General features: G+C 46.7%; 1 protein-coding gene across 1 annotated transcript in view; it reads right to left on the reverse strand.

The window, feature by feature from the left end:
* Positions 1-142,557: 142,557 nt before the first annotated feature.
* The window catches only part of mafaa (MAF bZIP transcription factor Aa), a 4,474-nt gene continuing 2,852 nt past the window's right edge, over positions 142,558-144,179 (reverse strand). Inside the window, exon 1 of the mRNA XM_064935846.1 lies at positions 142,558-144,179. This exon is cut by the window's right edge and continues 2,852 nt beyond it. The gene's annotated coding sequence lies outside the window, so the exon portion shown is untranslated.

The raw sequence follows: 144,179 nt of genomic DNA on the forward strand, positions 1-144,179 counted from the left end.
TGGACTCATAATGTTGAGAAACATATACCCCCACTCTGCGCTGTTATTACACAGGGGGATGTCACTCTTAAACAAACTGTGTGTGTACAAGGGGGAGGGGGGAATGATTAGATTTCCATTAATGAGAGAGGTAATGAAGGGGGGGGGGGGTCTATGTCCTCGACCGTGTGTGTGTGTGTGTAGTAAGAGGGTGAATTAAAAGCGCATTGACTATGTGGCAGCACACACTATAAATTAGGGCCAGGCATCGCCAGGCTGCCAGAGGCCTAAGCCAGAGGACCTATTCATCTTCTACAGAATGCCCCCCATTCCCCCACCCCTCTCAGATAAAACCCACCACCCAACCCCTCTCAACCCAACCGACCACAGACCCCCATCCACACACAGAATCAAATTCATTAACATTCCTAAGATCCTACTCTCGTTAATCTATCCATAGTGGTCAGCAGAAATGGCAGAGCGAGGATGGAGGGAAGCTTTCTGTCTGCTGGCCTGAATGGAGGAGAGAGGGAGTGGAGGAAGAGCGGGTCGTATGATGGAAGTGAGGAAACTACACAACAGACAAATGTTTTCCATTCAGGCCAGCTTCTATTAATAACTAATAAATACACATCAAAATGACACGGCTTCAGCACATCTTTCCATTCTTCTTTTCTCTGTCAACTTTGAAACAACAGAAGTGAAGTGTTTATATCCAAATATTTTTGATGTTATGTTATTGCTTATGGGTACCTTCATGTGTGTAAAATATTACTTTTCTCCGATTTGTTTTTATTCATAGATTTACTCTATGCACTGAGTATACCAAACATTAGGGACAGTTGCCCATCCCTGATCTACACTGATTGAAGTGGATTTAACAAGTGTCATCAATAAGGGATCATAGCTTTCACCTGGATTCACCTGGTCAGTTTATGTCGTGGAAAGAGCAGGTGTTCTTCATGTTTTGTACACTCTGTGTACTGTAGTCTGTATATCCCTTAGATGGAATGGAATGTTTGTATCCTGTATATTTGACTGTGTTATGTAGTTGTCTCACCGAGCTATTGTAAGATGAATGTAAGTCGCTCTGGATAAGAGCATCTGCTAAATGACTAATATGTCAAATCTAAATGTTTTACATACAGATCTCATATTACTGTATTAAATAAGAATAATGTTGAAATAACATAGATTTCACAAATGTATAATTTGTACAGTTCTTTATAAACTTTTAGTTATTTGTTACATTTGACTGTGTAAAACCTAGCAGTTTTACTTATTTCTCTTGGAGTGAGGCGGATGTTGTTGTGCAAAAAAACATGATTTCTTTGTCCATCAAAAGGAAACCATCAAGTGATGGATTAAAAAAAATACATGTCTGTCATTGAACAACCCCATTTCCATGATAAATGGTGAAAAAACACACATCTCATTCAGATGTTCTTTAAAAAAACACTAAGGTCGATGTCGGCGTCACCACGGAAATCGAATTATCATAATACAATAATCCCCATAAAAATCATCCAGTTTAAAATAGAGACATACTTTTTTTTCATTAGATGTGCCTCAATCCACTGCATCTGCCTGTGGAACACTGCTGCTTCAGCTGTGAAAAGTGACAGAGAGAGAGCGATGTTTGTCAGACTGTGAGACATCCCGAAAATTGGTCTTCTCACAAAATCATCTGTATCTTCCGAACGGTTTGGCCTACCAACTATTACAAACTCTTTGGGACTCGTCTGAAGTCGGTACAGCCGATCTGCCAACTTCTGTCTGTAGCGTCCCAACACTTTGGGCTACGCACTAATATGAGCCCTCTGTGTAAAGGTGAGACTCTGACGAATACGTACATGTCAATGTTTTGCTCTAAGACACCCACAGGCCTCACAACACTTGTCTGAAAGTCCCACCCTCCCCCTCTCTCTCTCTCTCTCGCACCCTTCCTCTCTCTTCCACTCTCCCTCCTTCTCTCCCTCTCTCTGCCTCCCTCTCTCTGCCTCCCTCTCTCTGCCTCCCTCTCTCTCTCCCACCCTCCCTTCCTCCTTCTCCCACCCTCCCTTCCTCCCTCTCATTTTCCCACCCTCCCTCCCTCTCATTCTCCCACCCTTCCTCTCTCTCCCACCCTTCCCCTCCCTCCCTCCCTCTCATTCTCCCACCATCCCTCCCTCCCTTTCTCCCACTCTCCCTCCCTCCCTTTCTCCCACTCTCCCTCCCTCCCTTTCTCCCACTCTCCCTCCCTCTCATTCTCCATCCCTCTCTCCCATCCTCCCTCAAATTCTCCCACCCTCCCTCCCTCTCATGCTCCCACCCTTCCTCTTCCTCGCTCTCTCCCACCCTACCTTCCTCCATCTCATTCTCCCACCCCCCTCTCTTTCTCCCACCCTTTCTCTCTCCCACCCTCCCTTCCTCCCTCTCATTCTCCCACCCTCCCTCCCTCTCATTCTCACACTGTCCCTCCCTCTCATTCCCACTCTCCCTCCCTTTCTCCCACCCTCCCTCCCTCTCTTTCTTCCACCCTCCCTCCCTTTCTCCCACCCTCCCTCCCTCCCTTTCTCCCACCCTCCACCCCTTTCTCCCACCCTCCACCCCTTTCTCCCACCCTCCCTCCCTTTCTCCCTTCCTCCCTCTAATTCTCCCACCCCCTCCCTCTCTCCCCCCACCCTCCCCCACTCTCATTCTCCCACCCTCTCTCTCCCCCACCCTCCCTCACCTTCCCTCTCCCCCACCCTCCCCACCCTCCCCCTCACCCTCTCTCTTTCCCACCCTTCCTCACCCTCTCTCTCCCCCACCCCCTCCCTCCCTCCCTCCCTCGCCTTCTCTCTCCCCCACCCTCCTTCACCATATCTCTTTCCCACCCTGCCTCACCCCTCTCTCTCCCTACCCACCCACCCTCCCTCCTTTTCATTCTCCCACCCTCCCTTCTTTTCATTCTCCCACCATCCCTCCCTCTCATTCTCCCACCCTCCCACCCTCTCATTCTCCCACCCTCACTCCCTCTCATTCACCCACCCTCCCTCCCTCTCATTCTCCCACCCTCCCTCCCTCTCATTCTCCCACCCTCCCTCCCTCTCATTCTCCCACCCTCTCTCTCCCCCACCCTCCCTCACCCTCTCTCTTTCCCACCCTCCCTCACCCTCTCTCTCCCCCACCCTCCCTTGCCCTCTTTCTCCCACCCTCCCTAAGCCCTCTCTCTCCCACTCTCTCTCCTGCCCTTCCTCACCCTCTCTCTCCCGCCCTCCCTCACTCTCTCTCTCCCACCCTCCCTTCCTCCTTCTCCCACCCACCCACCCACCCACCCACCCACCCACTCCCTCCCTCCAACCCTCTCATTCTCCCACGCTCCCTCCCTCCGTCTCATTCTCCCACCCTCTCATTCTCCCACCCTCTCATTCTCCCACCCTCCCTCCCTCTCATTCTCCCACCCTTCCTCTCTCTCTCTCTCTCTCTCGCTGTCTCTCTCCCTCCCCACTCTCCTTCCCGGCTCTCTCCCTCCTCTCTCTTTTCCTCTCTTCCCTCCCTCCATCTGGATGTCTTGCTCTGGAACAATAGGGAAACAGATGTATTCATTAGACGAGGAAAACCTTTGAGCGCTAATTGCTTTATTACCACTTATTTCTCTCTCCTTTTCTCACTTCATTTTCTCTCTTCTCTCTTTCACTCCCATTCTATTGTTCTCATGTTGGAATGATTCTGCTGGAATGATTGTTATTGTTATTTTGAAATAAAGAAGGGAAAGGAGAGAAAGAGATAGTGAGAGACTTTTAAAGAGAGAGAGAGAGAGAGAGAGAGAGAGAAACAGAGAGAGAGTGTGTTAGTATGTCCTTTATCTCCAGTAGAGTGGCGGCTCAGGTAAAAAGACACCTTGGCTTCCCCAGAGCGGGAAGGTATTGATCCCCCTCTCCTCTAACAAGTGAAGATTTGGGCAGATTCCCCTTCCGTTTCTGAAAGAAATATATCCCTCTCTCCTCTCCCGTTTATCTCTCCACTCTTCCGAAGAGCACCTCCAATCCCCCCATCCCTTCTCCATCCCCCAAAGCCAAGCAGCAGAGGGAACCCTGTTTGTATAGCCTTCCGTAAGCCCTCCGATCCAAAGCGGCCTTGCAGACAGACATAAACATTCAAATGTAGACACACATTTCTACACACTTTACCACTCTTTTTCTACGTCAATCTATCCTAAGGTGCGTGCAGCACTCTCTCGCTCTCCTTCCCTCCTCTCCCCTCTCTCTCTAAGGTGTGTGCAGCAGACAGAATAAAACTTTCTGCAGGTACCGTATGTGGAAAGATTTATAAACCCACCAAAACACCAAGAATGCTTTGCTGCAACCAAATATTAGAACTAACGCACACACAATATGTCTTACCTGGAGCCTGGTAATATCCTCTTTGTATTTGTCCTCTCCAATCATGTGCTTTACGTGGAGGAGTGTATGCAATCAATTTAGACCTATTTTCACAGCGTCCAATCGCTAGCCTGATGCTACCTGGTCACCACCGGCTCGGTCTGGAGTGTGTCTGTGCAGGCAGATCGCTCAAGAGTGACTTCAAAATTGGACGTCTATCTATGTCCTGACGACATCTGGGAAATTCTGTCAAAACCATCCACTAGGGGCAACAGTGAGGGCTATTACCATCAAGTAGGCTTGGGTTTTGCGGACAGGCATAATCCAATGACACTAGATCAGAAGGTTGCGTGTTCAATCCCAGTGGTAGGGACACATTTTAAGGCAGTGCAAGAGGTGTCACTACAATCCCTTGTTTGAATCCAGGCTGAATCACACCGGGCCGTGATTGGGAGTCCCATAGGCTGTCATGGGAGTCCCATACAGTCCCATTAGCATAGCGTCGTCCGGGGTGGGCCGTCATTATAAATAAGAATTTGTTCTTAAATGACTTGCCTAGTTGAATAAAGGTTAAATATCATTTTTTTTAAATGTACCTCCTAAATGTGACATTTGGAGAAACAGAATGATGCTGAGCAGGAGTCAACCCAGGGTGTCAAAAACACTCCGAAATGTTACATTTAGAGCCTGTTCAAAATTTGATGTTTGGTGGATAAACGTCTATTTTTGCAATGAGAATGAGAGTGCTTGTTGGGGGGGGGAGGGTATACAGTGGTGCCTCTTAATCGTTGTGGATGAGATGGAGCTCGCTACACCAGGGGACAGCTTTGTGTCTCCCCCGTCTCCCCCCCAGAGAGCCAGTGGAGTCATTTGCTGGGTCTTATGATGTCGTCATGGTGTGTTAGCGGAGATTGGTGAGGCCCCACGCCAATCCAGCCCTCCCGCTGGTCTCTCACTGGTCTTCGTCTGCCCCCCCAACCTCACCCCACCCACCCTCTATTCCCTCTTCGTTCTACTCTCCTCCTGATCGCTCCATCCTCCAGTGGTCAGTGTGGGGGAGAAGAGCTGCTGACGCAGGCCGGCAGAGGTAACAAGCTTACCTGAGGATAATCTCCTAAGAGAAATTTCAAGGGAAGAAATAAGGGAGCGAGACAGTGAGGAGGAAAAGACGGGAGGAGAGGGAGGAAGAGGGAGAGGAAGGAAGGAGGGATGGAGAGAAACTTAGCAAAGTTTTTAGTCCCTGACTTGCTGTGCCAAGCAGTTCTTATTCTCCAGACCAACTTCCCCTCTGTGGTCAAGCACTTACTGCTCCCACAATGCCCTGAGAGAGAAAAAGGGAGAGAGAGGGCAAGACAGAGGGAGAGAGAGGGCAAGACAGAGAGAGAGAGAGATGAGTGAGAGAGAGGGAAAATAAGCGTGGATGATCCCAGACCCAGAGTCACTCTCTCTCCGCAAATCTCTAGTCAGGATTCAGATTCCTCTGTGTTGTAATCTCAGAGTGGACATAAACACTATAAACTGGACAACCAAGACATCTTCCTCTAAATATTTTGAATCTGAGTATCTAGAGCTTCAACTAAAGTTGGGGAGAAGAGTGTTGGGGTGCAGGATGTGATTAAGGTGGAGTTACAGTAGGGTTAAATGAAGTTGGGTATGGATGGAGAGGTCTCTCTGCCCCCCTGCCTCTCCTCCCCTCTCTCTTCTTTAATCAAGCCTAGCTTTAATGAACTGTCTCTGAGCATCACTTTCATTAGCCCATTTACTCAATCAATACACTCTGTGTATTCAAGCACTTCCATGAAAACTACAATGTGATGCTTGGAGTGGAAAAGGGCGGTGGGGTGTGTGTGTACGTGTGTGTACGTGCGTGTGTGTGTGTGTACTTGCGTGTGTGTGTGTGTGTGTGGTGTGTGTGTGTGTGTACTTGTGTGTGTGTGTGTACTTGCGTGTGTGTGTGTGTGTGTGTGTGAATTAGCACACATGAGTGTGTGTGCTAATGTGTGTGTTTATGCAGAGACTTGCTAAACTTTGACGATCCTCCAAGATGCTGCCACTACAGAAATGACCTGTTATTCCCCTCTTCAATACAGATACCCTTCACTCTCCTCCTCCTCCCATACAAAATCACTGATTAGCCTTCGTACCATTTAATTAATTAGGCACAGCACTTAATTATGACAAACTGCATTACAGCCTCAGCGTGTAGAGCTATGCCAGGTCATGTTGGGTAACAATTTGATTTGAGTGAGAAGAGGAGTGGGGATGAAGGAGGGGTCTGGATGGAGGGGGAGGGGGGTTATTGAGCGGAAAGAGACATATGATGAGATTAACAATAATCAGAGCAGCGGGAACTGGCCATGAACAGGCCAGGGGGGAGGAGGGGGAGACAGGGGACACAGGGGGGGTTAGGGGGTTGAGATGGATCAAATTAGTTTTTCTCTTCTCATTAGGATCCGAGGAATAAAGTGAATGTAGAGAGGGGGGATATGGAGAAAGGGGCAGTGTGTGTAGGAATGTATGCGTGTATGTGTGTGTGTGTGTGTGTGAGTGCATGCGTGCCTGTGTGTGTGTCTGTGCAATTTTATTTCTGAGTATATGGGGGGAGAAAGGGGTATGTTGAGCCACCCTTATTTCTAGGAAAGCATAAAAATTTTGTAATTTCACCATATATTTAGGAGGTCATCATGTCATGAAGTCTGAAGGAAGAAACCACATGAAGAAAGTGGTAATTTTCACAGTCAATTTTCACAGAATTTGTGTTAGCGGTTTCATGATGCTTGAATCTAAACCAAAGTAGATAATTTTGAGACTGTTCTTTACATTTTGTTTGGGAAATTAAGATAGACATGGTTATAAAAAGGTACTGGTAATATTTCATTCAGTATAGAAATGTGTAGGTGGCATTAACTTACCCTATCCCACGGCTCAATTTACCCCATACCCTGGGTAATTTGTGCCAATGTAACAGTATTGCTTCCGTCCCCCAATCTGGGCTTGAACCAGGGACCCTCTGCACACATCAACAACAGTCACCCTTGAAGCATCATTACCTATTTCTCCACAAATGCCACTGCCCTTGCAGAGCAAGGGAAACAACTACTTCAATGTCAGCGTGACACCACTGATTGAAACGCTACTAGCATGCTCTGCTAAGTAGCTCGCCATTTCACACCAGTTACACAAACATTTTTTGGGACAAGCTATGTTTTCAAAACTGTAATGTTTAGATGAATTCAGATTATTTACAGGGATACGCAAGATCCTAAAATGTATGTAGATATCTTTTTTTAGAAAGAATACTATATTTCTCAATACTTTGTTATATACCCTTTGTTGGCAATGACAGAGGTCAAACGTTTTCTGTAAGTCTTCACAAGGTTACTGGTATTTTTGCCCATTCCTCCATGCAGATCTCCTCTAGAGCAGTAATGTTTTGGGTATGTTGCTGGGCAACACGGACTTTCAACTCCCTCCAAAAATGTTCTATGGGGTTGAGATCTGGAGACTGGCTAGGCCACTCCAAGACCTTGAAATGCTTCTTACGAAGCCACTCCTTCGTTGCCCGGGCGGTGTGTTTGGGATCATTGTCATGCTGAAAGACCCAGCCATGTTTCATCTTCAATGCCCTTGCTGATGGAAGGAGGTTTTCACTCAAAATCTCACGATACATGGCCCCATTCATTCTTTCCTTTACACGGATCTGTCGTCCTGGTCCCTTTGCAGAAAAACAGCCCCAAAGCATAATGTTTCCACCCCCATGCTTCACTGTAGGTATGGTGTTTTTTGGATACAACTCAGCATTCTTTGTCCTCCAAACATGACGAGTTGAGTTTTTACCAAAAAGTTATGTTTTGGTTTCATCTGACCATATGACATTCTCCCAATCTTCTTCTGGATCATCCAAATGCTCTCTAGCAAACTTCAGACAGGCCGGGACATGTACTGGCTTAAGCAGGGGGACACGTCTGGCACTGCAGGATATGAGTCTCTGGCGGCGTAGTGTGTTACTGATGGTGGGCTTTGTTACTTTGGTACCAGCTCTCTGCAGGTCATTCACTAGGTCCCCCCGTGTGGTTCTGGGATTTTTGCTCACCATTCTTGTGATCATTTTGACCCCACGGGGTGAGATCTTGCGTGGAGCCCCAGATCGAGGGAGATTATCAGTGGTCTTGTATGTCTTCCATTTCCTAATAATTTCTACCACAGTTGATTTCTTCAAACCAAGCTGCTTACCTATTGCAGATTCAGTCTTCCTAGCCTGGTGCAGGTCTACAATTTTGTTTCTGGTGTCCATTGACATCTCTTTGGTCTTGGCCATAGTGGAGTTTGGTGTGTGACTGTTTGATGTGTGGACATGTGTCTTTTATACTGATAGCAAGTTCAAACAGGTGCCATTAATACAGGTAACAAGTGGAGGAAGGAGGAGCCTCTTAAAGAAGTTACAGGTCTGTGAGAGCCAGAAATCTTGCTTGTTTGTAGGTGACCAAATACTTATTTTCCACCATAATTTTCAAATAAATTCATAAAAAAATCCTACAATGTGATTTTCTGGATTTCTTTCTCATTTTGTCTGTCATAGTTGAAGTGTACCTATGATGAAAATTACAGGCCTCTCATCTTTTTAAGTGGGAGAACTTGCACAATTGGTGGCTGACTAAATACTTTTTTGCCCCACTGTATATTATTTAAAATGTTTAGGTTTGAATTTCCACCCAGGTTCATATTCTGAAGTGTTGATCAGCTCCATTCTTTCGTTGTGCTGTTATGGTTACGTGCCTTCTTCAAGGGCACATCGACTGCTTTATCACCTAGTCGGCTCTGGGATTGGAACCAGTGACTTTTCGCTTACTTGCCCAATGATCTAAACCACTAGGTTACCTGCCGCCCTAGGTGATCATCATCATCATCATGGTCTGTTTTCTTTCCATTCACTCTTTATTCCCTTGGTTAAACTCTGCCATTAGTTGGTGCTGAGAGGAAATGGATGATGTGCATTTTGTGTTGCATTAGTAGCGAGTTAGATTGCGGTAGTGTTTAGCAGTCAGAGAGGTGGTCTGGGTTGGGAGGCAATGAATGGTGGACATGAACCATGGGATAGATGGGGGGGGGTAGATTGATTTGGTGGTGATTTGGATAGATAGGGGGGTAGATTGATTGGGATAGATAGGGGGGTAGATTGATTGGGATAGATAGGGGGATAGATTGATTGGGATAGATAGGGGATAGATTGATTGGGATAGATAGGGGGGTAGATTGATTGGGATAGATAGGGGGATAGATTGATTGGGATAGATAGGGGGATAGATTGATTAGATTGATTGGGATAGATAGGGGATAGATTGATTGGGATAGATGGGGGATAGATTGATTGGGATAGATAGGGGGATAGATTGATTGGGATAGATAGGGGGATAGATTGATTGGGATAGATGGGGGATAGATTGATTGGGATAGATAGGGGGATAGATTGATTGGGATAGATGATTGGGGGGATAGATTGATTGGGATAGATAGGGGGGTAGGATAGATTGATTGGGATAGATAGGGGGATAGATTGATTGGGACAGATAGGGGGGTAGATTGATTTGGATAGATAGGGGGATAGTGATTGGGATAGATAGGGAGATAGATTGATTTATAGGGGATAGATTGATTGGGATAGATAGGGGTAGATTGATTGATTTGGGGGATAGATAGGGGGGTAGATTGATTGGGATAGATAGGGGATGGATTGGGATAGATAGGGGGATAGATTGATTGGGATAGATAGGGGGATAGATTGATTTGGAGGGGGGTGATTGGGATAGATAGGGGGATAGATTGATTTGGAGGTGATTGGGATAGATAGGGGGATAGATTGATTGGGAGATAGGGGGTAGATTGATTGGGATAGATAGGGGATAGATTGATTTAGGGGGTAGATTGATTGGGATAGATAGGGGATAGATTGATTGGGATTTAGGGGGGGTAGATTGATTGGGATAGATATGGGGATAGATTGATTGGGATAGATAGGGGGATAGATTGATTGGGATAGATAGGGGATAGATTGATTGGGATAGATAGGGGGATAGATTGAGGGGATAGATATGGGGATAGGGGGATTGATTGGGATAGATAGGGGGATAGATTGATTGGGATGATTTGGATAGATAGGGGGGTGAGATTGATTGGGATAGATAGGGGGGTAGATTGATTGGGATATATAGGGGGATAGATTGATTGGGATATATAGGGGGATAGATTGATTGGGATAGATAGGGGGATAGATTGATTGGGATAGATAGGGGGGTAGATTGATTGGGATAGATTGATTTGGTGGTGATTGGGATAGATAGGGAGATAGATTGATTTATTTGGTGGTGATTGGGATAGATAGGGGGATGGAATGATTTGGAGGTGATTGGGATAGATAGGGGGATGGATTGATTTGGAGGTGATTGGGATAGATATGGGGATAGATTGATTTGGTGGTGATTGGGATAGATAGGGGGATAGATTGATTTGGAGATGATTGGGATAGATAGGGAGATAGATTGATTTGGTGGTGATCTCCGTAACAAATCCAGGAGTGTGTTTCATGTCTCTATTCTGTGACCTCACACACTCCATGTGTTTTAATTACACTAGACATTATTTTCTGTATTTGTTTGGCTGTTCTTTTATCCATCCTGTGACTGCCTCAACCGACAACCAGTTTTACTCCCAGCCCCATCACTCACATAAATATGACGTGAAAAGGTTGTGACAGTGTTGGTGTGATGTTGTGTGGACGTTATCACACCCCGGCAGCATCAGGCTAATATTGTCCCAATGTATGTCATGAAGAGAGGATTAGACTGAGGGGTGTCAGAGGGGGGGTTAATATACGTGTCTGTGTCGCTTTCATCCTCCTCCCTCTCCAGTTCCCCCCTCCAGACACACACACACACAACCCTCTCCATCCAATCGTCCTCTTCTTGTCATCTACCCCAGGCCCATGGTGCAGGGAGACTTGGTCCAGCAGGAGAGGAGAGAAGGGTACTCTGCTCTGTGACTACTCTACATTCCACACCCCACGGTGCATTAGAATGGTGATTCTGCCGCCTTTATGCCTCTGCTATGGCCCTATTTATCATAATTCATCGTTTACACGATCCACTCCCCCAACACACACCATACTATTCACATTGGCAAGATCTCATTGGACTGTGGCCACAGGCAACAGTGAGGGGGAGACGTACTGTAAGTGTGTATGGATGAAGGATGATCTCCTTTAGCTATTCTGCCTAAACAGCTTTCAGTAGCATTGAAACTAGAACCTCCCTTTGTAAAGGAAAGGATCTGCAGGACCTACAGGGCCACTTTCTCGGACACAGTTTAAGCCTGTTCCTGGACAAAGTAGCAATTTCAGCAGAGATTGTCCATCGAGCAATGTTTTTAGTCTAGGACTAGGCTTAATCTTTGTCCAGGAAACTGGTCCATGGAGTATGAAGTGTAGACTATACCACACATCACTCTACCAAACTGTTGTGTACACAAGTACTCCAACCAAACTGCAGAATGTCATCAATTCTACAAAGAATTCTTCTGAGCCACATAGTGCCAAATGCCGAAGGCCATTCCATGATTTCTTCGCCATCCAATTACTACTAAAATATTGTATTATTATTGTAATGAGACTGCAGGTCAGAGAGATGATAAATAAGCAGTTATTTCCCACTAGTTCATTTAAACCAATTTCTCATTTTCATCATTATAGTAGCCATTTCCTCATAGACAGATCATATATAGATTTCCCCCTAGATTGGAACAGGACCTTTATTGTAAAATATGCTCCTGAGGTTTATATATTTGAAATAAGTCCCAATTCACCCACTGATAGCTGAAAGAGAATACACCACAGGGTTTTAAATGATATATTATGTTACTTTATGATGATGCCCCTTCAGAGAGGAAAAGAGAGGAAAAGGTGTTCTAATTTAATTACTGGTATTCTCCAGAACCATAACTCACTCTCTCTCTCTCTCTCTCTCTCTCTCTCTCTCTCTCTCTCTCTCTCTCTCTCTCTCTCTCTCTCTCTCTCTCTCTCTCTCTCTCTCTCTCTCTCTCTCTCTCTCTCTCTCTCTCTCTCTCTCTCTCAGGTCACACATCTTGCTGCTGTGATTTCACCCAGTAGATATGGGAGTTTTCGAAATTGGATGTGTTTTCTAATTCTTTGTGGATCTGTGTAATCTGAGGGAAATATGTGTCTCTAATATGGTCATACATTTGGCAGGAGGTTAGTTAGTGCAGCTCAATTTCAACCTCATTTTGTGGGCAGTATGCACATAGCCTGTCTTCTCTTGCGAGCCAGGTCTGACTACGGCAGCCTCTCTCAATAGCAAGGCTATTCTCACTGCGTCTGTATATAGTCAAAGCTTTCCTTAATTTTTGGGTCAGTCACAGTGGTCAGGTATTCTGCTGAGTACTCTCTATTTAGGGCCAAATAGCATTCTAGTTTGCTCTGTTTTATTGTTAATTCTTTCCAATGTGTCAAGTAATTATTTTGAGCTTTCTGTTGTGTTGCTGTCCTGGGGGCTCTGTTTGTGTTTGTGAACAGAGCCCCAGGATTTCTTTCTTAGGACTCTTTCCAGGTTCATCTCTTGTAGGTGATGGCAATTTGTTATGGAAGGTTTGGGAATCACTTCCTTTTAGGTGGGTGTAGAATTTAATGGATTGTTTCTAACATTTTGAAAATTAGCCCGGGAAATTTTTTAGAAATATTAAACTTCTCATGCATTATTTGCTGTTGTACACGGAGGATATGCATGCAGAATTCTGCAGTGCTGTTCCTTATTTTTCCATGGTGTATTTCTGTATTGTTTTAGTGATTCACCATAGTGAAGCCGTAGGCTCAGGTTTTCCGGGTCTCTATGTTTTGTTTGGATAGGTTTATCAATTTCTTTCTTAGGTTTTTGCATTATTTGTCAAACAATTTGTCATTGTTGTTAATAACCCCCCCCCCCCCCCAACATTCCGCTGAAAAGGCAGCCCGGGAAATTTTTTAGAAATAATAATATGCATATTTATATCCACAAATCTCGGTTTAGATTGGCTCCATGTTCAGAAATGCCTCCAAAATATCCGGAGTAATTACAGAGAGCTACGCCAGATAACAGAAATACTCATCATAAACTTTGACGAAAGATACATGTTTTACATAGAATTAAAGATACACTGGTTCTTAATGCAACCGCTGTGTCAGATTTGTTTTAAACGTTACAAAAAAAACATACCATGCAATAATCTGAGACGGCGCTCAGACGTAAATATATGTCTCCGCCATGTTGGAGTCAACAGAAATACGAAGTTACATCATAAATATTCACCTTACCTTTGATGATCTTTCATCAGAATGCAGTGCAAGGAATCCTAGTTCAGCAATACATTGTTGTTTTGTTCCATAATGTCCATTACTAGTGTCCAATTAGCTACTTTGCAAGCACGGTTAGTTCACATGTCCAAATGCTGGCGCTGGTCCAAGCGAACTCAGACGAAAACTTCAAAAAGTTATATTCCAGGTTGAATAAACTGGTCTTCTCTAAGTAGAGGATCAATCTGCAGGATGTTATTATCATATATATCCAATAACGTTGCAACCGGAGCATTCGTTTTTGTCTACAGAGTAATGGAACGCAAGGCATATAATGACTACTGCGCGTAATCATGTTTAGATTTGATAGGGAAGCTGAGAGGTCAAATATACTGTTTAGGTTTTCTACTGCCAAGTTTACACCTTCACTATTACAGGGAAACATTTTGTCCACAAAGTTGTCTAAAAGGGATTTAACTTGTTGTTGCCCAATTGTTTTTGGTAGGTTTCTACACTACTTTCCTTCCATCTATAACATTTCTTAATATTACTCAGTTCCTTTGGCTTTGAAGCCTCATGATTGAGTATTGCGCTATTCAAGTAGACTGATTTTGATGTGATCTTACTGTGAACGCTCTGAAAGACTCCTGGTTGAGGTCAGTGATAAAGTCATCTACCATTGACTATGTACAGACTCAGCATGCGACAGAGTTGCAGGAGTTGTGGCCCGTTTTTGTTGGTTGTTTGTTAGTTGTGTCGAGGGGGTGTCACGCCTTGGTCTTAGTATTTTGTGTTTTAGTTAATTAGTTGGTCAGGCCAGGGTGTGACATGGGTTTATGTTATTGTATTTCGTATTGGGGTTTTGTAGTTTTGGGATTGCGGCTGAGTAGGGGTGTTGCATAGGTTTGGCTGCCTGAGGCGGTTCTCAATCAGAGTCAGGTGATTCTCGTTGTCTCTGATTGGGAACCGTATTTAGGTAGCCTGGGTTTCACTTTGTATTTCGTGGGTGATTGTTCCTGTCTCTGTGTTAGTGTTTCACCAGACAGGCTGTATAGTTTTTTTCACGTTCCGTTTTTTTTTTTTTTGTATTTATAAGTTATTTCATGTATCATCATTTCTTTAATTAAAGACATGAATAACCACCACACTGCATTTCGGTCCGACTCTCTTTCGACAAACGAAGAACGCCGTTACAGAATCACCCACCACACACGGACCGAGCAGCGTGTTAACAGGCAGGAGCCACAGGAGAGGCAACAGAAGCAGCTTCAGTGGGAGATGCTGCACCACTTGGAGAATTGGACATGGGAGGAAGAACTGGACGGAAAAGGACCCTGGGCTCAGCCTGGTGAATATCGCCGCCCCAAGGAGGAACTAGAGGCAGATAAAGCGGAGAGGCGCTGGTATGAGGAGGCAGCACGGCGACGTGGATGGAAGCCCGGGAATCAGCCCCAAAAATTTATTGGGAGGGGGCTTACAGGGAGTATGGCTACGCCAGGTAGGAGACCTGCGCAAACTCCCTGTGCTTACCGGGGGGCTAGAGAGCCCGGGCAGGCACCATGTTATGCAGTGGTGCGCACGGTGTCCCCAGTGCGGGTGCATAGCCCGGTGCAGTACATTTCAGCTCCGCGTATCGGCCGGGCTAGATTGAGCGTCGAGCCAAATGCCATGAAGCCGGCTCTACGCATCTGGTCCCCAGTGCGTCTCCTTGGGCCGGCTTACATGGCACCAGCCTTGCGCTCGGTGTCTCCGATTCGCCTACATAGCCCAGTGCGGGCTATTCCACCTCGCCGCACTGGCAGGGCGACTGAGAGTATTCAACCGGGTAAGGTTGGACAGGCTCGGTGCTCAAGAGCTCCAGTGCGCCTGCATGGTCCGGTCTATCCAGTACCACCTCCACACCCCAGCCCTCCGGTAGCAGCTCCCCGCACCAGGCTTCCTGTGCGTGCCCTCGGCCCAATACCACCAGTGCCAGCACCACGCATCAGGCCTACAGTGCACCTCGCCTCTCCTGCGCTGCCGGAGCCTCCCGCCTGTTTAGCGCTGCCAGAGCCTTCCGCCTCTACAGCGTTGCCGGAGTCTCCTGCCCGTTTAGCGCAGCCAGAGCTGCCAGTCTGCATGGAGCAGCCAGAGCTGCCAGTCTGCATGGAGCAGCCAGAGCTGCCAGTCTGCATGGAGCAGCCAGAGCTGCCAGTCTGCATGGAGCAGCCAGAGCTGCCAGTCTGCATGGAGCAGCCAGAGCCGCCAGTCTGCATGGAGCAGCCAGAGCCGCCAGTCTGCATGGAGCAGCCAGAGCTGCCAGTCTGCATGGAGCAGCCAGAGCCGCCAGTCTGCATGGAGCAGCCAGAGCCGCCAGTCTGCATGGAGCAGCCAGAGCCGCCAGTCTGCATGGAGCAGCCAGAGCTGCCAGTCTGCATGGAGCAGCCAGAGCTGCCAGTCTGCATGGAGCAGCCAGAGCTGCTCTGGCTGCCAGTCTGCATGGAGCAGCCAGAGCTGCCAGTCTGCATGGAGCAGCTAGATTGAACAGATTGAACAGATATGTAAGTGGTTCAGCTATGAAATCAGCTACCAGATTTAAAAAGCAGGGATCCAAAAGATCAGGACCTGCAGGCTTTCTCTGATCTAAGGATTTCAGGGCTTTATGTACCACCTGCACTGAGAATGACAAAAAGCTAAAAGTTTGACCAGCTCTCACTGGTTCATCCACACAGGGTTGTACAGAGACAGAGGACACTGAATCAAACAGCCTACCAGATGATACAAAGTGCTCATTGAAACAATTCAGCATTTCAGTTTTGTCATATACAGCAACAGAGTCCTTCAAAACACATTTTTTATTTTTTTATTTTACCTTTATTTAACCAGGCAAGTCAGTTAAGAACAGTGGGTTAACTGCCTGTACAGGGGCAGAATGACAGATTTGTACCTTGTCAGCTCGGGGGGTTGAACATGCAACCTTCCGGTTACTAGTCCAACGCTCTAACCACTAGGCTACCCTGCCGCCCCAGACGGTAACCCTGCCGCCCCAGACGGTAACCCTGCCGCCCCAGACGGTAACCCTGCCGCCCCAGACGGTAACCCTGCCGCCCCAGACGGTAACCCTGCCGCCCCAGACGGTAACCCTGCCGCCCCAGACGGTAACCCTGCCGCCCCAGACGGTAACCCTGCCGCCCCAAACGGTAACCCTGCCGCCCCAGACGGTAACGCTGCCGCCCCAGACGGTAACCCTGCCGCCCCAGACGGTAACCCTGCCGCCCCAGACGGTAACCCTGCCGCCCCAGACGGTAACCCTGCCGCCCCAGACGGTAATTCATTAACATTACTGTTACCAGACATAGACTTATTAATAGCCTTCCAAAACTTTCTAGGATCATTCAGGTTGTCAGTGGTAACAGACATAAAATATTCAGACTTGGCCTTCCTGAGAAGAAAATAACACTTGTTTCCTAACTGCCTAAAAATAAGGCAATCAGCATCAGAACGTGATTTCCTTGCTTTAGCCCAGGCTAGATTACGGTCCTGAATAATACAAGACAGCTCAGAAGAAAACCACGGATTATCCCGCCCTTTAACCCTGAACCTGTGGAATGGGGCATGTTTGTTTACTATTTGGGAAAAACCATCATGAAATAATTCCCAGGCAGTTTCCACATCAGGGATAAACTCAATCTGCTCCAGTCAAAATAAAACAAATCATGAAAGAAAGCCTGCTCATTAAAACCCTTCAGATTTCTCTTACGAATAAAACGTGGGTTTGTCTTAGGAACCTTAGTATTTCTAACAGCAACAACAGCACAATGGTCACTTAAATCATTACAAAAAAACACCAACTGCAGAATATTTACGTGGACATTCGTCAATATCAAATCAATCAGGGAAGATTTATCTGGGCATTTAAGATTTGGGCGAGTGGGTGAGTTAATCAACTGGGTAAGATTCATAGAATTACAAAACATTTTTAAATCATCAGACACCGGCTTTAACCAACAGCAATTGAGATCACCAATCAAGATCATTTCACTGTAAAGAAGTTTAGACATAAGGTGCGTCAAAGAAGGAAATGCATCACCGAGAGCAGAGGGGAGTCTATAACAGCCAATCACAGTTATAGAGAGCAGAGGGTGGTCTTTAACAGCCAATCACAGTTATAGAGAGACCCTTTGAAACCTCAATATTCAAAGCAAGAAATTCCAACTGTTTACAAATAGTTTCAGACTTTGCCACACTTACAGGGAATTTAGTTTTTACATATATAGCCACACCCCCACCTTTCTTAACCCGATAAGTGCAATAAACATTGTAACCACTTATACAAATATCCTTATCAAAAACAGACTTGCTGAGCCAGGTTTCAGAAAACACAATTACATCAGCATCAGTTGATTTAGCCCAAATCCTAACCCCATCAATTTGTGACAACAGGCTGCGTACAGTTAAATGAAAAATACCAAAACCAGATCTTGATTTAAAATCAGAGGGGGTTTGGAGACATTGCATATCAGGGCCAGGGTTAGGTTGCACGTTACCTGATATCAACAAAAGAAGAATAACTAGGCACCTCTGTTTAATAACCTTGCACTGCTTCTCTTTTTTAAGAGACCTAATGTAAGCGAATTCTACAAGTGAGTTTATTTGTCCCCATGTGCAATTGTAAACTGTAGTCTGGCTTTTTTATGGCAGTTTTGGAGCAGTGGCTTCTTCCTTGCTGAGCAGCCTTTCAGGTTATGTCGATATAGGACTTGTTTTACTGTGTATATAGACACTTCTGTACCATTTCCTCCAGCATCTTCACAAGGTCCTTTGTTAACAAGAAATTTGTCTGGTGTTTGAAAAACGCGTTTTTAATGAATCCAGCCTAAGTGTATGTAAACTTCCAACTTAAACTGTATTACAGGATATTCCTTGATATTCCACTCTTTAACTTACAGAAGCATTGTATATCAAAACAAATGTGCATCTGCAGCCTCTCAGGGATTTACCCTCTTTGTGGGGTCACCCTGCCCCCCCCTCCCTCCACAGCTGGTCAGGGGGCTGAATGCTGAGGACAGCAGTTTAGGGTTTGTCCCGTGAGCGCATGGGTAAACCCAGCTCTATATATATGCAAATCCCATTCGTTCTCTCTCTGTCCTCAGCTCCACAGTGTAATGGACAATCTATGAGGGGTATTGATCGACACGGAGATGTCTCTATCTGTGTATGTGTATAGGGGTTGATGAAGGAATCACGCTCAATATTAGGACATCTCTTTGCGTGTGTGTGTGTATTTGCCTAGGGCATGTGCATGTACGGGTTCAGGTCTGGGGTAATACAGAGACTAAAAGGCTTGTAGGGGTATGTGTGACCTGTATTTTAGTCCACTGTGACTCTCACCTCCAGCGGACTACAGTGGGTTTGGGTTCCTCCTCATGTGTGTGGGAAAAATCCAAAGAATAGAAACAAGTGGAAGAGAAAAAGGAGGAGAATCGTCAGGGAAAAGACATGGTAAAGATGGTCAGCTGTGGATAAGACATGGTAAAGATGGTCAGCTGTGGATAAGACATGGTAAAGATGGTCAACTGTGGATAAGACATGGTAAAGATGGTCAGCTGTGGATAAGACATGTTAAAGATGGTCAGCTGTGGATAAGATATGGTAAAGATGGTCAGCTGTGGATAACATATCGTAAAGATGGTCAGCTGTGGATAAGATATGGTAAAGATGGTCAGCTGTGGATAAGATATGGTAAAGATGGTCAGCTGTGGATAAGACATGGTAAAGATGGTCAGCTGTGGATTAGACATGGTAAAGATGGTCAACTGTGGATAAGACATGTTAAAGATGGTCAGCTGTGGATAAGATATGGTAAAGATGGTCAGCTGTGGATAACATATCGTAAAGATGGTCAGCTGTGGATAAGATATGGTAAAGATGGTCAGCTGTGGATAAGATATGGTAAAGATGGTCAGCTGTGGATAACATATCGTAAAGATGGTCAGCTAAGTGGATATGGTAAAGATGGTCAGCTGTGGATAAGACATGGTAAAGATGGTCAGCTGTGGATAAGACATGGTAAAGATGGTCAACTGTGGATAAGACTGTGGATAAGATATGGTAAAGATGGTCATCTGTGGATAAGATAAAGATATGGTAAAGATGGTCAGCTGTGGATAAGATATGGTAAAGATGGTCAGCTGTGGATAAGATATGGCAAAGATGGTCAGCTGTGGATAAGATATGGTAAAGATGGTCATCTGTGGATAACATATGGTAAAGATGGTCAGCTGTGGATAAGATATGGTAAAGATGGTCATCTGTGGATAAGATATGGTAAAGATGGTCATCTGTGGATAACATATGGTAAAGATGGTCATCTGTGGATAACATATGGTAAAGATGGTCATCTGTGGATAACATATGGTAAAGATGGTCAGCTGTGGATAAGATATGTTAAAGATGGTCTTCTGAAGTGAGGATAAGTTATGGTAAAGATGGTCAGCTGTAGATAAGATATAGTAAAGATAGTCAGCTGTAGCGAGGATATTATACAGTAGAAATGGTCATCTGTAGCGAGGATAAGATATGGTAAAGATTGTTAAATGTGGATAAGAGATGGTGAAGATGGTCCATTGAAGTGAAGATAAGATATGGTGAAGATTGTCATCTGTGGTTAAGATATGATAAATATGGTCCTTCTGAAGTGAAGATCAGATATGGTAAAGATGGTCATCTGTGGGTAAGATATGGTAAATATGGTCCTCTTGAAGTGAAGATATGATATGGTAAAGAGGGTGTTCTGAAGTGAGGATAAGACATGTTAAAGATGGGCATCTTTAGTTAGGATAATATCTGGTAGAAATGGTCATCTGTGGATAAGATATGGTAAAGATGGTCATCTGTAGTGAGGATAAGAAAGGGTAAAGATGGTCATCTGTAGTGAGGATAAGACATGTTAAAGATGGGCATCTGTAGCGAGGATAATACCTTGTAGAAATTGTCATCCGTGGATAAGATATGGTAAAGATGGTCATCCGTGGATAAGATATGGTAAAGATGGTCATCCGTGGATAAGATATGATGAAGATGGTCATCCGTGGATAAGATATTGTAAAGATGGTCATCTGTGGATAAGATATTGTAAAGATGGTCATCTGTGGATAAGAAAGGGTAAAGATGGTAATCTGTGGATAACATATGGTAAAGATGGTCATCTGTGGATAAGATATTGTAAAGATGGTCATCTGTGGATAAGAAAGGGTAAAGATGGTCATCTGTGGATAAGATATGGTAAAGATGGTCATCTGTGGATAAGAAAGGGTAAAGATGGTCATCTGTGGATAAGATATGATGAAGATGGTCATCCGTGGATAAGATATGGTAAAGATGGTCATCTGTGGATAAGAAAGGGTAAAGATGGTCAGCTGTGGATAAGATATGGTAAAGATGGTCATCTGTGGATAAGATATGGTAAAGATGGTCATCTGTGGATAAGAAAGGGTAAAGATGGTCATCTGTGGATAAGATATGGTAAAGATGGTCAGCTGTGGATAAGATATGGTAAAGATGGTCATCTGTGGATAAGATATGGTAAAGATGGTCATCTGTGGATAAGAAAGGGTAAAGATGGTAATCTGTGGATAAGACATAGTGAAGATGGTCATCTGTGGATACAGTAAGATATGGTAAAGATGGTGCTCTGAAGTGAGGATAAGACATGGTAAATATGGTCATCTGTATTGAGGATATGATATGGTAAATATGGTGCTCTGAAGTGAGGATATGATATGGTAAATATTGTATTGTAAATATATCTGTATTGAGGATATGATATGCTAAATATGGTCATCTGTATTGAGGATATGATATGGTAAATATGGTCATCTGTATTGAGGATATGATATGATAAAGATGGTCATCTGTAGTGAGGATATGATATGGTAAAGATGGTCATCTGTATTGAGGATATGATATGGTAAATATGGTCATCTGTATTGAGGATATGATATGGTAAATATGGTCATCTGTAGTGAGGATATGATATGGTAAAGATGGTCATCTGTAGTGAAGATATGATATGATAAAGATGGTCATCTGTAGTGAGGATATGATATGGTAAAGATGGTCATCTGTATTGAGGATATGATATGATAAAGATGGTCATCTGTATTGAGGATATGATATGATAAAGATGGTCATCTGTAGTGAGGATATGATATGATAAAGATGGTCATCTGTATTGAGGATATGATATGATAAAGATGGTCATCTGTATTGAGGATATGATATGATAAAGATGGTCATCTGTAGTGAAGATATGATATGATAAAGATGGTCATCTGTATTGAGGATATGATATGATAAAGATGGTCATCTGTATTGAGGATATGATATGATAAAGATGGTCATCTGTAGTGAAGATATGATATGATAAAGATGGTCATCTGTAGTGAAGATATGATATGATAAAGATGGTCATCTGAGGTGAGGATATGATATGATAAAGATGGTCATCTGAGGTGAGGATATGATATGGTAAAGATGGTCATCTGTATTGAGGATATGATATGGTAAATATGGTCATCTGTAGTGAGGATATGATATGATAAATATGGTCATCTGTAGTGAGGATATGATATGATAAATATGGTCATCTGTAGTGAGGATATGATATGGTAAAGATGGTCATCTGTAGTGAGGATATGATATGGTAAAGATGGTCATCTGTTGTGAAGATATGATATGGTAAAGATTTTCAACTGTTGTGAGGAAAAGTGATTGTGTACAGGGTTGGTAATTTTTTACATAGGAGAGGAAAACTTCAACATCTTCAACAGAATGCTACTCAAATCATCTCATCTCTCCTCTACTCCACTCCACCATTTGACTCATCTTCTCTCCCATCTGTGTGTGTGTGGTGGGTGAATGTGTGTGTGTGTGTGGTGCGTGTTTGCGTGTGTGTGTGTGTGCTTGTTTGTACAGTGGTTGGTGAAGGAATCATGCAGATGATCAGAAAATCATTATTAGGAAATATCATTATGTGTAAGTGTGTGTGTATTTACTGCTCATGTTGAGGACTTGCTTTCTCAGCAGGAGCCGTTTCCTCATGCAGAACTGGAAAACTAGATATGCAGGCAAACAAAACACTCTGCACAAACTACACACACACACAATCTGACTTTTCAGTGTGTGTGTGTGTGTGTGTGTGTGTGTGTGTGTGTGTGTGTGTGTGTGTGTGTGTGTGTGTGTGATCTCACACTGAGGGTCTACGGATGGGTATTTACTGGGGGCTGAGCGGTTTGGGCTACTTTGACGCCGCTCCACTCGTAAATGACCTCCCTCCCCCCCTCAGCATTGGAACAATGGGAAGACCTGGGAATAGGCTGGGGATGGGCTCTGATTCCCTGAACCCCCCCTTGGGGTTTTAACGCCTCCAGTATAATGCCTTCCCCAACCCCCGATCATCAGACTATAATAAGCATAAAAACTCTCTAGAATGATCTACCAAGCTGATTATACAGTAGTTATGCGTTTCATAAATAAGAAACGCTACATCTTTGACAGATCATTTAGATACAGGACACCAGCTTTTTTTATGTTACCCTTATTCTTTTGTCATTGCAAATGATCTTTATTTTGTATAATTTGCGAATACATTTATGGAAGAAAAGCTAAGGTATCTCTGTGCGTGATTTTATCTGTCCATGACCAACAGAATTACACAGGTTAAAACATATGTAGAGAGAAAATCATCTCCATAAGAATTTCCATAATTTTCCCAACCTGCTATTGAGGATATGAAGCCCCCCCCCCCTCCCTCTCTGAGACACGGGTATATTTTAACTCCTGGTGGGGCCTGGAGATGGATCAGGTAGATGGATTTCACACACACAGAATAGGAGGAAAGATAGTGTGTGTGTGTGTGTGTGTGTGTGTGTGTGTGTGTGTGTGTGTGTGTGTGTGTGTGTGTGTGTGTGTGTGTGTGTGTGTGTGTGTGTGTGTGTGTGTGTGTGTGTGTGTGTGTGTGTGTGTGTACAGAGAAATGCAGAGCGAAGAAGTAAGATACAACCTGATTATGTCTGTAATACATGAAACGTGTTCTAATAAATGACGGTCTCTTATGTAAACCCTTTGCGTTTGGAGTGCAGACAAGCAGTAATTCATTGTTCAAAGGTTAAAATTGCTATGGACAATTATATAATTTAATTTTCTTAAGTGCTATTAGCATATATATTTAGTTACATATTCAGTGCTTGGGACTCGAGAATAGACTATAATGTGACAAGGAATCAAGATCAATTTATTTACTATAGAGAATAAGAGAGAGAAAGCAGACAGCTAGACATAGACAGTAGAGATGGAGAGAGAGGCAGAGAGCGGTAGAGAGAGGTAGAGAGCGGTAGAGAGAGGTAGAGAGAGGTAGAGAGAGGTAGAGAGATGCAGAGAGATGTAGCGAGAGGTAGAGAGAGGTAGCGAGAGGTAGAGAGAGGTAGAGAGAGGTAGAGAGAGGTAGAGAGAGGTAGAGAGAGGAAGAGAGAGGTAGCGAGAGGTAGAGAGAGGTAGAGAGATGTAGAGAGAGGTAGCGAGAGGCAGAGAGCGGTAGAGAGAGGTAGAGAGAGGTAGAGAGAGGTAGAGAGAGGTAGAGAGAGGTAGCGAGAGGCAGAGAGCGGTAGAGAGAGGTAGAGAGGTAGAGAGAGTAGAGAGGAGAGAGAGGTAGAGAGAGGTAGCAAGAGGAGAGAGGTAGAGAGAGGTATGTAGAGAGAGGTAGCGAGAGGTAGAGAGAGGTAGAGAGAGGTAGAGAGAGAGAGGTAGAGAGAGGTAGAGAGGTAGAGAGAGGAGAGAGGTAGAGAGAGGTAGAGAGAGGTAGAGAGAGGTAGAGAGAGGTAGAGAGAGGTAGAGAGAGGTAGAGAGAGGTAGCAAGAGGTAGAGGAGAGGTAGAGAGAGGTAGAGAGGTAGAGGTAGAGAGAGGTAGAGGAGAGAGGTAGAGAGAGGTAGAGAGATGTAGAGAGAGAGAGGTAGAGAGAGGTAGAGCGAGAGGTAGAGAGATGTAGAGAGAATGGGAAAAAGGGAGAGAAGGAAAGACAGAGAGAGAAATAGATTGATGCTTATTTATTTTCACTTTGGACTTTAACCATCTGTACAACACTGTATATATACATAATGACATTTATAATGTCTTTATTCTTTTGAAACTTCTGTGAGTGGAATGTTTACTGTTAATTTCTGTTTATTTCACTTTTGTATATCATCTATCTCACTTGCTTTGGCAATGTTAACATATGTTTCCCATGCCAATAAAGCCCCTTGAATTGAATTGATGGAAATATGGGGAAACAGAGGTAGAGAGAGGTAGAGAGATACAGGTAGAGGTTGAGGGAAGTAGAGAGAGGTACAGGTAGAGAGAGGTAGAGGGAAGAAGAGAGAGGTAGAGGTAGAGAGAGGTACAGGTAGAGAGAGGTAGAGGGGGGTAAAATTAGAGAGAGGAAGGAGGTAAAAGTAGAGAGAGGAAGAGGGAGGTAAAAGTAGAGAGAGGAAGAGGGAGGTAAAAGTAGAGAGAGGAAGAGTGAGGTAAAAGTAGAGAGAGGTAGAGGGAGGTAAAATTAGAGAGAGGAAGAGGGAGGTAAAATTAGAGAGAGGAAGAGGGAGGTAAAAGTAGAGAGAGGAAGAGGGAGGTAAAAGTAGAGAGAGGAAGAGGGAGGTAAAAGTAGAGAGAGGTAGAGGAAGGTAGAGAGAGGTGAAGTTAGATGGGGGTAGGTAGATGTACAGAGAGGTAGAGAGAGGTAGAGAGAGGTAGAGCAAGAGAGAGGTAGAAGAAGGTAGAGGAAGGTAAAAGGTAGTGATAGGCATAGAGGTAGATGTAAAGAGTGGTAGAAGTACAGAGAGGTAGAGGTAGAGAGTGGTAGAGGAAGGTATATAGTGTTAGATGTAGAGGTAAAAAGATGGAGAGGGAAGTCGAGAGAGGTAGAAGTAGAGGTGGAGGGAGGAAGAAGTAAAGAGCGGTAGTAGAGAGGTAGAGATAGGTAGGGAGAAGTAGAGGTAGAAAGAGGTAGGTTGAGGTAGAGAGAGGTTGAGATAGAAAGAAGTATAGGTTGAGGGAAGTAGAGAGAGGTAGAGGTAGAGAGTTGAGGTAGAGAGAGGTAAGGTAGAGAGAGGTAGAGAGAGGGAGAGAGTGAGAGGTAGAGGAAGGTAGAGAAAGGTAAAGGTAGCGAGAGGTAGAGGAAGGTAGAGAGAGGAAGAAGTAGAGAGGTAGAGAGGGGTAGAGAGAGGTAGAGAGAGAGGTAAAGGTAGAGAGAGGCATAGGAAAGTAGAGACGAAGAAAGGGGTAGATGTAGAGAGTGGTTGAGAGAGGTAGAGCGTGTTAGAGGTAGAGAGAGGAAGGTAGAGAGAGGTAGAGGAAGGTAGAGAGAGGTAGAGGGAAAGGTAGAGAGAGGTAGAGGAAGGGAGAGGTAGAGAGAGGTAGAGGAAGGTAGAGGAAGGTAGAAGTACAGAGAGGTAGAAAGAGAGAGGTATAGATAGTTAAAAGTGGAGAGAGTTCAATGTAAAGAGATGTACGGAGAGGTAAAGAGAGGTATAGAAAAGTAGGGAGAAGTAGAAGTAGAGAGGTAGAGGTTGAGGTATAGAGAAGTAGAGAGAGGTAGAGGAAGGTAGAATGGTAGAGGAAGGTAAAGAGTGGTAGAGGTAAAGAGTGGTAGAAATACAGAGATGTAGTGGTAGAGAGAAGTGGAGGTAAAGAGAGGTAGAGAGAGGTAGACGGAGGTAGGTAGAAGTACAGAGAGGTAGAAGTAGAGAGACGGTGGTAGAGATAGGTAGAGGTGGAGAGAGGTCGATGTAAAGAGATGTAGGGAGAGGTAAAGAGAGGTAGAAGTACAGAGAGGTAGAGAAAGGTAGCATAATAGAGGGAAGTAGGGAGAAGTAGAGAAGGAAAGAGGTAGAAGTACAGAGAGGTAGAGGGAGGTAGAGAGAGAGGTAAAGGTACAGAGAGGTATAGGAAAGTAGAGACGAAGAGAGAGGTAGATGTAGAGAGTGGTTGAGAGAGGTAGAGCGTGGTAGAGGTAGAGAGAGGTAGAGAGTGGTAGAGAGAGGAAGGTAGAGAGAGGTAGAGGAAGATGGAGAGAGGTAAAGGGAGAGGTAGAGGAAGGTAGAGCGTGGTAGAGGTAGAGAGAGGTAGAGAGTGGTAGAGGTAGAGAGAGGAAGGTAGAGGAAGGTAGAGAGGGGTAGAGGAAGGTAGAAGTACAGAGAGGTAGAGAGAGAAGTACAGATAGTTAAAAGTGGAGAGAGGTTGATGTAAAGAGATGTAGGGAGAGGTAAAGAGAGCTATAGAAAAGTAGGGAGAAGTAGAAGTAGAGAGGTAGAGGTTGAGGTATCGAGAAGTAGAAGTAGAGAGAGGTAGATGAAGGTAGAATGGTAGAGGGAGGTAAAGAGTGGTAGAGGTAAAGAGTGGTAGAGGTAGAGAGTTGTAGAAATACAGAGATGTAGCGGTAGAGAGAAGTGGAGGTAAAGAGAGGTAGAGAGAGGTGGAGAGAGGTAGACAGAGGTAGGTAGATGTACAGAGAGGTAGAGGGATGTAGAGAAGATGAGGTAGAGGAAGGTACAAGTAGAGAGAGGTACATAGAGGTAGAGGAAGGTAGAGAGGTAGAGAGTGGTAGAAATATCGAGAGGTAGAGGGAGGTAGAAGTAGAGAAAGGTAGAAGTACAGAGCGGTTGAGAGAGGTACAGAAAGGAAGAGAGAGGTAGAGGTAGAGAGTGGTAAAGGTTTAGAGACAGAGGGAGGTAGAAGTTTAGAGAGGTGGGTAGAGTGGGGTATAGGTAGAGAGACGTAGAAGTACAGTGAGGTAGAGATACCTTTTTGTAGATACTTTTGTACCTGTTTCCTCCAGCATCTTCACAAGGTCCTTTGTTGTTGTTCTGGGATTGATTTGCACTTTTCGCACCAAAGTACGTTCATCTCTAGGAGACAGAACATGTCTACTTCCTGAGCGGTATGACGGCTGCGTGGTCCCATGGTGTTTATACTTGCGTACTATTGTCTGTACAGATGAATGTGGTACCTTCAGGCGTTTGGAAATTGCTCCCAAGGATGAACCAGACCTGTGGAGGTCTACAAATTGTTTCTGAGGTCTTGGCTGATTTCTTTTGATTTTCCTATGATGTCAAGCATAGAGGCACCGAGTTTGAAGGTAGGAAATACATCCACAGGTACACCTCCAATTGACTCAAATGGTGTAAATTAGTCAGAAGCTTCTAAAGCCATGACATAATTTCCTGGAATTTTCCAAGCTGTTTAAAGACAGTCAACTTAGTGTATGTAAACTTCTGACCCACTGGAATTGTGATACAGTGAATTATAAGTGAAATAATCTGTCTGTAAACAATTGTTGGGAAAATGACTTGTGTCATTCACAAAGTAGAAGTCCTAACCGACTTGCCAAAACTATAGTTGTTGACAAGACATTTGTGTAGTGGTTGAAAAACACGTTTTAATGACTCCAACCTAAGTGTATGTAAATTTCCAACTTCAACTGTAGGTAGAGAGAGGTAGAGAGTGGTAGAGGTAGGTAGAAGTAGAGGGAGGTAGAAATAGAGAGAGGTAGAGGGAGGTAGAAGTAGAGAGAGGTAGAGGGATGTAGAAATAGAGAGAGGTAGAGGGAGCTAGAAATAGAGAGAGGTAGAGAGAGGTAGAAATAGAGAGAGGTAGCGAGAGGTAGAGGGATGTAGAAATAGAGAGAGGTAGAGGGAGGTAGAAATAGAGAGGTAGAGAGAGGTAGAGGAAGGTAGAAATAGAGAGAGGTAGAGGAAAGTAGAAATAGAGAGAGGTAGAGGGATGTAGTGTGAGGTAGAAATACAGAGAGGTAGAAGTAGATAGAGTTTGAGGTAGAGATAGGCAGAGGTCAAAGTAAGAAGAGGTAAAGAGAGGTAGAGCGAGGTGGAGACAGGTAGAGGTAGGAGGTAGAGGGAAGTAGTTGAGAGAGGTAGAAGTACAAAGAGGATGAGAGAGCTAAAGGTAGAGAAAGGTAGAGGTAGATGAGATGGGGAGAAGTAGAGAGAGGTAGAAGTAGAGAGAGAGTGAGTTAGAGGTACGTAGAGGTAGAGAGAGGTATAGGTAGAGAGAGAGGTAGAGAGAGGAAGAAGTACACAGAGAGGTAGCGGGAGGTAGAGGTAGGGTGATATTGGTAGAGGTAGAGAGAGGTAGAGAGTGGTAGAGGAAGGTAGAGGTAGAGACAGGTAGAGGTAGAGAGAGGTAAAGGTAGAGGGAGGTAGAAGTACAGAGAAACAAAGGTAGAGATAGGTAGATGTACAGAGAGGTTGAAGTAAAGAGTGGTGGAGGTAGAGAGATGGAGAGGTAGGTAAAGAGAGAGAGAGATAGAGGAAGGTAAAGAGAGGTAGAGGTAGAGAGAGAGAGAGACAGAGGTAGAGGAAGGTAAAGAGAGGTAGATTTAGGTAGAGGTATGGGTAAAGTGACAGGTAGAGGGAGGTAGAAATACAGAGAAGTAGAGATAGGTAGAAGTAGAGCGTGGTAGAGAGAGGTAGAAGTAGAGCGTGGTAGAGAGAGGTAGAAGTAGAGCATGGTAGAGAGAGGTAGAAGTACAGAGAGATAGAGGTATAGAGAGGTAGAGGTAGAGAGAGGTAGAAGTAGAGAGAGGTAGATTTAGGTAGAGGTATGGGTAAAGTGACAGGTAGAGGGAGGTAGAAATACAGAGAAGTAGAGATAGGTAGAAGTAGAGCGTGGTAGAGAGAGGTAGAAGTAGAGTGTGGTAGAGAGAGGTAGAAGTAGAGCGTGGTAGAGAGAGGTAGAAGTAGAGCGTGGTAGAGAGAGGTAGAAGTAGAGCGTGGTAGAGAGAGGTAGAAGTACAGAGAGATAGAGGTAGAGAGAGGTAGAAGTGAAGAGAGAGAGGAATAGAGAGGTAGAGAGAGGTAGAAGTACAGAGAGGTAGAAGTACAGAGAGATAGAGGTATAGAGAGGTAGAAATGCAGAGAGATAGAGGTATAGAGAGGTCGAGGTAGAGAGAGGTAGAAGTGCAGACAGATAGAGGTAGAGAGAGGTAAAGGTAGAAAGAGGTAGAGGGAGGTAGAAGTACAGAGAAACAAAGGTATAGATAGGTAGATGTACAGAGAGGTTGAAGTAAAGAGTGGTGGAGGTAGAGAGAGGTAAACAGAGGTAAAGGTAGAGAGAGGGAGAGGTAGAGGAAGGTAAAGAGAGGTAGAGGTAGAGAGAGAGAGAGGTAGAGGAAGGTAAAGAGAGGTAGATTTAGGTAGAGGTATAGGTAAAGTGACAGGTAGAGGGAGGAAGAAATACAGAGAAGTAGAGATAGGTAGAAGTAGAGCGTGGTAGAGAGAGGTAGAAGTACAGAGAGATAGAGGTAGAGAGAGGTAGAGGTAGAGAGAGGTAGAAGTGCAGAGAGATAGAGGTATAGAGAGGTAGAGGTAGAGAGAGGTAGAAGTGATGAGAGAGAGGTAGAGGTAGAGGTAGAGGTAGAGAGAGGTAGAGCTAGAGAGAGGTAGAAGTACAGAGAGGTAGAGGTAGAGAGAGGTAGAAGTACAGAGAGGTAGAAGTACAGAGAGGTAGAGGTATAGAGAGGTAGAGGTATAGAGAGGTAGAAGTAGAGAGAGGTAGAAGTAGAGAGAGGTAGAAGTAGAGAGAGGTAAAAGTACAGAGAGATAGAGGTATAGAGAGGTAGAGGTAGAGAGAGGTAGAAGTGATGAGAGAGAGGTAGAAGTGATGAGAGAGAGGTAGAGGTAGATAGAGGTAGAGAGAGTTAGAGGTAGAGAGAGGTAGAAGTACAGAGAGGTAGAAGTAGAGAGAAGTCAAAGAAAAGAGTCAGGGAGAGGTAAAGAGAGGTTGAAGTAAAGCGAGGTAGAAGTAGGGGTAGAGCGAGGTAGAAGTACAGCAAAGTAGAGGGAGGTACAGATAGAGGTAGACGTACAGAGAGGTAGAAGAAGAGAGAGATCGACGTAGAGAGAGGTTGAAGTTAAGAGAGGTAGAGGTAGAAAGAGGTAGAGGAAGGCAAGGAGAAGTAGAGGTTGATGGACGTAGAGAGATGTCGTGACGTTGTATTAGTTAATGTGATGACTGTTGCTCATCGAATGATTACAAGTTTCTAATTATGTGATTAACTGAATCAAGCAATTATTAACTCATTAACCTGGGGCACCATGGGAAAACTAGTTTATATTGAGTTTCTATTTCCCAAATTAACTTAAAGAATATCAGAATATCGATTTTACAACAGCCGCTAATTAACCAGTTGCCTCTAACAATCTTGTTCTGAACGTGGTAGAGCCCGTGAATCTGCAAGGACCAGGGTCTCACCAATGAGTTCGTACCACAACAATCTTAGTTGAATATTTATTTACTAGAAAGCTAAAATGATGATAAAAGATACACATAGACAAAACACATTATAGGCTATTGATTAGAACTTAGAATAACAGGCCAACACACTATGGCGCGCGTTACCCACAATGGGGATTTCAAAAGAGAGAGGGAAAAAAGGAAAGTACACAAGAGAAATATACATTTGGGTGAATTTGTCAGCTATGCTATTCTAACCCTGGCCTTGCCCCAAACTGCCGCTCTTATGGGTCAGAATATAATGATGTAATTACGTGGGGATGATCTCTTCGGATTCTCTGCGTGGACTGTTCTGCTGGTCGATGACGCACTTCTCCTGCGCACCTCCCTGCTCGTCCTCCCGGTGTCAGTGTCCTTTTGGCTTAGGAGTCGGTTCCCTCACCCTTCGCTCTGGAAGGGGTCTTCTGAGGACAGACAGCTCTGTAGCTCAGAGCTCACAGTATAGGACTGAAACCCTTTAGATACCACGATTCGATGGGAGATGGAGGCTCGGTGGTTTGACTTGAATTCACCCGCTGAGACACAGCTACTCATCCGTAGCTTGGGTAGAAAAGGATTTCTTTGTCCTCAAACTTGCGTGGCGTTCTGAGTTCATAGACTTTTTTAGACCTTGCTGCAGCTGGGGTCATGTAGTCCTGTTGTAAATTCTATACTCACAGGTTTTATACCCTTGGGTCAGAAGTGGGCGTAGCCGCCTTTAGGGCAATTCTCTGGGCGTAGCAAGTTAATGAGGCAAGGTCCAGATTTTACTCAAATCCAATTTTAGACAACTAACTTAACATTTCATCTTCGCCAAAACATTCTCTTTGATTTGGATATTTTTCATACAACGTACAATGTATAAACATCAAACGTATACTAGGAAAACCCTTCACATTACAATGTTTTCGTAATAACGTCATCTATTAACCTTTAATAACAGAACGAAAATGACATACATTTTCATATTCCATCTATTGTCATGACCAACATTGTGGCTGGCGGAAACCATTGTTCCAAAGTCACTTTATTTCATGTTTAATGTTCTGAGGCTGGTTCTCCATAGTAACACGACAAAGGAATTTGTCTGTGGCCTGAGATTTATCAGGGGCGTGAGGGGTCATAAAACCCCCACATCTTCAGACCCCTAGATCTCTCCTCCTCTGTTGGGGTTGAGAGATAATCTGTATGGTTGTGGTCTCCTGTAACCTGGCCTGATCAGGACAGTCATGACAGAGCGGTAGAGAGAGGTTGAGGTAGAGAGTTTGAGGTGGAGGCAGGTAGAAGTAGAGAGAGGTAGAAGTACAGAGATGTATAGAGAGGTAGAGATAGGTAGAAGTACACAGAGGTAGAGGTAGAGAATGGTAGAGGTAGAGAGAGGTAGGGAGAGGTCGAGGAAGGTAGAGAGAGGTAGAATTACAGAGAGGTAGAAGTAGAGAGATGTAGAGGGGGAGAGATGTAGAAAGAGGTAGAGGAAGGTAGGGAGAAGTAGACATAGAGGTTGATGGACGTAGAGAGAGGTAGAGAGAGGTTGAGGTAGAGAATGGTAGAGGTGGAGAGAGGTAGAGAGAGTAGGGGGAGATTGAGGAAGGTAGAGAGAGGTAGAAGTAGAGAGATGTAGAGGAAGGTAGAGAGAGGTAGAGGAAGGTAGAGAGAGGTAGAGAGAGGTAGAGGAAGGTAGAGGAAGGTAGAGGAAGGTAGAGAGAGGTAGAGGAAGGTAGAGAGAGGTAGAAGTCGAGAGATGTAGAGGGAGAGCGAGGTAGAGGAAGGTAGGGAGAAGTAGACAGAGGTTGATGGACGTAGAGAGAGGTAGAGAGAGGTTGAAGTAGAGAATGGTAGAGGTAGAGAGAGGTAGAGAGAGTAGGGAGAGGTTGAGGAAGGTAGAGAAAGGTAGAAGTAGAGAGATGTAGAGGAAGGTAGAGAGAGGTAGAGGAAGGTAGAGATAGATAGAGGAAGGTAGAGAGAGGTAGAGGAAGGTAGAGAGAGGTAGAAGTTGAGAGATGTAGAGGGAGAGAGAGGTAGATGAAGATAGAGAGAGGTAGAGGTAGTTAGAGAGAGGTAGAGGTAGTTAGAGAGAGGTATAGGTAGTTAGAGAGAGGTATAGGAAGAGAGAGGTAGCGATAGAGGGAGGTAGATGTAGGTAGAAGTACAGAGAGGTAGAGACTGGTACAGAGAGGTAGAAGTACAGAGACTTAGAGGGAGAGAGGTGGAGAGAGATAGAGGGAGAGAGAGGTAGAGGAAGGTAGAGAGAGAGGTTGAGGGAGGTAGAAGTACAGAGAAGTAGAGAGAGAGAGGTAGAGAGAGTTGGAGGAAGGTAGAGAGAAGTAGAGTTAGAGGGAAGTTGAGAGAGGTTGAGGTAGAGAGAGGTTGAGGTAGAGAGAGGTTGAGGTAGAGAGAGGTAGAAAGTGGTTGAGAGAGGTAGGAGTACAGAGATGTAGAGAGAGGTAGAAGTAAGATAGAGATAGAGGTAGAAGTAAAGAGGGGTAGGGAGAGGTAGAAGTACAGAGAGGTAGAAGTACAGAGAGGTAGAGGGAGGTAGAGGGAGGTAGTGGGAGGTAGAAGTACAGAGGTAGAGGTAGAGATAGGTAGAGAGTGGTAGAAGTACAGGGAGATAGAGGTAGGTAGAGGTAGAAGTAAAGATGGGTAGGGAGAGGTAAAGAAAGGTAGAGGAGGTAGATAGAGGTAGGGAGAACGTGAAGTAGAGGGGTATAGAGTAGAGGAAGGTAGAAAGAGAAAGAGAGGTAGAGGAAGAGAGATGTAGAGAGAGTATACTGCCTCTGATCTGGAGGACTCATTAAACATAGAACATCCCTGGTCATCCTGTATACTGCCTCTGATCTGGAGGACTCATTAAACATAGAATATCGCTGGTCATCACGTATACTGCCTCTGATCTGGAGGACTCATTAAACATAGAATATCGCTGGTCATCCTGTATACTGCCTCTGATCTGGAGGACTCATTAAACATAAAACATCCCTGGTCATCTGGAGGACTCATTAAACATAGAATATCCTGGTACTGCCTCTGATCTGGAGGACTCATTAAACATAGAATATCCCTGGTCATTCTGTATACTGCCTCTGATCTGGAGGACTCATTAAACATAGAACTTCCCTGGTCATCACGTATACTGCCTCTGATCTGGAGGACTCATTAAACATAGAATATCGCTGGTCATCCTGTATACTGCCTCTGATCTGGAGGACTCATTAAACATAGAATATCGCTGGTCATCACGTATACTGCCTCTGATCTGGAGGACTCATTAAACATAAAACATCCCTGGTCATCACGTATACTGCCTTTGATCTGGAGGACTCATTAAACATAGAATATCCTGGTCATCCCGTATACTGCCTCTGATCTGGAGGACTCATTAAACATAGAATATCCCTGGTCATCACGTATACTGCCTTTGATCTGGAGGACTCATTAAACATAGAATATCGCTGGTCATCACGTATACTGCCTCTGATCTGGAGGACTCATTAAACATAGAACATCCCTGGTCATCCCGTGTACTGCCTCTGATCTGGAGGACTCATTAAACATAGAATATCCTGGTCATCCTGTATACTGCCTCTGATCTGGAGGACTCATTAAACATAGAATATCCTGGTCATCCCGTGTACTGCCTCTGATCTGGAGGACTCATTAAACATAGAATATCCTGGTCATCACGTATACTGCCTCTGATCTGGAGGACTCATTAAACATAGAATATCCCTGGTCATCCCGTGTACTGCCTCTGATCTGGAGGACTCATTAAACATAGAATATCCCTGGTCATCCCGTATACTGCCTCTGATCTGGAGGACTCATTAAACATAGAATATCCCTGGTCATCCCGTGTACTGCCTCTGATCTGGAGGACTCATTAAACATAGAATATCCCTGGTCATTCTGTATACTGCCTCTGATCTGGAGGACTCATTAAACATAGAACTTCCCTGGTCATCACGTATACTGCCTCTGATCTGGAGGACTCATTAAACATAGAATATCCCTGGTCATCCCGTATACTGCCTCTGATCTGGAGGACTCATTAAACATAGAATATCCCTGGTCATCCCGTGTACTGCCTCTGATCTGGAGGACTCATTAAACATAGAATATCCCTGGTCATCCCGTGTACTGCCTCTGATTTGGAGGACTCATTACCACACATGCTCCGTTTGTTATTGAAGTATGAGTGTTGGAGTGTGCCCCTGGCTATCCATAAATAAATAAAAAAAATAGATAAGAACAAGGAATTTGAAATAATTAATACTGTTACTTTTGATACTTAAGAATATTTTATCAATTACATTTACTTTCGATATTTAAGTATATTTAAAACCAAATACTTGTAGACTTTTACTTAAGTAGTATTTTACTGGGTGACTTTCACTTGAGTCATTTTCTATTAAGTTATCTTTACTTTTCCTCAAGTATGACAATCGGGTACTTATTCCACCCAGGAGGGCTTGGCCTGTTTGTCCAAGGAGATGACTGAGGTCTAAAGTCTAGGTCCAAAAGGCTCTTGAACAGCTTCTACCCTCAAGCCATAAGACTGCTGAACAATTCATCAAATGGCCACCTATTTACAATGAACACACACACACACCCCACACACACACACACACACACACACACACTTCACCCCCACCTACATGTATAAATTACCTCAACTAACCTGTACCCCCACACATTGACTCGGTACCGCTATTCCCTGTATATAGCCTCGTTATTGTTATTCTAAAACTATTTATTATTATTTTATTTTTTACTTTATTTTATTTAGTAAATCTTTTCTTAACTCTATATCTTGAACTGCATTGCTGGTTAAGGGCTTATAAGTAAGCATTTCACTGTTGTATTTGGTGCATGTGACAAAATTTGATTTGAAAATGTTGTGTTATTTGATGAAAGAAACGTCTTTACAAAATACAATTCATTATTATTCACATGGCATTATTACAGAGAATCAGACAAATTATGCTACCCTCTGCCTATTGGCTACTTAGCTTATTCAAGACAGTCTCAAAATACAACACTGTCCCTTTAAGACATAAAACAAGCTCTTTTCCTGGCTGGCTTTTTAAAGATGTCTAGAAATGTACATGTTTTGTGTTCTTGTAGGTCACAACCACTCCCCCATTGTTGACTACAAATGATCTATAACTAGGCTAATAACTCACTAACTACCAAAGGATATGAACTAAATGTGCACACGTGGCTACATGTAGCTCTCACTTTGATCTCAAAACAAGTGCATCTACTCACAACCGCTAATGCTGTAAACACAGTCCAGTTTAAAGTAAATGGCACAGATCCACATACGGAAATAGTCTATTTGCATATAGGCCTACTGCAGCTCTGATTGGTTATGACGCACCGGTCTGTGTAGAGTACGGGCCTGAGTCGTGCCTGTCAGTGCAATAGAATCCTACTCCAATGCGCTCTGCCTACAAGAAAATCTCTTGCACAGTTAGTTTTCCATACTAATTCTCACATAGTTCATTTTGTTTCAGTATGTTACATTGAAAGTGGCTAATATTGCGTTGATTCGAGCACAATTCCTACAATAAAGCGAAATGTTGATAGTGTTAGCTAAAGGGGAAAACCCAAAAAGTTCAGTGAAGTTCAATCTCGTGCTTCTCTGCGTGGGCTGATATTTCCTCTGTGGGGCAGTCGGAGGGAGCTACGAGCAGCCTAGAGGAAACAGTGGTTCAGAGGGCAGGGTCATGTTGTTTAGGATCATCTTGTCACGTCCCGTCTCTCTAGGACAAGAAGGAGCTGGAGTTCTAAGGAGTACCTGGGGAGACGGGCTGGTGTGTGGATGTGTGTGTGTCTACACTACAGCGGGGCCATAGAAGGGCCAGGTCCGTCAGGCACATGCCATTACTCACTCCCTGCATCACAATTAGTGCAAATGGGACATTACAGGGAAATTATCATCAATATGATATTAAGAGACGCTCCCTAAACCAATCAGGGGAAAAGTGCTTATTCCTCTGTGTCTACAGATAACGAGAGAGGATGCTGAAGAGGGGTAAAGGAGTGGGGGGGGGGACATGGAGAAGGAGGAGGGAGGGGTGGGGTGGATAAACAAGGAGGTTGAAGTGGGGTAGGGGAGAGAGAGAGAGAAAGAGATGGACAGACAAAATTGGACATTATGTCCTGAGTTCATGAGGAAGTGCCTTGAAAACCAGCCACTAGGGGCAACAGTGAGGGCTATTACCATCAAGTAGGCTTGGGTTTTGCTAGAGTGTTGTGGACAGGGGTGGTGGATGGGCATAATCCCATGACTTTGGATCAGAAGGTTGGGATAGGGTTAAAACCTCAAGTAAAACGCCAGTGTCTACAACTGGGATTGAACTCACAACCTTCTGACCCAGAGTCATGGGATTTTGGTTTAAACATTAAATTTAAACCTCGCAATCCAATGACTCCGGATCAAAAGGTTGTGTGTTTGATCTCAGTCGTGGACACTTGTTTTTCTTTTTTCTTTGAACCCTATTCCAACCTTAACCCTTACCTAAACCATTCATAATGAGTGACTAAACTTACCTAAACCATTACCTAAACCATTCATAATGAGTGACTAAACTTAACCCTTACCTAAACCATTCATAATGAGTGACTAAACTTAACCCTTACCTAAACCATTCATAATGAGTGACTAAACTTAACCCTTACCTAAACCATTCATAATGAGTGACTAAACTTAACCCTTACCTAAACCATTCATAATGAGTGACTAAACTTAACCCTTACCTAAACCATTCATAATGAGTGACTAAACTTAACCCTTACCTAAACCATTCATAATGAGTGACTAAACTTAACCCTTACCTAAACCATTCATAATGAGTGACTAAACTTAACCCTTACCTAAACCATTCATAATGAGTGACTAAACTTAACCCTTACCTAAACCATTCATAATGAGTGACTAAACTTAACCCTTACCTAAACCATTCTAAACTTAACCCTTACCTAAACCATTCATAATGAGTGACTAAACTTAACCCTTACCTAAACCATTCATAAAACTTAACCCTTACCTAAACCATTCATAATGAGTGACTAAACTTAACCCTTACCTAAACCATTCATAATGAGTGACTAAACTTAACCCTTACCTAAACCATTCATAATGAGTGACTAAACTTAACCCTTACCTAAACCATTCATAATGAGTGACTAAACTTAACCCTTAACTTTGAAATTTGACGCTTGGAGAAAAGGAACTATACAGAGCAACAGGAGCAACGTTTGGAGAACTTGGATGAATGTCTGACTTTGCAGTGAGACTGTGAGACGTTGTTGAATTTGTAATAGGTGTGTTACTGAGTTGGCTCAGTCTTTACTCATTGTATTTAATCATGTAGTGTAATTAAGCTATAGATCTATACCCCTTTGCCCTCAGAACAGCCTCAGTTCGTCAGGACATGGACTCTACAAGGTGTTGAAAGCATCCTACAGGGATGCTGGCCCATGTTGACTTCAATTCTTCCCACAATTGTGTCAAGTTGGCTGGATGTCCTTTGGGTGGTCGACTGTTCTTGATACACACAGGAAACTGTAGAGCGCGAAAAACCCAGCAGCGTTGCAGTTCTTGACACACTCAAACCGGTGCTCCTGGCACCTACATACCCTGTTCAATGTCACATAAATATTTTGTCTTGCCCATTCACCCTCTGAATGACACACATACACAATCCATGTCTCAGTTGTCTCAAGGCTTAAAAATCCTTTAACCCGTCTCCTCCTCTTCATCTACACTGACGTCAATAAGGGATCGTAGCTTTCACCTGGTCAGTCTATGCCATGGAAAGAGCAGATGTTCCTAATGTTTTGTACACTCAGTGTATATTTCGAATAGCCTCGTGTTAGTTCCATTGGAAAAAAAATCCTAGAATAACTGAGACAGAAAGTGTGGTCCATTTGGTTAATGGGAATCGGGCTATCTCAGCCAATAACACTAGCCGTATATCTCACTTCATTTGGCTAGTGTCGCGTCAGCAACATAACCAGGGGAAATAATCATGTGTAGCTATCTACATATGGAGAAGTAATGAACGAGAGAGGGATAGAGGGAGGTCTGGGGAGGGAGGGATGGAGGGGGAGGGAGGGGGAGGGAGGAAGGGGGGAGGAGGAGGAAGGGGGGTGAGGGAGGGATAGAGGGAGAAAGGGGGAAAGGGAGGGAGGGAGGAAGGGGAGAGATGTAGGGAGGAAGGAGGGTGGAGGGAGGAACTGTGAGGAAGGGATGGAGGGGGGAGAGAGGGAGGGAGGAAGAAAGGGGAAGGGCTGGAGGGAGGGAGGAAGAGGGATGAGGGAGTAAGTGTGAGGGTGGGAGGGATGGAGAGAGGAAGGGGGAGGGTGGGAGGGAGGAAGGGGGAAAGGGAGAGGTGGAGGGAGGGATAGAGGGAGGAAGGGGGAAAGGGAGGGATGGAGGGAGAGATAGAGGGAGGAAGGGGGAAAGGGAGAGATGGAGGGAGGGATAGAGGGAGGAAGGGGGAGAGATGGAGGGAGGAAGGGGGAAAGGGAGAGATGGAGGGAGGGATAGAGGGAAGAAGGGGGAAAGGGAGAGATGGAGGGAGGGATAGAGGGAAGAAGGGGGAAAGGGAGGGATGGAGGGAGGGATATAGGGAGGAAGGGGGAAAGGGAGGGATGGAGGGAGGGATAGAGGGAGGAAGGGGGAAAGGGAGGGATGGAGGGAGGGATAGAGGGAGGAAGGGGGAAAGGGAGGGATAGAGGGAGGGATAGAGGGAGGAAGGGGGAATGGGAGGGATGGAGGGAGGGATAGAGGGAGGAAGGGGGAAAGGGAGGGATAGAGGGAGAGTGTAATTGATACCATTATATTGTGGTATATTTCCCATTCTTTCCTTGTGTTTTTTTTGTTCTTAAATAATTTTGTCCTTTTTAATTCCATATGCTGCCTTCACAGCATGTTGAGGCAGTCTATCTGGTCAGTGTTTTTAGTTTAGTTTGATGTGACTCCCAGGCTGTAGTTGCTGTGTATTTAATCATATCAATTAGTGTGATTGGTATTGGACATTCGCTAGCGCTGTGTCACCATGGTGATTGACGGGAGATATTCTCTGAGAGAGAATCTCTTTGAGAGAGAGAGAGAATCTCTTTGAGAGAGAGAGAGAGAGAGAGAGAGAGAGAGAGAGAGAGAGAGAGAGAGAGAGAGAGAGAGAGAGAGAGAGAGAGAGAGAGAGAGAGAGAGAGAGAGAGAGAGAGAGAGAGAGAGAGAGAGAGAGAGAGAGAGAGAGAGAGAGAGAGTTAAACAGTAACACTGAACAGTAACACAGACAGTTTTGGAGTTAGACAGTAACACTGAATTGCAGCTCTATTTCATCAGACCTCAGTGAGTAATATGTAGGCCTAGGTGACCTCATCTTGTCCAATAGTAGGGCCTACGAACAGCAAACGTTCATTGAGAGGAAATTATGCGTCAACTCACAGGAAGTGATGCCTCGACAAGACACACCTGAATGGCCTCCCAGTACCCCCAGGTTTGGCAGCTGTTTTGAGGGTTCAGCTGCGCCCAGGCTATATTTGATCTGTCATAATGATTGTCTTTAATATCAACACATGTGGGTGAGCTGGATTACAATGATCAATAGGAAATGTTGTTTGGATTTGGTGTTTGTAGGTAGGTAGACCACTGTGTGTCTTGAAAGACTTGTCAAAATCCCAGTTGTGCGTGTGTAAGAGAGAGAATGTGAGTGCGTGTGTGATGGTATAGGTGCAGTGGCTGGGCCTGCTGCCTGCCGCTACACAGCTCATTTCACAGCTGTGTAGGATTAGGTGGTGGAGTGCGGTGGGCTAAGCTGCCTCTTTTATCTCATTCAAACATGTTGCTAATTCAGCACTGGGCGGCTGCATGCCGCGGGAGTCTGCCTGACTTCCTTAGAGCGCGCACACACGCACACACACACACACACACTGCTTTAGTAGCCCTAGCCCACCGCTAAGCGCTGTATCATTCTCCCCGGTGTGAATAAACCGCTAGTCCTAATCCCCAATCAACCACCGTGACACGGATTATCACCCGAGACACGCGCTGCGACCCGGGAGAGAGGGAGGAGGGGGAGGGGGTGAAAGAGGTTCTTTGCGAGAAAGGGGGGAGAGGTAGAGAGAGAAGGGTGTCAGGGAGAGTAAAACATGAATTCAGGCTGAACCACTCTGACTCATTGACAATTAATTCAGGAGAAGTTGCCTCACAAAAGACATATTACAAGACTATAAAAAAGGACTACACACTTGTCAAAGTATAAAATGTTTAATTGTGTTAATGAATTAATTCAGTATTCTGTGTGTGTGTTTAAGCGAGTGTATTCCACATTGATTCTTCCCCCAGAGGGGAACACACACACACAGAGCCTTAGGGGCTCCGAGTCTCAAACAGAACCCCCGAGATCAAACAGAACCCCTGAGATCACAAGTCTTTCTTCCTGTGTTAACCCCTCATACCTCTCCTACAGTACATGCCCCTGGTACAGCCTACAGCAAGAGGCTCTCCCTCCCTCCCTCCATGTGTGTGTTTACTCCTGAGTTAATTCAGTACTAATTGGTGTAACATGGTGTAAAGCTCAGGGAAATACAGCTAACAGCCAAGTCCTCCCACAGGGCCTTGTGGGTAAAAATATGTCACAACCACTCAACCTCAACCATGGCCTAAGAAAACAAACAGCAGGCTGTACTGTACATAATGTTATTATTAAACTGAAAAAAAGAAGATCAGACTTTTAATGTACATATTTTGTTTTGTATCACATTGGCTGTCTTCATGGGTTTGTGTAAAATCCCCAGAGAACAGGATGAGTCCCAGCGTATCAAGGCACAAGGTGAGACCCAGATGCAGACAGGAGGCAGATGGTTGGAGTCTTACAATGTTTATTCATCCAAAGGGGTAGGAGAGAGAATGGTCGTGGACAGGCAAAAGGTCAAATCCAGATCCGAGTCCAGGAGGTACAGAGTGGCAGACAGGCTCGTGGTCAAGGCAGGCAGAATAGTCAGGCAGGAGGGTACAGAGTCCAGGAGCTACAGAGTGACAGACAGGCTTGTGGTCAAGGCAGGCAGAATAGTCAGGCAGGAGGGTACAGAGTCCAGGAGGTACAGAGTGGCAGACAGGCTCGTGGTCAAGGCAGGCAGAATAGTCAGGCAGGAGGGTACAGAGTCCAGGAGGTACAGAGTGGCAGACAGGCTCGTGGTCAAGGCAGGCAGAATAGTCAGGCAGGAGGGTACAGAGTCCAGGAGGTACAGAGTGGCAGACAGGCTCGTGGTCAAGGCAGGCAGAATAGTCAGGCAGGTGGATACAAAGTCCAGAAACAGGCAAGGGTAAAAACCAGGAGGACTAGAAAATGGAGAATAGCAAAAGGAGTACAGGAAAAACGCTGATTAACTTGGAAAAACATGCAAGATGAACTGGCACAGAGAGACAGGAAACACAGGGACAAATACACTGGGGGAAACAAGATGAACTGGCAGACAGGTAACACAGGGATAAATACATTGGGGATAACAAGGTGGCACAAGGCAGGAAACACAGGGATAAACACACTGGGGAAAACAAGATGAACTGGCACATAGAGACAGGAAACACAGGGATAAATACACTGGGGATAACAAGATGTGGCACAGGAGGAAACACAGGGATAAATACACTGGGGATAACAAGATGAACTGGCACAGAGACAGGCACAGGGATAAATACATTGGGGATAACAAGATGAACTGGCACAGAGATAGGAAACACAGGGATAAATACACTGGGGATAACAAGATGAACTGGCACAGAGAGACAGGAAACACAGGATAAATACACTGGGGATAACAAGATGAACTGGCACAGACAGGAAACACAGGGATAAATACACTGGGGAAAACAAGATGAACTGGCACATAGAGACAGGAAACACAGGGATAAATACACTGGGGAAAACAAGACAAACTGGCACAGAGAGACAGGAAACACAGGGATAAACACACTGGGGATAACAAATGAACTGGCACAGAAACAGGAAACACAGGGATAAAACACTGGGGAAAACAGGAGGACTAGAAAATGGACTGGGGAATAGCAAAACAGGAGACAGGAAACAAAAACGCTGATTAACTTGGAAAAACATGCAAGATGAACTGGCACAGAGAGACAGGAAACACAGGGACAAATACACTGGGGGAAACAAGATGAACTGGCACAGAGAGACAGGTAACACAGGGATAAATACATTGGGGATAACAAGATGAACTGGCACATAGAGATAGGAAACACAGGGATAAATACACTGGGGGAAACAAGATCAACTAGGAAACACAGGGATAAAAATGGGGAAAACAAGACACTGGGGACAGGAAACAAGACTGAACTGGCACATAGAGATAGGAAACACAGGGATAAATACACTGGGGAAAACAAGATGAACTGGCACATAGAGACAGGAAACACAGGGATAAATACACTGGGGAAAACAAGATCAACTGGCACAGAGAGACAGGAAACACAGGGATAAATACACTGGGGAAAACAAGATCAACTGGCACAGAGAGACAGGAAACACAGGGACAAATACACAAAACAAGCAACGCCTGGAGGGGGTGGAGACAATAACGAGGACAGGTGAAACAGCGTGTATTGCTTTATTAAACATGAATTCAATACCCAATTATATTCATCTCTAAATCTACATTTTGGTAGTTATAAAAGGTTGATTGCTAAATAGAAGACTACTCTGGCGATGCTTGTTTTATGATAACATCTTCATGTTTAGTTTAAACAAACCAGCAGAAAACCTGAAATAAGCAGATCTTAAAAGGTCTAATGCAGACATTTTTATCTCAATATCAAATCATTTCTGGGTAACAATGAAGTACCTTCCTGTGATTGTTTTTAATTAAAATGGTCAAAAATAAACACAAATTGCTTCTTAGCAAATAGCAATTTCTCAATCAAGAATTTAGCTAGCTAGAGATCCTGGTTCGAGTCCAGGCTCTGTCGCAATTGGCCGCGACCGGGAGACCCATGGGGCGGCGAACAATTGGCCCAGCATCGTCCGGGTTAGGGGAGGGTTTGGCCGGCAGGGATGTTCTCATCTCATCGCGCACTAGCGACTCCTGTGGAGGACCAGGCGCAGTGCACACTGACACGGTTGCCAGGTGTAGGGTGTTTCCTCCGACACCGACACATTGGTGTGACTGGCTTCTGGGTTAAGCGGGCATTGTGTCAAGAGGCAGTGCGGCTTGGCTGGGTTGTGTTTCGGAGGGCGCCTGGCTCTCGACCTTTGCCTCTCCTGAGTTCGTATGGGAGTTTCAGCGATGGGACAAGACTAACTACCAATTGGATGCAACAAAATCTGGGAGAAAAAAGGGGCTTAAAAATAAATGCAAAAAAACGAAATAATGAATTTAGCTAGGACTGTCTGGGAGTGGTCTGAGTGGGGAGGGGAAAACTGACAACTAGCTGTTATTGGCAGAGGTTTGGAACTCTCTTTCTTATTGGTCTATGAAAGGCAGGCCAAAACTCCATCCCAGCAAAACAGGCTGCAATTCCACATGGTCTTTTCAAACAGCTCGTACACTAAAATGACATTATCATAATTTCACGGTATTAGGAAATATCTATATTTTTAAATGCAGGGAAAATCACACTTTGAATGTAGTGACCCTTTAAGTGCTTGGAATCTGCCTTTGAGGCTGATGTTACCACCAGAACGTGATGACATATTGATATAGCCATCAAACCAATGTTTTAAAACATGCCATTTCATCAGACTAGGGTGAGATATTAAATATACCTCTCTATTCACAAGTATAATGTGACAGTTGAGAGAGAGAGAGAAAGATGGGGAATAGGGGGGGGGGGGAGTGGTTGAGAGAGACTGCAGGGAGGAGGTTTATTGATAGACTAAATGTAATCATTGTTAAATATTCTAATCAATAGATCTGTGAAGAAAATATTTGATCACAATCTGTGGTTTCCCTTCAGACTGCAGGAGAGTGACAGGGACTGTGGTAAAATACAATAGTACATGATTTACTTTGCATATACTGCATATGCCAAGTATATATAGGAGTCACGACTTTGTAAAAATATACAGGTAAGCCTTGGACTCTTCTAATAAATCATCAGCATTTCACTGACAGGATATTTATTTGACCAGGTTAGTCTCATTGAGATTAGAAATCTGTTTTACAAGAGAGACCTGGTCAAAATAGCAGAACACAACGTTTCAGACACGATTACAACATAAAACACAAAGCGCTACAGTTGAAAAACATACATGTACAGATTGAACAGGTAAGATATTTTGGGGAAGTGTGATGCATCCTGGGGGGAAAACATTGACCGCTCCCCCTCATTCCAAGTGGGATGGAAAGAGAACTGGAATGCTTTTTTAGCCAGCTCTGTAAGGGCAATAAGATATAGTCATGGACGTTCAGAGGCGAAGTTGACTCAAGTGTAACTAAATTCATTATTATTGCAATGATGACAGCTATGATGTAAATTATGATTGAGGTAATAATGCATTTATAGGCAATATCATAATAATATATAGCTATCGAAAGATGTAACACCTGCTCTATCCATCCCCGCCCCCTTTGATTGATCTATAAACCAGCTAATTATCTCTGTCAGAGCAGATAAATCAACCAATCACATGCATGGGTGTGTTTAATCACAACATTAGTCTAATGCACAGCTCCCGCTGTGCGTTAACTTGCTCATTTAGAGTGTTTTACGTCATAGAGGGACTGAAGAGGGGAGTATATTAGAGATCCCACTACACACAGCACAGCAGCAGGCTGTAGAGGCTGCCCACAGCTCAGACACTGGGACATAACAGTCTGCTCAACACTGTTATGATTGTTCTATTCATCATCATCATCATCATTATTTCCTGTGCCACACACACAGTGATATCTTCCCCTTGCCCTCATGTAAACACACATCCACATCTCATGTGTGTCTCTCAGTTTCAGTTCCCTCTATAAGAACCACTGGGTGTGTCTCTCTGTTTCAGTTCCCTCTATAAGAACCACTGGGTGTGTCTCTCTGTTTCAGTTCCCTCTATAAGAACCACTGGGTGTGTCTCTCTGTTTCAGTTCCCTCTATAAGAACCACTGGGTGTGTCTCTCTGTTTCAGTTCCCTCTATAAGAACCACTGGGTGTGTCTCTCTGTTTCAGTTCCCTCTATAAGAACCACTGGGTGTGTCTCTCTGTTTCAGTTCCCTCTATAAGAACCACTGGGTGTGTCTCTCTGTTTCAGTTCCCTCTATAAGAACCACTGGGTGTGTCTCTCTGTTTCAGTTCCCTCTATAAGAACCACTGGGTGTGTCTCTCTGTTTCAGTTCCCTCTATAAGAACCACTGGGTGTGTCTCTCTGTTTCAGTTCCCTCTATAAGAACCACTGGGTGTGTCTCTCTGTTTCAGTTCCCTCTATAAGAACCACTGGGTGTGTCTCTCAGTTTCAGTTCCCTCTATAAGATCCACTGGGTGTGTCTCTCAGTTTCAGTTCCCTCTATAAGAACCACTGGGTGTGTCTCTCAGTTTCTGTTCCCTCTATAAGAACCACTGGGTGTGTCTCTCTGTTTCAGTTCCCTCTATAAGAACCACTGGGTGTGTCTCTCAGTTTCAGTTCCCTCTATAAGAACCACTGGGTGTGTCTCTCAGTTTCAGTTCCCTCTATAAGAACCACTGGGTGTGTCTCTCAGTTTCAGTTCCCTCTATAAGAACCACTGGGTGTGTCTCTCAGTTTCTGTTCCCTCTATAAGAACCACTGGGTGTGTCTCTCAGTTTCAGTTCCCTCTATAAGAACCACTGGGTGTGTCTCTCAGTTTCTGTTCCCTCCATAAGAACCACTGGGTGTGTCTCTCAGTTTCAGTTCCCTCTATAAGAACCACTGGGTGTGTCTCTCAGTTTCTGTTCCCTCTATAAGAACCACTGGGTGTGTCTCTCTGTTTCAGTTCCCTCTATAAGAACCACTGGGTGTGTCTCTCAGTTTCAGTTCCCTCTATAAGAACCACTGGGTGTGTCTCTCAGTTTCAGTTCCCTCTATAAGAACCACTGGGTGTGTCTCTCAGTTTCTGTTCCCTCTATAAGAACCACTGGGTGTGTCTCTCAGTTTCAGTTCCCTCTATAAGAACCACTGGGTGTGTCTCTCAGTTTATGTTCCCTCTATAAGAACCACTGGGTGTGTCTCTCAGTTTATGTTCCCTCTATAAGAACCACTGGGTGTGTCTCTCAGTTTCAGTTCCCTCTATAAGAACCACTGGGTGTGTCTCTCAGTTTCTGTTCCCTCCATAAGAACCACTGGGTGTGTCTCTCAGTTTCAGTTCCCTCTATAAGAACCACTGGGTGTGTCTCTCAGTTTCAGTTCCCTCTATAAGAACCACTGGGTGTGTCTCTCAGTTTCAGTTCCCTCTATAAGAACCACTGGGTGTGTCTCTCAGTTTCAGTTCCCTCTATAAGAACCACTGGGTGTGTCTCTCAGTTTCAGTTCCCTCTATAAGAACCACTGGGTGTGTCTCTCAGTTTCAGTTCCCTCTATAAGAACCACTGGGTGTGTCTCTCAGTTTCTGTTCCCTCTATAAGAACCACTGGGTGTGTCTCTCAGTTTCAGTTCCCTCTATAAGAACCACTGGGTGTGTCTCTCAGTTTCAGTTCCCTCTATAAGAACCACTGGGTGTGTCTCTCAGTTTCAGTTCCCTCTATAAGAACCACTGGGTGTGTCTCTCAGTTTCAGTTCCCTCTATAAGAACCACTGGGTGTGTCTCTCAGTTTCAGTTCCCTCTATAAGAACCACTGGGTGTGTCTCTCAGTTTCAGTTCCCTCTATAAGAACCACTGGGTGTGTCTCTCAGTTTCTGTTCCCTCTATAAGAACCACTGGGTGTGTCTCTCAGTTTCTGTTCCCTCCATAAGAACCACTGGGTGTGTCTCTCAGTTTCTGTTCCCTCTATAAGAACCACTGGGTGTGTCTCTCAGTTTCAGTTCCCTCTATAAGAACCACTGGGTGTGTCTCTCAGTTTCTGTTCCCTCTATAAGAACCACTGGGTGTGTCTCTCAGTTTCAGTTCCCTCTATAAGAACCACTGGGTGTGTCTCTCAGTTTCTGTTCCCTCTATAAGAACCACTGGGTGTGTCTCTCAGTTTCAGTTCCCTCTATAAGAACCACTGGGTGTGTCTCTCAGTTTCTGTTCCCTCTATAAGAACCACTGGGTGTGTCTCTCAGTTTCTGTTCCCTCTATAAGAACCACTGGGTGTGTCTCTCAGTTTCAGTTCCCTCTATAAGAACCACTGGGTGTGTCTCTCAGTTTCAGTTCCCTCTATAAGAACCACTGGGTGTGTCTCTCAGTTTCTGTTCCCTCTATAAGAACCACTGGGTGTGTCTCTCAGTTTCTGTTCCCTCTATAAGAACCACTGGGTGTGTCTCTCAGTTTCTGTTCCCTCCATAAGAACCACTGGGTGTGTCTCTCAGTTTCAGTTCCCTCTATAAGAACCACTGGGTGTGTCTCTCAGTTTCAGTTCCCTCTATAAGAACCACTGGGTGTGTCTCTCAGTTTCAGTTCCCTCTATAAGAACCACTGGGTGTGTCTCTCAGTTTCAGTTCCCTCTATAAGAACCACTGGGTGTGTCTCTCTGTTTCAGTTCCCTCTATAAGAACCACTGGGTGTGTCTCTCAGTTTCTGTTCCCTCTATAAGAACCACTGGGTGTGTCTCTCAGTTTCAGTTCCCTCTATAAGAACCACTGGGTGTGTCTCTCAGTTTCAGTTCCCTCTATAAGAACCACTGGGTGTGTCTCTCAGTTTCTGTTCCCTCTATAAGAACCACTGGGTGTGTCTCTCAGTTTCAGTTCCCTCTATAAGAACCACTGGGTGTGTCTCTCAGTTTCAGTTCCCTCTATAAGAACCACTGGGTGTGTCTCTCAGTTTCAGTTCCCTCTATAAGAACCACTGGGTGTGTCTCTCAGTTTCAGTTCCCTCTATAAGAACCACTGGGTGTGTCTCTCAGTTTCAGTTCCCTCTATAAGAACCACTGGGTGTGTCTCTCAGTTTCTGTTCCCTCTATAAGAACCACTGGGTGTGTCTCTCAGTTTCTGTTCCCTCCATAAGAACCACTGGGTGTGTCTCTCAGTTTCAGTTCCCTCTATAAGAACCACTGGGTGTGTCTCTCAGTTTCAGTTCCCTCTATAAGAACCACTGGGTGTGTCTCTCAGTTTCAGTTCCCTCTATAAGAACCACTGGGTGTGTCTCTCAGTTTCTGTTCCCTCTATAAGAACCACTGGGTGTGTCTCTCAGTTTCAGTTCCCTCTATAAGAACCACTGGGTGTGTCTCTCAGTTTCAGTTCCCTCTATAAGAACCACTGGGTGTGTCTCTCAGTTTCAGTTCCCTCTATAAGAACCACTGGGTGTGTCTCTCAGTTTCAGTTCCCTCTATAAGAACCACTGGGTGTGTCTCTCAGTTTCAGTTCCCTCTATAAGAACCACTGGGTGTGTCTCTCAGTTTCAGTTCCCTCTATAAGAACCACAGTTTCAGTTCCCTCTATAAGAACCACTGGGTGTGTCTCTCAGTTTCTGTTCCCTCTATAAGAACCACTGCGTGTGTCTCTCAGTTTCAGTTCCCTCTATAAGAACCACTGGGTGTGTCTCTCAGTTTCAGTTCCCTCTATAAGAACCACTGGGTGTGTCTCTCAGTTTCAGTTCCCTCTATAAGAACCACTGGGTGTGTCTCTCAGTTTCAGTTCCCTCTATAAGAACCACTGGGTGTGTCTCTCAGTTTCAGTTCCCTCTATAAGAACCACTGGGTGTGTCTCTCAGTTTCTGTTCCCTCTATAAGAACCACTGGGTGTGTCTCTCAGTTTCAGTTCCCTCTATAAGAACCACTGGGTGTGTCTCTCAGTTTCAGTTCCCTCTATAAGAACCACTGGGTGTGTCTCTCAGTTTCAGTTCCCTCTATAAGAACCACTGGGTGTGTCTCTCAGTTTCAGTTCCCTCTATAAGAACCACTGGGTGTGTCTCTCAGTTTCAGTTCCCTCTATAAGAACCACTGGGTGTGTCTCTCAGTTTCAGTTCCCTCTATAAGAACCACTGGGTGTGTCTCTCAGTTTCTGTTCCCTCTATAAGAACCACTGGGTGTGTCTCTCAGTTTCTGTTCCCTCCATAGGAACCACTGGGTGTGTCTCTCAGTTTCTGTTCCCTCTATAAGAACCACTGGGTGTGTCTCTCAGTTTCAGTTCCCTCTATAAGAACCACTGGGTGTGTCTCTCAGTTTCTGTTCCCTCTATAAGAACCACTGGGTGTGTCTCTCAGTTTCAGTTCCCTCTATAAGAACCACTGGGTGTGTCTCTCAGTTTCAGTTCCCTCTATAAGAACCACTGGGTGTGTCTCTCAGTTTCAGTTCCCTCTATAAGAACCACTGGGTGTGTCTCTCAGTTTCTGTTCCCTCTATAAGAACCACTGGGTGTGTCTCTCAGTTTCTGTTCCCTCTATAAGAACCACTGGGTGTGTCTCTCAGTTTCTGTTCCCTCTATAAGAACCACTGGGTGTGTCTCTCAGTTTCAGTTTCCTCTATAAGAACCACTGGGTGTGTCTCTCAGTTTCAGTTCCCTCTATAAGAACCACTGGGTGTGTCTCTCAGTTTCAGTTCCCTCTATAAGAACCACTGGGTGTGTCTCTCTGTTTCAGTTCCCTCTATAAGAACCACTGGGTGTGTCTCTCTGTTTCAGTTCCCTCTATAAGAACCACTGGGTGTGTCTCTCTGTTTCAGTTCCCTCTATAAGAACCACTGGGTGTGTCTCTCAGTTTCAGTTCCCTCTATAAGAACCACTGGGTGTGTCTCTCTGTTTCAGTTCCCTCTATAAGAACCACTGGGTGTGTCTCTCAGTTTCTGTTCCCTCTATAAGAACCACTGGGTGTGTCTCTCAGTTTCAGTTCCCTCTATAAGAACCACTGGGTGTGTCTCTCAGTTTCAGTTCCCTCTATAAGAACCACTGGGTGTGTCTCTCAGTTTCTGTTCCCTCTATAAGAACCACTGGGTGTGTCTCTCAGTTTCAGTTCCCTCTATAAGAACCACTGGGTGTGTCTCTCAGTTTCAGTTCCCTCTATAAGAACCACTGGGTGTGTCTCTCAGTTTCAGTTCCCTCTATAAGAACCACTGGGTGTGTCTCTCAGTTTCAGTTCCCTCTATAAGAACCACTGGGTGTGTCTCTCAGTTTCTGTTCCCTCTATAAGAACCACTGGGTGTGTCTCTCAGTTTCTGTTCCCTCCATAAGAACCACTGGGTGTGTCTCTCAGTTTCAGTTCCCTCTATAAGAACCACTGGGTGTGTCTCTCAGTTTCAGTTCCCTCTATAAGAACCACTGGGTGTGTCTCTCAGTTTCAGTTCCCTCTATAAGAACCACTGGGTGTGTCTCTCAGTTTCTGTTCCCTCTATAAGAACCACTGGGTGTGTCTCTCAGTTTCAGTTCCCTCTATAAGAACCACTGGGTGTGTCTCTCAGTTTCAGTTCCCTCTATAAGAACCACTGGGTGTGTCTCTCTGTTTCAGTTCCCTCTATAAGAACCACTGGGTGTGTCTCTCAGTTTCTGTTCCCTCTATAAGAACCACTGGGTGTGTCTCTCAGTTTCAGTTCCCTCTATAAGAACCACTGGGTGTGTCTCTCAGTTTCAGTTCCCTCTATAAGAACCACTGGGTGTGTCTCTCAGTTTCTGTTCCCTCTATAAGAACCACTGCGTGTGTCTCTCAGTTTCAGTTCCCTCTATAAGAACCACTGGGTGTGTCTCTCAGTTTCAGTTCCCTCTATAAGAACCACTGGGTGTGTCTCTCAGTTTCAGTTCCCTCTATAAGAACCACTGGGTGTGTCTCTCAGTTTCAGTTCCCTCTATAAGAACCACTGGGTGTGTCTCTCAGTTTCAGTTCCCTCTATAAGAACCACTGGGTGTGTCTCTCAGTTTCTGTTCCCTCTATAAGAACCACTGGGTGTGTCTCTCAGTTTCAGTTCCCTCTATAAGAACCACTGGGTGTGTCTCTCAGTTTCAGTTCCCTCTATAAGAACCACTGGGTGTGTCTCTCAGTTTCAGTTCCCTCTATAAGAACCACTGGGTGTGTCTCTCAGTTTCAGTTCCCTCTATAAGAACCACTGGGTGTGTCTCTCAGTTTCAGTTCCCTCTATAAGAACCACTGGGTGTGTCTCTCAGTTTCAGTTCCCTCTATAAGAACCACTGGGTGTGTCTCTCAGTTTCTGTTCCCTCTATAAGAACCACTGGGTGTGTCTCTCAGTTTCTGTTCCCTCCATAGGAACCACTGGGTGTGTCTCTCAGTTTCTGTTCCCTCTATAAGAACCACTGGGTGTGTCTCTCAGTTTCAGTTCCCTCTATAAGAACCACTGGGTGTGTCTCTCAGTTTCTGTTCCCTCTATAAGAACCACTGGGTGTGTCTCTCAGTTTCAGTTCCCTCTATAAGAACCACTGGGTGTGTCTCTCAGTTTCAGTTCCCTCTATAAGAACCACTGGGTGTGTCTCTCAGTTTCAGTTCCCTCTATAAGAACCACTGGGTGTGTCTCTCAGTTTCTGTTCCCTCTATAAGAACCACTGGGTGTGTCTCTCAGTTTCTGTTCCCTCTATAAGAACCACTGGGTGTGTCTCTCAGTTTCTGTTCCCTCTATAAGAACCACTGGGTGTGTCTCTCAGTTTCAGTTTCCTCTATAAGAACCACTGGGTGTGTCTCTCAGTTTCAGTTCCCTCTATAAGAACCACTGGGTGTGTCTCTCAGTTTCAGTTCCCTCTATAAGAACCACTGGGTGTGTCTCTCTGTTTCAGTTCCCTCTATAAGAACCACTGGGTGTGTCTCTCTGTTTCAGTTCCCTCTATAAGAACCACTGGGTGTGTCTCTCTGTTTCAGTTCCCTCTATAAGAACCACGGGGTGTGTCTCTCTGTTTCAGTTCCCTCTATAAGAACCACTGGGTGTGTCTCTCTGTTTCAGTTCCCTCTATAAGAACCACTGGGTGTGTCTCTCTGTTTCAGTTCCCTCTATAAGAACCACTGGGTGTGTCTCTCTGTTTCAGTTCCCTCTATAAGAACCACTGGGTGTGTCTCTCTGTTTCAGTTCCCTCTATAAGAACCACTGGGTGTGTCTCTCAGTTTCAGTTCCCTCTATAAGAACCACTGGGTGTGTCTCTCAGTTTCAGTTCCCTCTATAAGAACCACTGGTTGTGTCTCTCAGTTTCTGTTCCCTCTATAAGAACCACTGGGTGTGTCTCTCAGTTTCAGTTCCCTCTATAAGAACCACTGGGTGTGTCTCTCAGTTTCTGTTCCCTCCATAAGAACCACTGGGTGTGTCTCTCAGTTTCTGTTCCCTCTATAAGAACCACTGGGTGTGTCTCTCAGTTTCAGTTCCCTCTATAAGAACCACTGGGTGTGTTTCTCAGTTTCTGTTCCCTCTATAAGAACCACTGGGTGTGTCTCTCAGTTTCAGTTCCCTCTATAAGAACCACGGGGTGTGTCTCTCTGTTTCAGTTCCCTCTATAAGAACCACTGGGTGTGTCTCTCTGTTTCAGTTCCCTCTATAAGAACCACTGGGTGTGTCTCTCTGTTTCAGTTCCCTCTATAAGAACCACTGGGTGTGTCTCTCTGTTTCAGTTCCCTCTATAAGAACCACTGGGTGTGTCTCTCTGTTTCAGTTCCCTCTATAAGAACCACTGGGTGTGTCTCTCAGTTTCAGTTCCCTCTATAAGAACCACTGGGTGTGTCTCTCAGTTTCTGTTCCCTCTATAAGAACCACTGGGTGTGTCTCTCAGTTTCTGTTCCCTCTATAAGAACCACTGGGTGTGTCTCTCAGTTTCAGTTCCCTCTATAAGAACCACTGGGTGTGTCTCTCAGTTTCTGTTCCCTCCATAAGAACCACTGGGTGTGTCTCTCAGTTTCTGTTCCCTCTATAAGAACCACTGGGTGTGTCTCTCAGTTTCAGTTCCCTCTATAAGAACCACTGGGTGTGTTTCTCAGTTTCTGTTCCCTCTATAAGAACCACTGGGTGTGTCTCTCAGTTTCAGTTCCCTCTATAAGAACCACTGGGTGTGTCTCTCAGTTTCAGTTCCCTCTATAAGAACCACTGGGTGTGTCTCTCAGTTTCAGTTCCCTCTATAAGAAACACAGGGTGTGTCTCTCAATTTCTGTTCCCTCTATAAGAACCACTGGGTGTGTCTCTCAGTTTCAGTTCCCTACATAAGAATCACTGGGTGTGTCTCTCAGTTTCTGTTCCCTCTATAAGAACCACTGGGTGTGTCTCTCAGTTTCAGTTCCCTCTATAAGAACCACTGGGTGTGTCTCTCAGTTTCAGTTCCCTCTATAAGAACCACTGGGTGTGTCTCTCAGTTTCTGTTCCCTCTATAAGAACCACTGGGTGTGTCTCTCAGTTTCAGTTCCCTCTATAAGAACCACTGGGTGTGTCTCTCAGTTTCAGTTCCCTCCATAAGAACCACTGGGTGTGTCTCTCAGTTTCTGTTCCCTCTATAAGAACCACTGGGTGTGTCTCTCAGTTTCAGTTCCCTCTATAAGAACCACTGGGTGTGTCTCTCAGTTTCAGTTCCCTCTATAAAAACCACTGGGTGTGTCTCTCAGTTTCAGTTCCCTCTATAAGAACCACTGGGTGTGTCTCTCAGTTTCTGTTCCCTCTATAAGAACCACTGGGTGTGTCTCTCAGTTTCAGTTCCCTCTATAAGAACCACTGGGTGTGTCTCTCAGTTTCAGTTCCCTCTATAAGAACCACTGGGTGTGTCTCTCAGTTTCAGTTCCCTCTATAAAAACCACTGGGTGTGTCTCTCAGTTTCAGTTCCCTCTATAAGAACCACTGGGTGTGTCTCTCAGTTTCTGTTCCCTCTATAAGAACCACTGGGTGTGTCTCTCAGTTTCAGTTCCCTCTATAAGAACCACTGGGTGTGTCTCTCAGTTTCAGTTCCCTCTATAAGAACCACTGGGTGTGTCTCTCAGTTTCAGTTCCCTCTATAAAAACCACTGGGTGTGTCTCTCAGTTTCAGTTCCCTCTATAAGAACCACTGGGTGTGTCTCTCAGTTTCTGTTCCCTCTATAAGAACCACTGGGTGTGTCTCTCAGTTTCAGTTCCCTCTATAAGAACCACTGGGTGTGTCTCTCAGTTTCAGTTCCCTCTATAAGAACCACTGGGTGTGTCTCTCAGTTTCAGTTCCCTCTATAAGAACCACTGGGTGTGTCTCTCAGTTTCAGTTCCCTCCATAAGAACCACTAGGTGTGTCTCTCAGTTTCTGTTCCCTCTATAAGAACCACTGGGTGTGTCTCTCAGTTTCAGTTCCCTCTATAAGAACCACTGGGTGTGTCTCTCAGTTTCAGTTCCCTCTATAAGAACCACTGGGTGTGTCTCTCAGTTTCTGTTCCCTCTATAAAACCACTGGGTGTGTCTCTCAGTTTCAGTTCCCTCTATAAGAACCACTGGGTGTGTCTCTCAGTTTCAGTTCCCTCTATAAGAACCACTGGGTGTGTCTCTCAGTTTCTGTTCCCTCTATAAGAACCACTGGGTGTGTCTCTCAGTTTCAGTTCCCTCTATAAGAACCACTGGGTGTGTCTCTCAGTTTCAGTTCCCTCCATAAGAACCACTGGGTGTGTTTCTCAGTTTCTGTTCCCTCTATAAGAACCACTGGGTGTGTCTCTCAGTTTCAGTTCCCTCTATAAGAACCGCTGGGTGTGTCTCTCAGTTTCAGTTCCCTCTATAAGAACCGCTGGGTGTGTCTCTCAGTTTCTGTTCCCTCTATAAGAACCACTGGGTTTGTCTCTCAGTTTCAGTTCCCTCTATAAGAACCACTGGGTGTGTCTCTCTGTTTCAGTTCCCTCTATAAGAACCACTGGGTGTGTCTCTCAGTTTCTGTTCCCTCTATAAGAACCACTGGGTGTGTCTCTCAGTTTCTGTTCCCTCTATAAGAACCACTGGGTGTGTCTCTCAGTTTCTGTTCCCTCTATGAGAACCACTGGGTGTGTCTCTCAGTTTCAGTTCCCTCTATAAGAACCACTGGGTGTGTCTCTCAGTTTCTGTTCCCTCTATAAGAACCACTGGGTGTGTCTCTCAGTTTCTGTTCCCTCTATAAGAACCACTGGGTGTGTCTCAGTTTCTGTTCCCTCTATAAGAACCACTGGGTGTGTCTCTCAGTTTCTGTTCCCTCTATAAGAACCACTGGGTGTGTCTCTCAGTTTCTGTTCCCTCTATAAGAACCACTGGGTGTGTCTCAGTTTCTGTTCCCTCTATAAGAACCACTGGGTGTGTCTCTCAGTTTCAGTTCCCTCTATAAGAACCACTGGGTGTGTCTCTCAGTTTCTGTTCCCTCTATAAGAACCACTGGGTGTGTCTCTCAGTTTCAGTTCCCTCTATAAGAACCACTGGGTGTGTCTCTCAGTTTCTGTTCCCTCTATAAGAACCACTGGGTGTGTCTCTCAGTTTCTGTTCCCTCTATAAGAACCACTGGGTGTGTCTCAGTTTCTGTTCCCTCTATAAGAACCACTGGGTGTGTCTCTCAGTTTCTGTTCCCTCTATAAGAACCACTGGGTGTGTCTCTCAGTTTCAGTTCCCTCTATAAGAACCACTGGGTGTGTCTTACACCAAGGGATTCTCCTGAACCATTTCAATGAAATTGAGCATGTGCTCCTATTTTCAGAATACTAAAAATTCTCTGGATATAAAATGAAAGTGGAAAAAATGGACATAATGGCAGTAGGAAAAATAATAACTCATGATCTACAGCAAACCTTGAAGTGAACAACAAAAATATTAAATACTTAGGATCCTTAATAAGTAACAACATACAACAAATATATGAAGCTAACTGTACCTTATTACTCAGCAATATAAAAGCAGATCTAATTAAATAGAACAATATTCCCATAACTCTAACAGGTAGAATAAACCTCTTCAAAATGACATGACTCCTCCCAAAGTTTATATTTATTCTAGCAGGTAGAATAAACCTCTTCAAAATGACATGACTCCTCCCAAAGTTTATATTTATTCTAGCAGGTAGAATAAACCTCTTCAGAATGACATGACTCCTCCCAAAGTTTATATTTATTCTAACAGGTAGAATAAACCTCTTCAGAATGACATGACTCCTCCCAAAGTTTATATTTATTCTAACAGGTAGAATAAACCTCTTCAGAATGACATGACTCCTCCCAAAGTTTATATTTATTCTCAGGTAGAATAAACCTCTTCAAAATGACATGACTCCTCCCAAAGTTTATATATTTATTCTCATTAATACCAATTACCCCACTGAAGACATTCTTTAATAAAGTAGACGTGGCCATAACAGACTTTATATGGACAAATAAAACTCATAGAATAAACAGGAAAGTTTTACATGTTCCTAAGTCTGAGGTTGATTTAAGCTAAGAACATTAACAACTTGATAGTTAAGAACCTCATAACAATATGGAAGAACATTAACAACTTCATAGTTAAGAACACCATTACAATATGGAAGGACATTAACAACTTCATAGTTAAGAACACCATAACAATATGGAAGAACATTAACAACTTCATAGTTAAGAACACCATAACAATATGGAAGGACATTAACAACTTCATAGTTAAGAACCTCATAACAATATGGAAGAACATTAACAACTTCATAGTTAAGCACCTCATAACAATATGGAAGAACATTAACAACTTAATAGTTAAGAACACCATAACAATATGGAAGAACATTAACAACTTCATAGTTAAGAACCTCATAGCAATATGGAAGAACATTAACAACTTCATAGTTAAGAACCTCATAACAATATGGAAGAACATTAACAACTTCATAGTTAAGAACCTCATAACAATATGGAAGAACATTAACAACTTCATAGTTAAGAACACCATAACAATATGGAAGAACATTAACAACTTCATAGTTAAGAACCTCATAACAATATGGAAGAACATTAACAACTTCATAGTTAAGAACCTCATAACAATATGGAAGAACATTAACAACTTCATAGTTAAGAACCTCATAACAATATGGAAGAACATTAACAACTTCATAGTTAAGATCCTCATAACAATATGGAAGAACATTAACTACTTCATAGTTAAGAACACCATAACAATATGGAAGAACATTAACAACTTCATAGCTAAGAACACCATAACAATATGGAAGAACGTTAACAACTTCATAGTTAAGCACCTCATAACAATATGGAAGAACATTAACAACTTCATAGCTAAGAACACCATAACAATATGGAAGAACATTAACAACTTCATAGTTAAGCACCTCATAACAATATGGAAGAACATTAACAACTTCATAGTTAAGAACACCATAACAATATGGAAGAACATTAAAAACTTAATAGTTAAGAACACCATAACAATATGGAAGAACATTAACAACTTCATAGTTAAGAACCTCATAGCAATATGGAAGAACATTAACAACTTCATAGTTAAGAACCTCATAACAATATGGAAGAACATTAACAACTTCATAGTTAAGATCCTCATAACAATATGGAAGAACATTAACAACTTCATAGTTAAGAACACCATTACAATATGGAAGGACATTAACAACTTCATAGTTAAGAACACCATAACAATATGGAAGAACATTAACAACTTCATAGTTAAGAACACCATTACAATATGGAAGAACATTAAACAGATTCTGCAAGAACCAATATCACACCCCTATGGAACAATCCTTGGATAGCGTTTCAGAATACACCGATAATTTGGCCAACATGGGAAACTAAAGGCATAGAAATGTAAATTCATTGGTAATAGGAAATAAAATGATTTCCATGACAGAATGAAATGGACCTGTACAAATCAGCTGGGCTAAACAATCTGGACCCTTTCTAAAAATTATCCGCTGCCGTTGTTGCAACCCATATTACCAGTCTGTTCACCCTCTCTTTCGTATCGTCTGAGATTCCTAAAGATTGGAAAGCTGCCGCGGTCATCCCCCTCTTCAAAGGGGGTGACACTCTAGACCCAAACTGTTATAGACCTATATCCATCATACCCTGCCTTTCTAAAGTCTTTAAAAGACAAGTTAATAAACAGATCACTGACCATTTCGAATCCCACTGTACCTTCTCTGCTGTGCAATCCGGTTTTCAAGCTGGTCACGGGTGCACCTCAGCCACGCTCAAGGTACTAAACGATATCATAACCGCCATTGATAATAGACAGTACTGTGCAGCCATCTTTATTGACCTGGCCAAGGCTTTTAACTCTGTCAATCACTGTATTCTTATTGGCAGACTCAGCCTTTGTTTCTCAAATGACTGCCTTCCCTTGGTTCACCAATTACTTCTCAGACAGAGTTCAGTGTGTCAAATCGGAGGGCCTGTTATCCGGATCTCTGGCAGTCTCTATGGGGGAACCACAGGGTTCAATTCTCGGGCCGACTCTTCTCTCTGTATATATCAATGCTGTCGCTCTTGCTGCGGGGGATTCCCTGATCCACCTCTACGCAGACGACACCATTCTGTATACATCTGGCCCTTCTTTGGACACTATGTTAACCTTTTGCGACTAGCAATCATAGCGTAATAAATTCATTAAAAATCCTACAATGTGATTTTCTGGATTTTTTTCTCATTTTGTCTGTCATAGTTGAAGTGTACCTATGATGAAAATTACAGGCCTCTCTCATCTTTTTAAGTGGAAGAACTTGCACAATTGGTGGCTGACTAAATTATTTTTTGCCACACTGTGTATTTCCCTCACTAACTTTAAACATCAGCTATCTGAGCAGCTAACCGATCACTGCAGCTGTACATAATCCATCTGTAAATAGCCCACCCAATCTACCTACCTCATCCCCATACTGTTTTTATTTACTTTTCTGCTCTTTTTCACATCACCATTTGCTCATCTATCACTCCAGTGTTAATCTGCTAAATTGTAATTACTTTGCTACTATGTCCTATTTATTGCCATACCTCCTCATGTCATTTGCACACACTGTATATAGACTATTTTTTTCTATTGTGTTATTGAATGTACGCTTGTTTATTCCATGTAACTCTGTGTTGTTGTTTGTGTCACACTGCTTTGCTTTTTTATTTGGCCAGGTCGCAGTTGTAAATGAGAACTTGTTCTCAACTAGCCTCATTGGTTAAATAAAAGTTAAATAAAGGTTAAATAAAATAAATAAAAAATCTATACATTTTCGACTGACCAATGTAGACATTTTCAAATACATGCAATTTAAAAGTTGTATGTCACGAAATTTCGATCTGAAATCTTTTGGACATCAGAGCAATGTTGAGGAATTCTATTTGAGTCAGAAAATAATGTTCATATGATTGGTAAGATATACAAAACCTTGCAGAGACCATATCCAACTGACAGGCTAATAGAAAACTATTGGAACCAACACTTAAAAAGAACTGATGTTGGCACAAGATGGAGTGAATGTTGGAACATAACTAATGAAAATACAGTTAATGAATATGTATGTTTAATCCAGTATAAACTAATGTACAAAATGTATTATACAAGAGACAAATGCATACATTCTACAGCACAACGGCAGAGTCACGTCTTATGTGTAAAATTAACATTATAAATTGGGTGGTTCGCGTCCTGAATGCTGATTGGCTGACAGCTGTGGTATATCAGACTGTAAACCACAGGTATGACAAAACATTTGCTGACAAGGTACAAATCTGTCTTTCTGCCCTTGAACAGGCAGTTAACCCACTGTTCCTAGGCCGTCATTGAAAATAAGAATTTGTTCTTAACTGACTTGCCTAGTAAAATAAAGGTAAAAAAAAATAATATTAAAAAACATCTATTTTTACTGCTCTAATTACGTTGGTAACCGGCTTATAATAGTAATAAGGCACCTCGGGGGTTTGTGATGTATGGCCAATATAGCACGGCTAAGGGCTGTAATCCAGGCACTCCGCATTGTGTCGTTTCCTGAGAACAGCCCTAAGCCGTGGTATATTGGCCATACACCACACCCCCTCGGGCCTTATTGTTTAAGTAACTCAATGATTCATGCATTCTGGGAGTGCTATAAAGTCTGAAAATTATGGGCGAAGTCAGAAAGTTGGCAGTCAGAAGTTTTACAATATAAGTTTACTTTTAATCCTTCTACCTGCATATTTCAAGACAGCATATAAGGGTGTGGTGAGATACCCAATGTGTTGGACCATACTTTTCTTGTCAATCATTTTTGAGAAAACTTTTGCTTAAAAACTGAAAATCAAATGATGCTCCATCGTAAAGACAATGGATGAATCAAATGTATTACCTAAATATGGAAAATAATGTGTGCTAGAGAGGCAAACTAAATAGTACAATTTGAAGCCATATGACATAAAACATTACAAGCACTGGAGGAGATATTCAAAGGATGAGGAAAGAGAGAGATGTGTGATGGGCAGGATGGGTGTGGATACGGTGGGAACATGTGGGTCTGAGCAAGAGTAATGTCAATGTTTGTAGAAATCTATGTAGGTAAATGTTAAGTTGTAATTTGTCTTGGTCTATGTATGGGGATTGCTGTGGTTAACACTCTCTCCTTCCAATAGACTCGTTCAGGGAATACTACAGTGCAGGATACTCTTCTCCTTCCAATAGACTCGTTCAGGGAATACTACAGTGCAGGATACTCTTCTCCTTCCAATAGACTCGTTCAGGGAATACTACAGTGCAGGATACTCTTCTCCTTCCAATAGACTCGTTCAGGGAATACTACAGTGCAGGATACTCTTCTCCTTCCAATAGACTCATTCAGGAATACTACAGTGCAGGATACTCTTCTCCTTCCAATAGACTCGTTCAGGAATACTACAGTGCAGGATACTCTTCTCCTTCCAATAGACTCGTTCAGGGAATACTACAGTGCAGGATACTCTTCTCCTTCCAATAGACTCGTTCAGGGAATACTACAGTGCAGGATACTCTCTCCTTCCAATAGACTCGTTCAGGGAATACTACAGTGCAGGATACTCTTCTCCTTCCAATAGACTCATTCAGGGAATACTACAGTGAGGATACTCTTCTCCTTCCAATAGACTGTTCAGGATACTACAGTGCAGGATTCTTCTCCTTCCAATAGACTCGTTCAGGAATACTACAGTGCAGGATACTCTTCTCCTTCCAATAGACTCGTTCAGGGAATACTACAGTGCAGGATACTCTTCTCCTTCCAATAGACTCGTTCAGGGAATACTACAGTGCAGGATACTCTTCTCCTTCCAATAGACTCATTCAGGAATACTACAGTGCAGGATACTCTTCTCCTTCCAATAGACTCATTCAGGGAATACTACAGTGCAGGATACTCTTCTCCTTCCAATAGACTCATTCAGGAATACTACAGTGCAGGATACTCTTCTCCTTCCAATAGACTCGTTCAGGGAATACTACAGTGCAGGATACTCTTCTCCTTCCAATAGACTCGTTCAGGGAATACTACAGTGCAGGATACTCTCTCCTTCCAATAGACTCGTTCAGGGAATACTACAGTGCAGGATACTCTTCTCCTTCCAATAGACTCGTTCAGGGAATACTACAGTGCAGGATACTCTTCTCCTTCCAATAGACTCGTTCAGGGAATACTACAGTGCAGGATACTCTTCTCCTTCCAATAGACTCGTTCAGGGAATACTACAGTGCAGGATACTCTTCTCCTTTACTTTACATATTCTATCATTCTGAAAAAGTATTTTCACTTCTGTTTTATCTGTTACAGCACATCAGAACTAGACAGTTTTTGTATTTTTGTATGTATTTTATTTTTTGACAAAATGGAGGAAAAAGGTTATCGTAGTTAAACTAGGAGTTGTTTGTAAACAGGCATGTAGTCACCTGTCTGAGGCTGAAAGGGGTTGAGAGAGACAGAGGTAACCAACGGGGATGAGACACTCAGATAGATGAAAGAGCGTGTGTCTGTGTGTGCGTGCGTTACAGGGAAGACAACAGGGCAGAGACAACGGCAGATGAGAGTCTGAGCACCAAAGCAGCCATGAAAATCTGTAGAAATCCCTCCCTACATCCTCCCTTCAACACACAGATCCCTATGAAATGGAATCATATTTCCTTTCTCTCCCTCGTTATCTCCCTCCATCCTTATCAAACCCATCCTCATCCCTCTATCCAGCTCCCTCCTCTAGCCTCCTTCCATCCTCCTCTACCAAGAGAGAGAGAGAGAGAGAGAGAGAATAAGGGAAAGCATGAGAGACAGAGAGAGAGAGACAGAGAGAGACAGAGAGAGAGACAGAGAGAGAGAGACAGAGAGAGACAGAGAGAGAAAGAGAGAGACACACACAGAGAGAGAAAGAGAGAGACAGAGAGAGACACACACAGAGAGAAACAGAGAGAGACAGAGAGAGAGAGAGAGAGAGAGAGAGACAGAGAGAGAGAGACAGAGAGAGAAACACACAGAGAGAGACAGAGAGAGAAACACACAGAGAGAGACAGAGAGAGAGAGAGAGAGAGAGAGAGAGAGAGAGAGAGAATAAGGGAAAGCGAGAGAGAGAGAATGAATAAGGGAAAGCACGAGAGAGAGAATAAGGGAAAGCAGAGAGAGAGAGAGAGAGAGAATAAGGGAAAGCACGAGAGAGAGAGAGAGAGAGAGAGAGAGAGAGAGAATAAGGGAAAGCGTGAGAGACAGAGAGAGAGAGAGACAGAGAGAGAGAGAAAGAGAGAGAGAGACAGAGAGAGAAACAGAGAGACACACACAGAGAGAGACAGAGACAGAGAGACACACACAGAGAGAGACAGAGAGAGAGAGAGAGAGAAAGAATAAGGGAAAGCACAAGAGAGAAAGAGAGAGAGAATAATGGAAAGCACGAGAGAGAGAAAGAGAGAGAGAATAAGGGAAAGCACGAGAGAGAGAGAAAGAGAGAGAGAATAATGGAAAGCACGAGAGAGAGAAAGAGAGAGAGAATAAGGGAAAGCACGAGAGAGAAAGAGAGAGAGAATAATGGAAAGCACGAGAGAGAGAAAGAGAGAGAGAATAAGGGAAAGCACGAGAGAGAGAGAGAGAGAGAGAATAAGGGAAAGCACGAGAGAGAGAAAAGAGAGAGAATAATGGAAAGCACGAGAGAGAGAGAGAGAGAGAGAGAGAGAGAGAGAGAGAGAGAGAATAAGGGAAAGCACAAGAGAGAGAGAGAGAGAATAAGGGAAAGCACGAGAGAGAGAGAGAGAGAGAGAGAGAGAGAGAGAATAAGGGAAAGCACGAGAGAGAGAAAGAGAGAGAGAATAAGGGAAAGCACAAGAGAGAGAGAAAGAGAGAGAGAATAAGGGAAAGCACGAGAGAGAGAGAGAGAGAGAGAGAATAATGGAAAGCACGAGAGAGAGAGAAAAGAGAGAGAATAATGGAAAGCACGAGAGAGAGAGAGAGAGAGAGAGAGAGAGAGAGAGAGAGAGAGAGAGAGAGAGAATAAGGGAAAGCACGAGAGAGAGAGAGAATAAGGGAAAGCACGAGAGAGAGAGAGAGAGAGAGAGAGAGAGAGAGAGAGAGAGAGAGAGAGAGAGAGAGAGAGAGAGAGAGAGAGAGAGAATAAGGGAAATCATGAGAGAGAGAGAAAGAGAGAAGGGAGAGCTAAAGTTAGTGGTCAGCAACACTCAAGCGTCATAAATCAGATTTCCCAGAATCCCCTGCGGACGGGCCCTCCGCTCGGCCCCGTGCGGACACGCTCAGCGGGGCGCGGAGCATCGATTGGCGTCGCCACGGCAGCCATGCTGAGTACGCTGCCGGGTTCGGAGGGCGAGAGGACCGAGGGGAGGGGAGAGAGAAGGGGAGGAGACGGGGGTATTCACTCATGAAGAAGTCTACCTCAGCACCTGCCGAAAACAGCAAGCGAGACCTGAGAAGAGAGAATGTGTGTGAATGCGTGTGCAATTTCCTCCTATCAGCACTCACCCCTAAACTTAGCCCCCCCCCCCCCAGAGAACAGAGAAAACAACATCAAACAAGATGTTCCCTTTTCCCCCCTCTTCTCCTTTCCTCCTGCAGTGTTAGTGTTGAGAGCCCTGGCTACACTTTTCTTAGGAAGGTTGCACAGCTGGACACTCAGCAACTAACACAGAGTTTACACCTCACACGGCCTGAGGAGGGGTGCTCTGCTCAACACTCAGCAACTAACACAGAGTTTACACCTCACACAGCCTGAGGAAGGGTGTTCTGCCTGACACTCAGCAACTAACACAGAGTTTACACCTCACACAGCCTGAGGAAGGGTGTTCTGCCTGACACTCAGCAACTAACACAGAGTTTACACCTCACACAGAGTTTACACCTCACACAGCCTGAGGAGGGGTGCTCTGCTCGACACTCAGCAACTAACACAGAGTTTACACCTCACACAGCCTGAGGAGGGGTGCTCTGCTCGACACTCAGCAACTAACACAGAGTTTACACCTCACACAGCCTGAGGAAGGGTGTTCTGCCTCGACACTCAGCAACTAACACAGAGTTTACACCTCACACAGCCTGAGGAGGGGTGCTCTGCTCGACACTCAGCAACTAACACAGAGTTTACACCTCACACAGCCTGAGGAGGGGTGCTCTGCTCAACACTCAGCAACTAACACAGAGTGGAAGTCACGTCCAAACAGAGATATGATATGCAACAGAGGGAAAGTGTTTGGTGCCCAGCAGGAGAAGATATTAGCTGTCCAGCCATAGAATATAGTCCTGAAAGGGGCAGAAAAAGTTGTTTTGTGGACAGAAAATGTGGTGTACAATGTATGTATTTCACTGTTACACACAAATTCAGCATTAACAATCAACAGAAAAATCCAATAAAGAAAACTGATCTCTCCCATTCTTTATTTAAAAACAAAAATACATATATTGCATTGTTATTACTGCGAGGGCCTCAATTGAGTTTGAATAAGACACACTTTTTTATTGCATGATAAATCATGATTCATTAAAAATGGGTTTTGTTCTTGTCAGCCTCTTCCGCTCCTAAGAGTTTCAACTCCTCAGTAAGATGGTGTACTTGGCCAGCTCTATTGGCTAGCTTCCTCTACTGCAGGGTTTCCTAGACTCAGTCCTGAGCCCCCACCCAGGTGCACATTTAGTTTTTCTGCCCTAGCACTACACAGCTGATTCAAGTAACCAAAGTTTGATGGGTTGGTTATTTGAATCCGCTGTGTAGTGCCAGGTCAAAAACCAAAACGTGCACCCAAAAACCAAAACACCTCAAGACCAACTTTGTGAAACCCTGCTCTACTGTATCTCATGCTCTTCTTCGCAGGGAGCTAAGTGAAACACCCGCAGTGCCCTCTCTACCACTCTTCACCTCTATCTATCCCTCTCTCCCCCATCTCCCTCTTTCATACATTTCATTAAGAGCAGAATCCCATTAGGTGTCTATGCAGCCCTGCCTCCCAGGGTTAACCACTTCGCTTAGCCATGTAAATTCACAGTTTAGTCAGGTTCATTCTCCACACATCCCCGCCAACCACTGTATGCAGAGCAGAGTGGCTCGCTTGCCACATTAAATGATATCTATGGATATGCAGGTGAGAGAGCCAAGGAAAGAGAGAGAGAGAGAGAGAGAGAGAGAGAGAGAAAGGTGGGAGGTTTGTAAGCCCCTTGAGCCAGATTGTCTGGAAGTTATGAAGATGTGTGTCCGCGGCGTGAATGTGTATGTATGCATCTACATGTACACACACACACATTAATGTACATGTGTGAAATCGGTCAAATGTAAGCACCCACCTAATTATCATTATTATTTACTGTATTTGCATACAGGCATGTATGTTCTCAAATCATTATGTATCAGGCTAGAGATGACACGTATCTCCTATGGGGAGGTTAAGGTGTCTTCCTCCCCCCAACTAGCCTTCCCTGGCACCTACCTACTACCTCTCTGTCTCAGACGCCTTCCATGGAGCTTCTACAGGGCTGTGTGTTGGGTCTAACCCTGCCGTAGCACACAAACCCAGGCAGATTTACTATGAACTGGGCCTGTCTGTCTCAGGGTCCATGGAAAGACTTTATGCGAAAATCCTAAACAGGGATGTCTTAGATGAGCATCTGTTTCAGGGGTTCCATAGACACAGAGGGCTCATGTGACCCATAAGAAGGTCAAAGGTCAATTGAAACCAACCAATAAACTCCATTATGACTGGTCTTTACAGTTTTTTTAACCTTTATTTAACTAGGCAAGTCAGTACAAGAACAAATTCTTATTTTCAATGACGGCCTAGGAACAGTGGGTTAACTGCCGGGGCAGAACGACAGATTTGTACCTTGTCAGCTCAGGGGTTTGAACTTGCAATCTTCCGGTTACAAGTCTGCCGCTCTAACCACTAGGCTACCCTGCCACCTCAGGGTTCACAGTAATGTAGCCTCAGATTGTTCCACCTCACAACGCCTGTCCTGACTACCCTGGGTGCACAGAGTGGTGGATCTCCCCTGGGTGCACAGAGTGGTGGATCTCCCCTGGGTGCACAGAGTGGTGGATCTCCCCTGGGTGCACAGAGTGGTGGTGGGTGCACAGAGTGGTGGGTCTCCCCTGGGTGCACAGAGTGGTGGATCTCCCTGGGTGCACAGAGTGGTTGATCTCTCCCGGGTGCACAGAGTGGTGGGTCCCTGGGTGCACAGAGTGGTGGATCTCCCTGGGTGCACAGAGTGGTGGATCTCCCCTGGGTGCACAGAGTGGTGGATCTCCCCTGGGTGCACAGAGTGGTGGATCTCCCCTGGGTGCACAGAGTGGTGGATCTCCCCTGGGTGCACAGAGTGGTGGATCTCCCCTGGGTGCACAGAGTGGTGGATCTCCCCTGGGTGCACAGAGTGGTGGATCTCCCTGGGTGCACAGAGTGGTGGATCTCCCCTGGGTGCACAGAGTGGTGGATCTCCCTGGGTGCACAGAGTGGTGGATCTGCACAGAGTGGTGGATCCCTGGGTGCACAGAGTGGTGGATCTCCCTGGGTGCACAGAGTGGTGGATCTCCCTGGGTGCACAGAGTGGTGGATCTCCCCTGAGTGCACAGAGTGGTGGATCTCCCCTGGGTGCACAGAGTGGTGGATCTCCCTGGGTGCACAGAGTGGTGGATCTCCCTGGGTGCACAGAGTGGTGGATCTCCCCTGGGTGCACAGAGTGGTGGATCTCCCTGGGTGCACAGAGTTTTGGATCTACCCTGGGTGCACAGAGTGGTGAATCTCTCCTGGGTGCACAGAGTGGTGGATCTCCCTGGGTGCACAGAGTGGTGGATCTCCCCTGGGTACACAGAGTGGTTGATCTCCCCTGGGTGCACAGAGTGGTGGATCTCCCTGGGTGCACAGAGTGGTGGATCTCCCCTGGGTGCACAGAGTGGTGGATCTCCCCTGGGTGCACAGAGTGGTGGATCTCCCCTGGGTGCACAGAGTGGTGGATCTCCCCTGGGTGCACAGAGTGGTGGATCTCCCCTGGGTGCACAGAGTGGTTGATCTCCCCTGGGGCAGAACACAGGTGCTCACACACACAGCTCTATTTTTGGATCAGGTAGTTTTTTTCCTCCAGACCTGCTCAAATTGTTTCCTGATTGGTCGTGATCAATTGCTGGCACTCTGTGGAGTACTGTTCCAATACTGGATCCATAACCCCTGTCTAACCCCCTCCCTCTCCTTATCCCTCCCTCCATACTTTCTCTGGGCCAATAGAAACCTGGAGCCAAGGATTATCACTGAAACTCAGCCCCCCCCCCCCCGGTCTTTGATTAGCACCGACCCCTTTCACTGTCTACACCTCAGCCGTTTCAGCCACTTCCTGCCCCAGTGAATGTCCTGTCTACACCACAGCCATTTCAGCCACTTCCTGCGCCAGTCAATGTCCTGTCTACACCACAGCCGTTTCAGCCACTTCCTGCGCCAGTCAATGTCCTGTCTACACCACAGACGTTTCAGTCACTTCCTGCCCCAGTCAATGTCCTGTCTACACCACAGCCGTTTTAGCCACTTCCTGCCCCAGTCAATGTCCTGTCTACACCACAGCCATTTCAGCCACTTCCTGCGCCAGTCAATGTCCTGTCTACACCACAGACGTTTCAGTCACTTCCTGCCCCAGTCAATGTCCTGTCTACACCACAGACGTTTCAGTCACTTCCTGCCCCAGTCAATGTCCTGTCTACACCACAGCCGTTTCAGCCACTTCCTGCCCCAGTCAATGTCCTGTCTACACCACAGCCGTTTCAGCCACTTCCTGCCCCAGTCAATGTCCTGTCTACACCACAGCCGTTTCAGCCACTTCCTGCCCCAGTCAATGTCCTGTCTACACTGCCCCAGTCAATGTCCTGTCTTCAGCCACTTCCTGCCCCAGTCAATGTCCTGTCTACACCACAGCCGTTTCATCCACTTCCTGCCCTAGTCAATGTCCTGTCTACACCACAGCCATTTCAGCCACTTCCTGCGCCAGTCAATGTCCTGTCTACACCACAGACGTTTCAGTCACTTCCTGCCCCAGTCAATGTCCTGTCTACACCACAGCCGTTTCAGCCACTTCCTGCCCCAGTCAATGTCCTGTCTACACCACAGACGTTTCAGTCACTTCCTGCCCCAGTCAATGTCCTGTCTACACCACAGCCGTTTCAGCCACTTCCTGCCCCAGTCAATGTCCTGTCTACACCACAGCCGTTTCAGCCACTTCCTGCCCCAGTCAATGTCCTGTCTACACCACAGCCGTTTCAGCCACTTCCTGCCCCAGTCAATATCCTGTCTACACCACAGCCGTTTCATCCACTTCCTGCCCTAGTCAATGTCCTGTCTACACCACAGGCATTTCAGCCACTTCCTGCCCCAGTCAATGTCCTGTCTACACCACAGACATTTCAGTCACTTCCTGCCCCAGTCAATGTCCTGTCTACACCACAGCCGTTTCAGCCACTTCCTGCCCCAGTCAATGTCCTGTCTACACCACAGCCGTTTCAGCCACTTCCTGCCCCAGTCAATGTCCTGTCTACACCACAGCCGTTTCAGCCACTTCCTGCCCCAGTCAATGTCCTGTCTACACCACAGCCGTTTCAGCCACTTCCTGCCCCAGTCAATGTCCTGTCTACACCACAGGCATTTCAGCCACTTCCTGCCCCAGTCAATGTCCTGTCTACACCACAGCCGTTTCAGCCACTTCCTGCCCCAGTCAATGTCCTGTCTACACCACAGCCATTTCAGCCACTTCCTGCGCCAGTCAATGTCCTGTCTACACCACAGACGTTTCAGTCACTTCCTGCCCCAGTCAATGTCCTGTCTACACCACAGACGTTTCAGTCACTTCCTGCCCCAGTTAATGTCCTGTCTACACCACAGACGTTTCAGTCACTTCCTGCCCCAGTCAATGTCCTGTCTACAGCCAGCCACTTCCTGCCCCAGTCAATGTCCTGTCTACACCACAGCCATTTCAGCCACTTCCTGCCCCAGTCAATGTCCTGTCTACACCACAGCCGTTTCAGCCACTTCCTGCCCCAGTCAATATCCTGTCTACACCACAGCCGTTTCATCCACTTCCTGCCCTAGTCAATGTCCTGTCTACACCACAGCCATTTCAGCCACTTCCTGCCCCAGTCAATGTCCTGTCTACACCACAGCCATTTCAGTCACTTCCTGCCCCAGTCAATGTCCTGTCTACACCACAGCCGTTTCAGCCACTTCCTGCGCCAGTCAATGTCCTGTCTACACCACAGCCGGTTCAGCCACTTCCTGCGCCAGTCAATGTCCTGTCTACACCACAGCCATTTCAGCCACTTCCTGCCCCAGTCAATGTCCTGTCTACACCACAGCCATTTCAGGCACTTCCTGCGCCAGTCAATGTCCTGTTACACCTCAGCCGTTTCAGTCACTTCCTGCCCCGGTCAATGTCCTGTCTACACCACAGACGTTTCAGTCACTTCCTGCCCCAGTCAATGTCCTGTCTACACCACAGCCGTTTTAGCCACTTCCTGCCCCAGTCAATGTCCTGTCTCGTTTCAGCCACTTCCTGCGCCAGTCAATGTCCTGTCTACACCACAGCCGTTTCAGCCACTTCCTGCCCCAGTCAATGTCCTGTCTACACCACAGCCGTTTCAGCCACTTCCTGCCCCAGTCAATGTCCTGTCTACACCACAGCCGTTTCAGCCACTTCCTGCCCCAGTCAATGTCCTGTCTACACCACAGCCGTTTTAGCCACTTCCTGCCCCAGTCAATGTCCTGTCTACACCACAGCCGTTTCAGCCACTTCCTGCCCCAGTCAATGTCCTGTCTACACCACAGCCATTTCAGCCACTTCCTGCGCCAGTCAATGTCCTGTCTACACCACAGACGTTTCAGTCACTTCCTGCCCCAGTCAATGTCCTGTCTACACCACAGCCGTTTCAGCCACTTCCTGCCCCAGTCAATGTCCTGTCCACACCACAGACGTTTCAGTCACTTCCTGCCCCAGTCAATGTCCTGTCTACACCACAGCCGTTTCAGCCACTTCCTGCCCCAGTCAATGTCCTGTCTACACCACAGCCATTTCAGCCACTTCCTGCCCCAGTCAATGTCCTGTCTACACCACAGCCGTTTCAGCCACTTCCTGCCCCAGTCAATATCCTGTCTACACCACAGACATTTCAGTCACTTCCTGCCCCAGTCAATGTCCTGTCTACACCACAGCCGTTTCAGCCACTTCCTGCCCCAGTCAATGTCCTGTCTACACCACAGCCTCTCCAGTCACTTCCTGCCCTAGTCAATGTCCTGTCTACACCACAGCCATTTCATCCACTTCCTGCCCTCGTCAATGTCCTGTCTACACCACAGTCACTTCCTGCCCTAGTCAATGTCCTGTCTACACCACAGCCATTTCATCCACTTCCTGCCCTAGTCAATGTCCTGTCTACACCACAGCCATTTCATCCACTTCCTGCCCTCGTCAATGTCCTGTCTACACCACAGTCACTTCCTGCCCCAGTCAATGTTATGTATACACATGTTATGTATCACATCCGCTCCAATCACTTCCTGCCCCAGTCAAAGCTCTGTCTACACCACAGCCACTACACACACACACACACACAATGAGGCTGGAGGGGTGGGAGGGAGGGAGGGGTGAGGAACGGGGGTGGAAGGGGTGAAGGAGCACTCACCTCGCTGTGAAAGCAGTTTGGACCTTCCCAGGATGAGGATGAGAGGAGGCGGCTGTCAAATCCCTCTTCATGGTATTCCTGTCCTCCTCTTCTCCTTTCTCCCCCTCTTCAGATGAGGATCAGGCCTGGAAGAGAGCCGACAGCACAGGGCCAAAGCCATCGGATTCAGGCCAGCCGTTCGGCAACAGGGACCACCTGTCAATCAAACACAGCAGGGGTGTCTGTGTCTCATTCAGGGACCAGAGGATCGAGCAGACCACTTTCATCAGCTTAGAGAGAGAGAGATAGAAATATAATAATAATGCTTATATTTGTCCTATTTCCCCCATGTACAAGTGTGTAGAAACATGCATGTGTGAATTGGAAAGGTGTTTTGTTTCTGCCATTATCAACAGTGACCCTAGAGCAATTAATGTTAAGTGCCTTGCTCAAGGGCACAGACAGATTTTTCACCTTGTGGGCTCTGGGATTTGAATTTGAACTAGACACCTTTTGGGTACTGGCACAACACTCTAAGGGCCCAATCCAGGAAATGTATGCCTTTTCTACACACTTCTCAGTAGTTGTTATTCAGACTTATCTTATGCAGGAGCATAACGGGCTTTGCAGGCCTGGTTCCTTTGCACACACTGAATACATTTTATTCAACCCCTGAAAACCCTCCCACTTGCTAGCCGGTGTGTGCTGGATCCTTGGGACATCCCTACCCAAAACCCCAACCTTAACCATTTCAAATCTCAACTTCAATAGGGTAGGGACGTCCCAAGGATCCAGCACACACCGGCTAGCAAGTGGAAGGGTTTTCAGGGGTTGAATAAAATGTATTCGGTGTGTTCCTTTATATTTGTTGTACCTTTATTTAGAATTTTCTCGACAGACTCACTAGAATATATGGAGAGAACAGTTCAGAATATTAGGGATCAATGAAAAGCCATGTTTTTACAGGTATATTCCTCTCATTTTCAGCACCAATTGGTACAATATATTTAGAAATACTCTGATCTTATATTATCAGGGTTAGGAAAGTATTTATGAATAATACAAATACAATTTTGTGAAGACCCTTTACGCACTAAATACTGTACATTGGTGAATCAAAAATACAGTGGTTTGATTCATCATGAAAGTTGCCAAATTCGGATGTTCAAATCCATGTAATATCGGAAGGTGAGAAAAGTGTACGATATGGGATAAACCGTATTCCTATAATTCTACCCTGATAATCATCACTAATCATGGAACTTTGATGACAACGGTCAAATCGTCATGAACCGTGCGCCAGATTCCAGGTTTAAACTGCTACATATGTTCTCCTTTCCATAATGATTCAAGTATTGCACAACTTGAAATACGTTAGCCTAATATGATCCACTCTTGGTATCGATCCTCAGGAACAACCACACAAACGTGACAGAGGACAGAAGGGCAACTCGTGATGTAATGAAATGGGGAAAATATGAGGAAACTAACACCAAGTGTATGAGGATATAACTTAGGGTGGCTACCGATTGCGACTAATATTTAACACGATACAAAATGTAAAAAAATACAGTGACAAGTCTGGATATATATTTAAAACATTCTAGAAATCATAAATCAACTCCGTGGGTTTGGCGCTATACTGTACTGTCATTTGCGCATGGCAACAGAAGCCTATATCTTGCGTCTCCAAATTACACCCCTGCCAATTTTAAGGCCAGCATTTCATAAACTTCACTGTGGAATAGGTAATATGTTGATATGCTTCAGTCTGCAGCCATATGACTGTTTCACATGTCTCCAGCAATCAAAAGTGAAATATATCTAAAACAATGTATATTTACAATCCCTTTATCCAAACAGCTTACTCATTTACCTAGCTTTTTATCAATTTGTAAATGCCAGTGCATTGAGAATGGTCTTATTTTTGTAGGGAAAAGAAAGTAATGTTGTTCCACTTGGAACCGACAGGTTGCTTGTCCATATTCATTGTTTCATCGCCCGTAAAACTAGAGTATTTATGAGGGAGTTAAATCAAGGACAGAATAATGTGCATCTGTAGACACACCTTCGTATTTGTTTTAGCTTCACCCCAAATCAATAGCGGGTGAATAGCGTGATATTATCGTGCTTAAATTCAAAGTCAGAATGCGCGTAGAGAGAAATGTGCATAGAAAGGGAATTATCATTCCATTTATGTGCGCTTTACTCGGGTCGGAATTCCTCTGTCATTGCTAGGCTGCCTGTCGCCCTAGAACAGAGAGGGAGAATGTGAAATAGAAAGAGAGAGAAACAAGACACCTAGCTAGGAGAAATGAGGAGAGTTTCAAGTGAACGAGTATAAATCAATAGCCGTTAGATGGACACGCATGTGTGTATTGTGCATATTATATTGTGTAGTTGGGGAGTTACTGTTTGTGTGTGCGCGTGTGTGTGATAGGACAGTGACACACACAGACAGAGAGAACGAGGAGGTACTGGTACTTCCATCTGTCTCTATTGGCTGATTGACCTGGTCCTGATGGCCATCTCCTCTTCACTTCCTCTTATATCTTTAACAAAACCCTCAAGCCTTGTTTATACCTGCGGCTCACATGCGTCCTTCGTCCTGATCTCGCCCTTTTACAGTTACAAGATCTGATCGTAATCAGTTCACACTGCGTCTTTTAATTGTCTACACCGGTCTAAAAATGTGGGCAAAATCCTTATATGGACAAGATCAAGCAAAGAAACGCATGTTAGAACCAGGTATAAACGGGGCTTCAGACATCACACTGCAGACACAAATACAATGCCTTCAGAAAGTATTCAGGCCCTTGACTTTTTCCACATTTTGTTGTGTTACAGCCCAAATTTAAAATGTATTTTTGGAGATTTGAGAATGTAATATCAAAGGGGAATTATATTTTTGAAAAAAAAATCAAATTCATAAAAAATGAAAAGCTGAAATGTCTTGAGTGAATAAGTATTCAATCCCTTTGTTATGGCAAACCTAAATAAGTTTAGGAGTAACAAGTCACAGAATAAGTTGCACTCACTAAAATATGTGTCCTGTTTTCAATCAGGCACTAAAGTAAAACAGCAAAAAAAAATGTTTTTTAAAAAAAACCTTATGTCCTTGTCACGCCCTGACCTTAGATAGCTCTGTTTTTCTATATATTTGGGTTAGGTCAGGGTGTGACTAGGGTGGGTACTCTAGCTTTTGTATGTCTAGGGTTTTCGTATGTCTAGGTTGGCCTGATATGGTTCCCAATCAGAGACAGCTGTTTATCGTTGTCTCTGATTGGGGATCATATTTAGGTAGCCATTTTCCTCATTTGTGTTGTGGGACAATCTATGTCTATGTTTAGTTGCCTATCAGCACTATTTGTATACCGTTTCGTTCGTTGATTTTGTTGTTTTTTGTTCAGTGTTCATTCATTAAAAGAGAATATACACATACCACGCTGCGCCTTGGTCCATTCCATACGACGATCATGACAGGCCTGCATACAAAGTGTTATGTTTGGGGCAAATCCAACAGAACACATCATATGCGTAGGTAACATCCTAGGTAATATCCAGAGAACCTGGTTCAGTCTGCTTTCCAACAGACACTGGGAGACAAATTCACCTTTCAGCAGGACAGGACAATAACCTAAAACACAAGGCCAAATAATATACACTGAAGTTGCCTACAAAGACAATATTGATTGTTCCTGAGTGGCCTAGTTACAGTTTTGACTTAAATTGTCTTGAAAATCTATAGCAAGACTTGAAAATGGCTGTCTAGCAATGATCAACAACCAACTTGAATTTTAAAAATGTATTGTAGAATGCAGGTGTGCAAAGCTCTTAGAGATTTACCCAGAAAGACTCACAGCTGTAATCGCTGCCGAAGGTGATTCTATCATGTATTAGACTGTGTATTGGACATGTATTGGACTGCATAATAAACGTCTCTCTATCCAACGGATGTGTACCAAACTCACTAAAAGTGGCAGTAATAAAGCCTCTCTTGAAAAAGCCAAACCTTGACCCAGAAAATATAAAAAACTATCGGCCTATATCGAATCTTCCATTCCTCTCAAAAATCTTAGAAAAGGCTGTTGCGCAGCAACTCACTGCCTTCCTGAAGACAAACAATGTATACGAAATGCTTCAGTCTGGTTTTAGACCCCATCATAGCACTGAGACGGCACTTGTGAAGGTGGTAAATGACATTTTAAAGGCATCGGACCGAGGCTCTGCATCTGTCCTTGTGCTCCTAGACCTTAGTGCTGCTTTTGATACCATCGATCACCACATTCTTTTGGAGAGATTGGAAACCCAAATTGGTCTACACGGACAAGTTCTGGCCTGGTTTAGATCTTATCTGTCGGAAAGATATCAGTTTGTCTCTGTGAATGGTTTGTCCTCTGACAAATCAACTGTAAATTCCGGTGTTCCTCAAGGTTCCGTTTTAGGACCACTATTGTTTTCACTATATATTTTTCCTCTTGGGGATGTTATTCAAAAACATAATGTTAACTTTCACTGCTATGCGGATGACACACAGCTGTACATTTCAATGAAACATGGTGAAGCCCCAAAATAGCCCTTGCTAGAAGCATGTGTTTCAGACATAAGGAAGTGGATGGCTGCAAACTTTCCACTTTTAAACTCGGACAAAACAGAGATGCTTGTTCCCAAGAAACAAAGAGATCTTCTGTTGAATCTGACAATTAATCTTAATGGTTGTACAGCCGTCTCAAATAAAACTGTGAAGGACCTCGGCGTTACTCTGGACCCTGATCTCTCTTTTGAAGAACATATCAAGGCCATTTCAAGGACAGCTTTTTTCCATCTACGTAACATTGCAAAAATCAGAAACTTTCTGTCCAAAAATGATGCAGAAAAATGAATCCATGCTTTTGTCACTTCTAGGTTAGACTACCGCAATGCTCTATTTTCCGGCTACCCGGATAAAGCACTAAATAAACTTCAGTTAGTGCTAAATACGGCTGCTAGAATCCTGACTAGACCCAAAAAATTTGATCATATTACTCCAGTGCTAGCCTCCCTACACTGGCTTCCTGTCAAAGCAAGGGCTGATTTCAAGGTTTTACTGCTAACCTACAAAGCATTACATGGGCTTGCTCCTACCGATCTTTCTGATTTGGTCCTGCCATACATACCTACACGTACACTATGGTCACAAGACGCAGGCCTCCTTATTGTGCTTCTACACCTGTATTGCTTGCTGTTTGGGGTTTTAGGCTGGGTTTCTGTACAGCACTTTGTGACATCAGCTGATGTAAGAAGGGCTTTATAAAGAAATTTGATTGATTGATGTGGGGGGAAAAAACTATTTAATCAATTTTAGAATAATGCTGTAACCAACCCAAAATGTGGAAAAAGGCAAGGGTCTGAATACTTTCCCGAATGCAGTGTATGTCGAGCCCATGTATCTGATGGTGTTTGGCATGTATATATAAATACATCAACCACGTGGTTGTGCTATTTGGCGCCGGAGGAGATGACTGCTGTTTTACAAATTGTGATATTGTGTGTGAGTAGTTTGGGTGGTTTGTTCTAAAGTAACTTTACTACAGTCGCTAACATTACTTGATCATGAATCATGTTGTTAATGTAGCTTGTGGGGGGGGGGAATGGGAAAGAGAGAAGAGGAGCAGAGAGTGAGCAAGAGATGGACATATATATATATCCCATTTAGCAGACGCTTTTGTCCAAAGCGACTTACAAGTCGGCTGGGGCCACTACTTTTACATATGGGTGGAGCAGACCCACGACGCTTGGCGTTGCAAGCGCCATGCTCTACCGACTGAGAGGACCCTATGGACATGGAGGGATGGAGGGTGGAGTGGCAGCATGCATGTTATTAGTTGTTATTTGTTGTGACAGGAGCAGAGTCATCAGTTTCACTGATTAAACCAATAAAGTCACCCCTCCACTCTGCCCCCCTGCCCCTATACTGATAATACACAACTAATGAGAGAGAGAGAGAGAGAGAGAGAGAGAACACTGAGTTCCATTACGAAGAAGCATTCATCATATCACCCCCCCTGCCTACAGGGTTGGAGTAGGAGGCATAGTACCTGAACCCCCGAAAGGCACAGAGAGGAGGGTTACAGCTGGACATCTCAGCAACAACTTGACCTCTGACGTCCTTTAGGCACTGAAGCGTTAAAGTTCCCCCCTCTGGAGGAACGGCTGGGCAGGGAGGGGGGGGGGGAAGAGGTGAGCAGGGCTGAATTAAATGTTTTATCAGGACTGTCAAGGACGCTGGCTGTGTTCAGCTCTGCTCACCTGAAACAATGTGTTCACAGACACAGAACGGAGCTGCCAGGTGTTCTCTCTTATGTGTGTGTGTATTTTGTAACAACAAATGTTACATCCTTTAGAATATAAAGCAGACAGGGCTCCCGAGTGGCGCAGCAATCTAAGTCACTGCAGCTCAGTGCTAGAGGCGTCACTACAGAACCTGATTCAATTCCAGGCTGTATCACAACCGGCCGTGAGTAGGAGTCGTTAGTGTTTGTCCAGTGTAGGCCGTCATTGTAAATAAGAATTTGTTCTTAACAGACTTGCCTGGTTAAATAAAATAAAATAAACGTTAGGTTCATGGTTTTGTATGCCTGAGATGCCATAGTAATGTTAGAGATGACATGAAAATGAGAGATGATTGTGTTGAAAAAGATTTGGGAAGTAGTTCTCACAATACGCAGTGACAGACGCAGGGATGCACACGTGGAGCAGATGGGGATCTGAGAAACTCAGCCTGAAGAGTCTCCACTTGCGCTGCCCGAATAGTTAGCTTTTCAGTGGCACGACTGGGCAAGATACTTCAGGAGGGTGGTCACATGTGTTTGCAAAGCAGAGGTCCTGGGTTTGAGCCTTGGTATGAACCGAATCAGGTGGCAGCGGTACTCGCTAAGCAAGCAGCGTGACATCCTTTACACATGCACAGATTTTCTGATATCCCCAATAGACAAGATGAAAATGTGTTCCCCACTTTCCCTCCCTCCGTCCATCCCTCCCTCCTCTTCTGTCCTCCAGGGACGACAGGGAAAAGGATCATGGGTCTGCTGCTTTGAAACATTTATGTCATTAGCACACCCATGATCCATTAGCACACCCATGATCCATTAGCACACCCATGATCCATTAGCACACCCATGTGTGTGTGTTGTTTTGTTTCTTAGTGTGCCTTTCCGTTTAGATGTGTCTACATGAATGTTTACATGGGCCCCTTCTATAAAATTTCATTTTGACTGTTACAATGCCTATAATTTGTCATTTATTTTTTTAAATGCCCCATTTGACTTGCTTCCTCAGTCAGAAAAATAATATGCGCTCATGACTCAGGAGACAGTCATAGTGATATCGACAGCAGAATGTCCTGTTATAATGACCAGTACAATGCAATGGCCCTCATCCATAATGACAGCTCCCTCAAAGCTTATTACAATTTCCACATTTAGATATACCAAATTGAAACAAGACTTGACTAAACCATGCCAGTACTGCTTAGACTTAAGTTACCTTGACCACAGTTGACAGGTAAGGCGTATTTGGTTTGGCAGACATACAACGGGTTGCTGGTGCCATTAGCCGCACACACACAATGTGTGATGTGGGGAAGTCTTCAAGGAACATTCTGGAACCAGCTGCCACCTGAGAGAGAGGTTGTGAGAGAGAGTGATCCCACACAAACTGCCACCTCAGCAACTCTCTCAGTGCTTTTCCACCACTTTTTCTTCCTAATTCCTCTTGGAGAGTGGCAGGAGGTCACAGTGTTCCTGTCTGGACAAGTGACAGCTTGTTTTTAGGTCGTAGCTGACACTGATGTCTAGGAGACAGAAACACACATTGGGTCTTTCCAGGTAAGCAGGTCCAGTTTGGCTCTGTACTACTCTTCAAAGTATATATTTACAATACATTTAAGTCATTTAGCAGACTCTCATTTACTGAGCGATTTACTTATGTACATTTTCATAATGGTCCTGTGGGAACTGAACCCACAACCCTGGCATTGCAAGCACCATGCTCTACCAACTGAGCCACACAGGACATACCCCCCCTTCCAATGGCAGTGAGGTCCCCAGTTGATTGACAGTTCACTCATCAGCAAGGACATGTGCAGCCTATTGAAATACTTATCATCAATAATTCAACCACACCTCTCTTTCCCTCCACCTCTCTCCTCCCCCTCTTACCCTCATCCCCCCTCTCTCTTCAATAACATGGCAGGTGGAGGGGTGTTTGCTGTTGTGTCATGAGGACCTCCTTTGCACTGGCCATGACTCCCTTCCTCTCTAACACTCTCGTCCAATCCCTATCCACGACCTTCTCCTCCCCGTAACTCAAATCACTGTCACAGGGAAAGCTGTCTGAACATCTGAAATCCATCCATTTCAGTTATTTGTGGCAGAATTAATACAGAGACCACGTGGGTAAAATTGAGATGTTTGTATAACCAGGGCTTTTCTTTAGATTCATGCAATGCATTAGGAATATGACATCAAATTGAGCACAACCTTAAGGTGGAAAAAAACATCAAACTGGCACGTTAAACTGGAGAATGGTTGGCTAAGTTTGTGGAATCAAATTTCACGTTACTTTTTTTGTCAGATTTGTGGTGAAAGGGACCTCTATGATGAGATAGAATGGTTCAACAGAGGATTAGCATAATAGGCTAGCCATCCATTAGCCAAGCATTTATCACATAACCATGCTCCCATTTAACTGAAGGTTTACAGTCCTTCACCAAACCCACATCTTCTCCTACTTACAGCCCTCTATGTCTAATTAAAGGATTTAAAACTTGTCTGGAATGGAGGACATTTTACTTTTGAAGATCATTTGGAATATTTCTTGTTTTCCCAAGGTGAAAAACATGATTCCCATCCCATATCTATCCCTCCTTCTTTCTCTATTTCTTCATTTTCTACCTTTTAACTTCTATTAACCCCTCCAAACCTGGTCCCCTGTCCTGTGCCCAAATCCAAGAACCAGAAATAGGACCAGGATGAAGCATCGGGCCAAGGAGGGTCGGCTGAGAAGTATCATGGGACTTATCGTGGAGCACACATGGGAATTGTGGGGGATTTGATGGGGAGCGTGGCGGACACGGAGTGGATCAGCCTGTGACATCATTAACCATGTGGATCCTCTATCCGCTTGGCTTTCTGGGATCTCTGTAAGCCAGACGGGGATGGAAGGATGGGAGGGAGGGGAGCGATGGGAGAGGGCAATTGGCTAGGGTGGAGAGTGAGGAGGAAGAGAGGGGGGAAGGAGGGGGTGTTTGGGATGTGTTCCCCCATGATGTACAGAGCACCAGACAGACGTGTGATCAGACAAACATCCCAGAGTCATTAGAGGACTCTACACAAGGTTCTGTATCTACTGACACACACAAGGTCTGCTGTTAGCAAAATGATGTCTCCTCTCACACTGAACAATTTACCCTTGTCGATCAGTTCTCTGTTTCACTCTCCAGTTTCTGACTATGATAATCAAGAAGTAGGTGTACCTCTTACATTCACACACACACATCCACTATACACCATACACCTTTGTCCATACCTATTGGCACCTACACACACTCCCTCACAGCGTCAGTGTTGTGTAATGTCTCTGTCAGCAGCTCCGTCCGGACCGCTTGGTTGATGGTTGGAGTTTGTTGAGGTGCTGTTTTTTCTTCCTTCGTTCGTTAGTCTCAGCGTTAATTACTAATCTCACGGTCCAGCGGCGGACGCTAACGGTGCTAACTCGCTCTCGCTAATGAGGGGGAAACCAGACAAACAGACGGTATTTACGACAAGAACACACACACTTGCACACACGAGCATGGACGGTCAAACACACATTTGTTTTACTGTCCTTGCGAGGACCAAACCATTGCTTCACATTCAAAATCCAATTTTCCATAACACATAGCACTAAACCTAACCTTAAACCCAAACCCCTAACCTTAAACCTATCCCAAACTCCTAACCCTAAACTTATTTGTAACCCTAACCTTAAACCTACCCCGAAGCCTAAAATAGCCTTTTTCCTTGTAGGGACCAGCAAAATATTATTCTGGTCCCCACAAGAATGCTAAACCCCCCCCCCCTAAAAAAAAACACACACACAACACGCATACACACACATGGACCACTCTGTCCCTTTGAGGCATTACGTACAGTATGTACAGCACTGATAACATCAACCCAAACCAGAGCTGCCTTCCTCAGCGCTTCCCTCCCTCCCTCCCACACACACACACACACTCCCCTGACTCCGATACACACTCCCTAAGGACGGCCCCCGACTCCGTGTCTCACCAGCGCTGATTCGGTCATCAGCGGGGTCATTAATTGTGGACTCCCTCGGGGAGAGGGAGGGACGGAAGAAGGAAGGAAGGAAGGAAGGGAGAGAGGATGGTAAAGGGCAGATGAAGTGGGTGAGTGGAATGCCCGTTGGATTCGGGTGGAGGTGCATCTGGTCTAAGGGGGTAGATTTAGCTGGTCTGGCATTTCCACATGCTTGTGCTTATGGTGTGTATGCATTGTGTGTGTGTCTGTGTGCTTTTACGGACATCATATCTGGTGTGTGTGTGTGTGTGTGTGTGTGTGTGTGTGTTGGAGTCAGACGCAGCAGTTTGAAACCCCACGCTTCAGCATTATGGGAGCTGCGTTGGCCAATAATCAGCGTTTTACCCCCCTCCCGCTCCGAGGCGAGGGGTAGAGGGGGGTGAGGACGTTATCCATCCCATTCAGGACCTCCCCTCTCCCCCTGTTAGTTTTGGACAGAGGGTGGACAGTACACCCCTCTCCTCTGTCCTAGGGGTGCGTTCAGCACCCACACTGATGAAGGAGAAGAGCCGTCACTACAAAGAGATGGAACGGTGTGATGGAGGGATGGAGGGGGTGAAACAAATAACCATCATCACTACAGCCCCCAGGCCGAGGCCTGTCTCTCTTTTTTATCCGTCCATCTCTCTGGCTTTCTGTAGGCTATCATTTTGTATTTCTTACTGTCTACCTTGGAGTGGCTCAAACAGACACTGTGTCTTTTATCAAAGAGACTTCAGAGAGTCCATCCTCTTCAGTGCTTTGTGCCTTTGGTTGTTTGTTGTTGGCTCAGCCTTTCTCAATGTTGTGTGTGTGTTCTGCTAAACCTGGGTGCTGCAGTGCTGACACAAGGTCTATCTGGTAAAGACACCAACCGCTGGAGGCAACATGTTACTGATGTTCGATTCCTCCGTTCACTCAAAGCTTAAAGCTTACCCTGACATCAATGCGGGGTTTAAACTAAAGTTGGAGTTGTACATAGTGAATACCTCAGTATACAGTTCGACCAGGTGTGTTAGACCCTTAGGCCCTAACATGGATCACACAATATATCAGGAGTGTATCACACAGGAACATTCAGACAAAGTGTGTGGTTTTTAGCTCCAGGCAAATGTACAGAAGTAGGATCTCCATTTGAGCCAGTTTTTTACAGCAGGAAAATATTCCTGCAGCAACAGGAAATGTGAATTATTATGTAGATTATAATTATTGGACATTTTTATAGGGGTAGATACATTTTTCGTATGGGAAAATTAAGTTTGAAATTTCAAACTGGAAATGACAAACTTCAAACTTTTTTAAACCATAGTTCTGCAAGTTCTCCTGCAACAGGGTTATCAAATTAACATCTATAACTGTCCCTGTGTACTCTCCATTTCCTTCCATGTCAAAGATCCACACCCGGAAGTGAAACAGCATCTGGACCACAGACACACAGTCAAACACTGTCAAAAAACAGGGATTTTTAGCTCGAGGAAAATGCCTCAGTCTTCCACACACACAGCGGGCGAGCTGTTAATATTAAAGTGGATCTCCAGGACTGTGATTCACCTGCAAGGCTCCTCTGTCCTCTGGCTGCTTACATACAAACCCTGAAGAAAGACAAAGATTGATAGTACATTCATAACAACCTAAGCGAGAAGACCAGAACAGAAAGACAGACAGAGAGGAGCATTGCAGGTGAATCACAGTCCTGGAGATCCACTTTAATATTAACAGCTCGCCCGCTGTGTGTGTGGAAGACTGAGGCATTTTCCTCGAGCTAAAAAATCCCTGTTTTTTGACAGTGTGTCTGTGGTCCAGATGCTGTTTCACTTCCGGGTGTGGATCTTTGACATGGAAGGAGATGGATCCACATTAATATTAAAAGATTGCCTGCTGTGTGTTTTGAAGACTGAGGGATTTGCCTCGAGCTAAACAACACACGTTCTTGACAGTATGTTACCCTGGGTGTCTGTTGTCGCCCAGAGGCTATTTCAGATTTAAAGAGAAAGAGAGAAAAAGAAAGGCAATCAAAAGAAAATGTTTTTGTGTGTGTGTGTGTGTGTGTGTGTGTACGCTTCAGTGATAATGACACTTTGTGAATAACCTTCTGGAGATCTGCAGGCATCAAGTAAGTTAGCCAGGCCTGATGAACCTTCTGGAGATCTGCAGGCAGCAAGTAAGTTAGCCAGGCCTGATGAACCTTCTGGAGATCTGCAGGCATCAAGTAAGTTAGCCAGGCCTGATGAACCTTCTGGAGATCTGCAGGCATCAAGTAAGTTAGCCAGGCCTGATGAACCTTCTGGAGATCTGCAGGCATCAAGTAAGTTAGCCAGGCCTGATTAACCTTCTGGAGATCTGCAGGCATCAAGTAAGTTAGCTAGGCCTGTTTTCTCATTTGAAGTTGCTCACATGTTCTCAGTGTTCCTTGACCTTAGATGTTGCAGTTGATTAGTGTTTATGAGGCCTAATGAATGCTTGTGCATTCTCCCAACAGCCTGTGTTAATATTGATGAGCTTGACTGAGTGCTGACATGCACTATTCACTGAAAGGCTTGGTTATGACCCTTGCATGTTAACACAGCGTGGACTAAGGGGAAACGATATAGGATAATATAACATAGACAGTCTGACAACACCTCTGAGCTAAAACGCATTCACAGTCCTATGATGGTTATGAGTCTAGAATGCACTAGCTGTAATCTAGCAGCTGTAATCTTGTAAACTAGCAGCTGTAAACTAGCAGCTGTAATCTTGTAAACTAGCAGCTGTAATCTTGTCAACTAGCAGCTGTAAACTAGCAGCTGTAATCTTGTAAACGCAGCAGTTGTAAACTAGCAGCTGTAATCTTGTAAACTAGCAGCTGTAATCTTGTCAACTAGCAGCTGTAAACTAGCAGCTGTAATCTTGTAAACTAGCAGCTGTAAACTAGCAGCTGTAAACTAACAGCTGTAAACTAACAGCTGTAATCTAGCATTTGTAATCTTGTAAACTAGCAGCTGTAAACTTGCAGCTGTAATCTTGTAAACTAGCTGCTGTAAACTAGCAGCTGTAAACTAGCAGCTGTAATCTTGTAAACTAGCTGCTGTAAACTAGCAGCTGTAAACTAGCAGCTGTAAACTAGCAGCTGTAATCTTGTAAACTAGCAGCTGTAATCTTGTGAACTAGCAGCTGTAAACTAGCATCTGTAAACTAGCAGCTGTAATCTTGTAAACTAGCAGCTGTAAACTAGCAGCTGTAATCTTGTAAACTAGCAGCTGTAATCTTGTAAACTAGCAGCCATAAACTAGCAGCTGTAATCTTGTAAACTAGCAGCTGTAAACTAGCAGCTGTAATCTTGTAAACTAGCAGCTCTGATCTATCAGCTCTGTTCAAAATAGCATTATAAGGGCCCTTGGTCTAAACTAGTGCACTATATAGGGAAAGTAGTGCACTACATGTGAAATAGGGTCCCTCTACAGACACAGATATGTTCTAAGGAGAGAACACCAGACCGCTCTCTAAGGACCTCTCTGTCCACTTCCTGATCAATAGCATCTGTTACCGTGGTGATCGATAACCCTGCAGCCAATCCCAAACCACACGGTCACTTGTCCTTGCATTCTGTTGCAGTATGGTGATTGTGGTAATCAAAGATGGAGATACTATAAATACTGACAAGATACTGGTGTCTCCGTTCTAAAAAAATGGGGATAAATGTCTGCAGAGACGGAAGGCAGGCGGGAGGAGACGGCGCATTCTAGCCATTTGTTACGCACGCCTCTATGAAGAGGGAACGCAACACCCTGCTACAACTAAACTCTCCGTGAAGTGAAAAATGTATGACCGTAGGTGCAAGAAAGAATGACAACAGGCAGAATGTGGTACCGTTTACAAGGACTTTATTCCTTTAAACGGTAATATGGGGAAAAGGGGCTGGACGGAACCAAAGAAAAGAAAGTAAATCTCAAAGCCCCCCCCTCTCCTATTTTACCTGCCTACCCACTACTTACCTAATTTAGCACCACCTGGTGCCCTAACCAAAATACAGGGGGTGGTCCGCCCAGGTCTTACCTAGTGTGCCTAGACAGAGAATATGCTACGGGTATATGTATGCCCACGGGCTTCTTGCCTAAGCACTCCCTAGGTGCCTTGCCCTTCCCCCCTGGGAACAAATGAAACAGAATATTAAACAATTTTCGCAAACAAACTAAGAAACAAAGGATGTCAAATAAGTTCTATCTGAGCAACAAACTCACTAAACATACCAACTCTCAGCAATGAACTCTCAGCAATGAACTCCCAGCAAAACTCTCTAGCAAATCTACTTCCAGCAAAATTCCTCTAGCAAAAATCTCTCTAGCAAATCTACTTCCAGCAAAAATTCTCTAGCAAATCTACCTCTAGCAAAATTCTCCCCTCCTGCACAGAACACTGGCTTTTATATAGCTTCTGGTATAGGTAATTGGAGACAGCTGTGTCTTGACGAGGGGGCGGGGTCAGCTCTCCAATTAGCCATGGAGTCGACCAATCAGCTGCTTGAGGGATTTCATGAAGCCATTTCCTGAAATAAACACATGCAAACATACAAACTACAACACATAAACTGGAGAACGTAACACGCCCACCACAAAAATTGCAAACTTAGTTTTGCAATAACAAAAGCCAACGCATCCCCAGTTAGTAAACCCGTGACAGAGCATCAGCAACCACATTCGCCGAGCCCTTCACATAAGCGATCTGTACATTATGTTAGTAGGAACTGGTTACCTGATCTGTTTTTTGGCAATGGACCTACACAATCAATTATCACTCTTTCAAACGGTTCCCCCACCACAGGAATCGGGCAGAGCAGCGCTCGAGGAACTGTTTGATTCACTTTCCCAGTGAGTTGACATATGTGACATGTTTTAAAAATTGGACCACGTCAGACTTCAAACCTGGCCAGAAGAAATGACGAAGGACCCGGTTATAAGTCTTTGTGATCCCCAAATGTCCAGACCACGCCTGGTCATGGGCGAGTGACAGCACCTGCTGTCGGAACGGTGTAGGAACAACCACTTGACACACTTCACTCCAGTCATTAATGGTGTCATGAGATGCCCATTTCCGCATCAAAACTCCTGCTTCCATAAAGTAGGCGGTCTCTCTAGTTTTAGCTTCCTCAATGGAAATTACCGAAGCAAAACACTTGCGAAGACTGGTGTCTTCTTTTTGACATTCAATCACCTTCTCGGGGGTGACAGACAAAAGAATGTCAAATCAAATCAAATGTTATTTGTCACATACACATGGTTAGCAGATGTTAATGCGAGTGTAGCGAAATGCTTGTGCTTCTAGTTCCGACAATGCAGTAATAACCAACAAGTTATCTAACTAACTAACAATTCCTAAACTACTGTCTTATACACAGTGTAAGGGGATAAAGAATATGTACATAAGGATATATGAATGAGTGATGGTACAGAGCAGCATAGGCAAGATACAGTAGATGGTATCGAGTACAGTATATACATATGAGATGAGTATGTAAACAAAGTGGCATAGTTAAAGTGGCTAGTGATACATGTATTACATAAGGATGCAGTCAATGATATAGAGTACAGTATATACGTATGCATATGAGATGAATAATGTAGGGTAAGTAACATTATATAAGGTAGCATTGTTTAAAGTGGCTAGTGATAAATTTACATCATTTCCCATCAATTCCCATTATTAAAGTGGCTGGAGTTGAGTCAGTGTCAGTGTGTTGGCAGCAGCCACTCAATGTTAGTGGTGGCTGTTTAACAGTCTGATGGCCTTGAGATAGAAGCTGTTTTTCAGTTTCTCGGTCCCAGCTTTGATGCACCTGTACTGACCTCGCCTTCTGGATGATAACGGGGTGAACAGGCAGTGGCTCGGGTGGTTGATGTCCTAGATGATCTTTATGGCCTTCCTGTAACATCGGGTGGTGTAGGTGTCCTGGAGGGCAGGTAGTTTGCCCCCGGTGATGCGTTGTGCAGACCTCACTACCCTCTGGAGAGCCTTACGGTTGAGGGCGGAGCAGTTGCCGTACCAGGCGGCTATACAGCCCGCCAGGATGCTCTCGATTGTGCATCTGTAGAAGTTTATGAGTGCTTTTGGTGACAAGCCACTTTTTTTCAGCCTCCTGAGGTTGAAGATGCGCTGCTGCGCCTTCTTTACGATGCTGTCTGTGTGAGTGGACCAATTCAGTTTGTCTGTGATGTGTATGCCGAGGAACTTAAAACTCGCTACTCTCTCCACTACTGTTCCATCGATGTGGATAGGGGGTGTTCCCTCTGCTGTTTCCTGAAGTCCACAATCATCTCCTTAGTTTTGTTGATGTTGAGTGTGAGGTTATTTTCCTGACACCACACTCCGAGGGCCCTCACCTCCTCCCTGTAGGCCGTCTCGTCGTTGTTGGTAATCAAGCCTACCACTGTTGTGTCGTCCGCAAACTGGATGATTGAGTTGGAGGCGTGCGTGGCCACGCAGTCGTGGGTGAACAGGGAGTACAGGAGAGGGCTCAGAACGCACCCTTGTGGGGCCCCAGTGTTGAGGATCAGCGGGGAGGAGATGTTGTTACCTACCCTCACCACCTGGGGGCGGCCCGTCAGGAAGTCCAGTACCCAGTTGCACAGGGCGGGGTCGAGACCCAGGGTCTCGAGCTTGATGACGAGCTTGGAGGGTACTATGGTGTTGAATGCCGAGCTGTAGTCGATGAACAGCATTCTCACATAGGTATTCCTCTTGTCCAGATGGGTTAGGGCAGTGTGCAGTGTGGTTGAGATTGCGTCGTCTGTGGACCTATTTGAGCCGTAAGCAAATTGGAGTGGGTCTAGGGTGTCAGGTAGGGTGGAGGTGATATGGTCCTTGACTAGTCTCTCAAAGCACTTCATGATGACGGAAGTGAGTGCTACGGGGCGGTAGTCGTTTAGCTCAGTTACCTTAGCTTTCTTGGGAACAGGAACAATGGTGGCCCTCTTGAAGCATGTGGGAACAGCAGACTGGTATAGGGATTGATTGAATATGTCCGTAAACACACCAGCCAGCTGGTCTGCGCATGCTCTGAGGGCGCGGCTGGGGATGCCGTCTGGGCCTGCAGCCTTGCGAGGGTTAACACGTTTAAATGTTTTACTCACCTCGGCTGCAGTGAAGGAGAGACCGCATTTTTCCGTTGCAGGCAGTGTCAGTGGCACTGTATTGTCCTCAAAGCGGGCAAAAAAGTTATTTAGTCTGCCTGGGAGCAAGACATCCTGGTCCGTGACTGGGCTGGATTTCTTCCTGTAGTCCTTGATTGACTGTAGACCCTGCCACATGCCTCTTGTGTCTGAGCCGTTGAATTGGGATTCTACTTTGTCTCTGTACTGACGCTTAGCTTGTTTGATAGCCTTACGGAGGGAATAGCTGCATTGTTTGTATTCAGTCATGTTACCAGACACCTTGCCCTGATTGAAAGCAGTGGTTCGCGCTTTCAGTTTCACGCGAATGCTGCCATCAATCCAAGGTTTCTGGTTAGGGAATGTTTTAATCATTGCTATGGGAACGACATCTTCAACACACGTTCTAATGAACTCGCACACCGAATCAGCGTATTCGTCAATGTTGTTATCTGACGCAATACGAAACATGTCCCAGTCCACGTGATGGAAGCAGTCTTGGAGTGTGGAGTCAGCTTGGTCGGACCAGCGTTGGACAGACCTCAGCGTGGGAGCTTCTTTTTTTAGCTTTTGTCTGTAGGCAGGTATCAGCAAAATGGAGTCGTGTTCAGCTTTTCCGAAAGGGGGGCGGGGCAGGGCCTTATATGCGTTGCGGAAGTTAGAGTAACAGTGATCCAAGGTTTTTCCGCCCCTGGTTGCGCAATCGATATGCTGATAAAATTTAGGGAGTCTTGTTTTCAGATTAGCCTTGTTAAAATCCCCAACAACAATGAATGCAGCCTCCGGATAAATGGTTTCCAGTTTGCAAAGAGTTAAATAAAGTTCGTTCAGAGCCATCGATGTGTCTGCTTGGGGGGGGATATATACGGCTGTGATTATAATCGAAGAGAATTCTCTTGGTAGATAATGCGGTCTACATTTGATTGTGAGGAATTCTAAATCAGGTGAACAGAAGGATTTGAGTTCCTGTATGTTAGCCATAAGGCATACACCCCCAACCCTCTTCTTACCAGAAAGGTGTTTGTTTCTGTCGGCGCGATGCGTGGAGAAACCCGTTGGCTGCACCGCTTCGGATAGCGTCTCTCCAGTGAGCCATGTTTCCGTGAAGTCATGTAATTGGGGCGCGATTTCGTTTTCCCCTGCCTTAGTTTTTACGGGGGTAAAAACTGTCGGCATTGCAGAAGGCATACTCGGGGCATTGTCTTCTACCTCAACGTTCTCAAAAATGGAACTAGCCAAATCCACCACATCTCCTAGCTTGCGAGATTGTGCCCTCGTTAACACACAAGCAGGAAAAACATGTGGAAATGCTTGAACCAATTTCTCATCTGTAGTTCTGATTTCTGGATTGTCTACTACCTCTAACACAGGAGTGACATTACCACCAGCAATATCATTCCCTCGTAGCAATTTGACTCCTGATACTGGCAGTGTAGACACTACACCAACACTGAAACGTCCTGATACCAAGTCTGACACTAAGTGGACCCAGTGTAATGGTACAGGTACGGTTTTTGTCTCTATCCCCTGTAATATGACATGCGAGCCACAGTACGTTTCAGGAGACCAGGGTAAAGCATCAGTAACGATTACTGACTGCGCCGCCCCGGTGTCTCGTAGGATTTGGACAGACTTTTGATCAGCTTGTTCTCCTGTTAAGGAAACACAACCGGCAGAGATAAACGGAGCATAGACAGGATCCGGTTTCTCAAATGCTGAATCAATAACTCGATCCAAGGGACGAGCCAAAGACTTGACTAAACCCAAATTTTTCATTTTTGGGGATGGTGATTGGGACTGTTGCGGTTTATTTTTCAAAACTGGGCAGTCCGCAATCACGTGACCCTTTTGGTGACAGTAAAAACATTCATGAATTTAATGAAAAGGCTTAGGGTTGTCAGAGGTAAAGCGACCTGAACGAGGAACTGATGACGTAATCGTCCGGCCTTCAAAACGTGGTGCATCAAAGACAGTCTTGTGTGTCAAAGCGTACTCATCTGCCAACACTGCTGCTTGGGCCAATGTCGCCACTTTCTGTTCATTTAAATGAACTACAATTCTATCTGGGAGGTTGGTTTTAAAGTCCTCCAACAGCACCAACTCCCGAATATCAGCAAAGGTGTTAGCTTTGCTGGCTGAACACCAACGACTAAACAGAGACTCTTTGTCCCTAGCAAATTCAACAAATGTACGGTGAGATGTTTTTTTTGTGGTTCCTGAAGCGCTGCCTATAAGCTTCAGGCACCAATTCATAAGCCCGCAACACGGTAGTTTTAACTGTATCGTAGTGTAAACTGTCTTCCAGGGAGAGAGCAGCTACTACTTCCTGGGCTTTCCCAGACAATTTACATTGTAACAGGAGCGGCCAAACCTCAAGTGGCCAATGCAGCGCAGCGGCCACACGCTCAAACGCAGAGAAATAAGAATCAACTTCCGACTCTCGGAATGGAGGGACTAAAGCTATGTTTTTACTCACATCGAAGTGGGCTTGATGATGAGCAGCTTGTGGAGTCGCACTGGAGGCAGCGTCTAGCTCCAGTTGTCGGATCCTCACCTCCTTGTCAGCTTCTATTTTCCTAATTTCAAGTTCAAAATTCATCTGTCTCTCTTTATATTTTTGCTCCATTTCTAACCGAGCCAGCCTCACCTTCAGCCTAGCAGTCCCATCTGAACGACCCGAAGCAGAAGATAAAGGATCAAATCGGGGCAATGTAAAAGGCGTACGAGGAACCCCTTCCTCCACCCTGTCCTCCGACTTGGCATCAGATGGTCTACCCGTCTCCTCTCCTTGCAATGAGAGAATCCGTTCTCTCACTAAACCCTCCCTGACTAGCACCAAAAGCTCAGCCTTTAGGGCTTTCTCAGGGACAACAAATCCATAATGGTCAGCTATAGCTATAAGGTCTACTTTACAAAACCTCTTCAAACAATCAATAGAGGGCGCTTCAAAAAACTTGGAGATGGCTGAGGCAGCCATCTTATACAATGCAGTCTCCTGAACACACTAACTAAACAAGTCATCCAAACTCCCAACCTACCATCACACCTCAATCACTAACCACAGAGAGCTCAGAGCAGCAGGGTCCGGTGGGTTTAATGGAAAAATCCCAGATGAGCCCCCATTATGTTACGCACGCCTCTATGAAGAGGGAACGCAACACCCTGCTACAACTAAACTCTCCGTGAAGTGAAAAATGTATGACCGTAGGTGCAAGAAAGAATGACAACAGGCAGAATGTGGTACCGTTTACAAGGACTTTATTCCTTTAAACGGTAATATGGGGAAAAGGGGCTGGACGGAACCAAAGAAAAGAAAGTAAATCTCAAAGCCCCCCCCTCTCCTATTTTACCTGCCTACCCACTACTTACCTAATTTAGCACCACCTGGTGCCCTAACCAAAATACAGGGGGTGGTCCGCCCAGGTCTTACCTAGTGTGCCTAGACAGCGAATATGCTACGGGTATATGTATGCCCGCGGGCCTCTTGCCTAAGCACTCCCTAGGGGCCTTCCCCTTCCCCCCTGGGAACAAATGAAACAGAATATTAAACAATTTTCGCAAACAAACTAAGAAACAAAGGATGTCAAATAAGCTCTATCTGAACAACAAACTCACTAAACATACCAACTCTCAGCAATGAACTCTCAGCAATGAACTCCCAGCAAAACTCTCTAGCAAATCTACTTCCAGCAAAATTCCTCTAGCAAATCTACCTCTAGCAAAAATCTCTCTAGCAAATCTACTTCTAGCAAAAATTCTCTAGCAAATCTACCTCTAGCAAAATTCTCCCCTCCTGCACAGAACACTGGCTTTTATATAGCTTCTGGTAAAGGTAATTGGAGACAGCTGCGTCTTGACGAGGGGGCGGGGTCAGCTCTCCAATTAGCCATGGAGTCGACCAATCAGCTGCTTGAGGGATTTCAGGAAGCCATTTCCTGAAATAAACACATGCAAACATACAAACTACAACACATAAACTGGGGAACGTAACACCATTGAGGTGGCAGATTCGTATGTGAACAACAGGCACAACTCTGATTAGGCCTCACGTAGGAAATGTCCAATAAATCCACCAAATTGGACACCCTAGCATTGACCGCCATACAAAAACTCCCCACTTCCACTGCTTCACACTACAGCAGAGCCGGTAGATTTGGGGGAGGAGTCAGCTCTCTCACTCCATCTCTTCTGCTATACACACACCTGACCCACTTACCTTTACACTTTTGAACCCTGGAGCGACCTCCTTTGAATGACACCACTCCCTCCCTCACGCTACCTTGCACACCACCCCCTGTGAAAGGTGGAATGACAGGAACGGAAAAGGGAAGACTGAATTATTCACTGATTGGTCTGGCATGATTTAATCTCTTCTTTCTCTCTTCCTTTCCTCTATCGCTCCTTTCCTCCATCTCTTGACACTGCCTCTCTGTTCTCTGTCCTTCGTGTTCATATGGAGAGAGGTTGATGTGGGAAAGAGTTGAAGAAAAGGAGAGAGAGAGAGAGAGGCAGAAGGGGGAGAGAGAGAGAGGGAGGCAGTGAGGGAGAGGTAGAGAGAGGGGGAGGGAGGCAGAGGGAGAGAGAGAGGGAGGGAGGCAGTGGGGGAGAGAGAGAGAGGGGGCGAAGAGGATAGAGAGTGAGAGATAGAGAGAGAGAAGGGGTAGAGAGAGAGAAGGGGAGAGAGAAGGGGGTAGAGAGAGAGAAGGGGTAGAGAGAGAGAGAGGAGGGGGTAGAGAGAGAGTGAGAGAGAGAGAGTAAGAGAGCGAGAGAGTGGGAGAAGGGGGTAGAGAGCGATAGAGTGGGAGAAGGGGGTAGAGAGAGAGAGAGAGGAGGGGGTAGAGAAAGAGAGAGAGAAGGGGGTAGAGAGAGAGAGAGAGAAGGGTAGAGAGAGAGAGAGAGAGAGATAGAGAGAGAGAGGGGGGGGGTAGAGAGAGAGAGAGAGAGAGAGAGAGAGAGTGGGAGAAGGGGGTAGAGAGAGAGAAGGGGGTAGAGAGAGAAGAGAGAGAGAGAGAGAGAGAGAGAGAGTGGGAGAAGGGGGTAGAGAGAGAGAGAAGTGGGTAGAGAGAGAGAAGGGGGTAGAGAGAGAGAGAGAGAGAGAGTGGGAGAAGGGGACAGAGAGAGAGAGAGGCAGTGGGGGAGAGCGAGAGAGGGGGAGAAGAGGATAGAGAATGAGAGATAGGCAGAGGGGAGAGAGGGGGAATAGAGGGGGAATAGAGGATAGAGAATGAGAGATAGGGAAAAGGGGAGATATAGAGAGAAAGGGGTGAAGGAAGACACCTGCTAATGTGTGACAGACAATAAGGAGAGATCAGATGTATCCTAATGAAATCTAGTGTTTTTAGACTGCTCCACTCTTTCATTGATTTAAAGGAAACCTTTTCCAAATCTGAAGACCTTTATAATGGGAATTTGCCAATCCCCCCCCCCCCCCTTAAAGTCCCTCAAACAATATAATATTATCACCTCTTATGACATATAATATTATCACCTCTTCTCTTCCGTCACTCTCCCACCTCCACCTCTCCTCTTTCTCTCCCACCTCCACCTCTCCTCTTTCTCTCCCACCTCCACCCTCTCCTCTGTCTCTCTCATCTCCACCTCTCCTCTTTCTCTCCCACCTCCACCTCTCCTCTTTCCCTCCCACCTCCACCTCTCCTCTTTCTCTCCCACCTCCACCCTCTCCTCTTTCTCTCCCAACTTCACCTTCTCCTCTTTCTCTCCCACCTCCACCTCTCCTCTCTCTCCCAACCCCAACCTCTCCTCTTTCTCTCCCACCTCCACCCTCTCCTCTTTCTCTCCCAACTTCACCTTCTCCTCTTTCTCTCCCACCTCCACCTCTCCTCTTTCTCTCCCACCTCCACCTCTCCTTTTTCTCTCCCACCTCCACCTCTCCTCTTTCTCTCCCACCTCCACCTCTCCTCTTTCTCTCCCACCTCCACCTCTCCTCTTTCTCTCCCACCTTCACCCTCTCATCTTTCTCTCCCACCTTCACCTCTCCCATCTCCTCTTTCTCTCCCACCTTCACCCTCTCCTCTTTCTCTCCCACCTTCACCCTCTCCTCTTTCTCTCCCACCTCCACCTCTCCTCTTTCTCTCCCAACCCCAACCTCTCCTCTTTCTCTCCCAACCTCTCCTCTTTCTCTCCCAACCTCTCCTCTTTCTCTCCCAACCCCAACCTCTCCTCTTTCTCTCCCACCTCCACCTCTCCTCTTTCTCTCCCACCTCCACCCTCTCCTCTTTCTCTCCCAACCTCAACCTCTCCTCTTTCTCTCCCAACCTCTCCTCTTTCTCTCCCAACCTCTCCTCTTTCTCTCCCACCCCACCTCTCCTCTTTCTCTCCCACCTCCACCTCTCCTCTTTCTCTCCCACCTCCACCTCTCCTCTTTCTCTCCCACCTCCACCTCTCCTCTTTCTCTCCCACCTCCACCCTCTCCTCTTTCTCTCCCACCTCCACCTCTCCTCTTTCTCTCCCACCTCCACCTCTCCTCTTTCTCTCCCACCTTCACCTCTCCTCTTTCTCTCCCACCACCTCTCCTCTTTCTCTCCCACCTCCACCTCTCCTCTTTCTCTCCCACCTCCACCTCTCCTCTTTCTCTCCCACCTCCACCTCTCCTCTTTCTCTCCCACCTTCACCCTCTCCTCTTTCTCTCCCACCTCCACCTCTCCTCTTTCTCTCCCACCTCCACCTCTCCTCTTTCTCTCCCACCTCCACCCTCTCCTCTTTCTCTCCCACCTTCCCCCTCTCCTCTTTCTCTCCCACCTCCACCTCTCCTCTTTCTCTCCCATCTCCTCTTTCTCTCCCACCTCCACCTCTCCTCTTTCTCTCCCACCTCCACCTCTCCTCTTTCTCTCCCAACCCCAACCTCTCCTCTTTCTCTCCCAACCTCTCCTCTTTCTCTCCCAACCCCAACCTCTCCTCTTTCTCTCCCACCTCCACCTCTCCTCTTTCTCTCCCACCTCCACCTCTCCTCTTTCTCTCCCACCTTCACCTCTCCTCTTTCTCTCCCACCTCCACCTCTCCTCTTTCTCTCCCATCTCCTCTTTCTCTCCCACCTTCACCCTCTCCTCTTTCTCTCCCACCTCCACCTCTCCTCTTTCTCTCCCACCTCCACCTCTCCTCTTTCTCTCCCACCTCCACCTCTCCTCTTTCTCTCCCACCTCCACCTCTCCTCTTTCTCTCCCACCTCCACCTCTCCTCTTTCTCTCCCACCTCCACCTCTCCTCTTTCTCTCCCACCTCCACCTCTCCTCTTTCTCTCCCACCTCCACCTCTCCTCTTTCTCTCCCACCTCCACCACTCCTCTTTCTCTCCCACCTCCACCTCTCCTCTTTCTCTCCCACCTCCACCTCTCCTCTTTCTCTCCCATCTCCTCTTTCTCTCCCACCTCTCCTCTTTCTCTCCCACCTCCACCCTCTCCTCTTTCTCTCCCACCTCCACCTCTCCTCTTTCTCTCCCACCTCCACCCTCTCCTCTTTCTCTCCCAACTTCACCTTCTCCTCTTTCTCTCCCACCTCCACCTCTCCTCTTTCTCTCCCACCTCCACCTCTCCTCTTTCTCTCCCACCTCCACCTCTCCTCTTTCTCTCCCATTCCACCCTCTCCTCTTTCTCTCCCACCTCCACCTCTCCTCTTTCTCTCCCACCTCCACCTCTCCTCTTTCTCTCCCACCTCCACCTCTCCTCTTTCTCTCCCACCTCCACCTCTCCTCTTTCTCTCCCACCTCCACTCTTTCTCTCCCACCTCCACCTCTCCTCTTTCTATCCCACCCCAACCTCTCCTCTTTCTCTCCCACCTCCACCTCTCCTCTTTCTCCCACCTTCACCCTCTCCTCTTTCTCTCCCACCTCCACCTCTCCTCTTTTCTCCCACCTCCACCTCTCCCTCTTTCTCTCCCACCTCCACCCTCCTCTCTCTCCCACCCCACCTCTCCTCTTTCTCTCCCACCTCCACCCTCTCCTCTTTCTCTCCCACCTTCACCTTCTCCTCTTTCTCTCCCACCTCCACCTCTCCTCTTTCTCTCCCACCTCCACCTCTCCTTTTTCTCTCCCACCTCCACCTCTCCTCTCTCTCCCACCCCACCTCTCCTCTTTCTCTCCCACCTCCACCTCTCCTCTTTCTCTCCCACTTCCACCTCTCCTCTTTCTCTCCCAACTCCACCCTCTCCTCTTTCTCTCCCACCTCCAACCTCTCCTCTCCTCTTTCTCTCTCCCACCTCCACCTCTCCTCTTTCTCTCCCACCTCCACCTCTCCTCTTTCTCTCCCACCTCCACCTCTCCTCTTTCTCTCCCACCCCAACCTCTCCTCTTTCTCTCCCACCTCCACCTCTCCTCTTTCTCGCCCACCTTCTCTCCTCTTTCTCTCCCACCTCCACCTCTCCTCTTTCTCTCCCACCTCCACCTCTCCTCTTTCTCTCCCACCTCCACCCTCCTCTTCTCTCCCACCTCCACCTCTCCTCTTTCTCTCCCACCTCCACCTCTCCTCTTTCTCCCACCTCCCATCTCCTCTTTCTCTCCCACCTTCAACCTCTCCTCTTTCTCTCCCACCTTCACCCTCTCCTCTTTCTCTCCCACCTTCACCCTCTCTTTCTCTTTCTCTCCCACCCACCCTCTCCTCTTTCTCTCCCACCTCCACCTCTCCTCTTTCTCTCCCACCTCCACCCTCTCCTCTTTCTCTCCCACCTCCACCCTCTCCTCTTTCTCTCCCAACTCCACCTCTCCTCTTTCTCTCCCACCTCCACCTCTCCTCTTTCTCTCCCACCTCCACTCTCCTCTTTCTCTCCCACCTCCACCTCTCCCTTTCTCTCCCACCTCCACCTCTCCTCTTTCTCTCCCACCTTCACCCTCTCCTCTTTCTCTCCCACCTTCACCTCTCCCCATCTCCTCTTTCTCTCCCACCTCCACCTCTCCTCTTTCTCTCCCACCTTCACCCTCTCCTCTTTCTCTCCCACCTCCACCTCTCCTCTTTCTCTCCCAACCCCAACCTCTCCTCTTTCTCTCCCAACCTCCCTCTTTCTCTCCCAACCCTCTCCTCTTTCTCTCCAACCTCAACCTCTCCTCTTTCTCTCCCACCTCCACCTCTCCTCTTTCTCTCCCACCTCCACCTCTCCTCTTTCTCTCCCACCTCCACCTCTCCTCTTTCTCTCCCAACCCCAACCTCTCCTCTTTCTCTCCCACCTCCACCTCTCCTCTTTCTCTCCCACCTCCACCCTCTCCTCTTTCTCTCCCACCTCCACCTCTCCTCTTTCTCTCCCACCTCCACCTCTCCTCTTTCTCTCCCACCTCCACCTCTCCTCTTTCTCTCCCACCTTCACCTCTCCTCTTTCTCTCCCACCTCCACCTCTCCTCTTTCTCTCCCATCTCCTCTTTCTCTCCCACCTTCACCCTCTCCTCTTTCTCTCCCACCTCCACCTCTCCTCTTTCTCTCCCACCTTCACCCTCTCCTCTTTCTCTCCCACCTTCACCTCTCCTCTTTCTCTCCCACCTCCACCTCTCCTCTTTCTCTCCCACCTCCACCACTCCTCTTTCTCTCCCACCTCCACCTCTCCTCTTTCTCTCCCACCTCCACCTCTCCTCTTTCTCTCCCACCTCCACCTCTCCTCTTTCTCTCCCACCTCCACCTCTCCTCTTTCTCTCCCACCTCCACCTCTCCTCTTTCTCTCCCACATCCACCTCTCCTCTTTCTCTCCCACCTCCACCTCTCCTCTTTCTCTCCCACCTCCACCTCTCCTCTTTCTCTCCCACCTCCACCCTCTCCTCTTTCTCTCCCACCTCCACCTCTCCTCTTTCTCTCCCACCTCCACCTCTCCTCTTTCTCTCCCACCTCCACCTCTCCTCTTTCTCTCCCACCTCCACCTCTCCTCTTTCTCTCCCACCTCCACCTCTCCTCTTTCTCTCACACCTCCACCTCTCCTCTTTCTCTCACACCTCCACCTCTCCTCTTTCTCCCAAACCTCCACCCTCTCCTCTTTCTCTCCCACCTCCATCCTCTCCTCTTTCTCTCCCACCTCCACCTCTCCTCTTTCTCTCCCACCTCCACCTCTCCTCTTTCTCTCCCATCTCCTCTTTCTCTCCCACCTTCACCCTCTCCTCTTTCTCTCCCACCTCCACCTCTCCTCTTTCTCTCCCACCACCACCCTCTCCTCTTTCTCTCCCACCTCCACCTTCTCCTCTTTCTCTCCCACCTCCACCTCTCCTCTTTCTCTCCCACCTCCACCTCTCCTCTTTCTCTCCCACCTCCACCTCTCCTCTTTCTCTCCCACCTCCACCTCTCCTCTTTCTCTCCCACCTCCACATCTCCTCTTTCTCTCCCACCTCCACCTCTCCTCTTTCTCTCCCACCTCCACCTCTCCTCTTTCTCTCCAAACCTCCACCTCTCCTCTTTCTCTCACACCTCCACCTCTCCTCTTTCTCTCCCAAACCTCCACCTCTCCTCTTTCTCTCCCACCTCCACCTCTCCTCTTTCTCTCCCAACCCCAACCTCTCCTCTTTCTCTCCCACCTCCACCCTCTCCTCTTTCTCTCCCACCTTCACCTCTCCTCTTTCTCTCCCATCTCCTCTTTCTCTCCCACCTTCACCTCTCCTCTTTCTCTCCCATCTCCTCTTTCTCTCCCATCTCCACCTTCTCCTCTTTCTCTCCCACCTCCACCTCTCCTCTTTCTCTCCCACCTCCACCTCTCCTCTTTCTCTCCCACCTCCACCTCTCCTCTTTCTCTCCCACCTCCACCCTCTCCTCTTTCTCTCCCACCTTCACCCTCTCCTCTTTCTCTCCCACCTTCACCCTCTCCTCTTTCTCTCCCACCTCCACCCTCTCCTCTTTCTCTCCCACCTCCACCCTCTCCTCTTTCTCCCAACTTCACCTTCTCCTCTTTCTCTCCCACCTCCACCTCTCCTCTTTCTCTCCCACCTCCACCTCTCCTCTTTCTCTCCCACCTCCACCTCTCCTCTTTCTCTCCCAACTCCACCTCTCCTCTTTCTCTCCCACATCCACCTCTCCTCTTTCTCTCCCACCTCCACCTCTCCTCTTTCTCTCCCACCTCCACCTCTCCTCTTTCTCTCCCACCTCCACCTCTCCTCTTTCTCTCCCACCTCCACCTCTCCTCTTTCTCTCCCACCTCCACCTCTCCTCTTTCTCTCCCACCTCCACCTCTCCTCTTTCTCTCCCACCTCCACCTCTCCTCTTTCTCTCCCACTCTTTCCCTCCCACCTCCACCCTCTCCTCTTTCTCCCAAACATCCACCCTCTCCTCTTTCTCTCCCACCTCCACCTCTCCTCTTTTTCTCTCCCACCTCCACCTCTCCTCTTTCTCTCCCACCACCTCTCCTCTTTCTCTCCCACCTCCACCTCTCCTCTTTCTCTCCCACCTCCACCCTCTCATCTTTCTCTCCCCCCCTCACCTCTCCCATCTCCTCTTTCTCTCCCACCTTCACCCTCTCCTCTTTCTCTCCCACCTTCACCTCTCCTCTTTCTCTCCCACCTCCACCTCTCCTCTTTCTCTCCCACCTCCACCTCTCCTCTTTCTCTCCCACCTCCTCCTCTTTCTCTCCCAACCTCCTCCTCTTTCTCTCCCACCTCCAACCTCTCCTCTTTCTCTCCCACCTCCACCCTCTCCTCTTTCTCTCCCACCTCCACCTCTCCTCTTTCTATCCCACCCCCACCTCTCCTCTTTCTCTCCCACCTCCACCTCTCCTCTTTCTCTCCCACCTTCACCCTCTCCTCTTTCTCTCCCACCTCCACCTCTCCTCTTTCTCTCCCACCTCCACCTCTCCTCTTTCTCTCCCACCTCCACCTCTCCTCTTTCTCTCCCAACCCCAACCTCTCCTCTTTCTCTCCCACCTCCACCTCTCCTCTTTCTCTCCCACCTTCACCCTCTCCTCTTTCTCTCCCACCTCCACCTCTCCTCTTTCTCTCCCACCTCCACCTCTCCTCTTTCTCTCCCACCTCCACCTCTCCTCTTTCTCTCCCACCTCCACCTCTCCTCTTTCTCTCCCACCTCCACCTCTCCTCTTTCTCTCCCACCTCCACCTCTCCTCTTTCTCTCCCATCTCCTCTTTCTCTCCCACCTTCACCCTCTCCTCTTTCTCTCCCACCTTCACCCTCTCCTCTTTCTCTCCCACCTTCACCCTCTCCTCTTTCTCTCCCACCTTCACCCTCTCCTCTTTCTCTCCCACCTCCACCTCTTTCTCTCCCACCTCCACCTCTCCTCTTTCTCTCCCACCTCCACCTCTCCTCTTTCTCTCCCACCTCCACCTCTCCTCTTTCTCTCCCACCTCCACCTCTCCTCTTTCTCTCCCACCTCCACCCTCTCCTCTTTCTCTCCCACCTCCACCTCTCCTCTTTCTCTCCCACCTCCACCTCTCCTCTTTCTCTCCCACCTCCACCTCTCCTCTTTCTCTCCCACCTCCACCTCTCCTCTTTCTCTCCCACCTCCACCTCTCCTCTTTCTCTCCCACCTCCACCTCTCCTCTTTCTCTCCCACCTCCACCTCTCCTCTTTCTCTCCCACCTCCACCTCTCCTCTTTCTCTCCCACCTCCACCTCCCTTTCTCTCCCACCTCCACCTCTCCTCTTTCTCTCCCACCTCCACCTCCTCCTTTCTTCTCTCACACCTCCAACCTCCACCTCTCCTCTTTCTCCCACCTCCACCTCTCCTCTTTCTCTCCCACCTCCACCTCTCCTCTTTCTCTCCCACCTCCACCTCTCCTCTTTCTCTCCCACCTCCACCTCTCCTCTTTCTCTCCCATCTCTCCTCTTTCTCTCCCACCTCCACCCTCTCCTCTTTCTCCCTCCCACCCTCCACTTTCTCTCTCCTCTTTCTCTCCCACCACCCCCTCTCCTCTTTCTCTCCCAACTTCACCTCTCCTCTTTCTCTCCCACCTCCACCTCTCCTCCTTCTCTCCCACCTCCACCTCTCCTCTTTCTCTCCCACTTCCACCTCTCCTCTTTCTCTCCCACCTCCACCTCTCCTCTTTCTCTCCCACCTCCACCTCTCCTCTTTCTCTCCCACCTCCACCTCTCCTCTTTCTCTCCCACCTCCACCTCTCCTCTTTCTCTCCCACCTCCACCTCTCCTCTTTCTCTCACACCTCCACCTCTCCTCTTTCTCCCAAACCTCCACCCTCTCCTCTTTCTCTCCCACCTCCATCCTCTCCTCTTTCTCTCCCACCTCCACCTCTCCTCTTTCTCTCCCACCTCCACCTCTCCTCTTTCTCTCCCACCTCCACCTCTCCTCTTTCTCTCCCATCTCCTCTCCCTTTCTCTCCCACCTTCACCTCTCCTCTTTCTCTCCCATCTCCTCTTTCTCTCCCACCTCCACCTCTCCTCTTTCTCTCCCACCTCCACCTCTCCTCTTTCTCTCCCACCTCCACCTCTCCTCTTTCTCTCCCACCTCCACCCTCTCCTCTTTCTCTCCCACCTCCACCCTCTCCTCTTTCTCTCCCACCTTCACCCTCTCCTCTTTCTCTCCCACCTCCACCTCTCCTCTTTCTCTCCCACCTCCACCTCTCCTCTTTCTCTCCCACCTCCACCATCTCCTCTTTCTCTCCCACCTCCACCTCTCCTCTTTCTCTCCCACCTCCACCTCTCCTCTTTCTCTCCCACCTCCACCTCTCCTCTTTCTCTCCCACCTCCACCTCTCCTCTTTCTCTCCCACCTCCACCTCTCCTCTTTCTCTCCCACCTCCACCTCTCCTCTTTCTCTCCCACCTCCACCCTCTCCTCTTTCTCTCCCACCTCCACCTCTCCCTTTCTCTCCCACCTCCACCTCTTTCTCTCCCACCTCCACCTCTCCTCTTTCTCTCCCACCTCCACCTCTCCTCTTTCTCTCCCACCTCCACCTCTCCTCTTTCTCTCCCACCTCCACCTCCCTCTTTCTCTCCCACCTCCACCTCTCCTCTTTCTCTCCCACCTCCACCTCTCCTCTTTCTCTCCCACCTCCACCTCTCCTCTTTCTCTCCCACCTCCACCTCTCCTCTTTCTCTCCCACCTCCACCTCTCCTCTTTCTCTCCCACCTCCACCTCTCCTCTTTCTCTCCCACCTCCACCCTCTCCTCTTTCTCTCCCATCTCCTCTTTCTCTCCCACTTCCACCCTCTCCTCTTTCTCTCCCACCTCCACCTCTCCTCTTTCTCTCCCACCCTCCACCTCTCCTCTTTCTCTCCCACTTCACCTTCTCCTCTTTCTCTCCCACCTCCACCTCTCCTCTTTCTCTCCCACCTCCACCTCTCCTCTTTCTCTCCCACCTCCACCCTCTCCTCTTTCTCTCCCACCTCCACCTCTCCTCTTTCTCTCCCACCTCCACCTCTCCTCTTTCTCTCCCACCTCCACCTCTCCTCTTTCTCTCCCACCTCCACCTCTCCTCTTTCTCTCCCACCTCCACCTCTCCTCTTTCTCTCCCACCTCCACCTCTCCTCTTTCTCTCCCACCTCCACCTCTCCTCTTTCTCTCCCACCTCCACCTCTCCTCTTTTCTCTCCCACCATCCACCTCTCCTCTTTCTCTCCCACCCCACCCACCTCCCTTTCTCTCCCACCTCCACCTCTCCTCTTTCTCTCCCACCTCCACCTCTCCTCTTTCTCTCCCACCTCCACCTCTCCTCTTTCTCTCCCACCTTCACCCTCTCCTCTTTCTCTCCCACCTTCACTCTTTCTCTCCCACCTCCACCTCTTTCTCTCCCACCTCCACCTCTCCTCTTTCTCTCCCACCTTCACCTCTCCTCTTTCTCTCCCACCTCCACCTCTCCTCTTTCTCTCCCACCCCACCTCTCCTCTTTCTCTCCCACCTCCACCTCTCCTCTTTCTCTCCCACCCCACCTCTCCTCTTTCTCTCCCACCTCCACCTCTCCTCTTTCTCTCCCACCTCCACCTCTCCTCTTTCTCTCCCACCCCACCTCTCCTCTTTCTCTCCCACCTCCACCTCTCCTCTTTCTCTCCCACCTTCACCCTCTCCTCTTTCTCTCCCACCTCCACCTCTCCTCTTTCTCTCCCACCTCCACCTCTCCTCTTTCTCTCCCACCTCCACCTCTCCTCTTTCTCTCCCACCTCCACCTCTCCTCTTTCTCTCCCACCTCCACCTCTCCTCCTTTCTCTCTCCACCTCCCTCTTTCTCTCCCACCCACCCTCTCCTCTTTCTCTCCCACCTCCACCTCTCCTCTTTCTCTCCCACCTCCACCTCTCCTCTTTCTCTCCCACCTCCACCTCTCCTCTTTCTCTCCCACCTCCACCTCTCTCCTCTTTCTCTCCCACCTTCACCCTCTCACTCTTTCTCTCCCACCTTCCTCTCCTTTCTCTCCACCTTTCTCTCCCATCTCCTCTTTCTCTCCCACCTTCACCCTCTCCTCTTTCTCTCCCACCTTCACCTCTCCTCTTTCTCTCCCACCTCCACCTCTCCTCTTTCTCTCCCACCCCACCTCTCCTCTTTCTCTCCCACCCCTCCTCTTTCTCTCCCACCCCACCTCTCCTCTTTCTCTCCCACCTCCACCTCTCCTCTTTCTCTCCCACCTCCACCTCTCCTCTTTCTCTCCCACCTCCACCTCTCCTCTTTCTCTCCCACCTCCCAACCTCTCCTCTTTCTCTCCCACCTCCACCTCTCCTCTTTCTCTCCCACCTCCACCTCTCCTCTTTCTCTCCCACCTCCACCTCTCCTCTTTCTCTCCCACCTCCACCTCTCCTCTTTCTCTCCCACCTCCACCTCTCCTCTTTCTCTCCCACCTTCACCTCTCCTCTTTCTCTCCCACCCCACCTCTCCCCTCTTTCTCTCCCATCTCCTCTTTCTCTCCCACCTCTCTCACCTCCACCTCTCCTCTTTCTCTCCCACCTCCACCCTCTCCTCTTTCTCTCCCACCTCTTTCTCACCCTCTCCTCTTTCTCTCCCACCTTCACCTCTCCTCTTTCTCTCCCACCTCCACCTCTCCTCTTTCTCTCCCACCTCCACCTCTCCTCTTTCTCTCCCACCTCCACCTCTCCTCTTTCTCTCCCACCTCCACCTCTCCTCTTTCTCTCCCACCTCCACCTCTCCTCTTTCTCTCCCACCTCCACCTCTCCTCTTTCTCTCCCACCTCCACCTCTCCTCTTTCTCTCCCACCTCCACCTCTCCTCTTTCTCTCCCACCTCCACCTCTCTCTCTTTCTCTCCCACCTCCACCTCTCCTCTTTCTCTCCCACCTCCACCTCTCCTCTTTCTCTCCCACCTCCACCTCTCCTCTTTCTCTCCCACCTCCACCTCTCCTCTTTCTCTCCCACCTCCACCTCTCCTCTTTCTCTCCCACCTCCACCTCTCCTCTTTCTCTCCCACCTCCACCTCTCCTCTTTCTCTCCCACCTCCACCTCTCCTCTTTCTCTCCCACCTCCACCTCTCCTCTTTCTCTCCCACCTCCACCCTCTCCTCTTTCTCTCCCACCTCCACCCTCTCCTCTTTCTCTCCCACCTCCACCTCTCCTCTTTCTCTCCCACCTCCCACCTCTCCTCTTTCTCTCCCACCTCCACCTCTCCTCTTTCTCTCCCATCTCCTCCTCTTTCTCTCCCACCTCCACCCTCTCCTCCCTTTCTCTCCCACCTCCACCTCTCCTCTTTCTCTCCCACCTCCACCTCTCCTCTCTCTCCCACCTCCACCCTCTCCTCTTTCTCTCCCACCTCCACCTCTCCTCTTTCTCTCCCACCTCCACCTCTCCTCTTTCTCTCCCACCTCCACCTCTCCTCTTTCTCTCCCACCTCCACCTCTCCTCTTTCTCTCCCACCTCCACCTCTCCTCTTTCTCTCCCACCTCCACCTCTCTCTCTCTCTCCCACCTCTCCCACCTCCACCTCTCCTCTTTCTCTCCCACCTCCACCTCTCCTCTTTCTCTCCCACCTCCATCCTCTCCTCTTTCTCTCCCACCTCCACCTCTCCTCTTTCTCTCCCACCTCCACCTCTCCTCTCTCTCCCACCTCCACCCTCTCCTCTTTCTCTCCCACCTTCACCTCTCCTCTTTCTCTCCCACCTCCACCTCTCCTCTTCCTCTCCCACCTCCTCCTCTCCTCTTTCTCTCCCACCTCCTCCTCTTTCTCTCCCACCTCCACCTCCTCTTTCTCTCCCACCTCCACCTCTCCTCTTTCTCTCCCACCTCCACCTCTCCTCTTTCTCTCCCACCTCCACCCTCTCCTCTTTCTCTCCCACCTCCACCTCTCCTCTTTCTCTCCCACCTCCACCTCTCCTCTTTCTCTCCCACCTTCACCCTCTCCTCTTTCTCTCCCACCTCCACCCTCTCCTCTTTCTCTCCCACCTCCACCCTCTCCTCTTTCTCTCCCACCTCCACCCTCTCCTCTTTCTCCCACCTTCACCTTCTCCTCTTTCTCTCCCACCTCCACCTCTCCTCTTTCTCTCCCACCTCCACCCTCCTCTTTCTCTCCCACCTCCACCTCTCCTCTTTCTCTCCCACCTCCACCTCTCCTCTTTCTCTCCCACCTCCACCTCTCCTCTTTCTCTCCCACCTCCACCCTCTCCTCTTTCTCTCCCACCTCCACCTCTCCTCTTTCTCTCCCACCTCCACCTCTCCTCTTTCTCTCCCACCTCCACCTCTCCTCTTTCTCTCCCACCTCCACCTCTCCTCTTTCTCTCCCACCTCCACCTCTCCTCTTTCTCTCCCACCTCCACCTCTCCTCTTTCTCTCCCACCTCCACCTCTCCTCTTTCTCTCCCACCTCCACCCTCTCCTCTTTCTCTCCCACCTCCACCTCTCCTCTTTCTCTCCCACCTCCACCTCCTCTCCCTCCACCTCCTCTTTCTCTCCCACCTCCACCTCTCCTCTTTCTCTCCCACCTCCACCTCTCCTCTTTCTCTCCCACCTCCACCCTCTCCTCTTTCTCTCCCACCCACCTTTCTCCCATCTCCTCTTTCTCTCCCACTTCCACCCTCTCCTCTTTCTCTCCCACCTCCACCCTCTCCTCTTTCTCTCCCACCTCCACCTCTCCTCTTTCTCTCCCACCTCCATCCTCTCCTCTTTCTCTCCCACCACCTCTCCTCTTTCTCTCCCACCTCCACCTCACCTCTCTCTCCCACCTCCACCCTCTCCTCTTTCTCTCCCACCTTCACCTCCCCTCTTTCTCTCTGACCTCCACCTCTCCTCTTTCTCTCCCACCTCCACCTCTCCTCTTTCTCTCCCACCTTCACCCTCTCCTCCTTCTCTCCCACCTCCACCTCTCCTTTCTTTCTCTCCCACCTCTCACCTCCTCTCCTCTTTCTCTCCCACCTCCACCTCTCCTCTTTCTCTCCCACCTCCCACCTCTCCTCTTTCTCTCCCACCTCCCTCCTCTCCTCTTTCTCTCCCACCTCCACCTCTCCTCTTTCTCTCCCACCACCTCTCCTCTTTCTCTCCCACCTTCACCTCTCCTCTTTCTCTCCCACCTCCACCTCTCCTCTTTCTCTCCCACCTCCACCTCCTCTTTCTCTCCCACCTCCACCTCTCCTCTTTCTCTCCCACCTTCCCCTCTCCTCTTTCTCTCCCACCCCACCCTCCTCTTTCTCTCCCACCTCTCCTCTTTCTCCCACCTCCACCTCTCCCCTCTTTCTCTCCCACCTCCACCTCTCCTCTTTCTCTCCCACCTCCACCTCTCCTCTTTCTCTCCCACCTCCACCTCTCCTCTTTCTCTACCACCTTCACCCTCTCCTCTTTCTCTCCCACCTCCACCTCTCCTATTTCTCTCCCACCTCCACCCTCTCCTCTTTCTCTCCCACCTCCACCTCTCCTCTTTCTCTCCCACCTCCACCTCTCCTCTTTCTCTCCCACCTCCACCTCTCCTCTTTCTCTCCCACCTCCACCTCTCCTCTTTCTCTCCCACCTCCACCTCTCCTCTTTCTCTCCCACCTCCACCTCTCCTCTTTCTCTCCCACCTCCACCTCTCCTCTTTCTCTCCCACCTCCACCTCTCCTCTTTCTCTCCCACCTCCACCTCCTCTTTCTCTCCCACCTCCACCTCTCCTCTTTCTCTCCCACCTCCACCTCTCCTCTTTCTCTCCCACCTCCACCCTCTCCTCTTTCTCTCCCACCTCCACCCTCTCCTCTTTCTCTCCCACCTCCACCTCTCCTCTTTCTCTCCCACCTCCACCCTCCTCTTTCTCTCCCACCTCCACCTCTCCTCTTTCTCTCCCATCCCTCTTTCTCTCCCACCTCCACCTCTCCTCTTTCTCTCCCACCTCCACCTCTCCTCTTTCTCTCCCACCTCCACCCACTCCTCTTTCTCTCCCACCTCCACCCTCTCCTCCTTCTCTCCCACCTCCACCTCTCCTCTTTCTATCCCACCTCCACCTCTCCTCTTCCTCTCCCACCTCCACCTCCACCTCTCCTCTCTCTCCCACCTCCACCTCTCCTCTTTCTCTCCCACCTCCATCCTCTCCTCTTTCTCTCCCACCTCCACCTCTCCTCTTTCTCTCTCCCACCTCTTTTCCTCTCCTCTTTCTCTCCCACCTCCACCTCTCCTCTTTCTCTCCCACCTCCACCTCTCCTCTTTCTCTCCCACCTCCACCTCTCCTCTTTCTCTCCCACCTCCACCCTCTCCTCTTTCTCTCCCACCTCCACCTCTCCTCTTTCTCTCCCACCTCCACCTCTCCTCTTTCTCTCCCACCTCCACCTCTCCTCTTTCTCTCACACCTCCACCTCTCCTCTTTCTCTCCCACCTCCACCTCTCCTCTTTCTCCCACCTCCCTCTCCTCTTTCTCTCCCACCTCCATCCTCTCCTCTCTCTCCCACCTCCACCTCTCCTCTTTCTCTCCCACCACCTCTCCTCTTTCTCTCCCACCTCCACCTCTCCTCTTTCTCTCCCACCTCCACCTCTCCTCTTTCTCTCCCACCTCCACCTCTCCTCTTTCTCTCCCACCTCCACCTCTCCTCTTTCTCTCCCATCTCCTCTTTCTCTCCCACCTTCACCCTCTCCTCTTTCTCTCCCACCTCCACCCTCTCCTCTTTCTCTCCCACCTCCACCCTCTCCTCTTTCTCTCCCACCTCCACCTCTCCTCTTTCTCTCCCACCTCCACCTCTCCTCTTTCTCTCCCACCTCCACCTCTCCTCTTTCTCTCCCACCTCCACCTCCCTCTTTCTCTCCGACCTCCATCCTCACCTCTTTCTATCCCACCTTAACCCTCTACTCTTTCTCTCCCACCTCCACCTCTCCTCTTTCTCTCACACCTCCACCTCTCCTCTTTCTCTCACACCTCCACCTCTCCTCTTTCTCTCACACCTCCACCTCTCCTCTTTCTCTCCCACCTCCACCCTCTCCTCTTTCTCTCCCACCTCCACCTCTCCTCTTTCTCTCACACCTCCACCTCTCCTCTTTCTCTCCCACCTCCACCTCTCCTCTTTCTCTCACACCTCCACCTCTCCTCTTTCTCTCCCACCTCCACCTCTCCTCTTTCTCTCCCACCTCCACCTCTCCTCTTTCTCTCCCACCTTCACCTCTCCTCTTTCTCTCCCATCTCCTCTTTCCTCCCACCTCTCCTCTTTCTCTCCCACCTCCACCTCTCCTCTTTCTCTCCCACCTCCACCCTCTCCTCTTTCTCTCCCACCTCCACCTCTCCTCTTTCTCTCCCACCTCCACCTCTCCTCTTTCTCTCCCACCTCCACCTCTCCTCTTTCTCTCCCACCTCCACCTCTCCCCTCTTTCTCTCCCACCTCCACCTCTCCTTTCTCTCCCACCTCCACCCCTCTCCTCTTTCTCTCCCACCTCCACCTCTCCTCTTTCTCTCCCACCTCCACCTCTCCTCTTTCTCTCCCACCTCCACCTCTCCTCTTTCTCTCCCACCTTTCTCTCCTCTTTCTCTCCCACCTCTCCTCTTTCTCTCCCACCTCCACCTCTCCTCTTTCTCTCCCACCTCCACCTCTCCTCTTTCTCTCCCACCTCCACCTCCTCTTTCTCTCCCACCTCCACCCTCCTCTTTCTCTCCCACCTCCACCTCTCCTCTTTCTCTCCCACCTCCACCTCTCCTCTTTCTCTCCCACCTCCACCTCTCCTCTTTCTCTCCCACCTCCACCTCTCCTCTTTCTCTCCCACCTCCTCCTCTTTCTCTCCCACCTCCTCTTTCTCTCCCACCTCCACCTCTCCTCTTTCTCTCCCACCTCCACCTCTCCTCTTTCTCTCCCACCTCCACCTCTCCTCTTTCTCTCCCACCTCCACCTCTCCTCTTTCTCCTCCCACCTCCTCTCTTTCTCTCCCACCTCCACCTCACCTTTCTCTCCCACCTCCACATCTCCTCTTTCTCTCCCACCTCCACCCTCTCCTCTTTCTCTCCCACCTCCACCTCTCCTCTTTCTCTCCCACCTCCACCTCTCCTCTTTCTCTCCCACCTCCACCTCTCCTCTTTCTCTCCCACCTCCACCTCTCCTCTTTCTCTCCCACCTCCACCCTCTCCTCTTTCTCTCCCACCTCCACCTCTCCTCTTTCTCTCCCACCTCCACCCTCTCCTCTTTCTCTCCCACCTCCACCTCTCCTCTTTCTCTCCCACCTCCACCTCTCCTCTTTCTCTCCCACCTCCACCTCTCCTCTTTCTCTCCCACCTCCACCTCTCCTCTTTCTCTCCCACCTCCACCTCTCCTCTTTCTCTCCCACCTCCACTTCCCCTCTTTCTCTCCCATCTCCTCTTTCTCTCCCACCTCCACCTCTCCTCTTTCTCTCCCATCTCCTCTTTCTCTCCCACCTCCACCCTCTCCTCTTTCTCTCCCACCTCCACCCTCTCCTCTTTCTCTCCCACCTCCACCTCTCCTCTTTCTCTCCCACCTCCACCTCTCCTCTTTCTCCCCATCCACCCTCTCCTCTTTCTCTCCCACCTCCACCTCTCCTCTTTCTCTCCCACCTCCACTCTCCTCCTCTCCCACCTCCACCCTCCTTCTCTCCCACCTCCACCTCTCCTCTTTCTCTCCCACCTCCACCCTCTCCTCTTTCTCTCCCACCTCCACCTCTCCTCTTTCTCTCCCACCTCCACCTCTCCTCTTTCTCTCCCACCTCCACCTCTCCTCTTTCTCTCCCACCTCCACCTCTCCTCTTTCTCTCCCACCACCTCTCCTCTTTCTCTCCCACCTCCACCTCTCCTCTTTCTCTCCCACCTCCACCTCTCCTCTTTCTCTCCCACCTCCACCTCTCCTCTTTCTCTCCCACCTCCACCTCTCCTCTTTCTCTCCCACTTTCTCTCCCACCTCCACCTCTCCTCTTTCTCTCCCACCTCCACCTCTCCTCTTTCTCTCCCACCTCCACCTCTCCTTTCTCTCCCACCTCCACCCTCTCCCTTTCTCTCCCACCTCTACCACCTCTCCTCTTTCTCTCCCACCTCCACCTCTCCTCTTTCTCTCCCACCTCCACCTCTCCTCTTTCTCTCCCACCTCCACCTCTCCTCTTTCTCTCCCACCTCCACCTCTCCTCTTTCTCTCCCACCTCCACCTCTCCTCTTTCTCCCACCCCACCTCTCCCTCCTCTTTCTCTCCCACCTTTCTCTCCCACCTTTCTCTCCCCCACCTCTCCTCTTTCTCTCCCACCTCCACCTCTCCTCTTTCTCTCCCACCTCCACCTCTCCTCTTTCTCTCCCACCTCCACCTCTCCTCTTTCTCTCCCACCTCCACCTCTCCTCTTTCTCTCCCACCTCCACCTCTCCTCTTTCTCTCCCACCTCCACCTCTCCTCTTTCTCTCCCACCTCCACCTCTCCTCTTTCTCTCCCACCTCCTCTCCCTCTCCACCTCTCTTTCTCTCCCACCTCCACCTCTCCTCTTTCTCTCCCACCTCCACCTCTCCTCTTTCTCTCCCACCTCCACCTCTCCTCTTTCTCTCCCACCTCCACCTCTCCTCTTTCTCTCCCACCTCCCACCCTCTCCTCTTTCTCTCCCACCTCCACCTCTCCTCTTTCTCTCCCACCCTCCACCTCTCCTCTTTCTCTCCCACCTCCACCTCTCCTCTTTCTCTCCCACCTTCACCTCCTCTCTTTCTCTCCCACCTCCACCCTCTCCTCTTTCTCTCCCACCTCCACCTCTCCTCTTTCTCTCCCACCTCCACCTCTCCTCTTTCTCTCCCACCTCCACCTCTCCTCTTTCTCTCCCACCTCCCCCTCTCTTCTTTCTCTCCCACCTCCACCTCTCTTCTTTCTCTCCCACCTCCACCTCTCTTCTTTCTCTCTCATCTCCACCTCTCCTCTTTCTCTCCCACCTCCACCTCTCTCCCTCTTTCCCTCTCCCACCTCCTCCCTCTCCTCTTTCTCTCCCACCTCCACCTCTCCTCTTTCTCTCCCCCACTCCCACCTCTCCTCTTTCTCTCCCACCTCCACCTCTCCTCTTTCTCTCCCACCTCCACCTCTCCTCTTTCTCTCCCACCTCCCCTCTCCTCTTTCTCTCCCACCTCCACCTCTCCTCTTTCTCTCCCACCTCCACCTCTCCTCTTTCTCTCCCACCTCCACCTCTCCCTCTTTCTCTCCCACCTCCACCTCTCCTCTTTCTCTCCCACCTCCACCTCTCCTCTTTCTCTCCCACCTCCACCTCTCCTCTTCTCTCCCACCTCCACCTCCCTCCTCTTTCTCTCCCACCTCCACCTCTCCTCTTTCTCTCCCACCTCCACCTCCACCCTCTCCTCTTTCTCTCCCACCTCCACCTCTCCTCTTTCTCTCCCACCTCCCCCTCTCCTCTTTCTCTCCCACCTCCACCTCTCCTCTTTCTCTCCCACCTCTCCACCTCTCCTCTTTCTCTCCCACCTCCACCTCTCCTCTTTCTCTCCCACCTCCCACCTCTCCTCTTTCTCTCCCACCTCCCTCCACCTCCTCCCATCTCCTCTTTCTCTCCCACCTCCACCCTCTCCTCTTTCTCTCCCACCTTCACCTCTCCTCTTTCTCTCCCACCTCCACCTCTCCTCTTTCTCTCCCACCTCCATTCTCTCCCACCACCTCTCCTCTTTCTCTCCCACCTCCACCTCTCCTCTTTCTCTCCCACCTCCACCTCTCCTCTTTCTCTCCCACCTCCACCTCCTCTTTCTCTTTCACCTCCCACTTTCTCTCCCACCTCTCCTCTTTCTCTCCCACCTCCACCTCTCCTCTTTCTCTCCCACCTCCACCTCTCCCACCTCTTTCTCTCCCACCTCCACCTCTCCTCTTTCTCTCCCACCTCCACCTCTCCTCTTTCTCTCCCACCTCCACCTCTCCTCTTTCTCTCCCACCTCCACCCTCCTCTTTCTCTCCCACCTCCACCTCTCCTCTTTCTCTCACCTCCACCTCTCCCTTTCTCTCCCACCTCCACCTCCTTTCTCTCCCACCCCACCTCTCCCACCTCCACCTCTCCTCTTTCTCTCCCACCTCCACCCTCTCCTCTTTCTCTCCCACCTCCACCTCTCCTCTTTCTCTCCCTCTCCCACCTCCACCTCCCACCTCTCCTTTCTCTCCCACCTCCACCTCTCCCTCTCTCTCCCACCTCCACCCTCTCCTCTTCTCTCCCTCCCTTTCTCTCCACCTCTCCTCTTTCTCTCCCACCTCCACCCTCTCCTCTTTCTCTCACACCTCCACCTCTCCTCTTTCTCTCCCACCTCCACCTCTCCTCTTTCTCTCACACCTCCACCTCTCCTCTTTCTCTCCCACCTCCACCTCTCCTCTTTCTCTCCCACCTCCACCTCTCCTCTTTCTCTCCCACCCCACCTCTCCTCTTTCTCTCCCACCACCTCTCCTCTTTCTCTCCCACCTCCACCTCACCTCTTTCTCTCCCACCTCCACCTCTCCTCTTTCTCTCCCACCTCCACCTCTCCTCTTTCTCTCCCACCTCCACCTCTCCTCTTTCTCTCCCACCTTCACCCTCTCCTCTTTCTCTCCCACCTCCACCTCTCCTTTCTCTCCCACCTCCACCTCCCCTCTTCTCTCCCACCTCCTCTCCTCTTTCTCTCCCACCTCCACCTCTCCTCTTTCTCTCCCACCTCCCACCTCTCCCTCCTCTTTCTCTCCCACCTCCACCTCTCCTCTTTCTCTCCCACCTCCCACCTCCTCTCCTCTTTCTCTCCCACCTCCACCTCTCCTCTTTCTCTCCCACCTCCACCTCTCCTCTTTCTCTCCCACCTCCACCTCTCCTCTTTCTCTCCCACCTCCACCTCTCCTCTTTCTCTCCCACCTCCACCTCTCCTCTTTCTCTCCCACCTCCACCTCTCCCTCTTTCTCTCCCACCTCCACCCTCTCCTCTTTCTCTCCCACCTCCACCTCTCCTCTTTCTCTCCCACCTCCACCTCTCCTCTTTCTCTCCCACCTCCACCTCTCCTCTTTCTCTCCCACCTCCACCTCTCCTCTTTCTCTCCCACCTCCACCTCTCCTCTTTCTCTCCCACCTCCACCCTCTCCTCTTTCTCTCCCACCTCCACCTCTCCTCTTTCTCTCCCACCTCCACCTCTCCTCTTTCTCTCCCACCTCCACCTCTCCTCTTTCTCTCCCACCTCCACCTCTCCTCTTTCTCTCCCACCTCCACCTCTCCTTTCTCTCTCTCCACCTCTCCTCTTTCTCTCCCACCTCCACCTCTCCTCTTTCTCTCCCACCTCCACCTCTCCTCTTTCTCTCCCACCTCCACCTCTCCTCTTTCTCTCCCACCTCCACCTCTCCTCTTTCTCTCCCACCTCCACCTCTCCCACCTCACCTTCTCTCCCACCTCCACCTCTCCTCTTTCTCTCCCACCTCCACCCTCTCCTCTTTCTCTCCCACCTCCACCTCTCCTCTTTCTCTCCCACCTCCACCTCTCCTCTTTCTCTCCCACCTTTCCCCACCTCTCCTCTTTCTCTCCCACCTCCTCCCACCTCCACCTCTTTCTCTCCCACCTCCACCTCTCCTCTTTCTCTCCCACCCCACCTCTCCTCTTTCTCTCCCACCTCTCCTCTTTCTCTCCCACCTCCACCTCTCCTCTTTCTCTCCCTCCCACCTCCCACCCTCCACTTTCTCTCCCACCTCCACCTCTCCTCTTTCTCTCCCACCTCCACCCTCTCCTCTTTCTCTCCCACCTCCACCTTCCACCTCTCCTCTTTCTCTCCCACCTCCACCTCTCCTCTTTCTCTCCCACCTCCACCTCTCCTCTTTCTCTCCCACCTCCACCTCCCACCTCACCTTCTTCTCTCCCACCTCCACCTCTCCTCTTTCTCTCCCACCTCCACCTCTCCTCTTTCTCTCCCACCTCCACCCTCCTCCTCTTTCTCTCCCACCTCCACCTCTCCTCTTTCTCTCCCACCTCCACCTCTCTACCTCTTCTCTCCCCTCCACCTCTCCCTTTCTCTCCCACCTCCACCTCTCCTTTCTCTCCCACCTCCACCCTCCTCTTTCTCTCCCACCTCCACCTCTCCTCTTTCTCTCCCACCTCCACCTCTCCTCTTTCTCTCCCACCTCCACCTCTCCTCTTTCTCTCCCACCTCCACCCTCTCTCCCACCTCCACCTCTCCCTCTTTCTCTCCCACCTCCACCTCTCCTCTTTCTCTCCCACCTCACCACTTTCTCCACCTCTTCTCTCCCACCACCCACCTCTCCTCTTTCTCTCCCACCTCCACCTCTCCTCTTTCTCTCCCACCTCCACCTCTCCTCTTTCTCTCCCACCTCCACCTCTCCTCTTTCTCTCCCACCTCCACCTCTCCTCTTTCTCTCCCACCTCCTCTCCCTCTCCTCTTTCTCTCCCACCTCCACCTCTCCTCTTTCTCTCCCACCTCCACCTCTCCTCTTTCTCTCCCACCTCCACCTCTCCTCTTTCTCTCCCACCTCCACCTCTCCTCTTTCTCTCCCACCTCCACCTCTCCTCTTTCTCTCCCACCTCCCACCCACCTCTCCTCTTTCTCTCCCACCTCCACCTCTCCTCTTTCTCTCCCACCTCCCTCCTCTTTCTCTCCCACCTCTTTCTCTCCCACCTCCCACCTCTCCTCTTTCTCTCCCCTCTTTCTCTCCCACCTCCATCCTCTCCTCTTTCTCTCCCACCTCCCACCTCCTCCCACCTCCTCTTTCTCTCCCACCTCTCCTCTTTCTCTCCCACCTCTTTCTCTCCCACCTCCACCTCTCCTCTTTCTCTCCCACCTCCACCTCTCCTCTTTCTCTCCCACCTCCACCTCTCCTCTTTCTCTCCCACCTCTCTCCCTTTCTCTCCCACCTCACCTCTTTCTCTCCCACCTCCACCCTCTCCTCTTTCTCTCCCACCTCCACCTCTCCTCTTTCTCTCCCACCTCCACCTCTCCTCTTTCTCTCCCACCTCCACCTCTCCTCTTTCTCTCCCACCTCTCCACCTCTCCCTCTTTCTCTCCCACCTCCACCTCTCCTCTTTCTCTCCCACCTCCACCTCTCCTCTTTCTCTCCCACCTCCACCTCTCCTCTTTCTCTCCCACCTCCACCTCTCCTCTTTCTCTCCCACCTCCACCTTTCTCTCCCACCTCCACCTTCTCTCCCACCTCCACCTCTCCTCTTTCTCTCCCACCTCCACCTCTCCTCTTTCTCTCCCACCTCCACCTCTCCTCTTTCTCTCCCACCTCCACCTCTCCTCTTTCTCTCCCACCTCCACCCTCCTCTTTCTCTCCCACCTCCACCTCTCCTCTTTTTCCCACCTCCTCTCCACTTTCTCTCCCACCTCTCCTCTTTCTCTCCCACCTTCACCTCTCCTCTTTCTCTCCCACCTCCACCTCTCCTCTTTCTCTCCCACCTCCACCTCTCCCTCTTTCTCTCCCACCTCCACCTCTCCTCTTTCTCTCCCACCTCCACCTCTCCTCTTTCTCTCCCACCTCCTCCCCTCTCCTCTTTCTCTCCCACCTCCACCTCTCTCTTTCTCTCCCATCTCCACCTCTCCTCTTTCTCTCCCACCTCCACCTCTCCTCTTTCTCTCCCACCTCCACCTCTCCTCTTTCTCTCCCATCTCCACCTCTCCTCTCCTCCCACCTCCACCTCTCCTCTTTCTCTCCCACCTCCACCTCTCCTCTTTCTCTCCCATCTCTTTCCACCTCTCCTCTTTCTCTCCCATCTCCACCTCTCCTCTTTCTCTCCCACCTCCACCTCTCCTCCCACCTCCACCTCTTCTCTCCCACTCCACCTCTCTTCTTTCTCTCTCATCTCCACCTCTCCTCTTTCTCTCCCACCTCCACCTCTCCTCTTTCTCTCCCACCTCCACCTCTCCTCTTTCTCTCCCACTTCCACCTCTCCTCTTTCTCTCCCACCTCCACCTCTCCTCTTTCTCTCTCATCTCCACCTCTCCTCTTTCTCTCTCATCGCCACCTCTCCTCTTTCTCTCTCATCGCCACCTCTCCTCTTTCTCTCCCACTTCCTTTCACCTCTCCTCTTTCTCTCCCACCTCCACCTCTCCTCTTTCTCTCCCACCTCCACCTCTCCTCTTTCTCTCCCACCTCCACCTCTCCTCTTTCTCTCCCACCTCCACCTCTCCTCTTTCTCTCCCACCTCCACCCTCCTCTTTCTCTCTTCTTTCTCTCCCACCTCCACCTCTCTTCTTTCTCTCCCACCTCCACCTCTCCTCTTTCTCTCCCACCTCCACCTCTCCTCTTTCTCTCCCACTTCCACCTCTCCTCTTTCTCTCCCACCTCCACCTCTCCTCTTTCTCTCCCACCTCCACCTCTCCTCTTTCTCTCCCACCTCCACCTCTCCTCTTTCTCTCCCACCTCCACCTCTCCTCTTTCTCTCTCATCTCCACCTCTCCTCTTTCTCTCTCATCTCCACCTCTCCTCTTTCTCTCTCATCTCCACCTCTCCTCTTTCTCATCTCCACCTCTCCTCTTTCTCTTTCAGCCCCTCACCTCTTCTTTCCTCTCCTGTGATTAATCCCCGCTGATTGTGTGTGTTTTCTCGCCAGAGCATATACTCACTTGTGTGTGTGTGTGTCAGTGCGAGTGTTCTCCCTGGACAGAGCAAACACAATAGGAGCCAAGGGAAATAAACTCTTAATTGGGGAGGATGGAAACCATGGTGTTCCACAACCAGATAAAGAGAGGGAGAGTATTGTGCCCATTGAGCCTTCTTCACCCCGCCCCTACCCCCCCTCTCTCTCACACACAAACACACATTCAGCACCATGGGCAGTACTGGGATCAACTGGAAATGAACAGAAGACAGCTGATCACTGATTTCAGCACCACAGCCACTGAACAGGGGGATGAGAGAGCCTGAGAGGAAGATGGAGAGGGAGCGATAGAGATTAATGACATGAACACAGGGCTCCACAGGGGAACATGTTGTGGTGTTGTAGTCATTATCTCTGGAGGAGAGGAGTGTGTTTAGTGGCTTGGGGAGCTAATACCTCAGCCAGGGATAATTGAATAGGAACAGAGCGCTATGATCCGGTTAGGCTAACGAGCAGTCTTCCACTCTGACTCTTTTCACACTCTCCATCAAACTTTTCTCTATCTTTTACTCATTTGAATCCGTTTCAATCCTTCTGCTCCCGTCTACCTTTCAGCCTTCTCTCCTTTCTCTCGTTACACGCAGGTGTGTCTGTGTGTTGGAGGGGTTTTGATCTCCACCGTAACTAGGCACCTCTCTCCTGAGATCGACCCCGGTATTCCAACAGTCCCCCACCACCAACACACACCCCGTTGTTGCATGATTCATGAACATTTCATCAAATAGTCTTATGACATGCAGTGTCAGACCAGCAAAGAAACATCCCATCTGAGCCCCACTACCACCCCACAGCCAGCGCACACACACCTCTGAACTGTTTGTGTGCGTGCACATATGTGTGTGTGAGTAGGTTCATGAGTGCATGCATTTAATAATATAGTAATATATGCCATTTAGCAGATGCTTTGATCCAAAGAGTCATTTTTGTTTAAGTGCACTTCGATAAAAGTGCCTTCGGACAAAGTGGACGGACGGGTTAAGGTTAACATCTCAGGTCGCTATGACAACTGACATGGGTCAACACGACTACCTCTTGACAAAGTGGACGGACGGGTTAAGGTTAACATCGCAGGTCGCTATGACAACTGACATGGGTCAACACGACTACCTCTTGACACACTAGGTCTGCCATGTGTATGTGTGTCACACACCTAGAAGCTGTGAGTGGAACTCTAGGTTTAGAGAGAGTGGAGTCCTGAGCCAGACGGGTGAAAAGTGGCTTTTAGTGTTAAGAGATGTATTTACTCATATTATATTCATCATATACTGTATATTAATAACATTGGTTCTGTGTGCTCTGACATGTGTCACTGTGTGTGCTACATCTGTTTTCTCTCAAACACTTCCCTGACAATCAATCTTTAATGGCTGCTTCATAGAAAATGTCTCAGTCCAGGAAACTGCTACTTTCACCCATCCCATACCACTCTCTCCCATACCCCTCTCTCCCATACCCCTCTCTCCCATACCCCTCTCTCCCATAACACTCTCCCATAACACTCTCTCCCATAACACTCTCTCCCATAACACTCTCTCCCATAACACTCTCTCCCATAACACTCCCTCCCATAACACTCTCTCCCATACCACTCCCTCCCATACCCCTCTCTCCCATAACACTCTCTCCCATACCACTCTCTCCCATACCACTCTCTCCCATACCACTCCCTCCCATACCCCTCTCTCCCATAACACTCTCTCCCATAACACTCCCTCCCATAACACTCCCTCCCATAACACTCCCTCCCATCCCTCCCATAACACTCCCTCCCATAACACTCCCTCCCATAAACTCCCTCCCACTCCCTCCCATAACACTCCCTCCCATAACACTCCCTCCCATAACACTCCCTCCCATAACACTCTCTCCCATAACACTCTCTCCCATAACACTCTCTCCCATAACACTCCCTCCCATAACACTCTCTCCCATAACACTCCCTCCCATAACACTCCCTCCCATAACACTCTCTCCCATAACACTCCCTCCCATAACACTCTCTCCCATAACACTCCCTCCCATAACACTCCCTCCCATAACACTCTCTCCCATAACACTCTCTCCCTCCTAAGTTATTCTTTGTTTTTCACTGTGGCTTTCAATCTACTCCGGTCAGTTCTTCTCTTATGGTCTCTTCTTCTCTGTATGTCTCTTGTTGATGTCCCCTTCTTATCGGTCGGGCTGCTGAAATATTGAGGGTCAAGCACACAAACAATCATCTGCAAACACAATTTCAACACAAGCTAGGGTTCCATCCAATCAGAGAGATTTTCATGTGACAATTCAAACATTTGCATGAAGAAAAAGTCTGCATTATCCCACCAGTGATGTGTTTCCACCAAACGTACTTATTACGGATCAAATAAATCAGTGCGTGATGACATAGTGCACATAAAATGTACTTTTTCGTTTAAGTTTTCATTTACTGAATTGGCACATGCGCTCAGGCCAACAACTTGCAGAGACAGTACGGGTAGGCATAGCCGAGGACAGTAGCGGTGCTGAGGGTGCTATAGCACCCGTTGAGAAATCAAAATGATATACAATTTGTGCACCCCATGTCAACAGCAGCCCCGTGTCAACAGCACCCCCACCCCAAAACATCTTCCCGCGGGTAGGCTGTGCAGGTAGGTTAGTCTACATGACTGGTGTAATTAAGAGCAGGAATATTTGTATTTGTCAAACGGCAGTCAAGCATCGATCATCATGTCACCAGAATAAGACTCTTGGTATTTATTGGACAGGAGCGTCAAGCTCATCACAGTGCAGTTTCAACACCCTGTGAAGTTCATCATAACTTATTTCATCTGTAGCCTAATAAACTGGTTTCCTTAGTTGTGGGGGTTACAGACACTCTTTCATTATCCTAAAGTTGACTTTTCCCCCCAACAGTTACTTAAGCCAGTTGTTACATAAATGGTCAATTATGGTATTACATCAATGTGTCATACAGCACTGATACAGACACACCATTTCACCATATATTTTTAGCCCTACACATTTCTACATCTATCGCCTCTATTTAGTTTTAGGTTTGTGGCTCCATATAAATCAGCGATGAACAACTTTGATGGGGCCACAGCGGCTCTCAGAACTGCGTACCCACATCCATACATGCAGTCAGAGTCGGCCCTAGCCCTAAGTGAAATTGTGTTGGGGGTAGGGGGCCCACTTCGCAAGCAAAACATTTTGGCTGTCCCCCTCTTCACAGTGGAGACAAAAAATATATACTTTTAGAGTTCATTCCCTGCAATTCCACACATGTTCTCACGGGGTGTAGAGAAAATTTTGCAGTTTAAAGGCAAGTTTGATGTAAATCTACACATTTTGACATGGGGCAGAGAGAAGATTTTGCTATTTATTACTAATTTAATGCAATTATACTCAATTTGCCATGGGGCGGAGAGAAATATTTGCCGTTCTTAATATGATACCTGAGTGAGGGTGACTTGCAAAATCAATGAGGGCCGTCCGATCGGTAACACGACTATGATTACTACAAGTTTAGATGGGTGGCTCGACTACTGTGACTTACCAATCACATTTTCTTTGCTGACAAGGACTAATTGAGTGACTGTCGATCACTGGCATAACCCCCTAGAGTCGATGTCCATGCCCCGCAAAAATCTAATTTGCATAATAAAAAAAGTCCCAACACAAGCTGTCTGTTTAACATGGCTAAATCCACTGCATGTGGCAATGGCGGCCTTCCGCATCTGGGTGGAAGGTGACGGTGTTCGTCAGACAATGAGACCATCCCAAATATTGGTCTTCTCACGAAAACGTCTGTAGTGTCCGAACGATTTGGCCTAGAAACTAATATGACCACCCTTTGGAAAAGGTAAGAGTCTCACAAACACATGCATGCCTCGCAAGGCTCGTCTGAAGGTAGCTCGGACCAGTTAAAAACATTTATGGAAGTGTATGTGGAAGTAGCTTAGTGCCCAATTTTATTTGTTGATGAACTGACTTGTTGGGAAAGTGGCATCCTATGACGATGCCTCGTTGAAAGTCACTGAGCTCTTCAGTTAGGGCCATTCTACCGCCAATGTTTCTCTATGGAGATTACATGGCTGTGTGCTCAATTTTATACACCTGTCAGCAACGGGTATAGCTAAAATAGCCGAATCCACCAAATTGAAGGGGTGTCCACATACTTTTGGTCAAAAGGGACACCCCTTCAAATGAGTGGATTTGGCTATTTCAGCGACACAAGTCGCTGACACGTGTCCACATACACATGGTCATGCAGTTGATGTAAAGCAGGTGTCCACATACATTTGGTAATGTAGTTTAATTAAGCACGTGTATGTAATGAGTAGGATTCTATGTTCACATGCAAAAGTGATTGCTTTTGATTAAAACACTGTCTGCATTCCCTCCTCGCTCCCACGAATGCTTCCAGACTCTCCATTGAAATGGTCTGTCGAAATCAATGTTTTAGGAATAGGGTTCGTAGTGTAATGGTAGTGGCCTGTGGATTGTGGGTTCACTTCCTGCAGAATACTTTTTGACCATTATTTTGTTTCTAGTTTTGCCCCCTCACGAGACACACACCTATTTCCATTCACTAGGTGACTCTTATAGAGCCTTTGGGTTCGTGGGGAGGCAGCCAAGTGGCAGCAAGTGGGGTGATGTGTACTACTGTGTGCATCTTGCTGGAGACTAGGAGAGACCAGCTCTCAGACTCTAAAGGAAGAGGTCTTTGCTCAGTCATGAGATGAACACCATCCCTACGGTTCTGAACAGGGACACAGTGCTTTATGGCAGAGTGGGGGATTGTGGGCATACACCTGTCATGGAGAAATGGAAGTGCTCCCATGTGGAGCTGACAAACGATTTATGACAATTCAAATGCACACAAGACACATGGAACATGGCACACTATCCATACTTAAAATGTATGTTCTGTTCCAAAGCTGTGAGTACTCCCCTCTGTTTTCATATTTATACTGGGAATGTATGTTCTGTTCCAAAGCTGTGAGTACTCCCCTTTGTTTTCATATTTATACTGGGAATGTATGCTCTTTTACTGAAGATGGACAGCTGTGTACCCAATTACTAAGAACATTTGTAGCAAAAGGATTTAGAGCACCTATCCAATGTCAGATCTGTAAACATGCCTTTCATTTTTCTTCAGTGTGTTTTGTACTTGTCTAATGTCTTTGTATTTGACAGGTGTTTCTCAGCAGTGTTTGTATCAGATGTTACTAAAAATGATTCAAGCCCAGTGCTACCACACCTGATTCTATTACTCAGCTGTTCATCGAGACCATAAATAGTAGAATTAGTTGTGGTAGAACTGGGCTTGAACAAAAAAGCCTGTATACACCTGTAGCTTGTCAAGAGCAATTGTGGCCATCCCTGAATTGTATTTACAAAGTTGACTATATCTGATGAATGTACTTTTGGTTTTAAATGGTATTTAATGATAAGTCACTTTTGTTTACAGGTGATGTAGTACTAGGCCTTTCTTCAGTAAACTTTAAGGTACATTTCCATGTAAATAGTTAAAGGATACATGTTGATTATTTGTGTATTTTCCAGGAGCTTTGCGTAATTGTCTTGATCAGGGAAAAATGTTCCAGTTTACTCTATATTGGCTTAAATGGGTTTCTGGTTTTTCACCTCCCTCTGGAAAGATCTAACTACATTTTTGTTGCCATTTGTCATTATTGTTTACTTTATCTTAACTTATATTGAATTTATGTGTTATGCTATATTACAATATTGTATAATAATGTCCCATAACCACCTTCCAGTGAAATAAAAAATAAAAAAATATGTTATAAGTGAGAAAAGGCATTGGTCTGAAGACAAAAAAAGAAAGGAATTTCACATGAGCACCACAATGTCTATTTCCACCCATGCTCTACCAAGGTTATCCAGCACACAGCTTTGACTTATCACAGTAGCTATGTTGGTCTATTGCACTTCAAACAATGTGTAGGCAGGTTGCTTAAGATTCTAACCTTCTCAAACAGACCAATTCATATGCCGCGTTCAAAACAACTGGGAACTTGGAAATCTCCAACTTCCGACTTCAGTGTGTTCAAAACAACTGGGAACTCTGGAAGAAAACAAGCTCCGACTGGGAAGAATTGATTTGAAGGTCATCCAAATCGGAATTCCAACTCGGGCATCTTTCTTGGGTTCCGACTTTCTGACCTGAAGGTCACTAACATCATGATTTGACCTCATATTTTTCAGAAATCCCAGTTGTTTTGAATGTGGCAATACTCTTCAGATGGATAATGGGCTTTACATTGAACTGCTATTAAAATGATCTATATACACATAGTCATGCTTCAGATGTAGAGTCATTCAGGTGATCTAAGCAAGGGACCTGTGATATTTCAAGACTGATAGGGAGATTGACTAACTGTGGAAATCCACAGGAATCAGACATATACAAACACATCCAAGATCACGTGTGTGTGTGTGTGTGTGTGTGTGTGTGTGTGTGTGTGTGTGTGTGTGCGTGCGTGTGCGTGTGCGTGTATATGTAGTGTCTGAGGAGAAGACGGCACTTTCAGTTGACAGAGCATCTGTAGCTAGATTAGAGGCACCAGATGGACAGAGACTCCCCCACCTCCTCTGCTCTCTGCTCTCTTACCATCAGCCCAGTCCTTTGGTCTTCAGGGCTTCCTCCCTGGTGTCTTCAGACACGCACATCTCTCTGAGACTCACCTGTGACCTCCGTCAACCAGGCTACTATGCCACCACCTCCTCCACTGTGTGTGTATGAGCTCATGGCTCTTAAGCAATAGGGTGATGATGCAACACAAGCCCCGTCACCATACTTCTACCTGTTTTCTCTCATCTCTTTTCATCTCTCACTTCTCTCTACTGTCTCCTCCAGAACTTACTTTTTCAGAATGAGAGAGGAGTGAGAATGGCACGGGAGGGTTGTTGTTTTACGGGCTAACCATTTGTGCTATTTTGTGTGTTTAATCACATTGTTTGTAACTTATTTTGTACGTAATGTTTCTGCCACCGTCTCTTACGACCGAAAAGAGCTTCTGGATATCAGAACAGTGATTACTCACCTCCAACTGGATGAAGATGTTTTCTTTAATGAGTTGGACTCGGAGGACATACTGCTGCTCCCAGACCAGGCCCAAATTCCTGTCATTCTCATGAAGATGAGACGCTGATACAGGGTACGCAGATCCGGGTGCCTTGGAGAATTCGCTGACGAATGTGTAACCCGCCTCAACCATCCGTCCTATTGACCAACGTGCAATCTTTGGAGAATAAACTGGATGAGCTCCATGAGACTATCCTACCAACGGGGCATAAAAAAATGTAATATCTTATGTTTCACCATGTCGTGGCTGAATGACAACATGGATAATATGCAGTTGCCTGAATTTTTCGTGCATCGGCATGACAGATCAGCAAACTCCATTAAGAGAAGGGGTGGTGGTCTATGTCTATTTGTCAATAACAGCTGATGCTTGAAATCTAATATTAAAGAAGTCTCAAGGTATTGAGTATGAGTACCTCATGATAAGCTGTAGACAACACTATCTACCAAGAGATTTTTCATCTATATTTTTCGTAGCTGTCTATTTACCACCACAAACCGATGTTGGTACTAAGACCACATTCAACAAACTGTATAAGGCCATAAGCAAACAAGAAAATGCTCATCCAGAGGTAGCACTTCTAGTGGCCGGGACTTTAATGCAGGAAAACTTAAATCCGTTATACCTCATTTCTATCAGCATTTCACATGTGCAACCAGAGGATATACGTAAAGCTCTCCCTCACCCTCAATTTGGCAAATCTGATCATAATTATATCCTCCTGATTCCTGCTTACACGCAAAAACTAAAGCAGGAATTACCAGTGACTCGCTCAATAGGGAAGTGGTCAGATGACGCAGATGCTAAGCTACAGTGCTGTTTTCCTAGCACAGACTGGAGTATACCACATCAGTCACCGGTTTCATCAATAAGTACATTCATGATGTGACCATACGTACATACCCCAACCAGAAGCCAGAGATTACAGGCAACATCAGCACTGAGCTAATTGGTAGAGCTGCCGCTTTCAAAGAGCAGGACACTAACCCAGAAGCGTATAAGAAATCCTGCTATTCCCTCTGAAGGAACCATCAAACAGTCAAAGTGTCAATACAGGACGAGGGTTGAATCCTCCTACACCGGCTCTGATGCTCATCAGATGTGGCAAGGCTTGCCAATTATTATGGACTACAAAAGGAAGTCCAGCCACGAGCTGAGCACTGACAAGCCTACCAGATGAGCTAAATGACTTCTATGCTCGCTTCGAGGCAAGCAACACTGAAGCATGCATGGGAGCACAAGCTGTTCCCCGACGACTGTGTGATCACACTCTCCGTAGCCGATGTGAGTAAGAACTTTAAACAGGTCAACATTCACAAGGCCGCAGGGCCAGACGGAAGACCAGGATGTGTACTCAGAGCATGCGCTGACCAACTGGCAAGTGTCTTCACTTAGATTTTCAACCTGAACTTTGAAAGGCTGGTCATGTCTCACAAGACCATCATCCCAGAAACCCAGGGTTTATCTCCAATTCGCATACCGTCCCAACAGTTCCACAAATGACGCAATCGCCATTGAACTCCACACTGCCCTTTCCCACCTGGACAAAAGGAACACCTACGTGAGAAGACTGTTCATTGACTACAGCTCAGTGTTCAACACCATAGTGCCCTCAAAGCTCATCACTAATCTAAAAACCCTGGGACTAAACACCTCTCTTTGCAACTGGATCCTTGGCAAGCCGCACCCAGGTGGTAAAGTTAGGCAACAACAGATCTGCCATGCTGATCCTCACCACGAAGGCCCCTCAGGGGTGCGTGCTTAGTCCCCTCCTGTCCTCCCTGTTCACCCACGACTGCGTGGCCAAGCACGACACCAACACTACTCATTAAGTTTGCAGACGATAAAACGGTGGTAGGCCTGATCACCGACAACCATGAGACAGTCTATAGGGAGGAGGACAGAGACCTGGCAGTGTGGTGCCAGGACAACAACCTCTCCCTCAATGTGAGCAAGACAAAAGAGATGATCGTGGACTACAGGAAAAGGAGGGCCGAGCATGCCCCCATTCACATCGATGGGGCTGTAGTGGAGCAGGTTAAGAGCTTCAAGTTCCTTGGTGTCCACATCATCAACAAACTATCATGGTCCAAACACTCGAAGACAGTCGTGAAGAGGACACGACAACGCCTATTCCCCCTCAGGAGACTGAAAAGATTTGGCATGGGTCCTCAGATCCTCAAAATGTTCTACAGCTGCACCATCGAGAGCATGGGTTGCATCCCCGCCTGGTATGGCAACTGCTCGGCATCCAACCACAAGTCGCTACAGAGGGTAGTGGGTACAGCCCAGTACATCACTAGGGCCAAACTATCTACCATCCAGGACGTCTATACCAGGCGGTGTCAGAGGAAGGCCCTAAAAATTGTCAAAGATTGCAGCCACCCTAGTCATAGACGGTTCTCTCTGCTACCTCACGGCAAGCGGTACTGGAGCGACAAGTCTAGGTCCAAAAGGCTCCTTAACAGCTTGTACACCCAAGCTATAAGACTGCTGAACAGTTCATCAAAAGGCTACCTGGACTATTTGCATTGACAACCATTTTCTTATGCTGCTGCTACACTGTTTACTATCTATGCATAGTCAATCTACCCCTACGTACATGTACATATTACCTCGACTATCCTGTACCCTCGCACATTGACTTGGTACCCCCTGTATATAGCCTCAATATTTTTATTTTGTTGTGTTACTTTTTTAGAAAATATTTCTTAGTTCTCATTTTTCTTACAGCATTGTTGGTTAAGGGCTTATAAGTAAGCATTTCACGATCAGGTCTACACCGGTTGTATTTGGCGCATGTGACAAATCAAATTTGAGCGAGAGAGAGATAGAATGGAGTGAGAGAGAGGTAGAAGGATAATTGTATAATTACTATAGGTGCATAATCAGGCACTGAGTCATTATGTAATTACAGTAATTTGCCATTGTTCAGTACCTACAGCTCAGGGACAACTAGAGAGAGAATATACATCTTCCTCTAGCACCTACAGTATCTGTCTGTCTGTCCCTCCCTCCTCTACTTAGTGATGTGTATCATGAGGTACATGCATACAGAGTGCTGCTCCATCAGCCACTATCCCTCCCCAAGGTGTCTCCAGCCCTGTCCAGAGCCCTGCCTCACATTATAGCACCACTTCTTTATGGGTGTTTACATCCGTTTCCCTTAAAGATCTCCACTCAGTTTTACTTTATTAATCCCAAATGGCATGAGTGAAAAACATGGGTATTTACAAAGTGCCGTCAAGCAGCGGGGTGGGGCGGCAGGTCGCCTAGTGGTTAACTGAAAGATCGCTGGTTCAAATCTCCAACCCGGCAAGGTGGAGAAATCTGTCATTCCGCACTTGAGCGAGGCAGTTAACCCCTAACAACAACTGCTCCCAAATAAGGCAGCCCCCTGCACTTCTCTGATTCAGAGGGGTTGAGTTAAATGAGGAAGACACATTAGTTGAATGCATTCAGTTGTGCAACTGACTAAGTATCCCATTTCCCTTCCCTTTCCCAATGTTACAATGTGGAACTGTCAGTCTTTCCCAGAACCCTTACATAACCATGGGATAGCCGGCATTCTGAATAAATACAGAAGATACATGTGCCTCATCAAGGCCTGCCGTGATCTTAGTGTCCAGTCCAGACGTTCCAAGTTCAGGGGAATTACCAGCCACACTCCTAACAGGTTTGATGAATCTCCACATTCCCCTTTCTCAGGGCGCAAATCCTGGGTCCTACCCAAATACCCCGCTCTGCTCAGGGTGCAATGTGGGTCTCTCCTCTAATAAGGGGCATGATATGTCAACCCCCTCAGCCAGTTCTTATCAGCTAAGAGCACTCTATCCCATCTCCCCCTGTCTGAAGACACTGTTGGTCCTTGTGCTCAGTGGCAAATGTCTCCAGCCTGCAAGTCAACACCACGCTAAAGTCTTAGACTTAAACTTTAAAATGAGATTGAAACTTTTGGATACAACAAAGTCTTCAAACTGTGTAATGTTTGGGCTGCCTGCTGGGTTCCTCAGATACAAACTAAGAGCACTAACAGCCAGGGCAGGTGGGCCAGACTGGGGATAAAACACTCCGTCATTCATATTTATAGACAACATTTCCCTTTGTATTAAACATAATGCTTTTAGGTTTTAGGAAGTGAAGGGCTTGTGTGTGAGGTCTAAAAGGTGTGTGTAGATGTGTTAGTGACGTTAAATTGGCATCAGCTCTTAAACGTTAATAAAGGACATGCATATTTCAGAAAGGTAAACAGGGCCAGGTGAACAGGGTGGAGGGGGAGGCTGGGGTGCTGTGCTGGGGATAACTTATTCATGTAGCTCTATGTAACAGAGGCTGGGGTGCTGTGCTGGGGATAACTTATTCATGTAGCTCTATGTAACAGAGGCTGGGGTGCTGTGCTGGGGGGATAACTGGGGATTATTCATGTAGCTCTATGTAACAGAGGCTGGGGTGCTGTGCTGGGGATAACTTATTCATGTAGCTCTATGTAACAGAGGCTGGGGTGCTGGGCTGGGGATAACTGATTCATGTAGCTCTATGTAACAGAGGCTGGGGTGCTGGGCTGGGGATAACTGATTCATGTAGCTCTATGTAACAGAGGCTGGGGTGCTGGGCTGGGGATAACTTATTCATGTAGCTCTATGTAACAGAGGCTGGGGTGCTGGGCTGGGGATAACTGATTCATGTAGCTCTATGTAACAGAGGCTGGGGTGCTGGGCTGGGGATAACTTATTCATGTAACTTATTCATGTAGCTCTATGTAACAGAGGCTGGGGTGCTGGGCTGGGGATAACTGGGGATTATTCATGTAGCTCTATGTAACAGAGGCTGGGGTGCTGGGCTGGGGATAAATTCATGTAGCTCTATGTAACAGAGGCTGGGGTGCTGGGCTGGGGATAACTTATTCATGTAGCTCTATGTAACAGAGGCTGGGGTGCTGGGCTGGGGATAACTTATTCATGTAGCTCTATGTAACAGAGGCTGGGGTGCTGGGCTGGGGATAACTGGGGATTATTCATGTAGCTCTATGTAACAGATGCTGGGGTGCTGGGCTGGGGATAACTTATTCATGTAGCTCTATGTAACAGAGGCTGGGGTGCTGGGCTGGGGATAACTGATTCATGTAGCTCTATGTAACAGAGGCTGGGGTGCTGGGCTGGGGATAACTTATTCATGTAGCTCTATGTAACAGAGGCTGGGGTGCTGGGCTGGGGATAACTTATTCATGTAGCTCTATGTAACAGAGGCTGGGGTGCTGGGCTGGGGATAACTTATTCATGTAGCTCTATGTAACAAAGGCTGGGGTGCTGTGCTGGGGATAACTTATTCATGTAGCTCTATGTAACAGAGGCTGGGGTGCTGGGCTGGGGATAACTTATTCATGTAGCTCTATGTAACAGAGGCTGGGGTGCTGGGCTGCAACTGGACCATGTCCATAACTGTCAAGGCAGATAGAAGTGTTTTCTGCATGTTCTGCATGAATCAACATCATGTTGATTCTCCACAATGTTGGCACACATGGGAAGCTATGGCTCTGTGTTTGGGTTGCAAACTCCAGGCGGACTCCTCTCCATCTCTAAAATTCACTCAAAGGAGAAAAGGAAAGAGAGAAAAACGGGGGAACGACAGGAAGTCTTTTCTCTAAAGGAGAATGTCACTTTGTCTCTTGCTATGTGTGAAGGAAGGACTGGGACCCTCTTCTCCTCTCCATCTGTGTTCCTGTAAGACAGGTCCCTACTGATATACTCTGTATGAAGTACTGAGAGCACCATTGAGAGCATCCTGTCAGGCTGTATTCCCACCTGGTATGGCAATTGTACCGTCCGCAATCAAAGGGCTTTCCAGATGGTGGTGCGGTCAGCACAATGCATCATTGGGGGCACACTGCCTGCCCTCCACAACATCTACAGTACCTGGTGTCACAGCAAGGTCAAGAAGATCATCAAGGACCTCAGCCACCTGAGCCACGGCCTGTTCACCCAGCTACCATCTAGAAGATCATCAAGGACCTCAGCCACCTGAGCCACGACCTGTTCACCCTGCTACCATCTAGAAGATCATCAAGGACCTCAGCCACCTGAGCCACGACCTGTTCACCCTGCTACCATCTAGAAGATCATCAAGGACCTCGGCCACCTGAGCCACGGCATGTTCACCCTGCTACCATCTAGAAGATCATCAAGGACCTCAGCCACCTGAGCCACGGCATGTTCACCCTGCTACCATCTAGAAGATCATCAAGGACCTCGGCCACCTGAGCCACGGCCTGTTCACCCTGCTACCATCTAGAAGATCATCAAGGACCTCGGCCATCTAGAAGATCATCAAGGACCTCAGCCACCTGAGCCACAGCCACCTGAGCCACGACCTATTCACCCTGCTACCATCTAGAAGATCATCAAGGACCTCGGCCACCTGAGCCACGGCATGTTCACCCCGCTACCATCTAGAAGATCATCAAGGACCTCGGCCACCTGAGCCACGACCTGTTCACCCTGCTACCATCTAGAAGATCATCAAGGACCTCGGCCACCTGAGCCACGGCATGTTCACCCTGCTACCATCTAGAAGATCATCAAGGACCTCGGCCACCTGAGCCACGACCTGTTCACCCTGCTACCATCTAGAAGATCATCAAGGACCTCGGCCACCTGAGCCACGGCATGTTCACTCTGCTACCATCTAGAAGATCATCAAGGACCTCAGCCACCTGAGCCACGACCTGTTCACCCAGCTACCATCTAGAAGATCATCAAGGACCTCGGCCACCTGAGCCACGGCATGTTCACCCTGCTACCATCTAGAAGATCATCAAGGACCTCGGCCACCTGAGTCACGGCATGTTCACCCTGCTACCATCTAGAAGATCATCAAGGACCTCAGCCACCTGAGCCACAGCCTGTTCATTCCGCTACCATCTAGAAGGAGGAGACAGTACAGGTGCATCAAAGCTGGAACCAGAGACTGATAGAATCTCCAGGCCATCAGACTTAAACAGTCACCAATAGCCGGGCTCCCCCCAGTACCCACACAGTTTATGTACAGTATATAGTGTATTCTAGTCATGGCTCATCCTATATAAACACTGCTGTATGCACCTCTATTCATATACTGTCCATATTGTCTATACACACCATTATATATACTGAGCGTACAAATCACTTTAACTGGTAAAAGAAGGATTAAAGGAGGATTTTTAAGCTTTGAGACAATTGAGAAATGTATTGTGTGTGTGCCATTCAGAGGGTGAATGGACAAAACAAAAGATTTAAGTGCCTTTGAACTGGGTCTGGTAGTAGGTGCCAGGCGCACCGTTTTGTGCCAAGAACTGCAACACTGCTGGGTTTTTACGCTAAACAGTTTTACGTGTGTATCAACAATGGTCCACCACCCAAAGGACATCTAGCCAACTTGACACAACTGTGGGAAGCATTGTAGTCAACATGGGCCAGCATCCCTGTGGGACGCTCTCAACACCTTGTAGAGTCCATACCCAGATGAATTAAGGTTGTTCTGTGGTCAAAAGGGGGTGCAACTCAATATTAGGAAGGTGTTCTTAATGTTTTGTACACTCAGTGTGTGTACACAGTTGGGGAGGGAAGACAGTATGGTAAATGCCTTCCCACGTGTGGGCGTTGGATGAAGAGTGAGTATAAGGTTTTCCCAAAGTTCAAAACCATAGTGGACTGAAAATGGCAAATCACCAATAAACAGAACAACAACATCTGCAGAAGACTACCATATTTTCTTTCCTGACAAAGTAATGTGTATTAGGCACAGGACAGAGAGAGAGACGGAGGGAGGAGAGCTGGCCCCAAACTGCCAACAACTCACCACAACAAAACACTAAATGAAGAGGCAGTATGTCAGAAATTCTCTCTCTCTCTCACACACACACACACACACACACACACACACACACACACACACACACACACACACACACACACACACACACACACACACACACACAGCTGAGTCTGCAGTCTTTAACCATCAAACTTCCTTGTTCTGTTCGTTTCTTATCATCTGTTTTTCTGTTCCCAGAGAATCAGAATCATCCAGTTCTAGGTGCTGAACAGGGTAAATGAGGGCATTTTTTTATAAGCTATAAATCCAGAGTTTATCCCAGTTCTCTTGTCTATATGTCTCTCTGCCTCTCTCTCTAATCAGCAAATCACTTCTCTGAAAGAAAGTAGCTCTAAACTCTGCTGTTGTTCGGTCAACCAACACACTCTCACTTTCAGTACCACAAGACAAAGCCAACAACACCCTGTACCCAAAAACAGACAAAACATGTCACTCTGGATAGCAACACAGGAGTCTAGCTGGCACAAACACAACTCCAGGGCTAGCCATGATATCTACTGTATCCTGTTTGATCTCATCTGCCTTCTCAACACACACAGCGCTTAAGTCAGGTCTGCCTCTGGCTTGAGTCTCGTCTCAGTGCTTCACTGTGTGTGTTGGGTCCAGTGACACCTTCTATGTGGATCTGTCTCTGGTTTGGTCAGTTTGTCACTGTGTGTGTTGGGTCCAGTGACACTTTCTATGTGGATCTGTCTCTGGTTTGGTCAGTTTGTCACTGTGTGTGTTGGGTCCAGTGACACCTTCTATGTGGATCTGTCTCTGGTTTGGTCAGTTTGTCACTGTGTGTGTTGGGTCCAGTGACACCTTCTATGTGGATCTGTCTCTGGTTTGGTCAGTTTGTCACTGTGTGTGTTGGGTCCAGTGACACCTTCTATGTGGATTTGTCTCTGGTTTGGTCAGTTTGTCATTGTGTGTGTTGGGTCCAGTGACACCCTCTATGTGGATCTGTCTCTGGTTTGGTCAGTTTGTCACTGTGTGTGTTGGGTCCAGTGACACCTCAATCACAAAGGCTCTACCACTTCGCCATCTTTACTGCCTGCAGGCGTAGCACTTTACAGAAACACCTTGTGACAAGCTACATGACACAGGGTGGCTGCATCCTACACAACATAGCTACTGTGACACGTACTGTCACTTATCATGTAACTCTGTTTGTCAAAATATGAGGAAATACCCAGTCATGCCTCAAGGCATTGTGGGATTTGGAGTTATAAAGAGAGGCAGGAGACACGAGGTCAGTCATAATAGTGTAGCTGTCATTGACACCCACACTCCTCGTCACCAGTGATAGAGAGTTAGAATGAGGGGGAGGGGAGATGGTAGACACAGTACAGTACGTGTGCATATGAGATGAGGGGGGAGGAGCTCAGAAGATATGGGTTTGTGGCTTACTTTGACCTGGTGTGTGGCATGCTGTGACCTGGTGGCATACTGTGACAACACCCCACCACCTTTTTCCACATTTTGTTGTATACACAGTGGGTTTTAAAATGTTTATAGTTGTCATTTTTTCCCCCCAACAATTTACACAAAATACTGTAATGTCAAATTGGAAGAAACATTCTAACGTTTGTAAAAAAATAATAATAATAATAATAATACAAAAAAAATAATATATATATATATATATACATAAATTGATTCAACATATATTAGAATCACCTTTGGCAGTGATTATAACTGAGTCTTTCTGGGTAAGTCTCAGAGCTTTGCACACATGGATTGTACAAAATGTGCATGTTACTCTTTTTAAATTCTTCAAGCTCTGACAGCTGCACCATGCATGAAAACATGAAGAGTGGAACTCAGTGATGTGTTGGACTTGCATGAAATGCTTTGTATTCAAATTTCTTTGGCACATTTTTTGCAGTTTAACTTAAGTGCTTTATTACAAACAGGATGTATGTTTTGGGGATATTTTTATTCTGTGCAGGCTTCCTTCTTTCCACTCTGTCATTTAGATTAGTATTGTGGAGTAACTACAATGATGTTAAACCGTCCTCAGTTCTCTCCTATCACAGCCATTTAACTCTATAACTGTTTTAAAGTCACCATTAGCCTTATGGTGAAATCCCTGAGGGAGATTATCAGTGGTCTTGTATGTCTTCCATTTCCTAATAATTGCTCCCACAGTTGATTTCTTCAAACCAAGCTGCTTACCTATTGCAGATTCAGTCTTCCCAGCCTGGTGCAGGTCTACAATTTTGTTTCTGGTGTCCTTTGACAGCTCTTTGGTCTTGGCCATAGTGGAGTTTGGAGTGTGACTGTTTGAGGTTGTGGACAGGTGTCTTTTATACTGATAAGTTCAAACAGGTGCCATTAATACAGGTAACGAGGGGAGGACAGAGGAACCTCTTAAAGAAGAAGTTACAGGTCTGTGAGAGCCAGAAATCTTGCTTGTTTGTAGGTGACCAAATACTTATTTTCCACCATAATTTTCAAAGAAATTCATTAAAAATCCTACAATGTGATTTTCTTGATTTTTTCCTTCTCATTTTGTCTGTAATAGTTGAAGTGTACCTATGATGAAACTTACAGGCCTCTCTCATCTTTTTATGTGGGAGAACTTGCACAATTGGTGGCTGACTAAATACTTTTTTGCCCCACTGTATGTGTGGGGTACAGAGATGAGGTAGTAATTCAAAAATAATGTTAAAGACTATTATTGCACACAGAATGATCCATGCAACTTATTATGTGACTTGTTAACCCCCTAGAGTTGATTGACACATCGGTGCATCAATCTAAGCAACATAATGTTTAAAAATCCCCTTAAAATGACAAATTTAAGCAAGAGATAACTGTTTTTACATTGGATGCATCTCAATCCACTGTACCCACCTATCTCGCACTTCCGTATCTGCAGTGGAAATTGGCAGCGCTAGAGTGATGTTTGTCAGAACATGAGACATCCCGAAAATCTTAGTGTCTGAACGGTTTGTACTACAAACTATTATTACCACTTTTTGTGTGCAGAACGAATACGATGGTGTTCTCTGTTTTGCTCTACGACCCCCACAAGTGTCACGGGACTGGTCTAAAGGTAACCTGTACTGGTTTAAAAAAATGAATGTAAGTATGTGCCTACTCAAAAAAAAAGGGCTATTTTTGAACGTGTTATTCAATGCGTTTCTCTGGGCTTTAGTAGTAAAGGTCAATGCGTTTCTCTGGGGTATAGTAGTAAAGGTCAATGCGTTTCTCTGGGCTATAGTAGTAAAGGTCAATACGTTTCTCTGGGGTATAGTAGTAAAGGTCAATGCGTTTCTCTGGGCTATAGTAGTAAAGGTCAATGCGTTTCTCTGGGCTATAGTAGTAAAGGTCAATGCGTTTCTCTGGGCTATAGTAGTAAAGGTCAATGCGTTTCTCTGGGCTATAGTAGTAAAGGTCAATGCGTTTCTCTGGGCTATAGTAGTAAAGGTCAATGCGTTTCTCTGGGCTATAGTAGTAAAGGTCAATGCGTTTCTCTGGGCTATAGTAGTAAAGGTCAATGCGTTTCTCTGGGCTTTAGGAGTAAAGGTCAATGCGTTTCTCTGGGCTATAGTAGTAAAGGTCAATGCGTTTCTCTGGGCTTTAGGAGTAAAGGTCAATGCGTTTCTCTGGGCTATAGTAGTAAAGGTCAATGCGTTTCTCTGGGCTATAGTAGTAAAGGTCAATGTGTTTCTCTGGGCTTTAGTAGTAAAGGTCAATGCGTTTCTCTGGGCTATAGTAGTAAAGGTCAATGCGTTTCTCTGGGCTTTAGCAGTAAAGGTCAATGCATTTCTCTGGGCTTTAGCAGTAAAGTCAATGCGTTTCTCTGGGCTATAGAAGTAAAGGTCAATGCGTTTCTCTGGGCTATAGTAGTAAAGGACAAATTCAATGTTTTATAAAATTCTAAATCAAATAGCTAAAATAAATCTGTGGTGAAGCACAGTTTTACTCCTGCACATATTTAGGCGTGCCATAATTTGGGGTTAAATACTTATTTATTCAAGCCATTTCAATGTTTTATTTTTTTAAATTAATTTGTAATAAATTTAAAAAACATGATTCCACTTTGACATTATGGGGTATTGTGTGTAGGCCAGTTACAAAATCTAATTTAAATACATTTTACATTCGGACTAACACAAAATGTGGAAAAAGTCAAGGGGTGTGAATACTTTCTGAAGGCACTGTATGTGTGTTTGCATGCTGTGTGTTTGCAAGTGTGTCTCGGTGTATATATGTGCATGTGTGTGTGTGCCTGCATGTGCATGCACTGTTGCACAGGTGCGTGCTATATGATTAGTGAACATTGGGCCTCTGTGTTCACTATAGGGAAACTGAGTGGTGTTGGCCCATATTCTGACGATGAGCAATTGTGATGTCACAAACCTCAGCTGGGAACCACCTGCACAGCACTGCTCCTCTCCCACATGCTCTCCCTTCATCAACCCTCTATTCTGTTCTTCTGACCTATTGGCAACATAGAGCCAGTGACAGAAGCTAGAGTATTCAGACAGACAGGTTACCGTTAGACCAGGTCATACACACAACTTTCTAAACACAACTCTACTGCCCCTTATGTGTGTGTGTGCATGTATCACGAGAAAGTGACTTTGAAAGTGACTGAAATTGAATGGTGAATGTGTGTGACAGAGGGTGGCCAGGATGTGTTGAATAATTGACCGTCCACTACTGCATTACTCCACATTAATTTGGTCTACAGTATGGGTGTGTGAGTGTGAGGGGATTATAGGTGGCTATACCATCGATCTCTTTGGACATCCACTTTATGAATGGCATTTGAGGAACATGACTGCACAGAATAGTGTTAACAGTAAAGTGCTGGCTCACACTCACACACATCACACATGGGGGTAGAGGTGAAAGCTGGGGAGGAGTGAGAAGGTCATGATCTGATGGTGAGTCAGCAAAAACTTGACCCTTCACCAACGTCACTAATCAGTCATACAGCTCAGATATGAATGATGACAATGATCAGAAAAATTACCAATCAATGGACCGATATCTTCATACATTATGGCATTTTGAAATAGCCAGGCACGAGCCTCATCATGGATATAGTGCATATGAAAAGACCAACACTAGATTAAGTTTGTTCAAGGTATAGTCCTTAGTCAGCTTCGTTTAAAATCACACAGCACTACTAGTTGTTGTTCCTCTAGCAGTCAGATGTCCACTCCCTGAGCACAAGGAAACAGGACAGCAGCACGACATCCTGCTGCTGACCCTCAAACTATTTGTTCCTCCTAGTGTGTGGGCAACATTTCACTAATCATGACAACACTTTTTTATAGACTCCCAAAGAAACATGAGACGATTTAGCACATTCAGATTGAATAATAATTTACATTTGTGTAAATAAACTCCAATGTATCAACTGTTTTACTGATAAAATGTTTGCTGAAGAGCAGGGAAAACTACTCTACTAGGGCAGAGTTGAGTTTTGTAGAGGAGAATTGCATGAGGGATGTGCAGTCTAATTGGTTTTAAAAAGTATATTTCCCCCCAAACACTAAACTAGGTCTAGCTGCATCAACTCATTACTCCTTTTCCTATTTAATAATTACTTCGTCTCCATTATGTCTTCTGTGTTTGTTGGTTTGTTTATTTTCAGAGCAAAAACGCTGCTGGGGCATATTTTCCCCTTGTCCTTGTGACAGCATGTAGTGATTTGTCTACTCAGCAGGGCGCATGTCAGAGAGTGTGTGTGACAATGCGAAGCCGGTGGAGGCGTGGCAGGGATCGGCTGCGGCGCACGCTCCTTCTCCAGTGGTAAATTACTTTTTTTTTCTCCGCTGGGGCTCGGGTGGGACTGCGACGAGGCGCGAGGCCCAGGCCACGGTGTGGGAAACCGTTCCACGATAATGACTTTGCCACGTTTGGGAATCGTGCACGGTGCACTCCCCCAGGCCAGTGACTCAATCACGATATCAGCGTAATAATTATTAATACCCTGTGAGCATTAACAGCACTTCATGGGCGATTTATCAAACTGTCGATTTATTTGCGTGGGGTAACTGTTCGAACTGTTCAAATCTAAAGATACCCCTGGGAATAACAGAAAAAATACCAACCCAAAACAAACACACACAGTACTGCAGGCATAGGCCTTACTTGTTAGAAAAAAAAATGTATGTATGCCTAGGGGGGAATGTAATTTCTCAAACAATGAAATACAAAACGTTATTATCGCCTACTAGACCTACATGGTTTTACTGAGTTTTATATCACTGGTGTTAGGCTGTCCAAAATAAGTAACCAGTAGGCCTACAGAAAAGTTAAATGGAAATCATTATGAAAAGGTAGCCTAAATATAACCTAATTTTAGACACTACACAGACGGTAGTCTTGTTTCACTGTGCCAACTTAAGCCTTACTATTTGGCGGCCAAATGTAGATCTCTCTCTCTGACGCTGACTATGGGGAATCGCGGAAGCAGTAGTAGTAGCAGCAGTAGTAGTAGTAACAGTAGCTCAGAGACACAGCACCTCCGCTTTCATCCCTAGGTTTCTCTCTATCACTCTCCTTAGTTTTCATTACCTCTATTTTTCCAAGTCTATCGCTCCCTTTAACACTTTCACGTGTTCCTTGGGCCGTAAGTAACCGTACACCGGGAAGCAAACACGTATTGTACACTGTACATACCCAGAATAAAACACACACATTTACGCACCGATAGAAATAGTGTACCTATAAAATGTGTGCATGCATGTTTATACTATATCGTTAAGGTATGTTAGAGATTGGAGTGTGTGCGGTTCGGTTAGGTGTAGTAGCAGCAGCAGTGGCAGGGGGAAGTGATGGCTGTCAGGCCACCCAGAGAATACACTGAGTCAGCAAAAACCAGAGGAAGAGGGGGGATAGAGGAAGGGGAGTGGGGAAGGAGTGAGAGCCGAGAGGGAAGAGACTGAAATATGGCCTATTGAGAAAATTGATTTGGCAAATTCAATCATTACGTTCATACTCAAAGCAAAACCATTTAACAAATTGTTTAGCTTCAGTTGTTGAACACGTATAACTTTATAGATGAAAATGCAAGTACGGAAAAGCAAGTGTGAAATGTGTAAATAATATGTAAACAATATCCAATGAAATGTAACTTACTGATTTTTAAGCGTGTCAACTGCTAACAGGTCAAAAGCAGCAATAGCATATAGACTATAAACCAAATCAAACGATCATTTAATAAGGATAATTTCCCTAGAAATATAACCAGCATGGAGGGGCGAAGAAAACAACACGCATACATAGCATGCATGTAAAAACGCACGCACCTGCACACACCCCGAGTGTGGGGGCTGGCATGCAGGTGTTTCAGGGATTATTTAGCTGATTGGGATCTTATTACAGGACAATACAGACAGAGGCCTGTTATAACTTCTAGTCACACCCACTTATACCAGCATAGTTCAATTATAACCGGAGTTTTTGTACAGCATAGCAGTGGTGGCAACGCCTGGTCTGGGTGTGCTGAGCTCTTCATTCTCTCAGTGTACAACACACTTACTCGGAGTCCCTCTTCCTGCATCTTTAGTACTACACAGATTACTGTGATGCAGCACTGAGACCAGCAAACGAATAGTTAGATGTAATATGTTGTTTTGACTGTTATGCCCTATGCTACACAGCTAGATATAATTGTGCAAAGGTAACACACAGACAAGTACACATATGAAAGCCTTGCAATAACAACCGACATAATTAATATGCACACAAGCATACTGTACATACACAATCGACTGGCACAGATCATTGATATTGCTGTTAAACCGAGTGTCTGGTAAGCAGTGTTGTGTGTTAGCGATCTGTTTCTTGCTTGTCCTAAACCCAATAATAGCACGCCGCCTGCATGAGACGTACTCTGAGTTCTGGTGTCTGGTGTAATATTGTGCCTGATGTAATTGACCCTGCAGGAATGGTCTGGGTGGATGTTATATCGCCACCTCACCCCTCACTGACTTCTCACCCTGAGAGGAAAAACACATGCATTTGAAATGAGTGGCACACACACACGGTGCACGGGCGAGCACACACAAATACACACACTGACCCAAAATAGGCTTGGCTCTAAAAACAGCTAAACCAGAGCATCACTGAACCATGGCAGAAGAAAACGTGTTTACGGTTTACACATGACAAACAAGCATGCAGCACACAACTACACTGCGGTTAGAGAGAGGCGTCGGCCTTCCTACCTTTTATACCCGCCTCGTCTCAGAACCTCCTCAGCTGTGTCGAAGGCCTCGCCGGCCCACCAGCAGCAAACACGCACCAAGTCCCTGAGAGGCCCGCTGAGTGACGGGCTATCCCGGGACAGTATACAAGCTCGTGGCAGGGGGAGAATGGGCTGCACGAAGAGTAGCCAATAGTAGCCTACGCGGCTGTATGGAAAGACAAATTGGTCCAGTGATGTTACTGGATACGGAGCAGAGGGACGAGGACTGCGGTTAAATGAGACTAATGTGCGTCATTACAGAAATCTAAACAAACACCTCTCTCTTATCGCCTAAGATTAATCACAACGCAAAGTTCCCACTGTTTCTAATGAAAAAAAATCCCATCATATTCAAGTGATTGCTGTTGATGTGTGATAATAGGCTACACTGTTCGTTTGAGATAATAATTATGAAGTGTAGCCTAAAATACATCACAATGTAAACAAGAAAGTCAGGATAATGATGAAATTGTAATAATGATAATAATAATAAAAGCCTAATAATAAAAATAAATAGCTAATACTTTACCATTTAAAATAAGACAAACGTGAGTATTGTTGTTTCGTTTCTGTATGCTATAGCCTACCTTTTGCAACAGATTGCTTCAATTTTTGTTGACGCTCAGTTGCCTTATTTAGAAGGACAATCGTTGCAGAACCTAAATAGTATAATCATCCACAAACATATCTAAAATATTAGCTTTTCGTTGATTTATTTTACCATGTGGACTATAGGCTAAGTAGTGTCTGTACGTTTTGCCTGATTCGTTAATAGTTTTGGTAATATTACGCGTATGGATGCTTCTTAAATTGCCCGGTTATTACAACATCCGCCTGCGTTTTACTGGATATTTTCAAATTATGAATAATATAATTGAACATAAGTTACTCGTTCTGTAAAGGCAATCCAGGTGTCGTTACTGTTGCAAACAGCGGAGAACTTCAAGCGAGAGGAGAATAATTCATAGGCTAAGCCTATATAAGAAAAGCTGCTATTTATTTTGTTATTAGGCTACTGTAAATGTTTAGAGTCTTTGTTTGCAGGCCTACTGAATAAACATTATTTTTACGGCGTACATTTTCAATGCTTGAAGGTACATTTAAACGAAAGACATGGGAAGAGATGAACAGATTTTGGACATAACTTTTTATTAAACATTATGAAAGCAAGATTCTCAATAACATTCCATCTTGAAACATTTAATTGCCTTGAGTTATTGACACGTTCGGACATTTAAATGTTTCTCGAATAAATATATAGAAATCATATAGGCTATACAGGTAGGCTATACATTGACAGCACTGTGCAGAAGATACTTCGCCATGTTGCCGGGATGCGAGAGTGTTTTACGTCACTTTGGAATTCTACAAATTCTAACTAACTTCAAGACCATAAATACAGGTTCAATCTCGGTGGCCAACAACATAACTCTGCTCTATATTGACGGATTGAGTAATTCATGAATTGATTGAAAGATAATTGATCAATATTGATTTTTTTCACTAAAACATGACTAAATTTGTCAAACCAGAAAAAGCACCAAAATAAATTATTTCGTTGAGAGTTAAGACTAATTGATTTGCATCACAAGGATATATATATATATATATTTTTTTTTTAACTAAACAGTATCATGGGAGGTAGAAAACAACATCTCTCTCCCACTCCATTTTGATCCGTTTTGCAAACACCTCTCATAATTCTCCTTGTCTTGTCAACCTAGCTGTATTCCTGCATATGTCGCCATCAGCCTTGCACTAACTGGCATTGGCAAGGTGGTTCAGTACTTCTGCACAATATTGCACATCATATATCTAGGCAGCAGGTAACACATGTACCAGGGATTTCTTGTTGACAGAATAATGATGTTTGACTTAATCATACCCTCAGAGAAAAAGATAATCATTGACAATCCAAGCATCCACCAGGCGTCTATCTACACACCAGATAAAACAGAATAGGCTATATTGAGCTATAAGACACCGGACTGCGGAATTATTCAATTATTATTCACAAGCCATTAGATCACCTTTATTGTTCTTATACCTCAAATTGTACACTTTTTAAAAAGTAGAAAATCAATTTATTAAGAGTTTAGTTAGGTTGGTGCATAGAGTTTTAGCAGCGAATGCAGTCCTTATATTTGTAGCTACATTAAGTAAATCACCTCATCGAATGTTTCTATTCACCTTATTATCATAACAGTAATACGCAACAAAGGTCCTATCAATATAAAAAATCCCAAATGTTTCTCATCTTAGTACAGTTAGACTTCTTGTTTACATCATACATGTCTAGTAGAAGTAGGAAGTTATCGTAGACTATTTGCATGCTGTAAGATAGTCCTAAAACATTGCATTAAGACGTTCTGAATCATCATCATCAAGCAACAAAAGTTTTAAAAGGTAACACAATAACTGTTCTATACACATATACACGTGGGAATAAATAGTCTCAAATCTGGCTCAGTTAATCATCTCTTTTTGTTTAGTTTTTCTTTTCATTTAAAACAATAGAAAAATCGATTGAAAATAGCAGGTAAAACGCATCCATTTTGTAATAGCAGATTACTAGTTCTGGTCGCAGGTTATTCTGCATTCTTTATGACAGCTCTCAGGGTTATAGGGGGATAAAGTTGTGTTTTTGCATACCCAGGCCTTACTGTAGAGAGCGATGAGAGAGGCGTAGCAAGAGAAGAGGAAAGAACCATGGGCCATGCTTTCCATAACATATAGGGGTGAGAGGATTGGA

Source organism: Oncorhynchus masou, chromosome 24, assembly GCF_036934945.1.
Source record: "Oncorhynchus masou masou isolate Uvic2021 chromosome 24, UVic_Omas_1.1, whole genome shotgun sequence".
Lineage (NCBI taxonomy): Eukaryota > Metazoa > Chordata > Actinopteri > Salmoniformes > Salmonidae > Oncorhynchus > Oncorhynchus masou.